A 137,650-nucleotide genomic window follows, 5' to 3' on the forward strand; every position below is an offset into this window, starting at 1 on the left:
GATAGCAACTAGGAACAAAACTTTCCAAGATAAAAGCTTAATATCTGTGGAATGCATGGGTTCAAACGGAACCCCCTAAAGAACTCTAAGAACTAAATTTAGACTCCATGGCGGAGCAATAGGTTTAAACACAGGCTTAATTCTAACTAAAGCCTGACAAAAAGCCTGAACGTCTGGAACATCTGCCAGACGCTTGTGCAACAAAATAGACAGAGCAGATATCTGTACCTTTAGGGAACTAGCTGATAATCCTTTCTCCAATCCCTCTTGGAGAAAAGACAAAATCCTAGGAATCCTGATTTTACTCCAGGAGAAGCCTTTGGATTCGCACCAAAAAAGATATTTACGTCATATCTTATGATAAATTTTCCTGGTAACAGGCTTTTGAGCCTGAATCAAGGTATTTATGACTGACTCAGAGAAACCCCGCTTTGATAGAATCAAGCGTTCAATCTCCAAGCAGTCAGTTGCAGAGAAATTAGATTTGGATGCTTGAATGGACCTTGAATCAGAAGGTCCTGTCTCAATGGCAGAGACCATGGTGGAAGGGATGACATGTCAACCAGCTCTGCATACCAAGTCCTACGTGGTCACGCAGGCGCTATCAAAATCACCGATGCTCTCTCCTGTTTGATTCTGGCAATCAGACATGGAAGGAGAGGGAAAGGTGGAAACACATAAGCCAGGTTGAACGAGCAGGGTACTGCTAGAGCATCTATCAGTACAGCCTGAGGATCTCTTGACCTGGAGCCGTAACGAGGAAGTTTGGCGTTCTGACGAGACGCCATTAGATCCAACTCTGGTGTGCCCCATAGCCGAACCAGCTGAGCAAACACCTCCGGATGGAGTTCCCACTCCCCCGGATGAAAAGTCTGACGACTTAGAAAATCTGCCTCCCAGTTCTCTACACCTGGGATATAGATCGCTGACAGATGGCAAGAGTGAGCCTCTGCCCATTGGATTATCCTTGAGACCTCTATCATCGCTAAGGAACTCTTTGTTCCGGCCTGATGATTGATATAAGCCACAGTCGTGATGTTGTCCGACTGAAACCTGATGAATCTGGCCGAAGCCAGCTGAGGCCATGCCTGGAGAGCATTGAATATCGCTCTTAATTCCAGAATATTTATTGGTAGGAGAGCCTCCTCCCGAGTCCACAAACCCTGAGCTTTCAGGGAATTCCAGACTGCAACCCAGCCCAGAAGACTGGCATCTGTCATCACTATAACCCATTCTGGCCTGCAGAAACACATTACCTGGGACAGATGATCCTGTGACAACCACCAAAGAAGAGAGTCTCTGGTCTCTTGATCCAGATTTATCTGAGGAGATAAATCCACATAATCCCCATTCCACTGATTGAGCATGCATAGTTGCAGTGGTCTGAGATTCAAGCGAGCAAACGGAACTATGTCCATTGCCGCTACCATTAGTCCGATTACCTCCATACACTGAGCCACTGACGGCTGAGGAATGGAATGAAGAGCTCAGCAGGTGGACAAAATCTTTGATTTCCTGACCTCCGTCAGAAATATTTTCATGTCCACCGAGTCTATCAGAGTCCCTAGAAATGAAACTCTTGTGAGGGGGGAAAGAGAACTCTTTTTACGCTCACTTTCCACCCGTGAGACCTTAGAAAGGCCAACACTAAGTCCGTGTGAAACTTGGCTAGTTGGAAGGACGACGCTTGAATTAGAATGTCGTCTAGATAAGGCGCCACTGCTATGCCCCATGGCCTTAGAACCGCCAGAAGGGACCCTAGCACCTTTGTGAAGATTTGCGGCGCCGTGGCCAACCCGAAAGGAAGAGCCACAAACTGATAATGCTTGTCCAGAAAGGCGAACCTGAGGAACTGGTGATGATCTTTGTGGATAGGAATGTGCAGATACGCATCCTTTAAGTCCACGGTGGTCATATATTGACCCTCCTGGATCAATGGTAAGATAGTCCGAATGATCTCCATCTTGAAAGATGGAACTCTTAGGAATTGGTTTAGGATCTTGAGATCCAGAATTGGTCTGAAGGTTCCCTACTTTTTGGGAACTATAAACAGATTGGAGTAGAACTCCTGCCCCTGTTCTGCTTTTGGAACTGGGCAGATCACTCCCATGGTAAAAAGGTCTTCTACACAGCGTAAGAACCCCTCTCTTTTTGTAGGGTTTACAGACAATTGAGTAAGATGGAACCTCCCCCTTGGAGGGGAATCCTTGAAATCTAGAAGGTATCCCTGGGTTACAATTTCTACTGCCCAGGAATCCTGAACGTCTCTTGCCCAGGACTGATCAAAGAGAGAGAGTCTGCCCCCTACTAGATCCGGTCCCGGATGGGGGCTACCCCTTCATGCTGACTTAGTGGCAGCAGCAGGCTTTTTGGCCTGTTTACCCTTGTTCCAAGCCTGATTAGGTCTCCAGGATGGCTTGGATTGAGCAAAGTTCCCCTCTTGCTTTGCAGCAGGGGAAGAGGTAGAGGGACCACTCTTGAAGTTTCGAAAGGAACAAAAATTATTTTGTTTGGTCCTTGTCTTATTTGACTTATCCTGAGGGAGGGTATGACCCTTCCCTCCAGTAATGTCTGAAATGATCTCTTTCAATTCAGGCCCGAATAGGGTCTTACCTTTGAAAGGGATGGACAAAAGCTTAGATTTAGATGACACATCAGCTGACCAGGACTTAAGTCATGACGCTCTATGCGCTAAAAATGGCAAAACCTGAATCCTTAGCCGCTAATTTAGCAAGATGAAAAGCGGCGTCTGTAATAAAAGAATTAGCCAACTTAAGAGCCTTAATTCTGTCCAAAATATCATCTAGTGGGGTCTCCATCTGAAGAGCCTCTTCTAGAGCCTCAAACCAAAAGGCAGCTGCAGTGGTTACAGGAACAATGCATGCTATAGGTTGAAGAAGAAAACCTTGATGAACAAAAATTTTCTTTAGGAGACCCTCTAATTTTTTATCCATAGGATCAATGAAAGCACAACTGTCTTCAATAGGTATAGTTGTACGCTTAGCCAGGGTAGAAATAGCTCCCTCCACCTTAGGGACCGTCTGCCATGAGTCCTTTATGGTGTCAGAAATGGGAAACATTTTCTTTAAAAAACAGGAGGTGGAGAGAACGGAATACCTGGTTTATCCCATTCCTTAGTAACAATGTCTGAAATCCTCTTAGGGACTGGAAACACATCAGTGTAAACAGGAACCTCTAAATATTTGTCCATTTTACACAATTTCTCTGGAACTACAATAGGGTCACAATCATCCAGAGTAGCTAAAACCTCCCTGAGCAATAAGCAGAGGTGCTCTAGCTTAAAGGGCTACTGTAAGTAAATATTTTCTATGCCTGTTACTAACTAACTACCCCAAATACGCTTTTTATCAATAGCATTTCATTAACATATCTCTACCGTATATCAGAAATCTTGTCTGCAAATTTAATTGTTTTCCAAACCCACTCCGTGGGTATCCTTTGCTCTGTACCAATCCGTTTACAATACCTAGGTTTCAAAATGGCGCTTTAAACACAAAGTTATTGGTTTAAGTATTTTGAACATGCAGTGCTGAAAATAGTGGGCAGGATAACGTGACATCATCAGCGAATAAAAGATATAACTTTTAGAACGTTATGAAACTTCGTTTTGGAGAAAATATAGGTCAGTAGGTTTTAATTAATGTTTATTAAGTTTAATATGTTAGTTGTTTAGCTTAAAAATTATATCAGAAAGTAATCCTTTAAATTGAAATGCCGTCATATCTGAATCTGTCTGAGAGAACATCTTTCCTGAATCAGAAATCTCTCCCTCAGACAGCAAATCCCTCATCCCTACTTCAGAACATTGTGAGGGAATATCGGATACGACTACTAAAGCGTCAGAATGCTCAGCATTTGTTCTTAACCCAGAGCTACTGCGCTTCCCTTGCAACCCAGGCAGCTTAGATAAAACCTCTGTGAGGGTAGTATTCATAACTGAAGCCATATCTTGCAAGGTGAAAGAATTAGACGCACTAGAAGTACTTGGGGTCGCTTGTGCGGGCGTTACTGGTTGTGACACTTGGGGAGAACTAGATGGCAAAACCTGATTTCCTTCTGTCTGAGAATCATCTAATGCCAAACTTTTATAAGTCAAAATATGCTGTTTGCAATTTATAGACATATCAGTACAAGTGGGACACATTCTAAGAGGGGGTTCCACAATGGCTTCTAAACAAATTGAACAATGAGTTTCCTCAGTGTCAGACATGTTTAACAGACTAGTAATAAAGCAAGCAAGCTTGGAAAACACTTTATTTAATGAAAAAAAAACACAATTTGCAAAAACGGTACTGTGCCTTTAAGAGAAAAAAAGGCATACACAAACTGCAAACAGGTTAAAATTGCTTCAATTTTTCTGAAATTTTAACAGTGTACCCACTAAGCCTTAGAAGGATTGCACCACAAGTTAATAAGCAATAAACCCCCAAATGAAAAAAACGGATTGAAAACCCCTAAAGCACCTTGCCACAGCTCTGCTGTGTCCCTTCCTGCCCTTAGGAAGTGATAATATGGGGTTTAAAGCTTCAATTAGTCCCTCAGAAGACTATCAGGACCTCAGGAGAAGCTGCTTGCTAATGCAGGCCCCGCCCACCTCACTCGATGTTGCTGGGGCCTACACAAAACTAACAAACCCTGCCTGAAAGCCATGTGGGTTATAAACAACCCCAAAGAACCCTCAAGCAAATGTCCCATAAAACAGAAAACGTTACTCCCAGACACAAAAACGTTTGTCCCAAAAAACATTAACCCTTTATGCAAGCTAGTAAAAACCTCTGATAACACTAGGATTACTGATTACCCTTCCCCTAATGGGGACACTGTCAGCCTTTCTGAGTTAACACAGTCTCTGCAGAAAATATGACTGAACATACCTCATTGCTGTATAGCAAAAACCGTTCCTCACACTGAAGTTTTCCTATACTCCTCAGCTTCTGTGGGAACAGCAGTGGACCTTAGTTACAAATGCTAAGATCATAATCTTCCAGGCAGAAATCTTCATCTATGTCCTGCCTGACAGTAAATAGTAAAACACCGGTTCCATTTAAAAATAACAAACACTTGATTGAAGATAAAATAAAACTAACAGTTTAAGACCTCTTCTCTTTACTCTTCCTGCTTAGAGCCAGCAAAGAGAATGACTGGGGGGTGGAGTTAAGGGGGGAGCTATATAGACAGCTCTGCTGTGGTGCTCTCTTTGCTACTTCCTGCCTGGAAGGATAATATCCCACAAGTTAGGATGAATCTGTGGACTCGGTACATCATGCAAAAGAAATGTTCATATATTTCAGCAGCATCTCTATCCATGCCTTCTCCTTGACGAGGCAAATAAATACTAGGAGGGAAGGAGAAGTAGGAGGGTTATTTGAAACTCTAGTGAAGGATGTCTGCCTCTTCCTGGTGGCCAGGTGATATAATTACCAAAAGAAAGGATTGTGGTCTCACTACCATTAGAAAGAAAAAGGATGTATTATGGCATCGACAAATGTATAGGAATGCATTTAAAAACTGTATGGTAACCCATTTGTTCTAATTATCTGAAGCCCAATTAGGTCGACTGGAATTATTTAGTGCCATTTACGATATGATACAATGGTGTTCCTGCAGCTATTGACCATAATGTTAGTTATATATGAGTATTTTGTTTTTCTAGCAAAATACTACAGGTCTCCCTCCTCTGTTTTAAAGTGACATTAAAGTCAAAATCAAACTTTCATGATTTAGAGTATGCAACTTTTAACATCTTTCCAGTTTGTTTCTATTATCAAATGTGCTTTATTCTCATTATCTTTTGTTAAAAACCTAGCTGAACACATCTGGTAAGCTAATTACAAGAAGCATTTATGTGCACTGCGTAGCTACTAATAGCACATTGTTTATTAGCCTAGATCAGTGATGGTTAACCTTGGCACCCCTGATGTTGTGTGAACTACATTACCCAACTCAACTAGACTGCAGAGTGCCTAAGTATCATGGGAAATATAATTTCAAAACATCTGGTGTGCCAAGGTTAGCCAGCTGACTGACCTAGGCTGAGGATTGGCCTATATGGCCGAACAGACCTACGGTTCCTCTAGTCATACAGTATTTTTGTGAAGGACAGCTAGCAACTTTATATATTGGTTGTGATTGAATTCTGATTTATCAATGAAAATATTTTTTTAATTGTGAGTGATATTATTTTTCTCCCTCTTCCTCTGAGCAACACATAGTACCCACTCACCTGTCTCATCCATGCAATGGTCAACTGAAAACATGCTCCTTTTTGCAGTAGCTCATATATTTTATTTTTTCGCATAACATTCATTGTGTATATTTCTGGGTCTGTTGATATAAAAGTTTATGGTATTTAAGCTAGATTAAAGGGACAGTAAATACCTTGAGATTTTTTATATAAAATGTTAAGTTATGCATAATACCGTAATAAAACTGTGCAATATATTCTCTTTATTTATTTTGCACCTTTCATGAACTTTAGCTCTGAAAATTGAGCAATTTTAAAATTCTCAAAACGTTATATGTACCCTGCTGACTCCTCAAGTCTAACTCTGCTACATACCTAAGGGGGTTTATCATAACAGCTGCAAAGCAATGCATTTTACACTAACATTATGGCTAGTCTTGTCTGCAGACTAAAGCCCAGATTAGCTGCTCCAAATAAGGTAAATGGTAGGTGGAGTTTGGCTATTGAAAAATAATTGAAGTAAAAAGGATGTTAATTTGTTTTAAAAACACTAATATTTGGCCGATATGCTATTCTATAGAAGCACAACATAAATGTCTTGTAATTACAAGGTGTTTACTGTCCCTTTAAGGAATACTAAAGCACTGCTCATTTCGAAGCCTATTTATATTACATATTTTTTATTCCAATTAATTTAAGAGAATTATTCAAATGTGTTCACCTTACAATGTCAGAATGTTAGTCTTTTCATTTCTGTATGTTTTTGAACACCTCAATAAAAAAACGTTACAAAAAAAAAATGTGTTCACCATGTCTCTTAATTAAAAACAACTTTAAATGTGCCCCATCATTTCAAAATAAGGGATGATCCTGTTCAAGCATAACTGCCTGATTTGGTGCTCTTTTTACTCCAGGGACAAATTTATCAAAGGGAAGACTAAAGTCAAAATTAAATGTTCATGATTGAGACAGAACATGCAATTTAATAACAAATAAAAAAAAACATTCCAATTTACTCTTAGGCACTGGGCTCCTACTGAGCATGTGCACACTCAGTATATATGGATATGGATCTGTGATTGGTTGATGACTGTCACATGATAGAGGGGGCAAGGAAATGGGGGGGAAAAATAGAAAAAAACATAATTTATGCTTACCTGATAAATTTATTTCTCTTGTAGTGTGTTCAGTCCACAGGTCATCCATTACTTATGGGATATATTCTCCTTCCCAACAGGAAGTTGCAAGAGGATCACCCAAGCAGAGCTGCTATATAGCTCCTCCCCTCACATGTCATATCCAGTCATTCGACCGAAACAAGACGAGAAAGGAGAAACTATAGGGTGCAGTGGTGACTGGAGTTATAATTTAAAGGGACACTCAATCAAAATTAAACTTTCATTATTCAGATAGAGCATGCAATTTAAAACAACTTTCCAATTCACTTCCATTAACAAAATGTGCACATCCTTTTTATATTTAAACTTTATGAGTCACCAGCTCCTACTGAGCATGTGCAAGAATAAGTGTGTATGCATTTGTGAATGGCTGATGGCTGTCACATGGTACGTGTATGCATTTGTGATTGGCTGGTGGCTGTCACATGGTACAGGGGGAGTGGAAAAAGACATAACTTTTAAAATTGTCAGAAAAAAAAATCTACTATTCATTTGAAGTTCAGACTAAGTGCTATTGCATTGTCTTATTATCTTGCATTTGTTGATTATGCAAATGTACTGTGTTGACTGGTCCTTTAAAATTTAGAACCTGCCTCAAAAAGACAGGGCGGGCCGTGGACTGAACACACTACAAGAGAAATAAATTTATCAGGTAAGCATAAATTATGTTTTCTCTTGTTAAGTGTGTTCAGTCCACAAGTCATCCATTACTTATGGGATACCAATACCAAAGCTAAAGTACACGGATGATGGGAGGGACAAGGCAGGAACATTAAACAGAAGGAACCACTGCCTGTAGAACCTTTCTCCCAAAAACAGCCTCCGAAGAAGCAAAAGTGTCAAATTTGTAAAATTTGTAAAAAGTATGAAGTGAAGACCAAGTTGCAGCCTTGCAAATCTGTTCAACAGAGGCCTTATTCTTAAAGGCCCAAGTGGAAGCCACAGCTCTAGTGGAATGAGCTGTAATTTTTTCAGGAGGCTGCTGTCCAGCAGTCTCATAGGCTAAGCGTATTATGCTACGAAGCCAAAAAGAGAGAGAGGTAGCCGAATCCTTTTGACCTCTCCTCTGTCCAGAGTAAACGACAAACAGAGAAGAAGTTTGTCGAAAATCTTTAGTTGCCTGTAAGTAGAACTTCAAGGCACGGACCACGTCTAGATTATGCAAAAGACGTTCCTTCTTTGAAGAAGGATTAGGACATAACGATGGAACAACAATCTCTTGATTGATATTCCTGTTAGAAACAACCTTAGGTAAAAACCCAGGTTTAGTACGCAGGACTACCTTGTCTGAATGAAAGATCAGATAAGGAGAATCACAATGTAAGGCAGATAACTCAGAGACTCTTCGAGCCGAGGAAATAGCCATCAAAAACAGAACTTTCCAAGATAAAAGCTTAATATCAATGTAATGAAGGGGTTCAAACGGAACACCCTGAAGAACTTTGAGAACCAAGTTTAAGCTCCACGGAGGAGCAACAGCTTTAAACACAGGCTTAATCCTAGCCAAAGCCTGACAAAAAGCCTGGACGTCTGGATTCTCTGCCAGACGCTTGTGTAAAAGAATAGACAGAGCAGAAATCTGTCCCTTTAGCGAACTAGCGGATAAGCCCTTTTCTAAACCCTCTTGTAGAAAAGACAATATCCTAGGAATCCTAACCTTACTCCATGAGTAACTCTTGGATTCACACCAATATAAATATTTACGCCATATCTTGTGGTAAATTTTTCTGGTAACAGGTTTCCGAGCCTGTATTAATGTATCAATAACCGAATCCGAAAACCCACGCTTTGATAGAATCAAGCGTTCAATTTCCAAGCAGTCAGCCTCAGAGAAATTAGGTTTGGATGGTTGAAAGGACCGTGGATTAGAAGGTCCTGCCTCAGAGGTAGAGACCATGGTGGACAGGACGACATGTCCACTAGGTCTGCATACCAGGTCCTGCGTGGCCACGCAGGCGCTATCAGAATCACCGATGCTCTCTCCTGTTTGATCCTGGCAATCAGTCGAGGTAGCAACGGAAAAGGTGGAAACACATAAGCTATGTTGAAAACCCAAGGGGCTGCTAGTGCATCTACCAGCACCGCACCCGGGTCCCTGGACCTGGATCCGTAACAAGGAAGCTTGGCGTTCTGGCGAGACGCCATGAGATCCAGATCCGGTGTGCCCCAACGAATCAGTTGAGCAAATACCTCTGGGTGAAGTTCCCACTCCCCCGGATGAAAGGTCTGTCGACTTAGAAAATCCGCCTCCCAGTTCTCCACACCTGGGATGTAGATCGCTGACAGGTGGCAAGAGTGAGACTCTGCCCAGCGAATTATCTTCGAGACTTCCAACATCGCTAGGGAACTCCTGGTTCCCCCTTGATGATTGATGTAAGCCACAGTCGTGATGTTGTCCGACTGAAATCTGATGAACCTCAGTGTTGCTAACTGAGGCCAAGTTAGAAGAGCATTGAATATTGCTCTTAATTCTAGAATGTTTATCGGGAGGAGTCTCTCCTCCTAAGTCCACGATCCCTGAGCCTTCAGGGAGTTCCAGACTGCTCCCCAGCCTAGTAGGCTGGCATCTGTTGTTACAATCGTCCAATCTGGTCTGCGAAAAGTCATTCCTTTGGACAGATGAACCCGTGACAACCACCAGAGAAGAGAATCTCTGGTCTCCTGGTCCAGATTTAGCAAAGGGGACAGATCTGAGTAATCCCCGTTCCATTGACTTAGCATGCATAGTTGCAGCGGTCTGAGATGTAGGCGCGCAAATGGCACTATGTCCATTGCCGCGACCATTAAGCCGATTACTTCCATGCACTGAGCTACTGATGGGCTTGGAATGGAGTGAAGGACACGGCAAGCATTGAGAATCTTTGATAACCTGGACTCCTTCAGGTAAATCTTCATCTCTACAGAATCTATAAGAGTCCCTAGAAAAGGGACCCTTGTGAGTGGCAACAGAGAACTCTTCTCTACGTTCACTTTCCACCCATGCGACCTCAGAAATGCTAGAACTATCTCTGTATGAGACTTTGCATTTTGAAAACTTGACGCTTGTATCAGAATGTCGTCTAGGTACGGAGCCACCGCTATGCCTCGTGGTCTTAGTACCGCCAGAAGTGAGCCCAGAACCTTTGTAAAAATTCTCGGGGCCGTAGCTAACCCGAAGGGAAGAGCTACAAACTGGTAATGCCTGTCTAGAAAGGCAAACCTTAGGTACCGATAATGATCTTTGTGAATCGGTATGTGAAGGTAGGCATCCTTTAAGTCCACTGTGGTCATATATTGACCCTCTTGGATCATGGGTAGGATGGTCCGAATGGTTTCCATCTTGAACGACGGAACCCTTAGGAATTTGTTTAAGATTTTTAAGTCTGAAAGTTCCCTCTTTCTTGGGAACTACAAACAGATTTGAATAAAACCCTTGCCCCTGTTCCGTTCGCGGAACTGGGTGGATCACTCCCATCACTAAGAGGTCTTGTACACATTGTAGAAATGCCTCTTTCTTTGCTAGGTTTGTTGATAACCTTGACAGATGAAACCTCCCTTGTGGAGGAGAAGTTTTGAAATCCAGAAGGTATCCCTGAGATACAATCTCCAACGTCCAGGGATCCTGTACATCTCTTGCCCAAGCCTGGGCGAAGAGAGAAAGTCTGCCCCCCACTAGATCCGTCTCCGGAAAGGGGGCCCTGTCTTCATGCTGTCTTAGGGGCGGAAGTAGGCTTTCTGGCCTGCTTGCCCTTGTTCCATGACTGGTTGCCTTTCCAACCCTGTCTGTAACGAGCAGTAGTTCCTTCCTGTTTTGGAGCGGAGGAAGTTGATGCTGCTCCTGCCTTGAAATTACGAAAGGCACGAAAATTAGACTGTTTGGCCTTTGATTTGGCCCTGTCCTGAGGAAGGGTGTGGCCCTTACCTCCAGTAATGTCAGCAATAATTTCCTTCAAGCCGGGCCCGAATAAGGTCTGCCCTTTGAAAGGAATGTTTAGTAGTTTAGACTTAGAAGTTACATCTGCTGACCATGATTTCAGCCATAGCGCTCTGCGCGCCTGTATGGCGAATCCGGAATTCTTAGCAGTAAGTTTGGTTAAATGCACTACGGCATCCGAAACAAACGCATTAGCCAGCTTAAGGGTTCTAATCTTGCTCAAAGATTCATCCAATGGTGCTGTGCGAATCGCCTCTTCCAGAGACTCAAACCAGAATGCCGCTGCAGCAGGCGCAATGCATGCAAGAGGCTGTAATATAAAACCTTGTTGAACAAACATTTTCTTAAGGTAACCCTCTAATTTTTTATCCATTGGATCTGAGAAAGCACAGCTATCCTCCACCGGGATAGTGGTACGCTTGGCTAAAGTAGAAACTGCTCCCTCCACCTTAGGGACCGTCTGCCATAAGTCTCGTGTGGTGGCGTCTATAGGGAACATTTTTCTAAATATCGGAGGAGGGGAAAAGGGCACACCGGGTCTATCCCACTCCTTGCTAATAATCTCTGTAAGCCTCTTTGGTATAGGAAAAACGTCAGTACACACCGGTACCGCATAGTATTTATCCAGCCTACATAATTTCTCTGGGATTGCCACCGTGTCACAATCATTCAGAGCCGCTAACACCTCCCCTAGTAACACGCGGAGGTTCTCAAGCTTAAATTTAAAATTTGAAATTTCTGAATCCGGTCTCCCCGAATCAGAACCGTCACCCACAGAATGAAGCTCTCCGTCCTCATGTTCTGCAAATTGTGACGCAGTATCAGACATGGCTCTCGTGTCATCGGCGCGCTCTGTCCTTAACCCAGAGCTGTCGCGCTTGCCTCTTAACTCGGGCATATTGTATAATACTTCTTTCATAACATTAGCCATATCATGTAAAGTGATTTGTAAGGGCCTTGATGTACTTGGCGCCTCAATCTTACGCACCTCCCGAGCGGGAGACGCAGGTACTGACACGTGAGGAGAGTTAGACGGCATAACTTCCCCCACGTTGTCTGGTGATAATTTCTTTATCGGTACAGATTGACTTTTATTCAAAGTAATATCAATACAATTGGTACACATATTTCTATTGGGCTCCACATCGGCTTTTAAACATAATGAACAAGCAGATTCCTCTGTATCAGACATGTTTAAACCGACTAGCAATGAAGCTAGCAAGCTTGGAAATTACTTTCAATAAGTTTACAAGCAATATAAAAAACGCTGCAGCGCTTATTTTAAAAAACACAATTGAATAACAAAGAACTAGTTCAGTTATAGTCAACAATTCTTTAAATGTATTAATTAGCAGAGGATTGCACCCATTAGCAAAAGGATGATTAACCCCTCAGTACCCAAAAAACGGATATCAAATTAAGATTTAACGCTTTTATCACAGTCAAACACACTGTCACAGGTCTGCTGTGACTGATTACCTCCCTCAAAAACGAATTTTGAAGATCCCTGAGCTCTCTGGAGACGTCCTGGATCAAGAGGAAGAAGCAGGAAGACTGTGCTAGAATTTTAACTGCGCAACAAGGCGCTAAAAAAGGTCCCTCCCACTCCTATTACAACAGTGGGAGACCTGATATAACGGTTTCTATGCAGAAATATACGTTAGCCGTGTGGAAAAAAATCATGCCCAAAAAGATTTATCACCAAAGTACCTCACAAAACGATTAACATGCCAGTAAACGTTTTAAAAAACAACATTTCAGATGCCGTGTAAAGTTATTACTAAGCCTGCTACCAGTCGCTTCTACTGCAGTTAAGGCTCACACATTATATCAGTATTAACAGTATTTTTTCAGTCAAATTCTAGTCCCTAGAAAATAACTCTACTGTGCATACATTTATCAGCCTGATACCAGTCACTACTACTGCATTTAAGGCTGTACTTACATCATACGGGTAACAGCAGTGTTTTCTTAGTCAATTCTATTCCCAGAAAATATTGTACTGCACATACCTCATTTGCGGGAGACCCCGCATGCTATTCCCATTTTCTGAAGTTACCCCACTCCTCAGAATGTCGAGAACAGCCAGTGGATCTTAGTTACGCCTGCTAAGATCATAGAAAACGCAGGCAGTTTCTTCTTCCAAATACTGCCTGAGATAGAAAAACAGCACACTCCGGTGCCATTTAAAATAACAAACTTTTGATTGAAGAATAATTAAGTAAAAACTCCAGCTCCTCTCGCAACCTCCTTCTTTGTTGAGGGTTGCAAGAGAATGACTGGGTATGACATGTGAGGGGAGGAGCTATATAGCAGCTCTGCTTGGGTGATCCTCTTGCAACTTCCTGTTGGGAAGGAGAATATATCCCATAAGTAATGGATGACCCGTGGACTGAACACACTTAACAAGAGAAAAAGGTGTTGTTGCATTCTAGATTTATTATGTATTTGCGGATGCAATCCTACTGTATAATGGTCCTAAGCCTATGTGTGGCAAAAAGCTGTGCATTTTTTATACATATGGATTCATTGGTATTAGTAACTTTAAAAAAAATTAAGTATTCATGCAAGTTTCCTTTTATTTATTTATTTTTTTCTAAACTGAGGCATTAGATATAGGCAAGAAATTATGCTGAGTGAAAAATGCATTTTGTATCAGTAAGAGTAACTTGGCTTCATTATTAACTTATACCCGTAATCTTTGCAGTATATTTTCTATATTGCTTGTCCAGGTTGAAAAAAGAATACTTCTGACTCATATCATTTTACTAAAAAATACAGCTTGGATGTCATACATTTCACAGCCTTATCACCTTCTGTCTGTTGCTTCCCTTTTTGGAATTACTGATATAGCTCCATTGGGTACAGATGGTACAAAAGTTTGATGTAGTAATTAATCAGGTGCATTTTAAAAATTTTTTAATTTTAACTAGTATGATAGTTTGTGCACACCAATCAGCTTCATATGCGCTGTGGCCACGTAAGACCTGCTGATTGTGGGGTAATTTAAATACAAAGTTATTATTAAAGGGACAGTAAAGTCAAAATTAAACTTTAAAAAGGGAGATGATACACAAATGCTGAAGCACTTGAAAGTGCTACAGAAGAGCTGTAAAAGACTGACTACAAAATATCAGTTAAACATCACTATGTAAAAAAATAAAGATATTTTACCTCAAAATTTCCTCAGTATCCACATCCAATTGTAAAGGGACATTAAGCAGCCAATCGGGATGCTAGTCCCAGGACTTGCAATGGAGCATGCATCTAGTATGTGCAACACAGTCATGTTATGTCCCTCCTCAGTTTATGGAAGTTCACTATGAAATCCCATGAGATCACAGTAAAACAAAGCATGACCTCAGCACTGCTGATACCGATTAGTTGTTTTTTTTCACCATCATGCAGCTTACAGTAGCTGAAGAATAACTGTTCACAGAGCACTTACTATTGTTAGTTGCAGAAATTTTGAGGTAAAATAACAGAATTTATGCTTACCTGATAAATTACTTTCTCCAACGGTGTGTCCGGTCCACGGCGTCATCCTTACTTGTGGGATATTCTCTTCCCCAACAGGAAATGGCAAAGAGCCCAGCAAAGCTGGTCACATGATCCCTCCTAGGCTCCGCCTTCCCCAGTCATTCTCTTTGCCGTTGCACAGGCAACATCTCCACGGAGATGGCTAAGAGTTTTTTGGTGTTTAAATGTAGTTTTTATTCTTCAATCAAGAGTTTGTTATTTTAAAATAGTGCTGGTATGTACTATTTACTCTGAAACAGAAAGGAGATGAAGATTTCTGTTTGTAAGAGGAAAATGATTTTAGCAACCGTTACTAAAATCGATGGCTGTTTCCACACAGGACTGTTGAGATGAATTAACTTCAGTTGGGGGAAACAGTGAGCAGACTTTTGCTGCTTGAGGTATGACACATTTCTAACAAGACTTGGTAATGCTGGAAGCTGTCATTTTCCCTATGGGATCCGGTAAGCCATTTTCTTAATTTTTAATATAAGAATAAAGGGCTTCACAAGGGCTTTAAAGACTGGTAGACATTTTTCTGGGCTAAAACGATTACTTTATAAGCATATTTAATGGTTTATAACTTTAGAGAGTTATTTTAATCTTGGGAATTCTGTTAAAAAAACGGCAGGCACTGTATTGGACACCTTTTTCACTGGGGGCCTTTTCTAGTCATAGGCAGAGCCTCATTTTCGCGCCACTAATGCGCAGTTGTTTTTGAGAAGCAAGGCATGCAGATGCATGTGTGAGGAGCTCAGATCCACTGAAAAAGCTTATTGAAGGCGTCATTTGGTATCGTATTCCCCTCTGGGCTTGGTTGGGTCTCAGCAAAGCAGATACCAGGGACTGTATAGGGGTTAAATGTAAAAACGGCTCCGGTTCCGTTATTTTAAGAGTTAAATAAAGGTGAAATTTTGGTGAATTTTGAACAATTCCTTCATACTTTTTCGCATATTCAGTAATAAAGTGTGTTCAGTTTAAAATTTAAAGAGACAGTAACGGTTTTATTTTAAAACGTTTTTTGTGCTTTGTTATCAAGTTTATGCCTATTAACATGTCTGAACTAGCAGATAGACGATGTTCTGTATGTTCGGAAGCCAAGGTTCCTCTCCATTTAAATATATGTGATGAATGTGACAAACAAAGTAGGGACAATGATGCCACTGATAATAATGTTGCCCAAACTGATTCCTTAAGTGAGGGGAGTAAGCATGGTACTGCATCATCTCCTTCCATGTCTACACCAGTCTTGCCCACTCAGGAGGTCCCTAGTGCATCTAGTGCGCCAATCCTCCTTACTATGCAACAATTAACGGCTGTAATGGATAATTCTATTAAAAACATTTTAGCCAAAATGCCCACTTATCAGCGAAAGCGTGACTGCTCTGTTTTAGATACTGAAGAGCATGAGGACGCTGATGATAATGGTTCTGACATGCCCTTACACCAGTCTGAAGGGGCCAGGGAGGTTTTGTCTGAGAGAGAAATTTCAGATTCAGGAAAAATTTCTCAACAAGCTGAACCTGACGTTATTACATTCAAATTTAAATTGGAACATCTCCGCGCTCTGCTTAAGGAGGTGTTATCTACTCTGGATGATTGTGACAATTTGGTCATTCCAGAGAAATTATGTAAGATGGACAAGTTCCAAGAGGTCCCGGTGCCCCCCGAAGCTTTTCCTATACCCAAGCGGGTGGCGGACATTGTAAATAAAGAATGGGAAAGGCCCGGCATACCTTTTGTCCCTCCCCCTATATTTAAGAAATTATTTCCTATGGTCGACCCCAGGAAGGACTTATGGCAGACAGTCCCCAAGGTCGAGGGGGCGGTTTCTACTCTAAACAAACGCACCACTATCCCTATAGAAGATAGTTGTGCTTTCAAAGATCCTATGGATAAAAAATTAGAGGGTTTGCTTAAAAAGATGTTTGTTCAGCAAGGTTACCTTCTACAACCAATTTCATGCATTGTTCCTGTCACTACAGCAGCGTGTTTCTGGTTCGAAGAACTAGAAAAGTCGCTCAATAAAGCATCTTCTTATGAGGAGGTTATGGACAGAGTTCAAGCACTTAAATTGGCTAACTCTTTTACCTTAGACGCCACTTTGCAATTAGCTAGATGAGCGGCGAAAAATTCAGGTTTTGCTATTGTGGCGCGCAGAGCGCTTTGGCTAAAGTCTTGGTCAGCGGATGTGTCCTCCAAGAACAAATTGCTTAACATCCCTTTCAAGGGGAAAACGCTGTTTGGCCCTGACTTGAAAGAGATTATTTCAGACATCACTGGGGGAAAGGGCCACGCCCTTCCTCAGGATAGGTCTTTTAAGGCTAAAAATAAAACAAATTTTCGTCCCTTTCGCAGAAACGGACCAGCCTCAAACTCTACATCCTCTAAGCAAGAGGGTAATTCTTCTCAAACCAAGCCAGCCTGGAACAAAGGTAAGCAGGCCAAGAAGCCTGCTACCGCTACCAAGACAGCATGAGATGCTGGCCCCCGATCCGGGACCGGATCTGGTGGGGGGCAGACTCTCTCTCTTCGCTCAGGCTTGGGCAAGAGATGTTCAGGATCCTTGGGCGCTAGAAATAGTTTCTCAAGGTTATCTCCTGGAATTCAAGGAACTACCCCCAAGGGGAAGGTTCCACAGGTCTCAATTGTCTTCAGACCAAATAAAAAGACGGGCATTCTTACATTGTGTAGAAGACCTGTTAAAATGGGAGTGATTCATCCTGTTCCATTAGGAGAACAAGGGATGGGGTTTTACTCCAATCTGTTCATAGTTCCCAAAAAAGAGGGAACATTCAGGCCAATTTTGGATCTCAAGATCCTAAACAAATTTCTCAGGGTTCCATCGTTCAAAATGGAAACCATTCGGACAATTCTTCCTACCATCCAGGAAGGTCAATTCATGACCACGGTGGATTTAAAGGATGCGTATCTACATATTCCTATCCACAAGGAACATCATCGGTTCCTAAGATTCGCCTTTCTGGACAGGCATTACCAGTTTGTGGCACTTCCATTCGGATTAGCCACTGCTCCAAGAATTTTCACAAAGGTACTAGGGTCCCTTCTAGCGGTGCTAAGGCCAAGGGGCATTGCAGTAGTACCTTACTTGGACGACATTCGAATTCAAGCGTCGTCTCTGCCACAAGCAAAGGCTCATACGGACATTGTCCTAGCCTTTCTCAGATCTCACGGGTGGAAAGTGAACGTAGAAAAAAGTTTTCTATTCCCGTCAACAAGAGTTCCCTTCTTGGGAACAATAATAGACTCCTTAGAAATGAAGATTTTTCTGACAGAGGCCAGAAAATCAAAACTTCTAAGCTCTTGTCAAGTACTTCATTCTGTTCTTCTTCCTTCCATAGCGCAGTGCATGGAAGTAATAGGTTTGATGGTTGCGGCAATGGACATAGTTCCTTTTGCGCGGATTCATCTAAGACCATTACAACTGTGCATGCTCAGACAGTGGAATGGGGATTATACAGACTTGTCCCCGACGATCCAAGTAGATCAGAGGACCAGAGATTCACTCCGTTGGTGGCTGACCCTGGACAACCTGTCTCAAGGGATGAGCTTCCGCAGACCAGAGTGGGTCATTGTCACGACCGACGCCAGTCTGGTGGGCTGGGATGCGGTCTGGAACTCCCTGAAAGCTCAGGGTCTATGGTCTCGGGAAGAATCTCTTCTCCCGATAAACATTCTGGAACTGAGAGCGATATTCAATGCTCTCAAGGCTTGGCCTCAACTAGCAAAGGCCAAATTCATAAGGTTTCAATCAGACAACATGACGACTGTTGCTTATATCAACCATCAGGGGGGAACAAGGAGTTCCCTGGCGATGGAAGAAGTGACCAAAGTAATTCAATGGGCGGAGATTCACTCCTGCCACTTGTCTGCAATCCACATCCCAGGAGTGGAAAATTGGGAAGCGGATTTTCTGAGTCGTCAGACATTTCATCCGGGGGAGTGGGAACTCCATCCGGAAATCTTTGCCCACATAACTCAATTATGGGGCATTCCAGACATGGATCTGATGGCGTCTCGTCAGAACTTCAATGTTCCTTGCTACGGGTCCAGATCCAGGGATCCCAAGGCGACTCTAGTAGATGCACTAGTAGCACCTTGGACCTTCAACCTAGCCTATGTATTCCCACCGTTTCCTCTCATTCCCAGGCTGGTAGCCAGGATCAATCAGGAGAGGGCTTCGTTGATCTTGATAGCTTCTGCGTGGCCACGCAGAACTTGGTATGCAGACCTGGTGAATATGTCATCGGCTCCACCATGGAAGCTACCTTTGAGACGGGACCTTCTTGTTCAAGGTCCGTTCGAACATCCGAATCTGGCCTCACTCCAACTGACTGCTTGGAGATTGAACGCTTGATTTTATCAAAGCGTGGGTTCTCAGATTCTGTCATTGATACTCTTATTCAGGCTAGAAAGCCTGTAACTAGAAAAATTTACCATAAAGTATGGAAGAAATATATCTGTTGGTGCGAATCGAAAGGATTCCCATGGAACAGGGTAAAAATTCCTAAAATTCTATCCTTTCTACAAGAGGGTTTGGAGAAAGGATTATCTGCAAGTTCTTTGAAGGGACAGATTTCTGCTTTATCTGTTTTACTTCACAAAAAACTGGCGGCTGTGCCAGATGTTCAAGCTTTTGTTCAGGCTCTGGTTAGAATCAAGCCTGTTTACAAACCTTTGACTCCTCCTTGGAGTCTCAATTTAGTTCTTTCAGTTCTTCAAGGGGTTCCGTTTGAACCCTTACATTCCGTAGATATTAAGTTATTATCTTGGAAAGTTTTGTTTTTGGTTGCAATTTCTTCTGCTAGAAGAGTTTCAGAGTTATCTGCTCTGCAGTGTTCTCCTCCTTATCTGGTGTTCCATGCAGATAAGGTGGTTTTGCGTACTAAACCTGGTTTTCTTCCGAAAGTTGTTTCTAACAAAAATATTAACCAGGAGATAGTTGTGCCTTCTTTGTGTCCGAATCCAGTTTCAAAGAGGGAACGTTTGTTGCACAATTTGGATGTAGTTCGTGCTCTAAAATTCTATTTAGAGGCTACAAAGGATTTCAGACAAACATCTTCCTTGTTTGTTGTTTATTCTGGTAAAAGGAGAGGTCAAAAAGCAACTTCTACCTCTCTCTCTTTTTGGCTTAAAAGCATCATCCGATTGGCTTATGAGACTGCCGGACGGCAGCCTCCTGAAAGAATCACAGCTCACTCCACTAGGGCTGTGGCTTCCACATGGGCCTTCAAGAACGAGGCTTCTGTTGATCAGATATGTAAGGCAGCGACTTGGTCTTCACTGCACACTTTTACAAAATTTTACAAATTTGATACTTTTGCTTCTTCTGAGGCTATTTTTGGGAGAAAGGTTTTGCAAGCCGTGGTGCCTTCCATCTAGGTGACCTGATTTGCTCCCTCCCATCATCCGTGTCCTAAAGCTTTGGTATTGGTTCCCACAAGTAAGGATGACGCCGTGGACCGGACACACCTATCTTGGAGAAAACAGAATTTATGCTTACCTGATAAATTACTTTCTCCAACGGTGTGTCCGGTCCACGGCCCGCCCTGGTTTTTTAATCAGGTCTGATGAATTATTTTCTCTAACTACAGTCACCACGGTATCATATGATTTCTCCTATGCATATTCCTCCTTTACGTCGGTCGAATGACTGGGGAAGGCGGAGCCTAGGAGGGATCATGTGACCAGCTTTGCTGGGCTCTTTGCCATTTCCTGTTGGGGAAGAGAATATGTTCCAGCCACCAATAGTTAAAAAACCTTTATTTCTTCATATGGGGTCTTTTGACAAACATACAACGTTTCAGACCTGCTATAGGTCCTTAGTCATGACCTATAGCAGGTCTGAAACGTTGTATGTTTGTCAAAAGACCCCATATGAAGAAAACAGAATTTATGTTTACCTGATAAATTACTTTCTCCAACGGTGTGTCCGGTCCACGGCGTCATCCTTACTTGTGGGATATTCTCTTCCCCAACAGGAAATGGCAAAGAGCCCAGCAAAGCTGGTCACATGATCCCTCCTAGGCTCCGCCTACCCCAGTCATTCGACCGACGTTAAGGAGGAATATTTGCATAGGAGAAACCATATGGTACCGTGGTGACTGTAGTTAAAGAAAATAAATTATCAGACCTGATTAAAAAACCAGGGCGGGCCGTGGACCGGACACACCGTTGGAGAAAGAAATTTATCAGGTAAACATAAATTCTGTTTTCTCCAACATAGGTGTGTCCGGTCCACGGCGTCATCCTTACTTGTGGGAACCAATACCAAAGCTTTAGGACACGGATGAAGGGAGGGAGCAAATCAGGTCACCTAAATGGAAGGCACCACGGCTTGCAAAACCTTTCTCCCAAAAATAGCCTCAGAAGAAGCAAAAGTATCAAACTTGTAAAATTTGGTAAAAGTGTGCAGTGAAGACCAAGTCGCTGCCCTACATATCTGATCAACAGAAGCCTCGTTCTTGAAGGCCCATGTGGAAGCCACAGCCCTAGTGGAATGAGCTGTGATTCTTTCGGGAGGCTGCCGTCCGGCAGTCTCGTAAGCCAATCTGATGATGCTTTTAATCCAAAAAGAGAGAGAGGTAGAAGTTGCTTTTTGACCTCTCCTTTTACCTGAATAAACAACAAACAAGGAAGATGTTTGTCTAAAATCCTTTGTAGCATCTAAATAGAATTTTAGAGCGCGAACAACATCCAAATTGTGCAACAAACGTTCCTTCTTTGAAACTGGTTTTGGACACAGAGAAGGTACGATAATCTCCTGGTTAATGTTTTTGTTAGAAACAACTTTTGGAAGAAAACCAGGTTTAGTACGTAAAACCACCTTATCTGCATGGAACACCAGATAAGGAGGAGAACACTGCAGAGCAGATAATTCTGAGACTCTTCTAGCAGAAGAAATTGCAACTAAAAACAAAACTTTCCAAGATAATAACTTAATATCAACGGAATGTAAGGGTTCAAACGGAACCCCCTGAAGAACTGAAAGAACTAAATTGAGACTCCAAGGAGGAGTCAAAGGTTTGTAAACAGGCTTGATTCTAACCAGAGCCTGAACAAAGGCTTGAACATCTGGCACAGCTGCCAGCTTTTTGTGAAGTAACACCGACAAGGCAGAAATCTGTCCCTTCAGGGAACTTGCAGATAATCCTTTTTCCAATCCTTCTTGAAGGAAGGATAGAATCCTAGGAATCTTAACCTTGTCCCAAGGGAATCCTTTAGATTCACACCAACAGATATATTTTTTCCAAATTTTGTGGTAAATCTTTCTAGTTACAGGCTTTCTGGCCTGAACAAGAGTATCGATAACAGAATCTGAGAATCCTCGCTTCGATAAAATCAAGCGTTCAATCTCCAAGCAGTCAGCTGGAGTGAAACCAGATTCGGATGTTCGAACGGACCCTGAACAAGAAGGTCTCGTCTCAAAGGTAGCTTCCAAGGTGGAGCCGATGACATATTCACCAGATCTGCATACCAAGTCCTGCGTGGCCACGCAGGAGCTATCAAGATCACCGACGCCCTCTCCTGATTGATCCTGGCTACCAGCCTGGGGATGAGAGGAAATGGCGGGAACACATAAGCTAGTTTGAAGGTCCAAGGTGCTACTAGTGCATCCACTAGAGCCGCCTTGGGATCCCTGGATCTGGCCCCGTAGCAAGGAACTTTGAAGTTCTGACGAGAGGCCATCAGATCCATGTCTGGAATGCCCCACAGGTGAGTGACTTGGGCAAAGATTTCCGGATGGAGTTCCCACTCCCCCGGATGCAATGTCTGACGACTCAGAAAATCCGCTTCCCAATTTTCCACTCCTGGGATGTGGATAGCAGACAGGTGGCAGGAGTGAGACTCCGCCCATAGAATGATTTTGGTCACTTCTTCCATCGCTAGGGAACTCCTTGTTCCCCCCTGATGGTTGATGTACGCAACAGTTGTCATGTTGTCTGATTGAAACCGTATGAACTTGGTCCTCGCTAGCTGAGGCCAGGCCTTGAGAGCATTGAATATCGCTCTCAGTTCCAGAATATTTATCGGTAGAAGAGATTCTTCCCGAGACCAAAGACCCTGAGCTTTCAGGGGTCCCCAGACCGCGCCCCAGCCCATCAGACTGGCGTCGGTCGTGACAATGACCCACTCTGGTCTGCGGAATGTCATCCCTTGTGACAGGTTGTCCAGGGACAGCCACCAACGGAGTGAGTCTCTGGTCCTCTGATTTACTTGTATCTTCGGAGACAAGTCTGTATAGTCCCCATTCCACTGACTGAGCATGCACAGTTGTAATGGTCTTAGATGAATGCGCGCAAAAGGAACTATGTCCATTGCCGCTACCATCAACCCGATCACTTCCATGCACTGAGCTATGGAAGGAAGAGGAACGGAATGAAGTATCCGACAAGAGTCTAGAAGTTTTGTTTTTCTGACCTCTGTCAGAAAAATCCTCATTTCTAAGGAGTCTATAATTGTTCCCAAGAAGGGAACCCTTGTTGACGGGGATAGAGAACTCTTTTCCACGTTCACTTTCCATCCGTGAGATCTGAGAAAGGCCAGGACGATGTCCGTGTGAGCCTTTGCTTGAGGAAGGGACGACGCTTGAATCAGAATGTCGTCCAAGTAAGGTACTACCGCAACGCCCCTTGGTCGTAGCACAGCTAGAAGGGACCCTAGTACCTTTGTGAAAATCCTTGGAGCAGTGGCTAATCCGAAAGGAAGCGCCACGAACTGGTAATGTTTGTCCAGGAATGCGAACCTTAGGAACCGATGATGTTCCTTGTGGATAGGAATATGTAGATACGCATCCTTTAAATCCACCGTGGTCATGAATTGACCTTCCTGGATGGAAGGAAGAATAGTTCGAATGGTTTCCATCTTGAACGATGGAACCTTGAGAAACTTGTTTAAGATCTTGAGATCTAAGATTGGTCTGAACGTTCCCTCTTTTTTGGGAACTATGAACAGATTGGAGTAGAACCCCATCCCTTGTTCTCTTAATGGAACTGGATGAATCACTCCCATTTTTAACAGGTCTTCTACACAATGTAAGAACGCCTGTCTTTTTATGTGGTCTGAAGACAACTGAGACCTGTGGAACCTCCCCCTTGGGGGAAGTCCCTTGAATTCCAGAAGATAACCTTGGGAGACTATTTCTAGCGCCCAAGGATCCAGAACATCTCTTGCCCAAGCCTGAGCGAAGAGAGAGAGTCTGCCCCCCACCAGATCCGGTCCCGGATCGGGGGCCAACATTTCATGCTGTCTTGGTAGCAGTGGCAGGTTTCTTGGCCTGCTTTCCCTTGTTCCAGCCTTGCATTGGTCTCCAAGCTGGCTTGGCTTGAGAAGTATTACCCTCTTGCTTAGAGGACGTAGCACTTTGGGCTGGTCCGTTTTTACGAAAGGGACGAAAATTAGGTCTATTTTTTTGCCTTGAAAGGCCGATCCTGAGGAAGGGCGTGGCCCTTACCCCCAGTGATATCAGAGATAATCTCTTTCAAGTCAGGGCCAAACAGCGTTTTCCCCTTGAAAGGAATGTTAAGTAGCTTGTTCTTGGAAGACGCATCAGCCGACCAAGATTTCAACCAAAGCGCTCTGCGCGCCACAATAGCAAACCCAGAATTCTTAGCCGCTAACCTAGCCAATTGCAAAGTGGCGTCTAGGGTGAAAGAATTAGCCAATTTGAGAGCATTGATTCTGTCCATAATCTCCTCATAAGGAGGAGAATCACTATCGAGCGTCTTTATCAGCTCATCGAACCAGAAACATGCGGCTGTAGCGACAGGGACAATGCATGAAATTGGTTGTAGAAGGTAACCCTGCTGAACAAACATCTTTTTAAGCAAACCTTCTAATTTTTTATCCATAGGATCTTTGAAAGCACAACTATCCTCTATGGGTATAGTGGTGCGTTTGTTTAAAGTGGAAACCGCTCCCTCGACCTTGGGGACTGTCTGCCATAAGTCTTTTCTGGGGTCGACCATAGGAAACAATTTTTTAAATATGGGGGGAGGGACGAAAGGAATACCGGGCCTTTCCCATTCTTTATTAACAATGTCCGCCACCCGCTTGGGTATAGGAAAAGCTTCTGGGAGCCCCGGCACCTCTAGGAACTTGTCCATTTTACATAGTTTCTCTGGGATGACCAACTTTTCACAATCATCCAGAGTGGATAATACCTCCTTAAGCAGAATGCGGAGATGTTCCAACTTAAATTTAAATGCAATCACATCAGGTTCAGCCTGTTGAGAAATGTTCCCTGAATCAGTAATTTCTCCCTCAGACAAAACCTCCCTGGCCCCATCAGACTGGGTTAGGGGCCCTTCAGAGATATTAATATCAGCGTCGTCATGCTCTTCAGTATCTAAAACAGAGCAGCCACGCTTACGCTGACAAGGGTTCATTTTGGCTAAAATGTTTTTGACAGAATTATCCATTACAGCCGTTAATTGTTGCATAGTAAGGAGTATTGGCGCGCTAGATGTACTAGGGGCCTCCTGAGTGGGCAAGACTCGTGTAGACGAAGGAGGGAATGATGCAGTACCATGCTTACTCCCCTCACTTGAGGAATCATCTTGGGCATCATTGTCATTATCACATAAATCACATTTATTTAAATGAATAGGAATTCTGGCTTCCCCACATTCAGAACACAGTCTATCTGGTAGTTCAGACATGTTAAACAGGCATAAACTTGATAACAAAGTACAAAAACGTTTTAAAATAAAACCGTTACTGTCACTTTAAATTTTAAACTGAACACACTTTATTACTGCAATTGCGAAAAAACATGAAGGAATTGTTCAAAATTCACCAAATTTTCACCACAGTGTCTTAAAGCCTTAAAAGTATTGCACACCAAATTTGGAAGCTTTAACCCTTAAAATAACGGAACCGGAGCCGTTTTAAACTTTAACCCCTTTACAGTCCCTGGTATCTGCTTTGCTGAGACCCAACCAAGCCCAAAGGGGAATACGATACCAAATGACGCCTTCAGAAAGTCTTTTCTAAGTATCAGAGCTCCTCTCACATGCGACTGCATGCCATGCCTCTCAAAAACAAGTGCGCCACACCGGCGCGAAAATGAGGCTCTGCTTAAGCTTTGGGAAAGCCCCTAAGGAATAAGGTGTCTAATACAGTGCCTGCCGATATTATTATATCAAAAATACCCAGATAAAATGATTCCTCAAGGCTAAATATGTGTTAATAATGAATCGATTTAGCCCAGAAACAGTCTACAGTCTTAATAAGCCCTTGTGAAGCCCTTATTTATGATCGTAATAAACATGGCTTACCGGATCCCATAGGGAAAATGACAGCTTCCAGCATTACATCGTCTTGTTAGAATGTGTCATACCTCAAGCAGCAAGAGACTGCACACTGTTCCCCCAACTGAAGTTAATTGCTCTCAACAGTCCTGTGTGGAACAGCCATGGATTTTAGTTACGGTTGCTAAAATCATTTTCCTCATACAAACAGAAATCTTCATCTCTTTTCTGTTTCTGAGTAAATAGTACATACCAGCACTATTTCAAAATAACAAACTCTTGATTGAATAATAAAAACTACAGTTAAACACTAAAAAACTCTAAGCCATCTCCGTGGAGATGTTGCCTGTACAACGGCAAAGAGAATGACTGGGGTAGGCGGAGCCTAGGAGGGATCATGTGACCAGCTTTGCTGGGCTCTTTGCCATTTCCTGTTGGGGAAGAGAATATCCCACAAGTAAGGATGACGCCGTGGACCGGACACACCTATGTTGGAGAAATAAAGGTTTTTTAACTATTGGTGGCTGGAACAAATCTTTTTTGCTACTTGAAGTATTTGCAGGATAAGGCAGATCCTGGGTTCCGTGCCCCACAAGCCACATATCTGTTGGTGCTGTTTTCCACACTTTGCTTTGGGGAAGAGAATATCCCACAAGTAAGGATGACGCCGTGGACCGGACACACCTATGTTGGAGAAATCTTCCCTTTTTACACAGTGATGACCAGGTGATATTTTATTGTCAGCTTTATTACAGCTAGGCAAAATATATTTTCTTTGAAGTGATTTAGTATATGGGTATTATGTCCCTTTAAATTGATTGGATAGAGCATGACATTTTAAACAACTTTCCAATTTACTTTTATTATCAATTCTGCTTAGTTCTCTTGATATCATTTGTTAAAAAGCTATCCTATAACTCAGGAGCCTGTACTTTAGCCATCCAGAAGCACTGCTTGCAACAATGTTTATAGCAATGTCATACATAGTTGCAAACACTTCTTATCTAGAATACTAAAAGCCAGTGCACCCTCCTAAGCTCCCATCAGCCTATCTAGGTTTACTTTTCGACACATAACATGAGAACACAGCAAATTTGCTAAAAGAAGTAAATTGGAAAGCCGTTTGCTCTTCCTGAATCATGGGAGTTTAATTTTTAATTTAATTGGCATAACATGATGAAACAAACAAAAACACTTGTGAACTTCCTACTAATATACATTGGATGACAGGTACTTCCTATTAAAGTTCACTGGATAAAATTGCGCATTCTGTTAATTCATAATGGCTGGTAGATATTTCCATTTAATTCCCATTAGATGATGATTACTATGAGCATCTGTAGGAAGTACACAACTGATAATGCTGTTTTAGTTTCAGTTTACATTTAAAGAACTTTACTTCATATTTTCAGGCACAAAAAAAATAAACTAACATTATTAACGGCATAATAGAAAAACACTGAAAAAAATTACAGCACAGTTAATTGTCTAGTCACAATACATGTTCCATCATTTTATCTTCCACTAAAGGGACATAACACTCATAAGCTAAATGTCTTGAAAGTGATGCAGCATAACTGTAAAAAGATGACAAGACAATCTCACCTGAACATCTCTATCTAAAAAGGGATGGTATTTTACCTCAAAATGTATTCAGCTCACCAGAGTAAGTGGTCTGTTAACAGTTATACTTCAGCTGTAAATTGAAGAGAAAAAAAAACACAATAGCCAATCAGCAGTGCTGAGGTAATGATTAACCTTTGAGGTGATCTCATGGGATTTCACTTAAATCTTATGCGATTTCATAGTAAACATACTTAAACTGAATAGGAAAATAACATAAATGTGCCTGCACATATTAGATGTTCACTTCCTTGCAAGTCCTGTGACAAGTATCCTGATTGGCTGCTTAAAGTCTCTTTTCAGTGGGGTGTGAATACTTAGAATATTTGAGGTAAAATATCTTCCATTTTTACATAGAGATGTTCAGGTGATATTTTCTAGTCAGCTTTTTACAGCTATGCTGCATCATTTTCAAGAGCTTCAACATTTTTGTATCATGTCCCTTAATAGGCTAAGTTGATGGCGGTGCACTAAAGCAGTGTTTCTTAATTCTGGTCCTCAGGCCACACTTACAGGTTAGATTTTGAGAATTACTTTGGGTGAAAACAGGTTATTAACTGATCATTTTAACTGTGTTCTAGTTCAGATACCCTAAAAATATATGGCCTGTTAGCATGCCCTCAGAACTGGAATTGAAAAACACTGCACTTAAAGGGGCATGAAACCATTTTTTCTTTGATACACAGCATGTGATTAAAAAAACAACGCTTTCCAAATGTATTTCTATTATCTAATTTGTTTTGTGCTCTTGATATCCTTTGTTGAAAAGCATAACTAGGTAGGCTCGAGAGCTGCAGATTGGTGGCTGCAAATATATGCCTCATGCTTTTGGCTCATCAAATGTGTTAACTAGCTCCCAGCAATACATTGCCGTTTCTTCTTACAAAAGATATCAAGAGAATAAAGCAAATTAGATAATAGTAAATTGGAAACATGTTTAAAATTGGATTCTCTATCTAAATCGTGAAAGAAAAATTTGGGGTTTCATGTTCCTTTAAGCACTTTGAGCCCCCTCAGAAAAATGCTATGTATATATTACAACTCCTTCAATGATTATAGCCACACAGATTGTTATATTATAGAGCTTTCTCACCAACCTATTATGATTTTCCACATTACAGACTTCCTAAAATAACAAAAGTAGTAAAAAGATGTATCTTAACATTTACATAGACTGGATAGAATAATAATTTTTACTAGAAATTACCCTACTTAGCAAATATAGACCAGTGGCTCAGGAGCAGTGCAGAGTGCTGTTTTGTGTTTTATACATGTGGTAGCAGATATAAAAAAACTAGAGGTGTTAACACTACAACGTTATTTTCTTGCACGGTTATAATAAGTAGACCATAAATTTGTACATTTAAAATACAGTCATATATTTATACAGAAGTCTATGACTTTACAAAAAAAATCCCTATAATAATGACATTTATAATGACTTCAAAACCATCTTTTTTGTAAACTTTTTTTTTTTGTTCAACTTCATAAATATAAATAAAGTACAATGATACATTTCATACAATTGAATAACATTGCATTCTGTAAGGATTACCTAGGAAAGGAAACGCTAAAATTGGCAATTACAAATTTAACAAAAATGACAAATACCTTAAAAAATTGTATGTGTGTGTATTTACACTTGTAGCTATAGCTTAGTATAAGATCAAATTGTCAGAATTTAAACCTATAGAATTGTGTTTTGAATTTTTACTTGAATTTGTTTTTTGATACTTAACACTAAAAAAATGAAAATACAAACTGGTATTTAAAAAGGAACATATTTTGTGTTTCCTATTGCTGAATACTTGGTAGTATATGTATAATTGCATGCTTCTACTTCTAATTTTATGAAAATGACTCAGGGCAATGATTACTAAGGGATCTTCTTGAGCGACATACATACAAACAGTCACTCAGGTTCAGCGAAATGCGTTGTGCTTCTAGAAACATTGAAACTATTAGTTTCAATTGTCAATAACCCTGTAAAAGTTCAGTTATTCTAAATGGCATGCATAATATCTATTTATATTCAAAACAATACAAATTCAAAGAATAGTACAAAAAAATTTCTTCTCCCGAAAAGGATTTTCTGAAGCAGGCACTGGAAGAATAAGGGGGTCTTCTCTAATGTGAGCATCGCAGTACGCCATCAAGTCAGCTGCTGCCTTGGATACCTACAACCAAAAAAACAATTATTTTTTTTTGACAATGTAAATTTTAAAACAAAATAAAATACAGTGCTCTTATTCACAGTGATTTTTCAAGTTTAAACAAAGAGGATCAATTTCTTTTTAATATGTTGGCTATGTACATACAAATATGCAGATAAAATATACAAGTTTGCAGAGGAGGTCCTACTCTATAACAAACTGAGTGATCATGCAGGACCTCGTTTGCGAGAGCAGCATCGAACCACAAATGCTGTTTTTTGGTTTAACCTGAGAACACTCATTTGGGCATGATTGTTAATGCACATCAAAAGCTGACCAGTGTCCAAAGATTCTGCCCAATCAGATGGCTGCAACCAGTGGGAAATTAGTGATGTAGCAGGTATCAGTAACCACTCTTATCTCAGGAAAAAAAACCAGAATTTATGTTTACCTGATAAATTACTTTCTCCAACGGTGTGTCCGGTCCACGGCGTCATCCTTACTTGTGGGATATTCTCTTCCCCAACAGGAAATGGCAAAGAGCCCAGCAAAGCTGGTCACATGATCCCTCCTAGGCTCCGCCTTCCCCAGTCATTCGACCGACGTAAAGGAGGAATATTTGCATAGGAGAAACCATATGATACCGTGGTGACTGTAGTTAAAGAAAATAAATTATCAGACCTGATTAAAAAACCAGGGCGGGCCGTGGACCGGACACACCGTTGGAGAAAGTAATTTATCAGGTAAACATAAATTCTGTTTTCTCCAACATAGGTGTGTCCGGTCCACGGCGTCATCCTTACTTGTGGGAACCAATACCAAAGCTTTAGGACACGGATGATGGGAGGGAGCAAATCAGGTCACCTAGATGGAAGGCACCACGGCTTGCAAAACCTTTCTCCCAAAAATAGCCTCAGAAGAAGCAAAAGTATCAAATTTGTAAAATTTAGTAAAAGTGTGCAGTGAAGACCAAGTCGCTGCCTTACATATCTGATCAACAGAAGCCTCGTTCTTGAAGGCCCATGTGGAAGCCACGGCCCTAGTGGAATGAGCTGTGATTCTTTCAGGAGGCTGCCGTCCGGCAGTCTCGTAAGCCAATCTGATGATGCTTTTAAGCCAAAAAGAGAGAGAGGTAGAAGTTGCTTTTTGACCTCTCCTTTTACCAGAATAAACAACAAACAAGGAAGATGTTTGTCTGAAATCCTTTGTAGCATCTAAATAGAATTTTAGAACACGAACTACATCCAAATTGTGCAACAAACGTTCCTTCTTTGAAACTGGATTCGGACACAAAGAAGGCACGACTATCTCCTGGTTAATGTTTTTGTTAGAAACAACTTTCGGAAGAAAACCAGGTTTAGTACGCAAAACCACCTTATCTGCATGGAACACCAGATAAGGAGGAGAACACTGCAGAGCAGATAACTCTGAAACTCTTTTAGCAGAAGAAATTGCAACCAAAAACAAAACTTTCCAAGATAATAACAATATCTACGGAATGTAAGGGTTCAAACGGAACCCCCTGAAGAACTGAAAGAACTAAATTGAGACTCCAAGGAGGAATCAAAGGTTTGTAAACAGGCTTGATTCTAACCAGAGCCTGAACAAAAGCTTGAACATCTGGCACAGCCGCCAGCTTTTTGTGAAGTAAAAACAGAATTTATGTTTACCTGATAAATTTCTTTCTCCAACGGTGTGTCCGGTCCACGGCGTCATCCTTACTTGTGGGATATTCTCTTCCCCAACAGGAAATGGCAAAGAGCCCAGCAAAGCTGGTCACATGATCCCTCCTAGGCTCCGCCTACCCCAGTCATTCGACCGACGTTAAGGAGGAATAATAGCATAGGAGAAACCATATGGTACCGTGGTGACTGTAGTTAAAGAAAATAAATTATCAGACCTGATTAAAAAACCAGGGCGGGCCGTGGACCGGACACACCGTTGGAGAAAGAAATTTATCAGGTAAACATAAATTCTGTTTTCTCCAACATAGGTGTGTCCGGTCCACGGCGTCATCCTTACTTGTGGGAACCAATACCAAAGCTTTAGGACACGGATGAAGGGAGGGAGCAAATCAGGTCACCTAAATGGAAGGCACCACGGCTTGCAAAACCTTTCTCCCAAAAATAGCCTCAGAAGAAGCAAAAGTATCAAACTTGTAAAATTTTGTAAAAGTGTGCAGTGAAGACCAAGTCGCTGCCCTACATATCTGATCAACAGAAGCCTCGTTCTTGAAGGCCCATGTGGAAGCCACAGCCCTAGTGGAATGAGCCGTGATTCTTTCGGGAGGCTGCCGTCCGGCAGTCTCGTAAGCCAATCTGATGATGCTTTTAATCCAAAAAGAGAGAGAGGTAGAAGTTGCTTTTTGACCTCTCCTTTTACCTGAATAAACAACAAACAGGGAAGATGTTTGTCTAAAATCCTTTGTAGCATCTAAATAGAATTTTAGAGCGCGAACAACATCCAAATTGTGCAACAAGCGTTCCTTCTTTGAAACTGGTTTCGGACACAGAGAAGGTACGATAATCTCCTGGTTAATGTTTTTGTTAGAAACAACTTTTGGAAGAAAACCAGGTTTAGTACGTAAAACCACCTTATCTGCATGGAACACCAGATAAGGAGGAGAACACTGCAGAGCAGATAATTCTGAAACTCTTCTAGCAGAAGAAATTGCAACTAAAAACAAAACTTTCCAAGATAATAACTTAATATCAACGGAATGTAAGGGTTCAAACGGAACCCCCTGAAGAACTGAAAGAACTAAATTGAGACTCCAAGGAGGAGTCAAAGGTTTGTAAACAGGCTTGATTCTAACCAGAGCCTGAACAAAGGCTTGAACATCTGGCACAGCTGCCAGTTTTTTGTGAAGTAACACCGACAAGGCAGAAATCTGTCCCTTCAGGGAACTTGCCGATAATCCTTTTTCCAATCCTTCTTGAAGGAAGGATAGAATCCTAGGAATCTTAACCTTGTCCCAAGGGAATCCTTTAGATTCACACCAACAGATATATTTTTTCCAAATTTTATGGTAAATCTTTCTAGTTACAGGCTTTCTGGCCTGAACAAGAGTATCGATAACAGAATCTGAGAAACCTCGCTTCGATAAAATCAAGCGTTCAATCTCCAAGCAGTCAGCTGGAGTGAAACCAGATTCGGATGTTCGAACGGACCCTGAACAAGAAGGTCTCGTCTCAAAGGTAGCTTCCAAGGTGGAGCCGATGACATATTCACCAGATCTGCATACCAAGTCCTGCGTGGCCACGCAGGAGCTATCAAGATCACCGACGCCCTCTCCTGATTGATCCTGGCTACCAGCCTGGGGATGAGAGGAAACGGCGGGAACACATAAGCTAGTTTGAAGGTCCAAGGTGCTACTAGTGCATCCACTAGAGCCGCCTTGGGATCCCTGGATCTGGACCCGTAGCAAGGAACTTTGAAGTTCTGACGAGAGGCCATCAGATCCATGTCTGGAATGCCCCAAAGTTGAGTGACTTGGGCAAAGATTTCCGGATGGAGTTCCCACTCCCCCGGATGCAATGTCTGACGACTCAGAAAATCCGCTTCCCAATTTTCCACTCCCGGGATGTGGATAGCAGACAGGTGGCAGGAGTGAGACTCCGCCCATAGAATGATCTTGGTCACTTCTTCCATCGCTAGGGAACTCCTTGTTCCCCCCTGATGGTTGATATACGCAACAGTCGTCATGTTGTCTGATTGAAACCGTATGAACTTGGTCCTCGCTAGCTGAGGCCAAGCCTTGAGAGCATTGAATATCGCTCTCAGTTCCAGAATATTTATCGGTAGAAGAGATTCTTCCCGAGACCAAAGACCCTGAGCTTTCAGGGATCCCCAGACCGCGCCCCAGCCCATCAGACTGGCGTCGGTCGTGACAATGACCCACTCTGGTCTGTGGAATGTCATCCCTCGTGACAGGTTGTCCAGGGACAGCCACCAACGGAGTGAGTCTCTGGTCCTCTGATTTACTTGTATCTTTGGAGACAAGTCTGTATAGTCCCCATTCCACTGACTGAGCATGCACAGTTGTAACGGTCTTAGATGAATGCGCGCAAAAGGAACTATGTCCATTGCCGCTACCATCAACCCGATCACTTCCATGCACTGAGCTACGGAAGGAAGAGGAACGGAATGAAGTATTCGACAAGAGTCCAGGAGCTTTGTCTTTCTGGCCTCTGTTAGAAAAATCCTCATTTCTGAGGAGTCTATAATTGTTCCCAAGAAGGGAACCCTTGTTGACGGGGATAGAGAACTCTTTTCCACGTTCACTTTCCAGCCGTGCGATCTGAGAAAGGCCAGGACGATGTCCGTGTGAGCCTTTGCTCGAGGGAGGGACGACGCTTGAATTAGAATGTCGTCCAGGTAAGGTACTACTGCAATGCCCCTTGGTCTTAGCACAGCTAGAAGGGACCCTAGTACCTTTGTGAAAATCCTTGGAGCAGTGGCTAATCCGAAAGGAAGCGCCACGAACTGGTAATGTTTGTCCAGGAATGCAAACCTTAGGAACCGATGATGTTCCTTGTGGATAGGAATATGTAGATACGCATCCTTTAAATCCACCGTGGTCATGAATTGACCTTCCTGGATGGAAGGAAGGATAGTTCGAATGGTTTCCATCTTGAAAGATGGGACCTTGAGAAATTTGTTTAAGATCTTGAGATCTAGGATTGGTCTGAATGTTCCCTCTTTTTTGGGAACTATGAACAGATTGGAGTAGAACCCCATCCCTTGTTCTCTCAATGGAACAGGATGAATCACTCCCATTTTTAACAGGTCTTCTACGCAAAGTAAGAACGCCTGTCTTTTTATGTGGTCTGAAGACAACTGAGACCTGTGGAACCTTCCCCTTGGGGGAAGTCCCTTGAATTCCAGAAGATAACCCTGGGAGACTATTTCTAGCGCCCAAGGATCCAGAACATCTCTTGCCCAAGCCTGAGCGAAGAGAGAGAGTCTGCCCCCCACCAGATCCGGTCCCGGATCGGGGGCCGATATTTCATGCTGTCTTGGTAGCAGTGGCAAGTTTCTTTGCCTGCTTTCCCTTGTTCCAGCCTTGCATTGGTCTCCAAGCTGGCTTGGCCTGAGAAGTATTACCTTCTTGCTTAGAGGACGTAGCACCTTGGGCTGGTCCGTTTTTACGAAAGGGACGAAAATTAGGTCTATTTTTTGCCTTGAAAGGCCGATCCTGAGGAAGGGCATGGCCCTTACCCCCAGTGATATCAGAGATAATCTCTTTCAAGTCAGGACCAAACAGCGTTTTCCCCTTGAAAGGAATGTTTAGTAGCTTGTTCTTGGAAGACGCATCAGCCGACCAAGATTTCAACCAAAGCGCTCTGCGCGCCACAATAGCAAACCCAGAATTCTTAGCCGCTAACTTAGCCAATTGCAAAGAGGCGTCAAGAGTGAAAGAATTAGCCAATTTGAGAGCATTGACTCTGTCCATAATCTCCTCATAAGGAGGCGAGTCACTATCGAGCACCTTAATCAGTTCATCAAACCAGAAATATGCGGCTGTAGTGACAGGGACAATGCATGAAATGGGTTGTAGAAGGTAACCCTGCTGAACAAACATCTTTTTAAGCAAACCTTCTAATTTTTTATCCATAGGATCTTTGAAAGCACAACTATCCTCTATGGGAATAGTGGTGCGTTTGTTTAAAGTAGAAACCGCTCCCTCGACCTTGGGGACTGACTGCCATAAGTCCTTTCTGGGGTCGACCATTGGAAACAATTTTTTAAATATGGGGGGAGGGACGAAAGGAATACCGGGCCTTTCCCATTCTTTATTAACAATGTCCGCCACCCGCTTGGGTATAGGAAAGCTTCTGGGAGCCCCGGCACCTCTAGGAACTTGTCCATTTTACATAGTTTCTCTGGGATGACCAAATTTTCACAATCATCCAGAGTGGATAATACCTCCTTAAGCAAAATGCGGAGATGTTCCAATTTAAATTTAAAAGTAATCACATCAGATTCAGCCTGCTGAGAAATATTCCCTAAATCAGTAATTTCTCCCTCAGACAAAACCTCCCTGGCCCCCTCAGATTGGGTTAGGGGCCCTTCAGAGATATTAATATCAGCGTCGTCATGCTCTTCAGTAACTAAAACAGAGCATCCACGCTTACGCTGAACAGGGTTCATTTTGGCTAAAATGTTTTTGACAGAATTATCCATTACAGCCGTTAATTGTTGCATAGTAAGGAGTATTGGCGCGCTAGATGTACTAGGGGCCTCCTGAGTGGGCAAGACTCGTGTAGACGAAGGAGGGAATGATGCAGTACCATGCTTACTCCCCTCACTTGAGGAATCATCTTGGGCATCATTGTCATTATCACATAAATCACATTTATTTAAATGAATAGGAATTCTGGCTTCCCCACATTCAGAACACAGTCTATCTGGTAGTTCAGACATGTTAAACAGGCATAAACTTGATAAGAAAGTACAAAAAACGTTTTGAAATAAAACCGTTACTGTCACTTTAAATTTTAAACTGAACACACTTTATTACTGCAATTGCGAAAAAACATGAAGGAATTGTTCAAAATTCACCAAACTTTCACCACAGTGTCTTAAAGCCTTGAAAATATTGCACACCAAATTTGGAAGCTTTAACCCTTAAAATAACGGAACCGGAGCCGTTTTAAGCTTTAACCCCTTTACAGTCCCTGGTATCTGCTTTGCTGAGACCCAACCAAACCCAAGGGGAATACGATACCAAATGATGCCTTCAGAAGTCTTTTATAAGTATCAGAGCTCCTCTCACATGCGACTGCATGCCATGCCTCTCAAAAACAAGTGCGCAACACCGGCGCGAAAATGAGACCCTGCCTATGCTTTGGGAAAGCCCCTAAAGAATAAGGTGTCTAAAACAGTGCCTGCCGATATTATTATATCAAAATACCCAGAATAAATGATTCCTCAAGGCTAAATAAGTGTTAATATCAATCGATTTAGCCCAAAAAATGTCTACAGTCTAAATAAGCCCTTGTGAAGCCCTTATTTACAATCGTAATAAACATGGCTTACCGGATCCCATAGGGAAAATGACAGCTTCCAGCATTACATCGTCTTGTTAGAATGTGTCATACCTCAAGCAGCAAAGACTGCAAACTGTTCCCCCAACTGAAGTTAATGCTCTCAACAGTCCTGTGTGGAACAGCCATGGATTTTAGTTACGGTTGCTAAAATCATTTTCCTCATACAAACAGAATTCTTCATCTCTTTTCTGTTTCTGAGTAAATAGTACGTACCAGCACTATTTGAAAATAACAAACTCTTGATTGAATAATGAAAAACTACAGTTAAACACTAAAAAACTCTAAGCCATCTCCGTGGAGATGTTGCCTGTACAACGGCAAAGAGAATGACTGGGGTAGGCGGAGCCTAGGAGGGATCATGTGACCAGCTTTGCTGGGCTCTTTGCCATTTCCTGTTGGGGAAGAGAATATCCCACAAGTAAGGATGACGCCGTGGACCGGACACACCTATGTTGGAGAAACAGATAAAGCAGAAATCTGTCCCTTCAAAGAACTTGCAGATAATCCTGTCTCCAAACCTTCTTGAAGAAAGGATATAATCTTAGGAATTTTTATCTTGTTCCATGGGAATCCTTTAGATTCACACCAACAGATATATTTTTTCCATATTTTATGGTAGATTTTTCTAGTTACAGGCTTTCTGGCCTGAACAAGAGTATCAATGACAGAATCTGAGAACCCTCGCTTTGATAAAATCAAGCGTTCAATCTCCAAGCAGTCAGTTGGAGTGAGGCCAGATTCGGATGTTCGAACGGACCTTGAACAAGAAGGTCCCGTCTCAAAGGTAGCTTCCATGGTGGAGCCGATGACATATTCACCAGGTCTGCATACCAAGTCCTGCGTGGCCACGCAGGAGCTATCAAGATCACCGATGCCCTCTCCTGATTGATCCTGGCTACCAGCCTGGGGATGAGAGGAAACGGTGGGAATACATAAGCTAGGTTGAAGGTCCAAGGTGCTACTAGTGCATCTACTAGAGTCGCCTTGGGATCCCTGGATCTGGACCCGTAGCAAGGAACCTTGAAGTTCTGACGAGAGGCCATCAGATCCATGTCTGGAATGCCCCACAATTGAATAATTTGGGCAAAGATTTCCGGATGGAGTTCCCACTCCCCCGGATGAAATGTCTGACGACTCAGAAAATCCGCTTCCCAATTTTCCACTCCTGGGATGTGGATTGCAGACAAGTGGCAGGAGTGAGTCTCCGCCCACTAAATGATTTTGGTCACTTCTTCCATCGCCATGGAACTCCTTGTTCCCCCCTGATGGTTGATATACGCAACAGTCGTCATGTTGTCCGATTGAAACCGTATGAATTTGGCCTTTGCTAGCTGAGGCCAAGCCTTGAGAGCATTGAATATCGCTCTCAGTTCCAGAATATTTATCGGGAGAAGAGATTCTTCCCGAGACCAAAGACCCTGAGCTTTCAGGAGTTCCCAGACCGCGCCCCAGCCCACCAGACTGGCGTCGGTCGTGACAATGACCCACTCTGGTCTGCGGAAGCTCATCCCCTGTGACAGGTTGTCCAGGGTCAGCCACCAACGGAGTGAATCTCTGGTCCTCTGATCTACTTGTATCGTCGGAGACAAGTCTGTATAATCCCCATTCCACTGACTGAGCATGCACAGTTGTAATGGTCTCAGATGAATTCGCGCAAAAGGAACTATGTCCATTGCCGCGACCATCAAACCTATTACTTCCATGCACTGCGCTATGGAAGGAAGAGGAACAGAATGAAGTACTTGACAAGAGCTTAGAAGTTTTGATTTTCTGGCCTCTGTCAGAAAAATCCTCATTTCTAAGGAGTCTATTATTGTTCCCAAGAAGGGAACTCTTGTTGACGGAGATAGAGAACTTTTTTCTACGTTCACTTTCCACCCGTGAGATCTGAGAAAGGCCAGGACAATGTCCGTATGAGCCTTTGCTTGTGGTAGGGACGACGCTTGAATCAGTATGTCGTCCAAGTAAGGTACTACCGCAATGCCCCTTGGACGTAGCACCGCTAGAAGGGACCCTAGTACCTTTGTGAAAATTCTTGGAGCAGTGGCTAATCCGAATGGAAGTGCCACAAACTGGTAATGCTTGTCCAGAAAGGCGAACCTTAGGAACCGATGATGTTCCTTGTGGATAGGAATATGTAGATACGCATCCTTTAAATCCACCGTGGTCATGAATTGACCCTCCTGGATGGAAGGAAGAATTGTCCGAATGGTTTCCATTTTGAACGATGGAACCTTGAGAAACTTGTTTAGGATCTTGAGATCTAAGATTGGTCTGAATGTTCCCTCTTTTTTGGGAACTATGAACAGATTGGAGTAGAATCCCATCCCTTGTTCTCCTAATGGAACAGGATGAATCACTCCCATTTTTAACAGGTCTTCTACACAATGTAAGAATGCCTGTCTTTTTATGTGGTCTGAAGACAATTGAGACCTGTGGAACCTCCCCCTTGGGGGAAGCCCCTTGAATTCCAGAAGATAACCTTGGGAGACTATTTCTAGCGCCCAAGGATCCAGAACATCTCTTGCCCAAGCCTGAGCGAAGAGAGAAAGTCTGCCCCCCACCAGATCCGGTCCCGGATCGGGGGCCAACATCTCATGCTGTCTTGGTAGCAGTGGCAGGTTTCTTGGCCTGCTTACCTTTGTTCCAGCCTTGCATTGGCCTCCAGGCTGGCTTGGCTTGAGAAGTATTACCCTCTTGTTTAGAGGATGTAGCACTTGGGGCTGGTCCGTTTCTGCGAAAGTGACGAAAATTTGGTTTATTTTTAGCCTTGAAAGACCTATCCTGAGGAAGGGCGTGGCCCTTACCCCCAGTGATATCAGAAATAATCTCTTTCAAGTCAGGGCCAAACAGCGTTTTCCCCTTGAAAGGAATGTTAAGCAATTTGTTCTTGGAAGACGCATCCGCTGACCAAGATTTTAGCCAAAGCGCTCTGCGCGCCACAATAGCAAACCCAGAATTTTTCGCCGCTAATCTAGCCAATTGCAAAGTGGCGTCTAAAGTAAAAGAGTTAGCCAATTTGAGAGCATGAATTCTGTCCATAATCTCCTCATAAGAAGAATCTTTATTGAGCGACTTTTCTAGTTCATCGAACCAGAAACACGCTGCTGTAGTGACAGGAACAATGCATGAAATTGGTTGTAGAAGGTAACCTTGCTGAACAAACATCTTTTTAAGCAAACCCTCTAATTTTTTATCCATAGGATCTTTGAAAGCACAACTATCTTCTATAGGGATAGTAGTGCGTTTGTTTAGGGTAGAAACCGCCCCCTCGACCTTGGGGACTGTCTGCCATAAGTCCTTTCTGGGGTCGACCATAGGAAACAATTTCTTAAATATAGGGGGAGGGACAAAAGGTATGCCGGGCCTTTCCCATTCTTTGTTTACAATGTCCGCCACCCGCTTGGGTATAGGAAAAGCTTCGGGGGGCCCCGGGACCTCTAGGAACTTGTCCATCTTACATAATTTCTCTGGAATGACCAAATTCTCACAATCATCCAGAGTAGATAACACCTCCTTAAGCAGAGCGCGGAGATGTTCCAATTTAAATTTGAATGTAATCACATCAGGTTCAGCTTGTTGAGAAATTTTCCCTGAATCTGAAATTTCTCCCTCAGACAAAACCTCCCTGGCCCCCTCAGACTGGTGTAGGGGCACTTCAGAACCAATATCATCAGCGTCCTCATGCTCTTCAGTATTTTCTAAAACAGAGCAGTCGCGCTTTCGCTGATAAGTGGGCATTTTGGCTAAAATGTTTTTGATAGAATTATCCATTACAGCCGTTAATTGTTGCATAGTAAGGAGTATTGGCGCACTAGATGTACTAGGGGCCTCCTGAGTGGGCAAGACTGGCGTAGACGAAGGAGGGGATGATGCAGTACCATGCTTACTCCCCTCACTTGAGGAATCATCTTGGGCATCATTTTCTCTAAATTTTGTGTCACATAAATCACATCTATTTAAATGAGAAGGAACCTTGGCTTCCCCACATACAGAACATAGTCTATCTGATAGTTCAGACATGTTAAACAGGCATAAACTTGATAACAAAGTACAAAAAACGTTTTAAAATAAAACCGTTACTGTCACTTTAAATTTTAAACTGAACACACTTTATTACTGAAAATGTGAAAAAGTATGAAGGAATTGTTCAAATTTCACCAAAATTTCAACACAGTGTCTTAAACAAAAATCATAAAAGGAAAACCAAATAAAGTTCTGAATAAAGGATATGTCTGTGTCCTCTGGATGAGTTTTTCAGCTTGTTAGCATTCCTCAGTGAGATCCCATAAAAAAGGAAACAGAAAATTGCAACATAGTGTGAATCTGTAATGGCACTTTGAGGAAGTAGTTGTTTTGTAACAAATGACTACTCACATTTGTTGGAGCTTTCCACTAAGCTCAAGGATATGCGCACTCCCACTTTATACTGATGGGAAAACAGTACACTAGGCAAAACTTGGATACAAATTTATTTTAAAATATATAAAAGCGTCACATAAGCCTTGATAACACCACAATGTAGGGGTACAAAAGCAGATATGCTGTAATAAATGCTTCAAATCGCCAAACTTGCAAAGAGGTAAATGGATCAGCAAGAGGAATGACTGCTGCAGTAAATGCCACAAAAAAAACATTTTGTAATTATTAAGGATGAAGGGCATCTATGAGAGAGTTTAGTACAGCCTGTAATTATTTCCTCCAATAAAAAATAAAATTGAAATGTCAGGTGATACCCCATCACCCAATCCTCATCCTACTTGCTGCTCACATTTTCTGATAACATCCTAGATGCCATTTGGGTGCTTTTCCTTGTTGCCAAGGCTGGATTGGCCTACCAGGATACATGGAGATTTCCTGGTGGGCTGCAGCAGCTGTGGCTGGAAAGCTACAATTTAACTGGGTGATTAATGGATGGAACTGGGTTGTAGGGTGCCTATATACCAATCTGGCATTTTTTTTTACAATAAAAACTAATATAATATAATTCTGAAAACAAATATTGGGGGAAGGAGTATCCCAGTAATCCTCTGAGAAAAATGGAGAGTGCACATTGTAATGACTCAATGGAAAATAGCGCTGGTCTCCAAATTCCCAGTCCAGCCCTGCTTTTTGCCCATATAAATTTCTTGATTAACTCTGTTCTAAAAATCAATTTTTTTGCTAATTATCTCTATTTAGTGGCTGGCAGTGGTTTTTAAACATGTCCTCAGGCTTCCCCAACAGACCATGTTTTCAGGAATATCTTGAATGACAGAAGGTAAAATAATAACCATGTTTATTAACCCTTTCATGACCGGTTTAAAAAGTCTACATCGGAACAGCGTTCCGATATAGACAAATTGAAATCATGCGATCGTGCAAAAGATCGCGAGATTTCAATTATTTCATTCCTAGCGTCCCTAAGACGCTAGGAATGCCCTCCAGACCGCGATCAAAACCTGCAAGCCTAGTAGGTTTCAGGACAGCCGTTTGCGATGACGTTGCATTCCGTCATAACAGCTTTAAAGCCCAGTACTGTTGTGACGGAATACAACGGCATAACAGCATTAAAAGGCTAATCAGGTGATTATTTTACCTGTGCTCCAGTTCAGATAGCATCAAAATCTGGTAATTTGAGAAGAGATGAAAAACATCTTTGTTAAAATAGATTACTCAATAATTTATTGGTTATGATTCAAGTCCTGATATAATGGTTCATTGTAAAATGTCTATGGTAAGATCATAAACCTGTATAAAGTAGTTAATTTAATTATACTACGTAAACACTAAAAATAAATATATATTGCAACTATAAAGTTCCTGTGTTTCAATACAGGAATATGGATTTACAATGTATGAAATATTTTTATCCTATAAGATTTTTTTATTTTATTAATAAACTTAAAACATTTCCAGAGAATGGAAGTATAGACCCGCAAAACACTAGTTATTACATAAAAAAATGTCATTATTCAGTGCTAAGAACCATTATACTATTTCATTATACAATAGCACCCTTTCAATGCACAACGTAGTCTTTTGGATCTCCGTAAATTGAATGTTTTTCTCAAAGGGAGCAAAAGAAAGTCATTTACGTAACATCTATAGGAGGCTTTACAAAACTGTCTCGCAAATATTTTCATACTTTTTTTTCCCATACAATTATGATTTTTGCAAGTGTGCTTGGTTGCATTAACTTAAAGGGATACTACACACAAACAATTTTTTCATTACTGATTCAGATAGAGCATGCAATTTAAAGCAACTTTCTAATTTACTCCTAATATCAATTTTTCTTCAGTCTCATGCTATCTTTATTTGAAAAAGAAGGAATGTAAGCTTAAAGGGACAGTTTACCCCAAAAAAGTCTCCCCTTTAATTTGTTCCCAATGATCCACTTTACCTGCTGGAGTGTATTACATTGTTTACAAGTATTTCCATGACCCTTATATTGGCATTTGAAATAGTTTATTTAGCCTGTGGTATCCCCACCCATCCTGAAAGTTTTTGGCCGCAAGGCCAAGTTGTGTTAAAACAGCCAGTAGAAGAAATTACAATCCTAGTGGGTTATAGAATAAATAAGATAATACAATGTTCATTTTCCATTGTTCTCTCCAATTATTGGTAATTGGTTTATGGACAGATTAAGATAAAGAAGCAGGTATATGTACACAGTGTGATACAGTAATGAGATCCGATTATGCCTACAAACTCAACCCATTTTATTAGGTTGTGGCTTCAAAACACAAAATCGGCTAATTCATATACACAAATAAGCCTTAAAAAGCAAATCTCATACATTTTATACTCTGCAGCTGATAAAAAAAGTAATTGGAAGCACATTAGGGAAAAAACTATTTTATAAGGGACAGTATACACTCATTTTCATATAACTGCATGTAATAGACACTACTATAAAGAATAAGATGCAGATACTGATATAAAAATCCAGTATAAAACTGTTTAAAAACTTACTTAGAAGCTGTCAGTTTGGCTCTGTTGTAAAGGTAGCTGGAAAGCCCACTGCAAGTTGGAAATAAGACACTCCCCCCTCCCCCTTCTTTTGCATATGAAAAGACCCTTTACACAAACAGGAGCAAGCTGGAGTAGGTAGCTGATGGTATTCTCATAAAACATTGGGGCTTGGTTAGGAGTCTGAAAATCAGAGCAATGTTATTTAAAAATAAGCAAAACTATACATTTAAAAAAAAAACAACAACAAAAAACAACAACTTTATGGGCTAAATAAATAGATCATCTATAAAACATTTATGCAAAGAAAAAATGAGTGTATAATGTCCCTTTAAGAGCTGGCTTATTTTTGTTTCAGTACTTAGGTAGAGCTTGCTGATTGGTGACTAAATGTAGCAAACCAATCAGCAAGCTCTACCCAGCTGCTGAACCAAAAATGGGCCGGCTACTGTGCTTATATTCTTGCTTTTTCAAATAAAGATAGCAAGAGAATGAAGAAAAATTGATAATGAGTAAATAAGAAAGTTGCTTAAAATTGCATGCTCTATCTGAATCATGAAAGATTTGGGTTTAGTGTCCCTTTAATATTTGTAATAAAAAATGTATTCCAAATATATCTCAAGATCACAAAATTAAATTGTACCAGTGGCAGATTATTTTAAACTCTTCTATATAATCAATTATATCCAATTAAAGGCCAGATTACAAGTGGAGCGGTATTACGTCGGGTAGCGCTCATATTACAAGTTGAAAGTAAACTGTTTTTGCTCTTGAGGTTGGTTAACCCAATGCGTTAAAAAAGTCAAACTTAGAATTTTGCGTGCAAATTAACATATTCCCCCATAGAAGTCAATGGAGGAATAAAAAAATAAAATAAAAAAACAACAACATATATATATATATATATATATATATATATATATATATATATATATATATAGGTACTTTCAAATATACAGATATATATAAGAATATATATTTATAAATACATAGAATATATTCTGCTATGTACAGAACATTGGAATGTGAAATATTTATAGTAAATACACAGTATAACACTTTATTAAAAAATAATATTGCATAAATATGATTTTCATGTTTTCAAAGGGCTCCAATGCACACACACACACAATATATATATATATATATATATATATATATATATATATATATATATATATATATAACATAATTTATGCTTACCTGATAAATTTATTTCTCTTGTAGTGTATACAGTCCACGGATCATCCATTACTTATGGGATATTCTCCTTCCCAACAGGAAGTTGCAAGAGGATCACCCACAGCAGAGCTGCTATATAGCTCCTCCCCCAACTGCCATATCCAGTCATTCGACCGAAACAAACAGAGAAAGGAGAAACCATAGGGTGCAGTGGTGACTGTAGTTTAATTAAATTTTAGACCTGCCTTAAAATAACAGGGCGGGCCGTGGACTGGATACACTACAAGAGAAATAAATTTATCAGGTAAGCATAAATTATGTTTTCTCTTGTTAAGTGTATCCAGTCCACGGATCATCCATTACTTATGGGATACCAATACCAAAGCTAAAGTACACGGATGATGGGAGGGACAAGGCAGGGATTAAGCGGAAGGAACCACTGCCTGAAGAACCTTTCTCCCAAAAACAGCCTCCGAAGAAGCAAAAGTATCACATTTGTAAAATTTTGAAAAAGTGTGAAGCGAAGACCAAGTCGCGGCCTTGCAAATCTGTTCAACAGAGGCCTCATTTTTAAAGGCCCAGGTGGAAGCCACAGCTCTAGTAGAATGAGCTGTAATTCTTTCAGGGGGCTGCTGTCCAGCAGTCTCATAGGCTAGGCGTATAATACTCCGAAGCCAAAAGAAAAGAGAGGTTGCCGAAGCTTTTTGACCTCTCCTCAGTCCAGAATAAACGACAAACAGGGAAGATGTTTGACGAAAATCTTTAGTAGCTTGTAAGTAAAACTTCAAGGCACGGACTACGTCCAGATTATGTAAAAGACGTTCCTTCTTTGAAGAAGGATTAGGACACAATGATGGAACAACAATCTCTTGATTGATATTCTTGTTAGAAACCACCTTAGGTAAAAACCCAGGTTTGGTACGCAGAACTACCTTATCTGCATGAAAAATCAGATAAGGAGAATCACATTGTAAGGCAGATAGCTCAGAGACTCTCCGAGCCGAGGAAATAGCCATCAAAAACAGAACTTTCCAAGATAAAAGCTTAATATCAATGGAATGAAGGGGTTCAAACGGAACTCCTTGAAGAACTTTAAGAACCAAGTTTAAGCTCCATGGGGGAGCAACATGTTTAAACACAGGCTTAATTCTAACCAAAGCCTGACAAAATGCCTGGACGTCTGGAACTTCTGCCAGACGCTTCTGCAAAAGAATAGACAGAGCAGAAATCTGTCCCTTTAAGGAACTAGCTGATAATCCTTTGTCCAAACCCTCTTGGAGAAAGGACAATATCCTAGGAATCCTAACCTTACTCCATGAGTAATCCTTGGATTCACACCAGTAAAGATATGTACGCCATATCTTGTGATAGATTTTCCTGGTAACAGGTTTTCGTGCCTGTATTAAGGTATCAATGACTGACTCGGAGAAGCCACGCTTTGATAGAATCAAGCGTTCAATCTCCATGCAGTCAGCCTCAGAGAAATTAGATTTGGATGATTGAAAGAACCTTGTATTAGAAGGTCCTGTCTTAGAGGCAGAGTTCATGGTGGAAAGGATGACATGTCCACTAGGTCTGCATACCAGGTCCTGCGTGGCCACGCAGGCGCTATTAGAATCACAGATGCTCTCTCCTGTTTGATTTTGGCAATCAGTCGAGGGAGCAGAGGAAACGGTGGAAACACATAAGCCAGGTTGAAGAACCAAGGCGCTGCTAGAGCATCTATCAGCGTTGCTTCTGGGTCCCTGGACCTGGATCTGTAACAAGGAAGCTTGGCGTTCTGGCGAGACGCCATGAGATCCAACTCTGGTTTGCCCCAACGATGAATCAATTGAGCAAACACCTCCGGATGGAGTTCCCACTCCCCCGGGCGAAAAGTCTGACGACTTAGAAAATCCGCCTCCCAGTTCTCCACGCCTGGGATATGGATTGCTGACAGGTGGCAAGAGTGAGTCTCTGCCCAGCGAATTATTTTTGAGACTTCTAACATCGCTAGGGAACTCCTGCTTCCCCCTTGATGGTTGATGTAAGCCACAGTCGTGATACTGTCCGACTGAAATCTGATGAACCTCAGTGTTGCTGAGGCCAAGCCAGAAGAGCATTGAATATTGCTCTTAACTCCAGAATATTTAGCGGAAGGAGTTTCTCCTCCTGAGTCCACGATCCCTGTGCCTTCAGGGAGTTCCAGACTGCACCCCAACCTAGAAGGCTGGCATCTGTTGTTACAATTGTCCAATCTGGCCTGCGAAAGGTCATACCCTCGGACAGGTGGACCCGAGACAACCACCAGAGAAGAGAATCTCTGGTCTCTTGATCCAGATTTAGCAGAGGGGACAAATCTGTGTAATCCCCATTCCACTGTCTTAGCATGCATAATTGCAGCGGTCTGAGATGTAGGCGCGCAAATGGCACTATGTCCATTGCCGCTACCATTAAGCCGATCACCTCCATACACTGAGCCACCGAAGGGCGCGGAATGGAATGAAGAATACGGCAAGCATTTAGAAGCTTTGATAACCTGGACTCCGTCAGGTAAATTTTCATCTCTACAGAATCTATAAGAGTCCCTAAGAAGGAGACTCTTGTGAGTGGGGATAGAGAACTCTTTTCCTCGTTCACTTTCCACCCGTGCGATCTCAGAAATGCCAGAACTATCTCTATATGAGACTTGGCAATTTGAAAGCTTGATGCCTGTATCAGGATGTCGTCTAGATACGGAGCCACCGCTATGCCTCGCGGTCTTAGAACCGCCAGAAGTGAGCCCAGATTCTTCGTAAAGATTCTCAGGGCTGTAGCCAACCCGAAGGGAAGAGCTACAAATTGGTAATGCCTGTCTAGAAAGGCAAACCTTAGGAACCGATGATGATCTTTGTGAATCGGTATGTGAAGGTAGGCATCCTTTAAGTCCACTGTGGTTATGTACTGACCCTCTTGGATCATGGGTAGGATGGTCCGAATAGTTTCCATTTTGAAAGATGGAACTCTGAGGAATTTGTTTAAGATCTTTAGATCCAAAATTGGTCTGAAGGTTCCCTCTTTTTTGGGAACCACAAACAGATTTGAATAAAAACCCTGTCTTTGTTCCGTCCGCGGAACTGGATGGATCACTCCCATTACTAGGAGGTCTTGCACACAGCGTAGGAATGCCTCTTTCTTTATCTGATTTGCAGATAACCTTGAAAGATGAAATCTCCCTTGTGGAGGGGAAGCTTTGAAGTCCAGAAGATATCCCTGAGATATGATCTCCAACGCCCAGGGATCCTGAACATCTCTTGCCTACGCCTGGGCGAAGAGAAAAAGTCTGCCCCCTACTAGATCCGTCGCCGGATAGGGGGCCGTTCCTTCATGCTGTCTTAGAGGCAGCAGCAGGCTTTCTGGCCTGCTTGCCTTTGTTCCAGGACTGGTTAGGTTTCCAGGTCTGCTTAGATTGAGCAAAAGTTTCCTCTTGTCTTGAAGCGGAGGAAGTTGATGCTGCACCTGCCTTGGAATTTCGAAAGGCACGAAAATTAGACTGTTTGGCCTTTGATTTGGCCCTGTCCTGAGGAAGGGTATGGCCCTTACCTCCAGTAATGTCAGCAATTTCTTTCAAACCAGGCCCGAATAAGGTCTGCCCCTTGAAAGGAATGTTGAGTAATTTAGACTTTGAAGTCACATCAGCTGACCAGGATTTGAGCCATAGCACCCTACGTGCCTGGATGGCGAATCCGGAATTCTTAGCCGTTAGTTTAGTCAAATGAACAATGGCATCAGAAACAAATGAGTTAGCTAGCTTAAGAGTTCTAAGCTTGTCAAAAATTTCAGTCAATGGAGCTGTATGGATGGCCTCTTCCAGGGCCTCAAACCAGAATGCCGCCGCAGCAGTGACAGGCGCAATGCATGCAAGGGGCTGTAAAATAAAACCTTGTTGAATAAACATTTTCTTAAGGTAACCCTCTAATTTTTTATCCATTGGATCTGAAAAAGCACAACTGTCCTCAACCGGGATAGTGGTACGCTTTGCTAAAGTAGAAACTGCTCCCTCCACCTTAGGGACAGTCTGCCATAAGTCCCGTGTAGTGGCATCTATTGGAAACATTTTTCTAAATATAGGAGGTGGGGAAAAGGGCACACCGGGCCTATCCCACTCCTTACTAATAATTTCTGTAAGCCTTTTAGGTATTGGAAAAACATCAGTACTCACCGGCACTGCATAGTATTTATCCAGCCTACACAATTTCTCTGGCACTGCAATTGTGTCACAGTCATTCAGAGCAGCTAATACCTCCCCAAGCAATACACGGAGGTTCTCAAGCTTAAATTTAAAATTAGAAATCTCTGAATCAGGTCTCCCCGAATCAGAGACGTCACCCACAGACTGAAGCTCTCCGTCCTCAGGTTCTGCATATTGTGACGCAGTATCAGACATGGCTCTTACAGCATCTACGCGCTCTGTATCTCGTCTAACCCCAGAGCTATCGCGCTTGCCTCTCAATTCAGGCAATCTGGATAATACCTCTGACAGGGTATTATTCATGATTGCAACCATGTCCTGCAAAGTAATCGCTATGGGCGTCCCTGATGTACTTGGCACCATATTAGCGTGCGTCCCTTGAGCGGGAGGCGAAGGGTCCGACACGTGGGGAGAGTTAGTCGGCATAACTTCCCCCTCGACAGACCCCTCTGGTGACAATTCTTTTATAGATAAAGACTGATCTTTACTGTTTAAGGTGAAATCAATAGATTTAGTACACATTCTCCTATGGGGCTCCACCATGGCTTTTAAACATAATGAACAAGTATCCTCTGTTTCAGACATGTTTGTACAGACTAGCAATGAGACTAGCAAGCTTGGAAAACACTTTAAAGCAAGTTAACAAGGAATATAAAAAACGTTACTGTGCCTTTAAGAGAAACAAATTTTGACAAAATTTGAAATAACAGTGAAAAAAGGGAGTTACACTAACAAAATTTTTACAGTGTATGTAACAAGTCAGCAGAGCATTGCACCCACTTGCAAATGGATGATTAACCCCTTAATAACAAAAACAGAATAATAAATGACAAAAACGTTTTTTAAACACAGTCACAACAACTGCCACAGTCTACTGTGATTGTTACCCTCCTCAAACACGACTTTGAAGCCTTTTGAGCCCTTCAGAGATGTCCTGTATCATGCAGAGGGAAGCTGAATGTCTCTGTCAGAATTTTTAGCTGCACAGAAAAGCACTAAAATAGGCCCTTCCCACTCATATTGCAACAGTGGAAAGCTTCAGGAAACTGTCTCTAGGCAGAAATCAAACCAGCCATGTGGAAAAAAAAACTAGGCCCCAATAAGTTTTGTCACCAAACATATATAAAAACGATTAACATGCCAGCAAACGTTTTATATTACATTTTTATAAGAGTATGCATCTCTATTAATAAGCCTGATACCAGTAGCTATCACTGCATTTAAGGCTTTACTTACATTAATCCGGTATAAGCAGCATTTTCTAGCAAATTCCATCCCTAGAAAAATATTAACTGCACATACCTTATTGCAGGAAAACCTGCACGCCATTCCCTCTCTGAAGTTACCTCACTCATCAGAATATGTGAGAACAGCCATGGATCTTAGTTACTTCTGCTAAGATCATAGAAAATGCAGGCAGATTCTTCTTCTAAATACTGCCTGAGATAAACAGCACACTCCGGTACCATTTAAAAATAACAAACTTTTGATTGAAGAAATAAACCAAGTATAAAACACCACTCTCCTCTTACGACCTCCATCTTTGTTGAGGGTTGCAAGAGAATGACTGGATATGGCAGTTGGGGGAGGAGCTATATAGCAGCTCTGCTGTGGGTGATCCTCTTGCAACTTCCTGTTGGGAAGGAGAATATCCCATAAGTAATGGATGATCCGTGGACCGGATACACTTAACAAGAGAAATATATATATATATATATATATATATATATATACATATATATATATATACACACACATACACACATATACATATTTAGACATGTATGTGTATGTATCTCTATATAAAAGCCCCTTGCCTTCCTTTTTTTTTTTCACCCGAGACCTCATATCTTTGAGTCCTTATAACTTTTTTGTGCAATATTATTTTACAATAATTTTTATTAGATAGTGTTATTATAAGTAACTGTACTTTGTAATGTATTTTTGATGTGTTTTGTAACACCTTTTTGTTTCGTGAAACAGTTAACCAGAGCTATGAGGAAAGGGTAATCACTGTAGCGTAAATCGCGATGGCGTTCCTGACTTCGCGTAAACCTCTTTTCGCTCGCATGTAACTATTAACGCGCATCGTAATCTGGCTCTTAATGTCAAACAAATCAAATTGAACAAAAAATTTTAAATATTTACACATTTTGGCCCACATTTTAAACTCATGAAAAATGCAGTGCGAAATTCAGACTTGGTATAAGTAAGAATAATAGTTATGACTTATTCCCTGTGTTCTATGATTTTTTCACGGGGCTTGGTTCTCTTAATCTACAATGCTTCATGAAATATGTATGGAAAACTCCATGCTGATATTTTTTTTCTAATATTTTTGCCTTTGACCTCTGCTAGCCCATGAATCAGATATTGTTATTGTAAGTGCAGATTTTTCTTCAAATACTGCAGATTTTTTTTCTTGTTAAGCCTTGGGGAGGCATGCGTAATGTCCATATGGTTCTTGTAGTCTGGGCTAGCAGCTATGCTTTTATGAATCCATGAGGGATTGCTAGCCATCTCATATTTTTTTCCATTTGTTTAGTGTGACTGAGGCAAGTTTTCAAGCAGCGTTCAAGAGTCAAAAGTAATAATTTGCATATGACTGATCTTCATTTAGAAAAGAATCATGGAAGAGTAAATGTCATGTTTTGAAGAAAATCCTTTAGTTTCCCATTACAATGAAATGCATTTTTAGCCTAGTTAACTTCTGATACTGGAGTTCATTAATACATTTATAGAAAAGAAAACTTAAAACATTGAAATAACTAAAAACAAATGTAAGTCTTCAAGCTCCACAGATAAGCTGCTCTAATAGGTTCATAAAGGAAATATCATCAAAGAATCTAATGTTAGAACAGTTTAATTTCTTGGGTTTGTATATTCCCTTGCTCTGAAAAATCAATAGATTTTCTGCACATATTTAAATCAGTAGATGCTTAAAATCACTAGTACCAAAAGTATAGTTAGTAGATAACAAATATGCAATTCCAGTATCTTTATTAGCCAACCTCTGACATAAATTGTTTCCTTAAAGGGCCATAATACCCAAATGTTTAAACAAGTGATGCAGCATAGCTGTAAAAAGCTGACTAGAAAATATCACCTGAACATCTCTATGTAAAAAAGAAAGATATTTTACCTCAAAAGTTCCTCAGTAGCCACATCCCATTGTAAAGGATTTCTAAGCAGCATATCAGTATGTCTGTCCCGGGACAGCCGAAGGGATGAGCCTTGTGCACTCATCTTATTTCCCTATTCAGTGTAAGGAAGTTTACAATGAAATCTCATGAGAGTTAAGTCAAATCTCATGAGATCACAGTAAAAGAGTTCATGACCTCAGCACTGCTGATGCTGATTGGCTGCAGTTCATTTCATTTTTTACCTGTAGCTGCACAGAACTTACTCTGTTGAGCTGAGGAGATTGTGAGGTAAAATATCTTCCTTTTTTACATAGTGATGCTCAGGTGATATTTTCCTGTCAGCGTTTTACAGTTATACTGCATCAGTTTCACGTGATTTAGCATACAAGTATTATGGCCCTTTAATTATTTACCCAACGCTTTATGCATCAGAAGCCAACATTGATAGCAAAATAGGGACAGGTTCTTAGCAAAGTAGATCTGGCCTGATTATGTTCGTTCTAACACTAGGGAAATGTGCTCTAATCTGCATTTAAGGTGAGCATTCTTCCCCTTTTTAAACATATGAAGTCATGGTTAAGGACACACACTTTCGTAATATATTGGTAGCCACTTTATAGATGTAAGAGTATTTTTCTAACATATCAATGTAAAGATCCAATTACACAAATTAAAGATGACCCCTCATAGCGTAATACAGCAAATCCCACACTTCAAATCAAGCAAGAAAAGAACTCAAATTTGGTGAAGCGCACAAAGTGCGGTATAGGAAGACCAGATCCTTAGAGACACCCGGCTAACTTGCCTCCCTTCAGAAGAACATTTTCAATCGTCTGCAGAGGATCAACCAGCTAACTAGAGTGTAACCAAAGTTTAAGTGCATTAACTGGTCTCTTGCATAGCAGCATCAATAGATGCTAAATGTTAAAAAGTGTTTATTAGTTAAAACACCAAGTATCAAGCGTCACGTTTCTCAGTAAAACACAGTTTCATCAGGCTTTGATGAAACAGTGATTTACAGAGAAACGCGTAGCTTGATACTTAGTGTTTCAACTAATAAACACTTTCTAATATTCCATACTTTGTACATCTATTGAGACCACTATATGCACTTTAACTTTGGTTAAACTCAAGTTAGCTAGAACTGTCTTACTTTTAAAATCCTTTTTTGGATTTGCTTCCATCCTCATTTTGGAGTTGCTTTCCTAAATGTAAGTATTTTTAGTTACGGAACTTAAAGGTGTTTGTTCACTTTTTATTTTAACTGCTTGATATAACTACAGAAGCACAGTTACTACTCGCCGTGCTAATTTTTTTTCTCTTGGGTCTGCAGCTCTCTTTAAAGCAGTTCTCTTATTTTAACCCTTTACAAGAGCTGGTTAGTAAAGCTCTGTCTCTTCACATTGGACGCCGCCATCTTGGAATTGAATTATACTCACGCACTGTGACAGAAGTGTTGGGCATTCACAGATCAGTGATATTGTTGTCTTCTTGACAAGTCTTATTGTTCTCTTCAGTTTAGAGTGCACCATACAGAGCGGGAGCTGTACATTTTTGCAATGTGTTCATTGCTCTATATCATTTCTGACATTTAAACTGTGGGGGGAAAAAAAACAAACCTGCAAATATATAAAGCTTTCTGTTCCAAAGTGCAAGGTACAGCTGTCAAAAGACAGTAGCATCACTAATCTATGAAATCAACACGTGCACAAGATGGTGGCGCCCTGTCTAAAGATGCAGCCTTTACCAACAGGCTTCTGTTATGGGTTAAAATAAGAAAATGACTATAAAGAGAGCTGCGGGTACTGGAGGAAAAACAATATTATGGTAAGCAGTAACCATGTTACTGAAGTTGTAACTAGGAGTTTAAAGGGACATGAAACCCTAAATTTTTCTTTCATGGTTCAGACAGGGCATATGATTTTAAACAACTTTACTTATATTATCTAATTTCCTTCATTCTTTTGGTGTCCTTAGTTGAAGAGGATACTTATGTAGGCTTCGGAGCAGCAATGCATTACTGGGAAATTGCAGCTGATTGGTGGTTGCACACAAATTCCCCATTTCATTGGTTCACCAGACATGTTCAGCTAACGCCCAGTAGTGCATAGTTGCTCCTTCAACAAAGAATACCAAGCAAATTAAGGAAATTTGATAATAGAAGTAAATTAGAAAGTTGTTTAACATCCCATGCTCTTTCTGAATCATTAAGAAAAATGTTCTGTTTCATGTCCCTTTAATAGGGACAGTCAAGTCCAAAAAAAACTTTCATGATTTAAATAGGGAATGTCATTTTAAACAACTTTCCAATTTACTTTTATCACTTGGTCTAATCTGAATGCATTTTGACCACTAGAGGACGTTAGTTCATGTGTTTCATATAGATAACATTGAGCTCATGCACGTGAAGTTACCCTGGAGTGAGCACTGACTGGCTAAAATGCAAGTCTGTCAAAAGAACTGAAATAAGGGGGCAGTTTGCAGAGGCTTAGATACAAGTTAATCACAGAGGTAAAAAGTATATTAATATAACTGTGTTGGTTATGCAAAACTGGGGAATGAGTAATAAAGGGATTATCTATCTTTAAAACAATAAATATTCTGGGGTAGACTGTCCCTTTAACCTTTATCCTTTAGCCTCAGATGGAGAAGAACAGTCTAATGCTGGAATCTTGATCTTAAAGGGCCATAATACCCAAATGTTTAAACACTTGAAAGTGATGCAGCATAGCTGTAAAAAAGCTGACTAGAAAATATCACCTGAACATCTCTATGTAAAAAAGAAAGATATTTTACCTCAAAAGTTCCTCAGTAGCCACCTCCCATTGTAAAGGATTTCTAAGCAGCATATTAGTATGTCTGTCCTGGGACAGCTGAAAGGATAAGCCTCGTGCACTCTCATATTATTTCACCAATCAGGTAAAGGAAGCTTACTATGAAATCTCATGAGAGTTAAGTCAAATCTCATGAGATAACAGTAAGAGTTCATGACCTCAGCACTGCTGATGCTGATTGGCTGCTGTTCATTTCTTCATTTTTTTTTATTTTTACCTGCAGCTGGGAGCAGGTGAAGTATAACTTTTTACACAGAACTTACTCTGCTGAGCTGAGGAGATTGTGAGGTAAAATATCTTCCTTTTTTACATAGAGATGCTCAGGTGATATTTTCCTGTCAGCTTTTTACAGTTATACTGCATCAGTTTCAAGTGATTTAGCATATGAGTATTATGTCCCTTTAAAAACTGCATGTAAATTTCAGAACTCCTTCATGTCCGTCCTTATTTGAAGGACAGAAAGAAAATGCAGAGGATGTCAGCAGATTAAAGCATCTAATAATCTGTGAGTGGAATGGTCAGGCTTCAGTTAATGCACACACTATTCATTTAGTGAAGTGGTTGCTATGGTTATGTCATTTGCTTAACAAATATAGATTTAATTTTGCTATTATTAAGCACAGTTAAATTATATTTTAAATGTCATAAGAGTTTTACCTCCTCATTTATATCTTACTGTAAAATTGTTTTCCTTTAATGAATTTCAAATTACTTGTTATATCAGCTGCAGAGTATAAAATGTATGCAAAATTGCATTTTCAGGTTCATTTGTGTACATGAAATAGCGGGTTTTGTGCTTTGAAACCACAACATATTAAAATTGGTTAAACTTGCAGGTAAAATCAGATCTCATTATTATTTATTAAAGAATGACGAGAAACTGCCTTTCTGGCCTCGTAGTCCGTCGAGATTTTCAAAGAAAAGGAGTGTGGACTAGCCTTGCCAGCGAGCAGCGATGTCTCTCCCATAGAAGTGAATGGGAGCATGACGTCACCACCCGCATCACTGATGTTGCCGCTTTTCAGCATTTTGCTGCGGCTGGCGGAAGGGCCTGTTTGAAGTGGGCCTACAGTGCGCTCATTGAAAATAAAATTAGCACACTCCAAATATTGCCGGTGGGAACTAAGTTTTAATACACCTACACCAACTACCTCAGGCGATGTAGTCTCGCCAGTCTACTCACAACCTGCACTTCGCTGATTCGAACATATCGCACTGATGTCAAGTTGTCCGAATCAAAGTGCAGCCTACTCCCCCTAGCAAGCCCTGCTAACACCCACCGACCGCCTACATCAGAGCTAACCTACACTCCCTCTACACCCCTGGAGCGCCCAGGTGAGTTACCAATACCATTTACAGTTATGTAATGTCTAAACTACACTCTGATGGAACGCCTCAGCTAACTCCCACATACTGACTACTGTCAGAAAAATACCTGACTATAATAAACTATACTAATTATTAAACCTCCCCATAGGAGCAATGTCGCTAAAAATATAAACAATGTTTACATGATGTGTCACAGAAATGGGCTAAACGCCGGTGGTTGACGGCTGGAAGGCCGACAAAACCTTGCATGTCTTGCCAGGCTCCTGGAACTGAGCACTAGACCCGCACATCTTAAAAGGGGTGATAGAGCAGGGGATCAAGTCGCCCTTTTAGTATGTTGTTGGCAATTTGATAAGGCACCTGGGAATACCACTTGTTTGGGGGTGCTACCTTCTTGGAGGAATGGGGGACTGAAATTGAAGTATCCCGCATTCCTCCCAGAAGGTAGCACCCCCAAACAAGTGGTATCCGCAGGTGCCTCATCAAAATGCTAACAACATGCTAAAAGGGCGACTTTATCCCATGCACGATCAGCATCCCTTTTAAGATGCGCTACAATTCCTGTCCGGTGCTCAGTTCAAGGAGCCCGACTAGGCCGGCGAGGTTTTGCTGGCCCTCTGTTGTTACCACATCTCCATGACAAAACATACATTGTCATGTGCAACATAGAATATTTAAAGTATTGTAGGTATCTTAAAAGGGATTTATTGTTACTTGCTATTATTTAAAACAAAAATATATATTGGAAAATATATGTTTATGTTTAAAATAATAATAAGCATTATTTAATACCTTTTAGTCTATAGATATATACAATATGCATTGTACATGACTATGCATATACTTTAAACATTGTCCACTAAACTGCCATAACCTAATAGCAACTGTAGAAGCTAGGCCCTACACATATTTATTTAATATTTTTAAATGATGCTTTATGTTGAATGCATAGTATTTAAATATTTGCATATAAATTAAAATGTAATTAATGTTGCTGCTTGTGTTTATTATTTGTTATTAAAGATAGTATAATTAAAAGTATAGTCCTACATAACTGCATGCCCGTTATGTAAAATATAATTTAATGCTACTATAACAAATATATATTAACATATATATCTATGTTATCACTAACATAACAAGCTAACATAAATACATACATTTTAATGTATATGCAATAATTAAAACAATATGCAATATAAATGACAATTCATACCATTTTAAATATTGAATACCAATGCAAGGCCAGACTACATTATATCTACAATGTTTGAAATAAAATGCATGGTCGTGTAAAATGCATATCACTTTAAGTATTGGATATAAATTAAAATGTATATATTCTTGCTTGTTGTGTTTATTATTTTAAAACAGAATTTATGATTACCTGATAAATTACTTTCTCCAACGGTGTGTCTGGTCCACGGCGTCATCCATAACTTGTGGGAATATTCTCTTCCCCAACAGGAAATGGCAAAGAGCACAGCAAAAGCTATCCATATAGTCCCTCCTAGGCTCCGCCCACCCCAGTCATTCGACCGACGGACAGGAGAAAAAACTGGAGAAACCTGATTAAAAAACCAGGGCGGGCCGTGGACCAGACACACCGTTGGAGAAAGTAATTTATCAGGTAAGCATAAATTCTGTTTTCTCCAACATTGGTGTGTCCGGTCCACGGCGTCATCCATAACTTGTGGGAACCAATACCAAAGCTTTAGGACACGGATGAAGGGAGGGAGCCAATCAGGTTACCTAAACAGAAGGCACCACGGCTTGCAAAACCTTTCTCCCAAAAATAGCCTCCGAAGAAGCAAAAGTATCAAATTTGTAGAATTTGGCAAAAGTGTGCAGGGAAGACCAAGTCGCTGCCTTACATATCTGATCAACAGAAGCCTCGTTCTTGAAGGCCCATGTGGAAGCCACAGCCCTAGTAGAGTGAGCTGTGATGCGTTCAGGAGGCTGCCGTCCGGCAGTCTCGTAAGCCAATCGGATGATGCTTTTTAGACAAAAGGAAAGAGAGGCAGCAGTAGCTTTTTGACCTCTCCTCTTGCCAGAATAAACGACAAACAGAGAAGACGTTTGTCTGAAATCCTTTGTTGCTTCTAAATAGAACTTTAAAGCACGAACTACATCTAAATTGTGTAACAAACGTTCCTTCTTTGAAACTGGATTCGGACACAAAGAAGGCACAACTATTTCCTGGTTAATATTCTTGTTGGAAACAACCTTTGGAAGGAAACCAGGTTTAGTACGCAAAACAACCTTATCTGAATGGAACACCAGATAGGGCGGATTACACTGCAAAGCAGATAACTCAGAAACTCTTCTAGCAGAAGAAATAGCAACCAAAAACAGAACTTTCCAAGATAACATCTTGATATCTATGGAATGTAGAGGTTCAAACGGAACCCCTTGAAGAACTGAAAGAACTAAATTCAGACTCCAGGGAGGAGTCAAAGGTCTGTAAACAGGCTTGATCCTGACCAAAGCCTGAACTAAAGCTTGAACATCAGGCACAGCTGCCAGTTGTTTGTGTAACAAGACAGATAAAGCAGAAATCTGTCCCTTTAGAGAACTCGCTGATAATCCCTTATCCAAACCTTCTTGTAGAAAGGAAAGGATCCTAGGAATTTTGATCTTACTCCATGAGAATCCCTTGGATTCACACCAACAGATATATCTTTTCCATATTTTATGGTAAATTTTTCTAGTTACAGGTTTTCTGGCTTGTACCAGAGTATCTATTACAGAATCCGAAAACCCACGCTTAGATAAAATCAAGCGTTCAATTTCCAAGCCGTTAGCTGGAGGGAAACTAGATTTGGATGTTCGAATGGACCTTGTACTAGAAGATCCTGTCTCAAAGGTAGCTTCCATGGTGGAGCCAATGACATATTCACCAGGTCTGCATACCAAGTCCTGCGTGGCCACGCAGGAGCTATCAAGATCACCGAGGCCCTCTCATGCTTGATCCTGGCTACCAGCCTGGGAATGAGAGGAAACGGAGGAAACACATAAGCTAGGTTGAAGGTCCAAGGCGCTACTAATGCATCCACTAGAGTCGCCTTGGGATCCCTGGATCTGTACCCGTAGCAAGGAACCTTGAAGTTCTGACGAGACGCCATCAGATCCATCTCTGGAATGCCCCATAATTGAGTCAACTGGGCAAATATCTCCGGGTGGAGTTCCCACTCCCCCGGATGGAATGTCTGACGACTCAGATAATCCGCCTCCCAGTTTTCCACTCCTGGGATGTGGATCGCAGATAGGTGGCAGGAGTGATCCTCCGCCCATTTTATGATTTTGGTCACTTCTCTCATCGCCAGGGAACTCCTTGTTCCCCCCTGATGGTTGATGTAAGCAACAGTCGTCATGTTGTCTGATTGGAATCTTATGAATCTGGCCTTTGCTAGTTGAGGCCAAGCCCTGAGAGTATTGGATATCGCTCTCAGTTCCAGAATGTTAATCGGGAGAAGAGACTCTTCCCGAGACCATAGCCCCTGAGCTTTCAGGGAGTCCCAGACCGTGCCCCAGCCCACTAGACTGGCGTCGGTCGTGACGATGACCCACTCTGGTCTGCGGAAGCTCATTCCCTGGGACAGGTGATCCTGGGTTAGCCACCAACGGAGTGAGTCTCTGGTCTTCTGATCTACTTGAATCACTGGAGACAAGTCTGTATAGTCCCCATTCCACTGTTTCAGCATGCACAGTTGTAATGGTCTTAGATGAATTCGCGCAAAAGGAACTATGTCCATTGCTGCAACCATCAACCCTACTACTTCCATGCACTGAGCTATGGAAGGTCGTGGAACAGAGTGAAGAACTTGACAAGCGTTTAGAAGTTTTGACTTTCTGACATCTGTCAGGAAAATCTTCATTTCTAAAGAATCTATTATTGTCCCCAAGAAAGGAACTCTTGTCGACGGAGACAGGGAACTTTTTTCTATGTTCACTTTCCATCCGTGAGATCTGAGAAAGGCCAGAACGATGTCTGTGTGAGCCTTTGCCTTTGAAAGAGACGACACTTGTATCAGAATGTCGTCCAAGTAAGGTGCCACTGCAATGCCCCTTGGTCTTAGAACCGCTAGAAGGGACCCGAGTACCTTTGTGAAAATCCTTGGAGCAGTGGCTAGCCCGAATGGGAGAGCCACAAACTGGTAATGTTTGTCCAGAAAGGCGAACCTTAGGAACTGATGATGATCTTTGTGGATAGGAATATGTAGATACGCATCCTTTAGATCCACGGTAGTCATAAATTGACCCTCCTGGATTGTAGGTAAAATCGTTCGAATAGTTTCCATTTTGAACGATGGCACTCTGAGAAATTTGTTTAGGATCTTTAAATCCAGAATTGGTCTGAAAGTTCCCTCTTTTTTGGGAACTACAAACAGATTTGAGTAAAAACCCATTCCTTGTTCCACGGTTGGAACTGGGTGTATCACTCCCATTTTTAACAGGTCTTCTACACAATGTAAGAATGCCTGTCTCTTTATTTGGTTTGAAGATAAGTGAGACATGTGGAACCTTCCCCTTGGGGGTAGTTCCTTGAATTCCTGAAGATAACCCTGAGAAACTATTTCTAGTGCCCAGGGGTCCTGAACATCTCTTGCCCAAGCCTGAGCAAAGAGAGAGAGTCTGCCCCCTACTAGATCCGGTCCCGGATCGGGGGCTACTCCTTCATGTTGTTTTGGTAGAAGCAGCAGGCTTCTTGGCCTGCTTACCCTTGTTCCAGCCTTGCATCGGTTTCCAAGCTGGTTTGGTTTGTGAAGCATTACCCTCTTGGCTAGAGGCTGCAGAGTTGGAGGCCGGTCCGTTCCTGAAATTGCGAAAGGAACGAAAATTAGACTTATTCTTGGCCTTGAAAGGCCTATCTTGTGGAAGGGCGTGGCCCTTACCCCCAGTGATGTCTGAGATAATCTCTTTCAATTCTGGCCCAAAAAGGGTTTTACCCTTGAAAGGGATATTAAGCAATTTTGTCTTGGAAGATACATCCGCTGACCAAGACTTTAGCCAGAGCGCTCTGCGCGCCACAATTGCAAACCCTGAATTTTTCGCCGCTAATCTTGCTAACTGCAAAGCGGCATCTAAAATAAAGGAATTAGCTAACTTAAGTGCGTGAATTCTGTCCACAACCTCCTCATACGGAGTCTCTCTACTGAGCGACTTTTCTAGTTCCTCGAACCAGAACCACGCTGCTGTAGTGACAGGAATAATGCACAAAATAGGTTGCAGGAGGTAACCTTGCTGTACAAAAATCTTTTTAAGCAAACCCTCCAATTTTTTATCCATAGGATCTTTGAAAGCGCAATTTTCCTCGATAGGAATAGTAGTGCGCTTGGCTAGTGTAGAAACTGCCCCCTCGACCTTAGGGACTGTCTGCCATAAGTCCTTTCTGGGGTCAACCATAGGAAATAATTTCTTAAATATAGGAGGGGGGACAAAAGGTATGCCGGGCTTCTCCCACTCCTTATTCACTATGTCCGCCACCCGCTTGGGTATAGGAAAAGCGTCGGGGTGCACCGGAACCTCTAGGAACTTGTCCATCTTGCACAATTTTTCTGGAATGACCAGGTTGTCACAATCATCCAGAGTAGATAGCACCTCCTTAAGCAGTGCGCGGAGATGCTCTAATTTAAATTTAAATGTCACAACATCAGGTTCTGCCTGTTGAGAAATTCTACCTGAATCAGAAATTTCCCCATCTGACAAAACCTCCCTCATGACCACTTCCGATTGGTGTGAGGGTATGACAGAGCAATTATCATCAGCGCCCCAGAGCAATTATCATCAGCGCCCTCCTGCTCTACAGTGTTTAAAACAGAGCAATCTCGCTCTCTCTGAAATGCAGGCATTTTGGATAAAATATTTGCTATGGAGTTATCCATTACTGCCGTCAATTGTTGCATAGTAACAAGCATTGGCGCGCTAGAAGTACTAGGGGTCTCCTGCGTGGGCAAAACTGGTGTAGACACAGAAGGAGATGATGTAGAACTATGTCTACTCCCTTCATCTGATGAATCATCTTGGGCAACTTTATTATCTGTGGCAGTACTGTCCTTACTTTGTTTGGACGCTATGGCACAATTATCACACAATTTTGAAGGGGGAGACACATTGGCTTCCATACATACAGAACATAGTTTATCTGAAGGCACAGACATGTTAAACAGGCTTAAACTTGTCAATAAAGTACAAAAACCGTTTTAAAACAAAACCGTTACTGTCTCTTTAAATTTTAAACAGGGCACACTTTATTACTGAATATGAGAAAAACTATGAAGGAATTGTTCAAATTTAACCAAATTTTCACCACAGTGTCTTAAAGCATTCAAAGCATTGCACCTCAAATGTCAGACCTTTAACCCTTAAAATGAGGAAACCGGAGCCGGTTACAGTTTTAACCCCTCTACAGTCCCAGCTACAGCCTTTGCTGCGACTTTACCAAACCCAGGGGGGTATACGACACCAAATGAAGCATTCTATGCTCTCAAAAGTAACTGCACAGTAATGGCGCGAAAATGAGGCTCTGCCTACTACAGAGAAGGCCCTTCCTGACTGGGAAGGTGTCTAAACCAGTGCCTGACGTAAAAAAACGTTCCCCAAAGTTTATAAAGTGTGAATTTCAACATAAAGCTGTATAAAATGCCCAAATAAAGCAATCGATCTAGCCCATAAAAGTGTCTACCAGTTTTATAGCCCATATTAAGCCCTTTATTCTGTTTGAGACTAAGAAAATGGCTTACCGGTCCCCATGAGGGGAAATGACAGCCTTCCAGCATTACACAGTCTTGTTAGAAATATGGCTAGTCATACCTTAAGCAGAAAAGTCTGCTGTTTCCCCCAACTGAAGTTATTTCATCTCAACAGTCCTATGTGGAAACGATTTTAGTTACTGCTGCTAAAATCATATTCCTCTCACAAACAGAACTCTTCATCTTTTTCTGTTTCAGAGTAAATAGTACATACCAGCACTATTTTAAAATAACAAACTCTTGATAGTAGAATAAAAAACTACAACTAATCACCACATACTCTTCACCATCTCCGTGGAGATGCTGCTTGTTCAGCGGCAAAGAGAATGACTGGGGTGGGCGGAGCCTAGGAGGGACTATATGGACAGCTTTTGCTGTGCTCTTTGCCATTTCCTGTTGGGGAAGAGAATATTCCCACAAGTTATGGATGACGCCGTGGACCGGACACACCAATGTTGGAAAAATATACATATATTTTTAAAATATATATTTATGTTAAAAAAAACAGTTGCATTATAATTATAGTATTACATACTTGAATTTGCTTTTAATGAGCGAATTAGTCCTTTTTGATACCTATGGCAACAGAGCTGCATCCGGATAGCGCTACAGAATCTGTTGGCGCTCTATAAATAACCGATAATAATAATAATAATAATAATCCTCTATAGCCTGGGATCAGTGAGCTGGTGCACTGAGAATCTTCAGCTAGCCTCTATCAGCACATCAGGTTGCTGCCACTAAATGTGAGTACCCTGCACATTTCTACTATTGAAGCAAGTGAAGATACAATTGATAAGCACATGAGGCGTCCTTTTTGTTTACATTTTCAGTTTTGAACTCCGGTTTTGGGATTGTGAAGAGGAGCTGCCTATTTACACACATTGTGAGACTGACTTTTTGGTCTTATACTTATATCTAATCTTGCGTTTGGGATATTATTTGCTCTGAACATTTTTTTTATTTTTATGTCATTTATTGTATTTGAGACACGATTTTGTGTTTGTGTTTTTACCGCCACCTTGTGTTCTAGAAGAGCATATTTTCTAATCTAGTATTACATAGCTGCTAATCTGTTATGAAATAATTGTATCTTCACTTGCTTCAATAGTAATACTTATGACGTTTGTAACAAATATACATTTTTAAAAATATTTATGTTTACAATAATAAAAAAACAAGAAAAAATAAATACATATTCATTTATATACAATAGTTAAAAGAATATGCATCATACATAAGAATGCATAATATTTTAAACATTGTAGATACATACACTATTAACACCTAACCTAATCAACCCCCATTGAGGTATGGGGGTGGTTAAGTGATTAAGGCCTACTACATGCTAAACCAAAAACAAATCACTTAATCAACCCCCATACAAGCATGGGGGGTGGTTAGGTGATAAAGGCCTAAACGGCCACCTCCCAATGCAAACTATAACTACACTAATACCCCCCCTCTTAACTAAACCCCCTATTTTAGAAGAAAAATACAAAAAATCTAAGATACAAAAAATATTTAAAGACAGTGTCCAAAAAACAAACGCCATTATACCCAATACTAATCTACATGCCCTATAAAATATAAAACACCCCCCCAAAAAAACACACCACAAAAAACTAAACCCTAACACCAAACTAAATCACAATAGCCCTAAAGATAATACAGCTCTTTTACCAACAAAAAAATTACAAGACCCCCTCTATAATACAAGTAACCACCCACCCCTCAAAATAATAAAGTCTACCAAAAAAAGCCATCCTAAAAAAAAAATCACCTAAATTATTTTCTATTGGATGATTAGAATTTAAAAGCCAGCATCGCAAACCAATGGCATCTATAGTAAACGCCTCTCGGAGATGCCACCTGTTAGTATCTATGTCGGAAGCTTGGAATATTTCGACAGGCTCTTCAACATAGCATATTTTGTCGCCTTGTAGCACTTTCGATCATCGGGCCTTAGAGAGAACAATGGAAAATGAACATTTTATTACTTAAAAGGGACATTAAACAGTAAATAAATGCAAGATAGAATGATGCCTTCAAAGAAAATATTAGTCTGAGAATAGCATGTAGATGTATTTTTTAAAGTTTCAATACCTGTTAAAATATTGACAAAATAAGTGTAAAGTTTTAGTGTCTATAAAACAATGGGAGCTGCCATGTTGCAACTTATATATGCAGTTAATAATTATTTTTTTTTTATTGAGGGTTCAACAGACACAAAAACACAAATCAGTTTGCACAGTGAAACAAAGGACATACGTTACATATATGACGGTAAATCCCTTAGTATAACAATGCTATTCAGTTCACAGAAAGTCAATTGGATATATAACATTTAGGAAGCAAACCTAAACTACCCTCTTTTTTCCTCAAGTATTGCCAGGGCCACTTTTGGGCTCCCATGAATTTGATTTGCTTATCAGAGGATTTTTGGATAGCCCAGGCCACTTTCGGGCCTGCACTTAACATTCTCCTTCACAAGTCTGTCAGGACCCTGGGTAGGTCCGGAGGCCCAATACAACAATTGAAGGAGGACATAGAAAGTAACATGATACAGATTTATAATGAATACTGTGGTGTTAACTAACAAAATGTCATAAAAACACAGAAATGCAAGCAGAGAAGTTTGAGGTCTGATATGTTAGACTCTTAACTGTCAACATCACTATATCTTACACGTTTTCAGAGAAACAAAAACTATAAAGGCTGAGATTATCAAAATTCAAAAGCTAACATGGTATATATAGCCGTTAGGATTAAAGGACTCTTGGATCGCCTGGGAACTATTGGAGTAATGCATCAACCTTCAGAGTGAATTTTATGAGATCTATAATGTCTAGTAATTGTAAGCTGAGTATAGGACCATAAAGTTTGATGAACTTAGATCAGGACCAAGCAATAAACTGTTATTATACACATCAGGAGACATATATATATTTCCCAAGCCCCTTATAACTTATGGAAAGTATTCACAAATGCTAGGGGATTTCACAAAAGTTGGGAATGGAATAAACATGTCACCAAGGGGCAACTATGTAAGCCAGGTTTATAGCTCAAACTCATCAGCTCCTGTATTTAGTAGCTTCGCCTTATCCTCTGTGTCAACCTGATCCACTAATAGGGTCTTATCCTCATAAATACATAGGAGACTCATAAATTCATTACAGCTAGAAACCTTGCACATCAAACATAATCCCAAAAGTTATATCACTCTCAATAGATTTTTGTATGTGAGCTAGCAGTCATACTAAAATTATGAAAATGGAGGGTCAGCCAGTAATAAAACGCTTAAGGGTAATCATGATACCTCTATCATTATAAAGGTCTGGTGAGCCATTTTTACTCTGGTATAAGGGCAAACTTTAACAGAGGCTCCACAGACTGGGCAGAGACAGCAGGACTCTGCCAAAAAGAAGTGTGGAGGATAAAACTACTTATCCCTTACCACACAGTATGGATTTGGGGATTGGGGGGGGCGAATGAAAAACTGGTTATAGGGTCCCCTTCATCAGATATACTACTCAATCTAGTGGATAGATAGAGCATATACTTCCGATGTCTAAGTAAAATGTAATATCTAGAGGGGAACATAATAATATTTTGGAAATAATCTAATTGCAGAGTGTATATGGCAGGGAGTAATAACAATCTGCATGGTGTAAATGCTGTGAGTAACCTTTAGCGAGCAGGGGGGTCTGGTAATATCAGTACACATCTGTTTTTATAATATGTTTAGTTGAGGGAGCTCAATAACAACAGTATAATTGACCAGCATAATAGTGACCCACCTCATGATTCCCAAACAACACCTGGTCAGCGGGAGCAAAGAAACAGATGTCAACCATAGCAAATAAGGTGTAGACCCCAACAATGATATTAGAATGATACTCCCTTCATAAATGGACGTATTAACTTGCCAACATTTGCGCTGGGAGAGCTACTAATTGCAAAAAATGAAAACATTTTTACGCAGGATATATCCCATAAAGAAATAACAGAGAAAAATATCTGCAGTGCTAACCAACAACTTGTTATCGTAGGTTGGGACTCATAAATCGGGTCTTTCAGGCTATGGAGCCGTCATTTAGGGTGATGAGGCCAAAGTACTCAGAGACAAGTTACATAAGTAAAGACAGGTTTACCCTACGCCAGTTCTGCATAAACAGGTCAGTTGTGTGGCGTGCTGGGCAATAAATTACTCCGCTGGACCAGGCCGCTGCAAACGTGGACCAGAGAGATTCCCACAGCCGTCTGAGCCAGCAGAGCAGCTGTACTTCAAATCTGGGTGATGGTAAGAAAGAGCCCCCCTGGTAAGGTAATTTGCCTCCGGAGGTATAATCTCCTGATTTAGCATAATCACAGTTGCATTTCCAGATCTCTCAGGAACCCCGTTCGAGACGATCTCCACAACTGATCTCTCCTTCAGGCATCCGTGGGTCACACTTGGCATCCGAGGGTCGGCCGCATCTCTCAAATCAGATGCATATTGTAAGGATCCGCTACTCTCTTGGGTTAAAACACTCTCCGAAGGGCAGGCAATCTCTGATAAGGGGTGTCGAGTAGAGCTCCCCTGGGTAACAAACTCGGGCATGTCAGGCGCCGCAGCCTCTCCTTCAAAGCACCCAGTGTTGCCTTCATCTGTAGTTTGGCGGCTAACGATCGAGATAAGCCGGTCTAGTCTACTCAGCAATTTGCAATCGTATTCCTGAAAGAGGGCTAGGATAGCCACGTGGATCCTCCATGTCCGCACCACTTCGCAGCTAGGCCACACTAAGTTGCCCTGACAGTGGGCTGTGAGAACACTCCCGGTCTTCCACAAATCTTTAAAGCAAACCTTTAGATAGAGGTTTAAAGCACTTCTCACCTTTATTATAGAATATCAGGTCAAATAAAAACCTCAGAATCTTTGTTGAAGCCGGGAGCTACTGTAATGTGCGACCAGTCCCTTTGGCGGTTAGCTCCGCCCCCCTCAGTTTATAATTTTATATTATCATCATAAAAAGTTTACAGTCCCTTTAACTTTCCAGCACCCCACTGGGAGTGTAATTTCTTCTGCTGGTTGTGTTTACATAGGCTTGTCAATAGCCTGGACTTAAGTATAGAAACTTTCAAAATAGGTTGGGATACCACAGGCTAAATCAGCTAGTTCAAAGGCCGAAATAAGGATAAAGGAGCTACTTGTAAACAATTGAATACACTCCAGCAGGTAAAATGGATCAATGGAAACAAATTAAAGGGGATAAAACATTTAGATAAATTGTCCCTTTAAATTTTCAATATGTTCCGATTTCTGTGCCTCTTATTAATGTAATTATTTTCTAATCCATGTGTGATTGGGGGGGGAAATAGAAACACAGAAGAATGTACAGAGTTACATACAAAATGTGAAAAAGGAGAAATACACTGCATTAATAAAGTGTTATCCCAAGGATATTGTAATTGGGTTCACCACCCGGCTAATTTTGGGTACACTGGGCCCCCTGAAACTTGGCAAAATCATCTACACCACACTTTGTTTTTGTTTAACTTTGGAGCCTTGGTATTTTATTTGGGGCTCACCTCTCTCTGAAACGTTATCAGAGTCAAACAGCGGTTTTACCCATGAAATACAAATTAGGATGTGTTAAAATAAACTGTTAAAGGGACAGTAAACCTCAAAAATAATGTTATATAATTCTGCACATAGTGCAGAATTATATAACATTATATTATCCAAACTTTGTAAAACCTAATATTCCCATTTATTTTTTTTAAAAAAACAGAATTTATGCTTACCTGATAAATTACTTTCTCCAACGGTGTGTCCGGTCCACGGCGTCATCCTTACTTGTGGGAATATCTCTTCCCCAACAGGAAATGGCAAAGAGTCCCAGCAAAGCTGGCCATATAGTCCCTCCTAGGCTCCGCCCACCCCAGTCATTCGACCGACTGACAGGAGGAAAAAATAGGAGAAACCATAGGGTGTCGTGGTGACTGTAGTTAGAGAAAATAATTCATCGGACCTGATTAAAAAACCAGGGCGGGCCCACAGTCGCGCATGCCACCAATACCTTTCTAGCATACAAATACCACAACTAAGCAGCGAGCAAAGAGAGTCTTTGAACCAACCCTTCTCCATTAAAGAAGTATTAGACGCTATACGTACCCTAAAATCTAACAAAGCGCCGGGACCAGATGGTTTCTCAGGCCTGTACTATAAAACCTTTTCAAAATATCTTGCCCCACATTTAACCTCCTTATTTAATCACATAGCGGAAGACTATAGATTTCCCGATACCATGTTACAAGCTCATATCTCAGTACTGGAAAAACCGGGCAGGGTGCCTGATGTCCCCGCTAACTTTAGACCAATATCCCTTCTTAACACAGACTTGAAACTATATGCAAAAATCTTGGCCTCCCGAATAAATAAATTTCTCCCAGAACTAATTCATCAGGACCAAGCAGGTTTCGTACCTAATAGGGAAGCGAAAGATAACACCGTGAAAGTACTTAATCTTATAGACCTTGTTTCCAAGACTAATACCCCAGCCCTTTTTCTATCCACTGACGCCGAAAAGGCATTTGACAGACTTGACTGGACTTATTTACAAGCGACTCTTAGTAGATTTAATTTCCCCGACCAGTTTATCCAAAAAATTATGGCCCTATATTCTAACCCAACAGCACAGGTGAGAGTGAATGGGACGCTCTCTGAACCCTTTGAAATCAGAAACGGGTCGAGACAGGGTTGCCCACTTTCCCCATTGTTATTTATTTTATCACTTGAACCACTAGCAATTAGAATCAGAGAGAATCCGCACATTACAGGAATTACAGCAGGGACTAGACAGCATAAAATGGCAATATACGCAGACGACCTCCTTCTGACAATAACCGACCCACTTAGATCTATCACACATGCAATGACTGAGCTCTCCTCTTTCGGCAGGGTATCTAATTTTCTAGTTAACATGACAAAGTCGGAATTCTTACCGTTAGGGATCCCCCAACAGACGCTAGAGGACATCAGAGCACTCTGCCCGTTAAAAGTACAAACCAACCGTCTTAAATATCTGGGAGTCTTTTTGACTCCAAACAGTCAATCAACACGCAAATACAACTATGGGGAACTAATTAATGAGTTTCAGTCCCTGACCTCCTCCTGGCTTCTAAAAAATATTACGTGGTTGGGTAGAATCCAAGCAGCTAAGATGGTACTACTACCTAAAGCACTATATATCTTACAGACCGTACCGGTCCAGCACATTTCCAGGGAAGTAGATATCTTGCAAAAAATTCTGAATGACTATATATGGAGACGCAGGCCACCACGTATTAATAAAAGCACAATTTATAAAGTTCCTGAGCAAGGAGGCCTGGGAGTTCCCCACCTTAACTCATATAAACTTGCGATCTCTCTTCAGCGTGTCCTGGAGTGGTGCAATCATGAGGGAGATAGATCTAAGGGTTGGGTACAAATAGAAACAAACATGGCAGACACATCCCACTTAGGAAACAAATGCTGGAATATCCAGGCACTAGGAATCCCCACTATATCCCAGTCCTCCACGTCTAATGAGACCTGGAGAGACTGGCTATATGTCCTCAAAACATATCCAAAAATCTCTTCAAAATATTCCCCACTTACAAGCTTGATACTTAATCCAGAGTTTCCCCCAGGGCTGACTCAAGAGAGGAACACAGGTGCCACCCAAATCCCCCCAATTCAGATACACACCTTATTAGAAAACAACAAGGTAAAATCCAAGCAACAAATAGACTCACTATCAATTCCCTTTTTTGCCTCCTGGTTCAATTACCATCAGGCGAGACATTTTCTACTCACACACAAAAGTAAAGCGGATTTTATGAGACCTCTGACAAAATTTGAGCAAGCATGCTTGAGTGACTTGAAAGGTCCCAGATCGATTTCTACACTATACAAACTGGTTTTGGAAAATAGATTCCCGAACCTGCCTTCATACACTGCAGGGTGGGATAGAGAGCTTGAAACGAATACACTCACTAAAGACTGGCAGTTAAGATTTGAGAATTTATCACATTCAGCCCATTCGGCAAGAGCGAAAGAAACAAATATTAAAGTCTGTATGCGATGGTACATGACCCCAGCCAAAATAAAGCGCATTTTTAAGGGGAGCTCAGGCCACTGCTGGAGGGGTTGCGACCTACCAGGACATATGACACATATATGGTGGGATTGTGAACCTATTAGAAATTTTTGGTCAGCAATTTTCCAAGAAATTAATGCAGTTCTACACACGCAAATTAACCCGAGCATAGAGTTAGCACTTCTCCATAATGATCCCCCCATAACATGCAAAATACGCAAACAACTGTTCTATATTATGCTAAATACGGCAAAACAAATGATACCCAGATGCTGGAAAACAACCAAAATACCTACCGTTAGTGAATGGGTGAAATTAGTTAACTCAGATATGATATTAGAAAGATTCCATTATCTCCAAATAGGAGGTTTGACCTTTTTTGAAGACATGCTACTCCTATGGGAGTCATATAAATATAAGCCCAAGTAGGACTGACATAAAAGATCAAAGTCACATATGCTATTTAATAGCCTCTCATAGAAGGATCACATTACTTCCCTACAAGCGCTAACCTAGATGTAATGTAGCATTATCTCTGATACCCGAGCACACGCAACTCCATCTTTAATATTGTAACCTACCATGTTATTTGTTTTTATTTTTGTTTTGTTTTCTTGTTTTTTGTTCTTTCTTTTTTTCTGTTCTTTTTCTTTCCATTCGCTACCGATGAAGTTTAGTATTGATGCGTAGTGGTTTTGTTAATTTGAGGTTTCATCATATGCACTAAGATTTTTGTAATACTCTTATGTAACAGTCCTGTATTCAAGATCGTAAGCAAACAAAAAATAAGTGAACTAATGGAGTTATATTTCTTCGGTTTGCCAAAGACATTAGCCCGGATGAATAGACTCAAACTCACATGGACTGGCTACTTGAATATGGATGCCTAGGAGGTTTACCTTCTGCCTCTCTAGCCTAAGTACTGTACAACTGCACCATGCTGATCTTTATTGTTGGAATAATATCTTTGTTATAATTTATGCATATAACTTAATAAAAAAAATAAATATAAAAAAAAAAAAAAAACCAGGGCGGGCTGTGGACCGGACACACCGTTGGAGAAAGTAATTTATCAGGTAAGCATAAATTCTGTTTTCTCCAACATTGGTGTGTCCGGTCCACGGTGTCATCCTTACTTGTGGGAACCAATACCAAAGCTTTAGGACACGGATGAAGGGAGGGAGCAAATCAGGTTACCTAAACGGAAAACACCACGGCTTGCAAAACCTTTCTCCCAAAAATAGCCTCCGAAGAAGCAAAAGTATCAAATTTGTAAAATTTGGCAAAAGTGTGCAGTGAAGACCAAGTCGCTGCCTTACATATCTGATCAACAGAAGCCTCGTTCTTGAAGGCCCATGTGGAAGCTACAGCCCTAGTGGAGTGAGCTGTGATTCTTTCAGGAGGCTGCCGTCCGGCAGTCTCATAAGCCAATCGGATGATGCTTTTAAGCCAAAAGGAAAGAGAGGTAGAAGTTGCTTTTTGACCTCTCCTTTTACCAGAATAGACGACCAACAGAGAAGAAGTTTGTCTGAACTCTTTTGTAGCTTCTAAGTAGAATTTTAGAGCACAGACTACATCTAAATTGTACAGCAAACGTTCCTTCTTTGAAACTGGATTCGGAAACAAAGAAGGTACAACTATCTCCTGATTAATATTTTTGTTGGAAACAACCTTTGGTAGAAAACCAGGCTTAGTACGCAAAACAACCTTATCTGAATGGAACACCAGATAGGGTGGAGTACACTGTAGAGCAGATAACTCAGAAACTCTTCTAGCAGAAGAAATAGCAACCAAAAACAAAACTTTCCAAGTAACAACTTAATATCTATGGAATGTAAAGGTTCAAACGGAACCCCTTGAAGAACTGAAATAACTAGATTTAAACTCCAGGGAGGAGTCAAAGGTCTGTAAACAGGCTTGATCCGAACCAAAGCCTGAACAAATGCTTGAACATCTGGCACAACTGCCAGTCGTTTGTGTAGTAGGACAGATAAAGCAGAAATCTGTCCCTTTAGAGAACTCGCAGATAATCCTTTATCCAAACCTTCTTGTAGAAAGGAAAGAATCCTAGGAATCTTTATCTTATTCCATGGGAATCCCTTGGATTCACACCAGCAGATATATCTTTTCCATATTTTATGGTAAATCTTTCTAGTTACCGGTTTTCTGGCTTGAACCAGAGTATCTATCACGGAATCTGAAAACCCACGCTTTGATAGAATCAAGCGTTCAATCTCCAAGCCGTCAGCTGGAGGGAAACCAGATTTGGATGTTCGAATGGACCCTGAACAAGAAGGTCCTGTCTCAAAGGTAGCTTCCATGGTGGAACCGATGACATATTCACCAGGTCTGCATACCAAGTCCTGCGTGGCCACGCAGGAGCTATCAAGATCACCGAGGCCCTCTCCTGTTTGATCCTGGCTACCAGCCTGGGAATGAGAGGAAACGGTGGAAACACATAAGCTAGGTTGAAGGTCCAAGGCACTACTAGTGCATCCACTAGAGTTGCCTTGGGATCCCTGGATCTGGACCCGTAGCAAGGAACCTTGAAGTTCTGACGAGACGCCATCAGATCCATATCTGGAATGCCCCATAGTTGCGTCAACTGGGCAAAGATCTCCGGGTGGAGTTCCCACTCCCCCGGATGGAATGTCTGACGACTCAAATAATCCGCTTCCCAGTTTTCCACACCTGGAATGTGGATCGCAGATAGGTGGCAGGAGTGATTCTCCGCCCATTGTATGATTTTGGTCACTTCTTTCATCGCCAGGGAACTCCTTGTTCCCCCCTGATGATTGAGATACGCAACAGTCGTCATGTTGTCTGATTGGAATCTTATGAATCTGGCCTTTGCTAGCTGAGGCCAAGCCCTGAGAGCATTGAATATCGCTCTTAGTTCCAGAATGTTTATCGGGAGAAGAGACTCTTCCAGAGACCACAGTCCCTGAGCTTTCAGGGATTCCCAGACCGCGCCCCAGCCCACTAGGCTGGCGTCGGTCATGACGATGACTCACTCTGGACTGAGGAAGCTCATTCCCTGGGATAGGTGATCCTGGGTTAGCCACCAACGGAGTGAGTCTCTGGTCTTCTGATCTACTTGAATCACTGGAGACAAGTCTGTATAGTCCCCATTCCACTGTTTCAGCATGCACAGTTGTAATGGTCTTAGATGAATTCGCGCAAAAGGAACTATATCCATTGCTGCAACCATCAATCCTACTACTTCCATGCACTGAGCTACGGAAGGACGAGGAATAGAATGAAGAACTTGACAAGCGTTTAGAAGTTTTGACTTTCTGACTTCTGTCAAGAAAATCCTCATTTCTAAGGAATCTATTATTGTTCCCAAGAAGGGAACTCTTGTCGACGGAGACGGGGAACTTTTTTCTATGTTCACCTTCCATCCGTGAGATCTGAGAAAGGCCAGAACGATGTCTGAGTGAGCCTTTGCCTTTGAAAGAGACGATGCTTGTACTAGAATGTCGTCCAAGTACGGTACTACTGCAATGCCCCTTGGTCTTAGAACCGCTAGAAGGGATCCGAGTACCTTTGTGAAAATCCTTGGAGCAGTGGCTAACCCGAATGGGAGGGCCACAAACTGGTAATGTTTGTCCAGAAAGGCGAACCTTAGGAACTGATGATGTTCTTTGTGGATAGGGATATGTAGATACGCATCCTTTAGATCCACGGTAGTCATAAATTGACCTTCCTGAATTGTGGGTAGAATCGTTCGAATGGTTTCCATCTTGAACGATGGTACTCTGAGAAATTTGTTTAGGATCTTTAAATCCAGGATTGGTCTGAAAGTTCCCTCTTTTTTGGGAACTACAAACAGATTTGAGTAAAATCCCATTCCTTGTTCCGCCGTTGGAACTGGGTGTATCACTCCCATCTTTAACAGGTCTTCTACACAATGTAAGAATGCCTGTCTCTTTATTTGGTTTGAGGTTAAGTGAGACATGTGGAACCTTCCCCTTGGGGGTAGTTCCTTGAATTCCAGAAGATAACCCTGAGAAACTATTTCTAGCGTACAGGGATCCTGAACATCTCTTGCCCAAGCCTGAGCAAAGAGAGAGAGTCTGCCCCCCACTAGATCCGGTCCCGGATCGGGGGCTACTCCTTCATGCTGTTTTGTTAGCAGCGGCAGGCTTCTTGGCCTGCTTACCCCTGTTCCAGCCTTGCATCGGTTTCCAGGCTGGTTTGGTCTGTGAGGTATTAACCTCTTGCTTAGAGGATGCAGAATTAGAGCCCGGTCCGTTCCTGAAATTACGAAAGGAACGAAAATTAGACTTATTCTTGGCTTTGAAAGGCCTATCTTGTGGGAGGGCGTGGCCCTTTCCCCCAGTGATGTCTGAGATAATCTCTTTCAATTCTGGCCCAAAGAGAGTTTTACCCTTGAAGGGGATATTAAGCAATTTTGTCTTGGATGATACATCCGCTGACCAAGACTTTAGCCAAAGCGCTCTGCGCGCCACAATTGCAAACCTTAATTTTTCGCCGCTAATCTAGCTATTTGCAAAGCGGCATCTAAAATAAAAGAGTTAGCCAACTTAAGTGCGTGAACTCTGTCCATAACCTCCTCATATGGAGTCTCTCTACTGAGCGACTTTTCTAGTTCCTCGAACCAGAACGACGCTGCTGTAGTGACAGGAACAATGCACGAAATGGGTTGAAGAAGGTAACCTTGCTGTACAAAAATCTTTTTAAGCAAACCCTCCAATTTTTTATCCATAGGATCTTTGAAAGCACAATTATCCTCGATAGGAATAGTAGTGCGCTTGTTTAGAGTAGAAACTGCCCCATCGACCTTAGCGACTGTCTGCCATAAGTCCTTTCTGGGGTCGACCATAGGAAATAATTTCTTAAATATAGGAGGGGGAACAAAAGGTATGCCGGGCTTCTCCCGTTCCTTATTCACTATGTCCGCCACCCGCTTGGGTATAGGAAAAGCATTGGGGTGCACCGGAACCTCTAGGAACTTGTCCCTCTTGCATAATTTTTCTGGAATGACCAGGTTGTCACAATCATCCAGAGTAGATAACACCTCCTTAAGCAGTGCGCGGAGATGTTCTAATTTAAATTTAAATGTCACAACATCAGGTTCAGCCTGTTGGGAAATTTTTCCTGAATCTGAAATTTCCCCATCTGACAAAACCTCCCTCATGGCCCCTTCAGATTGGTGTGAGGGTATGACAGAACAATTATCATCAGCGCCCTCCTGCTCTTCAGTGTTTAAAACAGAGCAATCACGCTTTCTCTGATATGCAGGCATTTTGGATAAAATATTTGCTATGGAGTTATCCATTACAGCCGTCAATTGTTGCATGGTAATAAGCATTGGCACGCTAGAAGTACTAGGGGCCTCCTGCGTGGGCAAAACTGGTGTAGACACAGAAGGAGATGATGTAGAACCATGTCTACTCCCTTCATCTGATGAATCATCTTGGGCAACTTCATTATCTGTGACAGTACTGTCCTTACTTTGTTTGGACGCTTTGGCACAATTATCACATAATTTAGAAGGGGGAGACACATTGACTTTCATACATATAGAACATAGCTTATCTGAAGGCACAGACATGTTAAACAGGCTTAAACTTGTCAGTAAAACACAAAAAACGTTTTAAAACAAAACCGTTACTGTCTCTTTAAATTTTAAACAGAGCACACTTTATTACTGAATATGTGAAAAAATATGAAGGAATTGTTCAAAATTTACCAAAATTTCACCACAGTGTGTTAAAGCATTAAAAGTATTGCACACCAATTTTCAGAGCTTTAACCCTTAAAATAACGAAACCGGAGCCGGTTACAGTTTTAACCCCTCTACAGTCCCAGCTACAGCCTTTGCTGCGACTCTACCAAGCCCAGAGGGGAATAAGATACTAAATGACGCCTTCTAGGAACTTTTCCAACTATTTTCAGGTCCTCACACATGCATCTGCATGTCTTGCTCTCAAAAACAACTGAGAATTAATGGCGCGAAAATGAGGCTCAGCCTACAACTGGGAAAGCCCTTCCTGACTGGAAAAGGTGTATAACATAGTGCCTGACATTAAAAAACGTTCTCCAAGGTAATAAGTGTGAAATACCAGCATAAACATGTATAAAATGCCCAAATAAAGCAATCGATTTTGCCCATAAAAGTGTCTACCAGTTTTATAGCCCATATTAAGCCCTTTATTCTGCTTGAGACTAAGAAAATGGCTTACCGGTCCCCATGAGGGGAAATGACAGCCTTCCAGCATTACACAGTCTTGTTAGAAATATGGCTAGTCATACCTTAAGCAGAAAAATCTGCTAACTGTTTCCCCCAACTGAAGTTACTTCATCTCAACAGTCCCATGTGGAAACAGCAAAGGATTTTAGTTACTGTCTGCTAAAATCATCTTCCTCTCACAAACAGAATTCTTCATCTCTTTCTGTTTCAGAGTAAATAGTACATACCAGCACTATTTTAAAATAACAAACTCTTGATAGTAGAATAAAAAAACTACAACTAAACACCACATACTCTTAACCATCTCCGTGGAGATGTTGCCTGTGCAACGGCAAAGAGAATGACTGGGGTGGGCGGAGCCTAGGAGGGACTATATGGCCAGCTTTCCATTTCCTGTTGGGGAAGAGATATTCCCACAAGTAAGGAAGACGCCGTGGACCGGACACACCAATGTTGGAGAAACGGCTGTTTTATAGACCCGCTCTCTGTGATCTTCTGAGCGGGTCTGTTTGTTTTACACAGTGCATCGGGCCAGCTGTATAGTCACAGCCCGGCCCGACAGTGCCATTATACACAGTGCAGCTCGCTCCTGCTCTGTCTGACAGCGGGAGCGAGCTGCACTTAGTATAATGGCGCGGTCGGGCCGGGCTGTGACTATACAGCTGGCCCGATGTGCTGTGTAAAACAAACAGACCCGCTCAGAAGATCACAGAGAGCGGGTCTGTAAAACAGCCGTTTTTTAAAAAAAATTAAAAGGGAATATTAGGTTTTACAAGGTTTGGCTAATATAATGTTATATAATTCTGCACTATGTGCAGAATTATATAACATTATTTTTAAGGGTTACTGACACTTTAAATGTTTTTAGAAGTATTTGTGTATTGTTATTGTAGGTAAACATTTATTTTTCTTTCTATTTAAACTTGACATTGTTTAAGAGCGTTATACCCTCAAGTAGAATTTATGTGCAACTAGATAAAGGCAAGAGAATCACTAAACATTTATTTCCCCAAAATTACCAAGTACTGTAAATGGGATCCCTGGAAAGCAGTGTTTATTAGAAGTTTGTTATATTACTCTGGTGCGACACTGTTTAGTTGAAAATGTGCTCATAATATTTTACAGCAGAAAACCTCCAAATAGGCTGTCCAAAAACTAATACATCCTACAAAATGTTTTCTGTTAGTGAGTATGATTAGATGTTTTTTTTAAACAACTGTGGGATTTGGCCCCATGGTACATAACGCAATACAGTACTGTTATGAGATATATATATATATATATATATATATATATAGATAGAACTAAAACAATAGTTCAGTTGGATTTAGCGAAACTGATCAACTTTAATTTTATAGTCTCCTATACCTATTACATTGAATGATTTGCTATTTAAATTACTATTTCAGGAAGCAGATGTAATTTTAGTTACTGCACATGCAGAGCAAATGACACAACAGTAGAGCCTTTGTAACAACTTTCAAGAGAAAATACATTACTATATATACAGGGAGTGCAGAATTATTAGGCAAGTTGTATTTTTGAGGATTAATTTTATTATTGAACAACAACCATGTTCTCAATGAACCCAAAAAACTAATTAATATCAAAGCTGAATAGTTTTGGAAGTAGTTTTTAGTTTGTTTTTAGTTATAGCTATTTTAGGGGGATATCTGTGTGTGCAGGTGACTATTACTGTGCATAATTATTAGGCAACTTAACAAAAAACAAATATATACCCATTTCAATTATTTATTTTTACCAGTGAAACCAATATAACATCTCAACATTCACAAATATACATTTCTGACATTCAAAAACAAAACAAAAACAAATCAGTGACCAATATAGCTACTTTTCTTTGCAAGGACACTCAAAAGCCTGCCATCCATGGATTCTGTCAGTGTTTTGATCTGTTCACCATCAACATTGCGTGCAGCAGCAACCACAGCCTTCCAGACACTGTTCAGAGAGGTGTACTGTTTTCCCTCCTTGTAAATCTCACATTTGATGATGGACCACAGGTTCTCAATGGGGTTCAGATCAGGTGAACAAGGAGGCCATGTCATTAGATTTTCTTCTTTTATACCCTTTCTTGCCAGCCACGCTGTGGAGTACTTGGACGCGTGTGATGGAGCATTGTCCTGCATGAAAATCATGTTTTTCTTGAAGGATGCAGACTTCTTCCTGTACCACTGCTTGAAGAAGGTGTCTTCCAGAAACTGGCAGTAGGACTGGGAGTTGAGCTTGACTCCATCCTCAACCCGAAAAGGCCCCACAAGCTCATCTTTGATGATACCAGCCCAAACCAGTACTCCACCTCCACCTTGCTGGCGTCTGAGTCGGACTGGAGCTCTCTGCCCTTTACCAATCCAGCCACGGGCCCATCCATCTGGCCCATCAAGACTCACTCTCATTTCATCAGTCCATAAAACCTTAGAAAAATCAGTCTTGAGATATTTCTTGGCCCAGTCTTGAAGTTTCAGCTTGTGTGTCTTGTTCAGTGGTGGTCGTCTTTCAGCCTTTCTTACCTTGGCCATGTCTCTGAGTATTGCACACCTTGTGCTTTTGGGCACTCCAGTGATGTTGCAGCTCTGAAATATGGCCAAACTGGTGGCAAGTGGCATCTTGGCAGCTGCACGCTTGACTTTTCTCAGTTCATGGGCAGTTATTTTGCGCCTTGGTTTTTCCACACGCTTCTTGCGACCCTGTTGACTATTTTGAATGAAACGCTTGATTGTTCGATGATCACGCTTCAGAAGCTTTGCAATTTTAAGAGTGCTGCATCCCTCTGCAAGATATCTCACTATTTTTGACTTTTCTGAGCCTGTCAAGTCCTTCTTTTGACCCATTTTGCCAAAGGAAAGGAAGTTGCCTAATAATTATGCACACCTGATATAGGGTGTTGATGTCAGTAGACCACACCCCTTCTCATTACAGAGATGCACATCACCTAATATGCTTAATTGGTAGTAGGCTTTCGAGCCTATACAGCTTGGAGTAAGACAACATGCATAAAGAGGATGATGTGGTCAAAATACTCATTTGCCTAATAATTCTGCACTCCCTGTATGCACACAAAATAAAAAAAAATAAAAAAAAAATCAGATGAAAGCACAAATTTATTCTTTGTATAAAAAGCCATCTTTCTAATCAAAAATCTCATAGACTGACGTTATAATAAACCAGCTTTAACTCATATGCCAGCCTACTAGTGCTTGCATTAACTGTATCCTGATTATAACTAAGCTAGTGGCCATCAAACATCACAGGTCTAAATATTTTTTTTAAATTTAATAAGGTTTTAAATGTAAGAATTTTACATTTCCAATATAATAATATTGTATTTTAATTTAATACTACTGCATATAAAATATGTGTGCCAGCTATAGGTTCCTCTGTACACTGGCCTAATGTGTCCCAGCGTTATTCAGGTGGTTCTGCATACTTTACCCTGAGTTAAATAATAAATATATATATAAATAAATAAATAAATAAATATATATATATATATATATACACACACACACACCGTTATACTTAATATTGACTTTTTTTCTTTAAACTTTTCTTTTACAACAGGATATATATATATATATATACACATACACACATATATACATATATATACATATATATACACATATATATATATATATATATATATATATATACACACACACACACACACACACACACACATACATACATACATACATACAAAGAGAAAGTGCTCTACCAGGAACAAACAGCTCATCAGCTAGTTCTATGGTGACTTACCACCCGGGAGCAGCCTCTTTTAGACCAGTTTGCTTTTCACAAAGGAAAACTTTCCTGAAGTATATCAGTCTGATCCCACCAATTAAGGTCAGTCCAGCCCCGAAATACCAGGCAATTCTCTGAACAAGGAACATGACAACCCCAAACGATCGTTTCGGCCTCGTCAGTGAGGTGCAGTCACATTCCTCTAAGCACACTGGCAAGGAGTCCACGTCTGATTTCCCCATCACCCATAGGGAGACCTCCGTAGGATCATATTAATTTGCATACAAAGAGAGAAGCGCTCTACCAGGAATGAACAACAGCTCATCAGCTAGTTCTATGGCTATTTACCACCCGGAAGCAGCCTCTTTTAGACCAGTTTGCTTTTCACGAAGGAAAATTTTCCTGAAGTATATCAGTCTGATCCTGCCGATTAAGGTCAGTCCAGCCCTGAAATAACAGGCAATTCTCCTCTGAACAAGGAACATGACAACCCCAGACGATCGTTTCGGCCTCCTATGGGCCTCGTCAGTGAGGTGCAGCCACTTCTCTGTGAAAAGCATTACTGAAAAGCATTACTGGGCTAAAAAGCTGCACCCAGGTGGTAAATCGCAATAGAAGAGACTAACAATGGTATTGAGCCAGTTGTTTGTACCTGTGAGTGCACTTCTTTCTGTATGTATTTAGTCTCCCTATGGGAAAAAGGGGCAACCAGACGTCCCTGCTCAGTGTGCTTAGAGGAATATGGCTACACCTCACTGACGAGGCCCAATGAAAGCCGAAACGATCGTCTGGGGTTGCTGTGTTCCTTGTTCAGAGAGGAATTGCCTGGTATTTTGGCGCTGGACTGACCATAATAGGCGGGATCAGACTGATATACTACAGGAAAGTTCTTCTCTGTGAAAAGCATTACTGGGCTAAAAAGCTGCACCCAGGTGGTAAATTGCCATAGAACAGGCATTGGTATTGAGCCAGTTGTTCGTTCCTGTGAGTGCACTTCTTTTCTGTATGTATATATATATATATATATATATATATATATATATATATATATATATATACCCCATTAAATTTGCATGTCAGGACAAGTAGATTGTCATAAGGGACAAGTAGAATGGGTTACCACTTTATTCCCGTGGACAAGTAGATTTTTTTTAAATTTCCACACCCTTGATTATATATATATATATATATATATATATATATATATATATATATATATATATATATATATATATATATATATATATATATATATATATCTATATATATATATATATATATATATATATATATATCTCTATCTATCTATCTATATCTATATCTATATCTATATCTATATATATATATATATATATATATATATATATATATACATACATACATATATACATACATACATACATACATACATACACACACATACACATACATATATACAGGGCTCAACATTTCAAGTCCTAAGCTACTAGCCAGGACAAAATGTTTCTCACCACATCTAATCCCACCCACACCACACCCACTACTTCACCCCATCTTTGCATATGTTTAGCCATTGGGAAGGTCACAGGAGACCTGGAGATTTTTTATTTTAATAATCTCTCTCAACTCCCTCTTCTCTTCAATCTCTCTTTTTACCCCTCTACCTTCTCTCTCATGCCATATTTTCTCTTTACATTCTTTCTTTCCCCTCTCTATTATATCTTCACTCTGTTTTTCTCCATTCTCTCTTAAATCTACCAATCTTTTCCACTTTTCCTCTCCAATCTCTTTTTCTCTACTCCCTTTGACCCTCTCAGAAGTAACAGTCGATAGGGTCCCTACAGCCCTAAAGGAATAATATATCCTTGCACTTTCATGGATATATAATATCCCTTTAGATAATAGTTTTAGGAAATGGCACAAAATGTTGGTTTGTCAGTGCTGCAATAGGAATGTACATTCTGCAAATAAAATGTGCCAACTTTGATATTTCTTTATAAAAAAAAAAAAAAAGAATACAATCCAGGCGTCTTAAAAGATACTCACTTTATTGTGTTAATAGTAAAGCGTGGTGAAAAAAAGCTCGGTCTTAAGCGGTTCGGCTTACAATTGTGCCGTATTCATGGACCATACTTGCAAAACTATCACCTGAGATTTTATACTCAGGTAAATATCAACACCACTCCCATTTAACTATTGACTCTCCAATACCCAGATGGCTGTTTGGTTCTCACCAGTTTCTCATTTGTTTACAAAAACATACATTTTTTAGACATCTATATGTACATATTATTATATACACCTGTACCAAAATAGGAAACTATCTATCCATAAACCCACAACGAAAAAACAATAATGAGCATAAACGATATAGACAGTCTGTGATATCAACAGACTACTACACATTACCTGTTTCCCTATCATATGGTGAACAGTTTCTAAGAGATACATATCTATGCTTAAACTGACTTAATATAGCAAGTGTTTTCACAAAAAGATAAACTTAATCACTTAGTACATAGATAGGTCTTTGACCAAGTATGGTCTATGAATTCGGCACAATTGTAAGCCGAAACGCGTAAGACCAACCTTTTTTCACCATGCTTTACTTTTAACACAATAAAGTGAGTATCTTTTAAGATGCCTGGATCGTATTTTTTTTTCTGATGAAATTCCTTACGAGCAAGGAGGAGCTTGTTGCACAGATCCAAGGTGCCGAGAACGTGACGACACACAGGTTGGAAGACTTAGCTATTGAGCTGTAGTTGTCTTAGGTCACTGCTAATCAACAGCCGGAGAGGAGCGATGTATCAGCTGGCCAGAAACCTTGTGTGAAGTATAGCAGCGTTTTAAAGTGGAACGAGACGGGTGCCACACTACTGTGTAAATCCTCTGCAGTGCGAAGGAGAGATTCCGACCCAAGGTAAGAGCCATTAAAGGCTGTGAGAGATTGCATGTAAGAGGCATCGATCTGTATGGGAGTAGTTGGAAGCAGAAACCAGTACACTGAGCTACAACTTGTTTAATTCTGGGAATGCGCTGTGTGGAGTCTCTGAGAGATATGAATGTCTGACCATGCTGGTCCATAGTCCTGAGTATTATTTGAACATATGCACAAATATAGAGTTTGGGTTATTATCTGGTTTACAAGAACTTTGATATTTACAACATGCCACCAGACTTCAAACTCAAAATTCATTAACTTACTTTCACTCGCCACCAGTAAATTTCGCCAATGAAAATTTTGAGCCTTGCCTATATATAATCATATAAATACTGTATATATTTGTGCAAAAAAATCATCAGATATATGTAGAAATATTTATGAATAAATAGAATATATTCTTCTATGTGAAAAACATTAGAATTTGAAATAATATTTTCATGTTGGGTTAGCAAACTAGTAGGGTTTTTTCACTTTTTTATCCATTGATTTCTATGGGGGGGGGGGGGAAACATTATCGCTTGCGCAATTTCCTAAGTTTGGCTTTTTACGCGCGTCAGGTTAGAGTGAGAACAGTTTACTTTCTGACGCACAAAAAAATACTTACATCAAGCACAGTTAACGTTTGAGTGGGAGCGTTATTTAGCGCTATAGCCCTATAGATTCAAGAATGATCTACCTATTCTTGCACCCTCACCATAATCATTTGAATATTACCTGAATAATAAACAAAAATCCTTCCCATAATCCTTGAATCCTCCACAAATAGCTGTTAGACACTCAAAACACCAAAAAGAAGAAGGACAGATAGGGGCTAATAAGCACTCTTTCCTAATATAAGTCTTATAGTCAGCTGATACTATCAACTGTACTGTAAATAAAGTAGTGATAAGTTAAAACATTAACTTTAATGAGTATCTTAAAAAGGGGAGCAAACCTCTCACCATATTCCCACCACAAAACTCTAAAAAGATAAAAATCACTGAGAGTCACACTGTATTCCTGGCCGATAACAAAAAGCGTTGGCTTCAGGTGCCAGGAGCAACTAACACAGTGATCTTATCTGACAAAACTATACAAACGCGTTTCAGCCGCCAAGCGGGCCTTTCTCAATGTATTCTTGTTTTGAAAAACTGAGCAATGAATACCATAGCCTTTTAAACCCTTTCTCATAGTGTATCAGCCTATTACGTGATAAGTCTGATATACACCCCCAAGCGAGTATCATATCCATCGTCGGCTCGTCAAATAAGCGTGATCGTCACCACTATATATTGATTGAGTTTAGTCCATATAACATGTAATGGCCTATCACGCAATATCTTTGATAAATGCCTCCAAGCGAGCCTATTATATCCATCGTCGGCTAGTCAAAGGGGCGTGACCATAATCACTATATGCTGATTGGGTTTTGTCCCTATGACATCATCAATATGGGAGGGCTAGATATTCGTAAACACTGGGACAAGTTGCATTGATTTACCATATATTATCGTACGTCATTCAGACACCAGAGTTAGGAGATTTAATAGATTCAGTTTAGTGAAGCTTCCATAAGTGACGCTACCTGGTGCCAATGTTGTCATATTTACATCCAAAAGATTGTTACTTTAATTTTCATTATAACGCATCAAATATCTTGTTCTATTTATTTTTATATATTCCCTAGTCTGGTATCTTTTCATAAATTAAAATTTGATATGGTAATTATGTTTAGGTCAGCTTTACTGTCCCATACATAAGTTTGTTAGTGGTTATGTCGACTGATTATTCACAAAGAGCAGGCATAGCGTAATGGCACAATAAACTGGGCCAAATCCATCACGATTAGCCCCATCTTACATATCCCTTGCTATCAACTAACAACAACCTTTAATGCATTGCATGTTTCTTTCCTATTGATGATTATTTGCAATGTCTTAGTGAATTAATCAACACTCAAAACACCCTCGCTAATGTCCTTGCACTTCCAAACTTATATTGTTTCCCTGGTTCTTCCACATTGAGCAAACATTTTTCCCCAGAGTCCTTTCTTTCTAACTTAAAATATTTCTAACTTGCACACTCACCATCCTTCCCATACCTCATGTAACGCATCTTAGCGCTGCGGAATCTGTTGGCGCTCTACAAATAACTGATAATAATAATAATAATAATCTTTAAACAAACACAAAACACACCATAGCCACTGAACCAGTAAACATCCCTTATACTCTTTTTCATCATCTGTTTGTGGTATTGAACAGCGTGTTCAGATCAATTTTCCATTCAAGCTTAATAAAATTTCTTTTGAGCCATTTGGTTTTGTAAATTTTGTTTCTCCAGAGGAAATCTGTCAACATGAAAACAATCTGTTAATAATTTCCACTTAACAGGAAATTTCAGCCTATTTCAGAATGTTACTTTGATCATCTGCTGTTTGTATTTCGTTGGCATCTGGTGTAACTAGTACCATAGCACTGAGTTAAATAAAGGGAGACATTTTGTGTAAAATAGAAATGGGCTATAATATTACTTTTTATAGAGAGAGTGACCATTAACTATTAGGTATTAACATATGCCACAAAGCATTACAAGGGTCAAATAAATAAATGTTTAAATATATTGTTAAAGCTAATAATTGAGAATTAACAGTCCACATAGTGAATTGAGATATGAAAGCAGGGTTTTCACCTCAGTCATGTTTTTTCGTGGACATTTATGAGTTACACAGGGAGGAACTAGTGAATAGTGCTACTAGACAGCATTATTCATGTTTCTCCCTTCAAACCCTACAACGTGTAACTCAGAACAGTCCAGGAAAACATGGCTGTGATAGCAACCCTATGGGAAGACCCCCCTAAGAAAACTTCAAAATTGGGTGAATTTTTTTTAGAAAATGGAGTATGTAATATTTTATTTTACAATTAAATTGATTGAGAGCTGTACTTTTGAGAGCTGTATTTTTAATTCAAGCATGCTATTTTTATACACACTGCATTTTATGTTCCCAATGCAACAAAATGGAGTTCGATCTGTTAAGCGTAAAAATATTGAATTTAAAAACCAAAAGAAACATACAATTATTTTTAAAAACAAAAAAGGGGGGGGAATTTTTTTGTATCTCTCAGTTTTGGATCAGTCATATAAATCTGCCACTGTTTATAAATACATTGGGCCATATTTATGAAATGTCTGTCCGACACGATCCGATCAGCGGATCATGTCCGACAGACATCATTGAATGCGGAGAGCAATACGCTCTCCGCATTCAGCATTGCACCAGCAGCTCTTGTGAACTGCTGGTGCAACGCCACCCCCTGCAGATTCGCGGCCAATCGGACCTAGCAGGGGGTGTCAATTAACCCGAATCGTATTCGATCGGGTTGATTTCACGCAATCTCTGTCCACCTCCTCAGAGCAGGCGGACAGGTTATGGAGCAGCGGTCTTTAGACCGCTGCTTCATAACTGGTGTTTCTGGTGAGTCTGAAGGCTCGCCAGAAACACTGCCCTTTAAGCTGCATACGGAGCTTGATATATGGGCCCCATTGCATCTGTCTATATGTTTTACCCTTTTAGTGTCAAGACTTCTGCTCCACGTAAGGTAGACATAATTCAAAATGTTCATGCAGTATTCCGGTTTGGCCTCAGTTAAAGGGATATACAACCAAACTGTTTTCTTTCATGATTCAGATAGAGCATGCAATTTTAAGCAACTTTCTAATTTACTCCTATTATCAATTTGTCTTTGTTCTCTTGGTATCTTTATTTTAAAAAGCAAGAATGATAGGAGCCCGGCCCATTTTTGGCTCAGCACCTAGTTAGCAATTTCTGATTGGTGTCTAAATGTAGCCAACCAATCATCAAGCGCTACCCAGGTGCTGAACCAAAAATGGGCCAGCTCCTAAGCTTAAATTCAAATAAAGATACCAAGAACAAAGAAGAATCGATAATAAAAGTAAATTAGAAAGTTGCTTAAAATTGCCTGCTCTATCTGACTCATGAAAGTTTAATTTTGACTAAACTATTCCTTTAATTAAAACTGTTGTATCATTGCTGAATATCAAATCAAGTGGAGCTAGCTTCAAAGCAACAAAACATTTCACATTTTTAGTTCCAGTTTTGTTGGCAGCCCTTCATAATGTCTTTAAATACAATTATCTGAGTAACAAAATATGTCAAACCCACTATCACTTCAATAAATTAGATGAAAGGATTTGACTTTGCTACTTAAGAGTCATCCGACATCTAAGGAGCAGCCATGAAGGACAATATGAAAAAATGCACATAGCATTCATAAATAATCAGAAGTTATGAAGGAAGTTTGGCACAGGCTATAACTTAAAATATTCAATTATGAAAATTACTATATAAGGATCTGTCTTGTTTAAATATTTTCATTCCCACAATGCACTGCTTACGAGGTGTGCCAAAATTCTGTTTTCTAAAGGTGAACAATTATCACTGAATTGAGCAAAAAGGAAGTAGAGGTAGCAGGTAAAATGGATAATTGAAAACGTATGTAATGATGTAAAACGAAAATGTAATGATTTAGATAGAAAATACAATTTAAAACAACTTTCCAAATACTTCTATTATCTAAATTGCTTTATTCTCTTGGTAGCTTTTGTTGAAGAAACAGCAGTGCATGTAGGTGAGCCAATAACATGAGGCATTTATGTAGAGCCCCAATCAGCAGTTCCTGAGCCTACCTAGGTATGCTTTTCAACAAAGGATACCAAGAGAATTAAACAAATTAGATATTAGTAGTAAATTGGAGAGTTGGAATGGAAAAACTGCATGCTTCTCTGAATCATGAAAAAATGTGTTTCATGTCCCTTTAAAGGGGAGACTTGTTAAAGTACATGGTCCCTTTAAATAAAAAGACAAAAACAACATTGACCCACAGCTTAAAGTAGCACATAAGTGATGCATTAACTTAAGGATTTGGTTTTAGTCACGAGTTTGCAACAGCGTTTACTACATTGTGATAATCTGTTTCACAAGACTTACATCTGCAATGTGATTATACAACAATGTTGTTTCTTTGAAACAGTGTCTTCTATATAGTGACAGAGTTTAACAAACGTTCTTGCATTTGCTATGTGCAACAAAATTGTTACTTTGATAGATCGCTATACGTAGCTCTTTAAATTCGCAACTTTTACGGACATAACAAAACATCATAAGAGAATTGGAAATTTGATCCATCAGGACTGGCATATTCCATAATATCGTTTATTTACGGTGGTTCTTGAAACCAAAATGAGACCATTTTGATTCTCCTGTTTGGTTTAAATCTTGCAAGATAATGAGACATTATTCTAAGTATTAACCCCTTAACCCAAAAAGACCTATATACACGTCATGCAGTACTTTGCCTATTGTACCGCATGACGTATATATACGTCCGAGCTGCAGGAAGCTCCAGAAAAAAGGGAGAGAGAGGGATGGGAAACTGCATGGTGGTCTGGGGGGCCCTAGATAACAATCAACAGAGGAGGAGGGAGGGGCACTACTATACTACAGAAAATTAAAAAACAGAATTTATGTTTATCTGATAAATTTCTTTCTCCAACGGTGTGTCCGGTCCACGGCTTCATCCTTACTTGTGGGATATTCTCTTCCCCTACAGGAAATGGCAAAGAGAGCACACAGCAAAAGCTGTCCATATAGCCCCCCCTCTGGCTCCGCCCCCCAGTCATTCGACCGACGGTTAGGAGAAAAAGGAGAAACTATAGGGTGCCGTGGTGACTGTAGTGTATAAAGAAAGACATTTTTCAAACCTGATTAAAAACCAGGGCGGGCCGTGGACCGTACACACCGTTGGAGAAAGAAATTCATCAGGTAAACATAAATTCTGTTTTCTCCAATATTGGTGTGTCCAGTCCACGGCTTCATTCTTACTTGTGGGAACCAATACCAAAGCTTTAGGACACGGATGAAGGGAGGGAGCAAATCAGGTTACCTAAACGGAAGGCACCACAGCTTGTAAAACCTTTCTCCCAAAAACAGCCTCCGAAGAAGCATAAGTATCGAATTTGTAACATTTGGCAAAAGTATGCAGAGAAGACCAAGTCGCTGCCTTACAGATCTGATCAACAGAAGCCTCGTTTTTGAAGGCCCATGTGGAAGCCACAGCTCTAGTAGAATGAGCTGTAATTCGTTCAGGAGGCTGCCGTCCGGCAGTCTCATAAGCCAATCGGATGATGCTTTTCAGCCAAAAAGAAAGAGAGGTAGCAGTAGCTTTCTGCCCTCTCCTCTTACCAGAATACACGACAAACAAGGATGAAGTTTGTCTGAAATCCTTTGTTGCTTCTAAATAGAATTTCAAAGCACGGACCACATCTAGGTTGTGTAACAAACGTTCCTTCTTCGAAACTGGATTCGGACACAGAGAAGGAACAACAATTTCCTGGTTAATATTCCTGTTGGAAACGACCTTTGGAAGAAAACCAGGCTTGGTGCGTAAAACTACCTTATCTGTATGGAATACCAGATAGGGAGAAGTACACTGCAAAGCAGATAATTCAGAAACTCTTCTAGCAGAAGAAATAGCAACCAAAAACAAAACTTTCCAAGATAGTAACTTAATATCTATGGAATGCATGGGTTCAAACGGAACCCCCTGAAGAACTGAAAGAACTAAATTTAGACTCCAAGGAGGAGTCAAGAGTTCTGTAAACAGGCTTGATTCTAACTAAAGCCTGTACAAACGCCTGTACATCTGGCACAGCTGCCAGACGTTTGTGTAATAAAACAGACAGAGCAGATATCTGTCCCTTTAAGGAACTAGCTGACAACCCTTTATCCAAACCCTCTTGGAGAAAGGAAAGTATCCTAGGAATTTTAATTTTACTCCAAGAAAATCCCTTGGATTCACACCAACAGATATATTTTTGCCATATCTTATGGTAAATTTTTCTAGTTACAGGTTTTCTGGCTTGCACCAGAGTGTCTATCACTGAATCCGAAAACCCACGCTTAGATAGAATCAAGCATTCCATTTCCAAGCAGTCAGTTGCAGGGAGACTAGATTTGGATGTTCGAATGGACCTTGTACTAGAAGATCCTGTTTCAAAGGTAGCTTCCATGGTGGAGCCGATGACATATTCACCAGGTCTGCATACCAAGTCCTGCGTGGCCATGCAGGAGCTATTAGAATCACTGATGCCTTCTCCTGTTTTATCCTGGCTACAAGCCTGGGAAGGAGGGGAAACGGTGGAAACACATAAGCTAGATTGAACGACCAAGTCGCCACTAATGCATCCACTAATGTCGCCTTGGGATCCCTGGATCTGGACCCGTATCAAGGAACCTTGGCGTTCTGGCGAGACGCCATCAGATCCATATCTGGAATGCCCCAAAGATGTGTTAACTGGGCAAAAACCTCCGGGTGAAGTTCCCACTTCCCCGGATGGAAAGTCTGACGACTCAAATAATCCACCTCCCAGTTGTCTACTCCTGGGATGTGAATTGCTGATAGGTGGCAGGAGTGATCCTCCGCCCACTTGATGATCTTGGATACCTCTCTCATCGCCAGGGAACTCTTTGTTCCCCCCCTGATGATTGATGTACGCTACAGTCGTCATGTTGTCCGACTGGAATCTTATGAATCTGGCCTTCGCTAGGCGAGGCCAAGCCAGGAGCGCATTGAATATCGCTCTCAGTTCTAAAATGTTTATCGGGAGAAGAAACTCTTCCCGAGACCATAGACCCTGAGCTTTCAGAGAGTTCCAGACTGCACCCCAGCCTAAGAGACTGGCGTCGGTCGTGACGATGACCCACTCTGGTCTGCGGAAACTCATTCCCTGAGACAGGTGATCTAGAGTCAACCACCAGAGTCCCTGGTTACCTGGTCTACTTGAATCTGGCGAGACAAGTCTGCATAATCCCCATTCCACTGTTTGAGCATGCACAGTTGTAATGGTCTTAGATGAATTCGAGCAAAAGGAACTATGTCCATTGCTGCAACCATTAATCCTATTACCTCTATGCACTGAGCTATGGAAGGCTGAGGAATAGAGTGAAGAACTTGACAAGCGTCTAGAAGCTTTGATTTTCTGACCTCTGTCAGGAAGATCTTTATTTCTACAGAATCTATTATTGTTCCCAAAAAGGGAACTCTTGTAGACGGGGACAGAGAACTCTTTTCTACGTTCACCTCCCACCCGTGAGATCTGAGAAAGGCTAGAACAATGTCTGTATGAGCCCTTGCTTTGGAAAGAGACGACGCTTGAATTAGAATGTCGTCTAGATAAGGTGCTACAGCAATGCCCCTCGTCTTAGTACCCGCTAGAAGGGACCCTAGCACCTTTGTGAAAATTCTGGGAGCAGTGGCTAAACCGAACGGAAGAGCCACGAACTGGTAATGTTTGTCCAGAAAGGCGAACCTCAGGAACTGATAATGATCTTTGTGGATAGGAATATGCAGGTACGCATCCTTTAAGTCCACGGTGGTCATATATTGACCCTCTTGAATTGTTGGTAAAATCGTCCGAATGGTTTCCATTTTGAATGATGGAACTCTGAGGAATTTGTTTAGAATTTTTAAATCCAGGATTGGCCTGAAAGTTCCCTCTTTTTTGGGAACTACAAACAGGTTTGAGTAAAAACCCAGACCTTGTTCCGCTATCGGAACTGGGTGTATCACTCCCATCTTTAATAGGTCTCCTACGCAATGTAAGAATGCCTGTCTCTTTATCTGGTCTGAAGATAAGCGAGACATGTGGAACCTTCCCCTTGGAGGAAGTTCCTTGAACTCTAGAAGATACCCCTGAGAGACTATTTCTAGTGCCCAGGGATCCGGAACATCTCTTGCCCAAGCCTGAGCAAAGAGAGAAAGTCTGCCCCCTACTAGATCCGGTCCCGGATCGGGGGCTACCCCTTCATGCTGTCTTGGTAGCAGCAGCAGGCTTCTTGGCCTGTTTACCCTTGTTCCAGCCTTGCAATGGTTTCCATGCTGGTTTAGGCTGGGAAGCGTTGCCTTCTTGTCTAGATGCTGCAGAGTTAGGACTTTGGTCCGTTCCTGAAATTGCGAAAGGAACGAAAATTAGATTTGTTCTTAGCCTTGAAAGGCTTATCCTGTGGGAGGGCATGGCCCTTACCACCAGTAATGTCAGAAATAATCTCTTTCAATTCCGGCCCAAAAAGGGTCTTACCCTTGAAAGGAATATTAAGCAATTTAGTTTTGGACGACACATCCGCCGACCAAGATTTTAGCCAAAGCGCCCTGCGCGCCACTATAGCAAAACCTGAATTTTTCGCCACTAACTTAGCCAATTGGAAAGCGGCATCCAAAATAAAGGAATTAGCCAACTGTAGTGCGTGAATTCTGTCCATGACTTCATCATATGGAGTCTCCTTTTGGAGCGAATTTTCTAGTTCCTCGAACCAAAAATACGCTGCCGTGGTGACAGGAATAATGCACGAAATTGGTTGAAGAAAGAAACCTTGCTGGACAAATATCTTTTTTAGCAATCCTTCCAATTTTTTATCCATAGGATCTTTGAAAGCTAGTTGTGCGCTTGGCTAGCGTTGAAACTGCCCCCTCAACCTTAGGAACCGTTTGCCATGCGTCCCTTCTGGGGTCGACAATGGGGAACATTTTCTTGAATATAGGAGGTGGAACAAAAAGGTATACCTGGCCTTTCCCACTCCTTAGTCACTATGTCCGCCACCCTCTTGGGTATCGGAAAGGCATCAGCGTGCACTGGGAGCTCTAAGAATTTGTCCATTTTGCACAGCTTCTCTGGAATTACCAAAGAATCACAATCATCGAGCGTAGTTAGCACCTCCTTAAGCAGGGCGCGGAGATGTTCTAACTTAAATTTAAATGCCACGATATCAGGTTCTGCCTGCTGAGAAACTTTTCCTGAATCAGAAACTTCCCCTTCAGACAGACCCTCCCCTCACTGCCAATTCAGATTGATGTGAGGGTACAACAGATAAGTTATCATCAGCGCCACTTGCTCATCCTCTGTGTTTAAAACTGAGCAATCACGCTTTCTAGGAAATGATGGCAGTTTGGATAATAAATTTGCTATAGAATTATCCATTACTGCAGTTAATTGCTGCATAGTAACAAGCATTGGCGCGCTAGATGTACTAGGTATCGCCTGCGAGGGCAAAACTGGTGTTGACACAGAAGGAGAGGATGAGGAACTATCCCCACTATCTTCATCTTGGGCAATTTTATTAAATGTGACATCACTGTCCTGACTTTGTTTGGACGCCCTGGCACATTTTGCACAAATAGTTAAAGGGGGAACCACCTTGGCCTCTATACACACAGAACATATGCTATCTGAAGGTACAGACATGTTAGACAGAATTTGGCAGGCTAATAATGCAATAAAAACGTTTTTAAACAAAACCGTTACTGTCCCTTTAAATAATAAAAAAGGCACCCTTTATTTCTGCAAGTTTTGTTTTTTGAGCCACAGGACCCCTCACATGAAGCTGCATGCACTGCCTTGGAAGTAAACTGCGCAATTGAGGCGCGAAATGGGGCCTCCTTCCTCTGCATACCAGAGTGAAGGGGCCTTTCTGACTGGAATAGTAGTCTAATCAACTGCCAGGGCAAATAAGACGTTCCCAAAAGTGTGTTTAATTACACAAAAACACTCTAAATGCCATATAAATATGATATAAACCAATCGATTTAGCCCACAATAGTGTCAACCAGTATAGAGCACATTTATAAGCCTCAATCTGTTATGAGTCTAAGAAAATGGCTTACCTATCCCTTAAGGGAAAACTGACAGTCTTCTAGCATTAACATGTCTTGTTAGAAATATGACTGATCATACCTGAAGCAGATAAGCCTGCAAACTGTTCCCCCAACTGAAGTTCTCTGGTTTCAACAGCCCTGCGTGGGAACAGCAATGGATTTTAGTTACTAGTGCTAAAATCATACTCCTCTTTAACAGAAATCTTCTTCATTTTCTGTTGTAGAGTAAATAGTACAAACCGGCACTATTTTAAAATAACAAACTCTTGATAGAAGAAATAAAAAACTGCAACTAACACCACATACTCTTTACCATCCCCGTGGAGATGCTACTTGTTGAGAGCGGCAAAGAGAATGACTGGGGGGCGGAGCCAGAGGGGGGGGCTATATGGACAGCTTTTGCTGTGTGCTCTCTTTGCCATTTCCTGTAAGGGAAGAGAATATCCCACAAGTAAGGATGAAGCCGTGGACCGGACACACCAATGTTGGAGAAATAAATAAAAATAATAAAATATATAAGCATTCATGGGCACTGGCAGACAGCTGCTAGTACTAAAGATGGTCACAATTAGTTGGAGGGGGAGAGTTAGAGAGCTATTTGGGTTGATGAGAGAGGTGGGAGGGTTGAGGAGGATCACTACACTGCAGAAAAAAATAAAAATAAATTATAATAACCAAAAACCTAAACTGCATACTGGCAGGCCAGTACCTAAAATGGTGGTGACCAGTAGGGGGTGTGGGAGGGAAGAGAGCTGTTTGGGAGGGATCAGGTAGGAATCAGGGGGTGGGAAGGTAATCTCTACACTACAGCTAAAATTAACCTTACAAGCTACCCGATTCACCCCTTCACTGTCAGGAATAATAATAATAATAATAATAATAATAATAATAAAGCCATGCATGTCTGCTACTTCTGAACAAAGGGGGTCTCAGAGAAACTTTTACAATAATTTGTGTTATGATAGGCACAAGCGGTATGTTTGTGAAAAATTTAATGATTTTTTTATATTTGATCGCATTTGGAGGTAAAATGGTGGCTAGAAATAAACCAAAATGGGCCTAGATCAATACCTTGTCTACTTTAAAAAAAAAAAAAAAAAAAAAAAAAAAAAAAAAAATTATATATATATATATATATATATATATATATATATATATATATATATATATATATATATATATATATATATATGATATATATATATATATATATATATATATATATATATATATATATATATATATGTTTTGACAGGTAAATAAAAAAACAAAAAACAAGGTCTATTTCTGTTTAAATGGAGTGATAGCAAAAATGCTAAAATTCTCCGGTATTTTGGGCAAGATCTTCTCTGAAAGTCCCGGTAGTGAAAGGGTTAAGAGAGTTGCTGCTAAACGTATACACTCCTTTTTTTGCCATATTAAAATTGGTAAAAAAGGTAATAAAAGTCCTTTGTAGACCCACACGAAAAACAAATTATGCTTACCTGATAACTTCATTTTCTCCTGAAGGGAATTGACCACAGCTGCATTCATTACTTTTGGGAAATGCAGAACCTGGCCACCAGGAGGAGGCAAAGACACCCCAGCCAAAGGCTCAAATACCTCCCCCACTTCCCTCATCCCCCAGTCATTCTGCCAAGGGAACAAGGAACAGTAGGAGAAATATCAGGGTGAAAAAAAAGTGCCAGAAGAACAAACAAATTACAGCTGCCTTCTAGAGAACACAGGCGGGAGCTGTGGACTCTTCCCTTCAGAAGAAAATGAAATTATCAGGTAAGCATAATTTATGTTTTTCTTCTTAAAAGGGAAGAGACCACAGCTGCATTCATTACTTTTGGCAAAACAATACCCAAGCTAGAGGGCACTAAATGCAACAACTGGTGGGTACAAAAGGCGGCCCACTCGAAAGGCACCACAGCCTGAATTACTCAACACCCTAAAAATTAAGCACAAACGACACGGAAGAAAACCCGAGCCCAGGTAACTGCCCATTAGTTACACCGCCGACAAAGCCGAACAAAAAACCCACTCAGTCCCAGAGTCCGTCAAGCCCAACAACCACCGAGACGTCCAACCCTGCTGATCACGACTCCCAAGAAGGCACCCGGCCAAGGACAAGGACCGCATCTGTCCCTAAAGGGAAAACAGAGTCCAGGAAAAATCCAAAGAACTTTTCCCCCTCCCCACATATAGAACAACCCAAGGTTGTCTTACAATATCAACGCTCAGGAAGACAAGCTCCCTAGAAACAAAGGCCAGAGAAAAAGGATCCATACACAGGTAAACATGTCCCAAAAAGGACTTAAAGAACACCCTCATATCCCTGACCCTGTACCATACTCTAAGGTACTCCAGGAAAACCATGAGACCCCCCGTTGCCTCATAACATACCTAGACCTGCAGGCTAGACAAGCAGAGACAGCAGAAATAGGATAACTATCCCAGCAGCTAGAAGAACTCTTCAAAAAGAACCTCAAACTGCCTGAACAGGAACTCTCATGACCAGCTTCCAGGAGGAAAGCTGACTCACCATTGCTAATCCAAACCACGAAAGGTGCTTCCAGTCTATTAGTATACAGATAAGGCAATTTGCTGTAGCTGGAGACACCATTACAGTGCAAATAACTGTGGATGGCTCCAACTTCAACTTTCTGAAGGCTTACAGCCCTCCAAATAGCGGCTCCGAGGAGCGCCCCCTCCTAGCAGCAGACGCCAGTAGAAGAGGAGGACATCCAAAGTCCTACCACAAAAGAGAGGACCAACACTAATAAAACGGTCAATACCTCATAGGATAACCGATCCCCAACCTTCCCTCCAGGATAATGGTTGCAGCCCAAAGGCTAGTCAAAGACCGAAGACAAAAGTCCCAGACTTCTTGAAGAGAAAAGAAGGATCAACAAGGAACAAAATCCCCGGTTAGAGCACTACTACAAACAGCATGTCACCGTTAATCAGGATAGACATCGTGCTCGGGTACAAGACCCCCTATACGCTGTCTTCGTCAAAAGAAGAACACTTCCCAAGGGAAGAAGGCCCTCAGACCTTCAGCATCCATATATTAGATCCATTGGGGCTGCCTATAAAGCAGCTTGTGTGCACACATTCAAGGTGCAAATAGCTGCAATTGGTTTCAAACTGCAAACCTTCTGCTTGCTAGGCAGCTAAGCTAACCATCAGGCTACGACAGCTGGCTCCCAAAGGGTGCAAACCCTCAGCCTCCCACTGCAGGAACGAAGGAACCAGACACTACATCGCAGCTCCCCTTCCAGAATCCTGAACGCAAGCACCAAGGACCCACAGGACGCCACAGATACTAAGGTAACTCCGAACCCGGAGAACCCACCCCCACTTTAGAAGAGAAGGGAGTGAAACAACGGAAAATACCCTACATAGAGGCGAGACCGCTCGGCCATATCAACAACCCAGTTGAAAGACACTTGGAGTCTACAGGAACATCATAAATGCACCAGGAGATCAGTAGGGACCCGTCAGAAGGACCTAAAGCCTAAGCCACAGTCAGACATCTCTCACAGAGCACCGGCCCCTACGAGAGAAACACACAGGACCAAAAACAACAAGTGTGAGGACCAAACCGTCCACAACCGAACGAAGGAGAGACATGGACCTAGGCCAGGGACCTCAAGAGGAGTCTATCAAAAGATCCAACTTCCAGAGGAACCCTAAACTGCCTCCTACAAGGAGGAGCGCACCTCTAAAGTCCGTAGACTTGGCGATATAGCAATAGCCCCAAACCCGAGTCACAGAGAACTCCTTAACGGTCTAAGATTCAGCACCCAGTGAATATAGATCCCAAGGAAATCTCGGAGGCAGCGATAACATGTGTTACACACACAGGCAGGGTAGCACCCACACCCAAAGGCGAATGATAACCCTGGACCTTGCTCACCATCAAAAGGAAAAGGGGGTAAACAATTAAACTTTATTAACATAAATACAAATGGATAGGAAGATGTTGTAGTGGATCTTAGAAATGGGGATTTTACTTCCAAACTCTTATTCAACAATCACACTATCTAACCTCTAACTACTACTAATTTTAAAACAAAAGTTAAAAAAGGGGCCAGTGGACCCAGAAAACATGTATTATTGTTTATATGTTTTAGGGATCAGTATAGGCACAGGGTATCTTGAAGGATCACAAACCAATGACAAAGTATTCACACAATTGCAAGCAAGCTATGCGCTCAAGGGCGTCCTCCTACCTGTGTACTGCTTTGATCAAACAAAGTCAGCCTGATTACCTGTATAAGGGAATATTGGAATAGGAATGGGCTATAATCCTATTGTATGCTAATGACAACTATGAGTATGTATGTGGTGTCTGCTTGAATATATGGAGTTATGAATATAGGGATTCAGTTAGAAATCGCTGACTTTGTTTTGATAAAAGCAGTACGCAGGTAGGACGACGCCCTTGAGCGCATAGCTTGCTTGCAATTGTGTGAATACTTTGTGATTGGTTTGTGATCCTTCAAGATACCCTGTGCCTTTACTGATCCCTAAAACATATAAACATATATAATAAACACTCTGTGGGTCCACTGGCCCCTTTTTTAACTTTTGTTTTAAAATTAGTAGTAGTTAGAGGTTAGATAGTGTGATTGTTGAATAACAGTTTGGAAGTAAAAAACAGAATTTATGTTTACCTGATAATTACTTTCTCCAACGGTGTGTCCGGTCCACGGCGTCATCCTTACTTGTGGGATATTCTCTTCCCCAACAGGAAATGGCAAAGAGCCCAGCAAAGCTGGTCACATGATCCCTCCTAGGCTCCGCCTACCCCAGTCATTCGACCGACGTTAAGGAGGAATATTGCATAGGAGAAACCATATGGTACCGTGGTGACTGTAGTTAAAGAAAATAAATTATCAGACCTGATTAAAAAAAACAGGGCGGGCCGTGGACCGACACACCGTTGGAGAAAGTAATTTATCAGGTAAGCATAAATTCTGTTTTCTCCAACATAGGTGTGTCCGGTCCACGGCGTCATCCTTACTTGTGGGAACCAATACCAAAGCTTTAGGACACGGATGAAGGGAGGGAGCAAATCAGGTCACCTAAATGGAAGGCACCACGGTTTGCAAAACCTTTCTCCCAAAAATAGCCTCAGAAGAAGCAAAAGTATCAAACTTGTAAAATTTGGTAAAGTGTGCAGTGAAGACCAAGTCGCTGCCCTACATATCTGATCAACAGAAGCCTCGTTCTTGAAGGCCCATGTGGAAGCCACAGCCCTAGTGGAATGAGCTGTGATCTTTCGGGAGGCTGCCGTCCGGCAGTCTCGTAAGCCAATCTGATGATGCTTTTAATCAAAAAGAGAGAGAGGTAGAAGTTGCTTTTTGACCTCTCCTTTTACCGGAATAAACAACAAACAAGGAAGATGTTTGTCTAAAATCCTTTGTAGCATCTAAATAGAATTTTAGAGCGCGAACACATCCAAATTGTGCAACAAACGTTCCTTCTTTGAAACTGGTTTCGGACACAGAGAAGGTACGATAATCTCCTGGTTAATGTTTTTGTTAGAAACAACTTTGGAAGAAAACCAGGTTTAGTACGTAAAACCACCTTATCTGCATGGAACACCAGATAAGGAGGAGAACACTGCAGAGCAGATAATTCTGAAACTCTTCTAGCAGAAGAAATTGCAACTAAAAACAAAACTTTCCAAGATAATAACTTAATATCAACGGAATGTAAGGGTTCAAACGGAACCCCCTGAAGAACTGAAAGAACTAAATTGAGGACTCCAAGGAGGAGTCAAAGGTTTGTAAACAGGCTTAATTCTAACCAGAGCCTGAACAAAGGCTTGAACATCTGGCACAGCTGCCAGCTTTTTGTGAAGTAACACAGACAAGGCAGAAATCTGTCCCTTCAGGGAACTTGCAGATAATCCTTTTTCCAATCCTTCTTGAAGGAAGGATAGAATCTTAGGAATCTTAACCTTGTCCCAAGGGAATCCTTTAGATTCACACCAACAGATATATTTTTTCCAAATTTTTGTGGTAAATCTTTCTAGTTACAGGCTTTCTGGCCTGAACAAGAGTATCGATAACAGAATCTGAGAACCCTCGCTTCGATAAGATCAAGCGTTCAATCTCCAAGCAGTCAGCTGGAGTGAAACCAGGTTCGGATGTTCGAACGGGACCCTGAACAAGAAGGTCTCGTCTCAAAGGTAGCTTCCAAGGTGGAGCCGATGACATATTCACCAGATCTGCATACCAAGTCCTGCGTGGCCACGCAGGAGCTATCAAGATCACCCGACGGCCCTCTCCTGATAGATCCGGGCTACCAGCCTGGGGATGAGAGGAAACGGCGGGAACACATAAGCTAGTTTGAAGGTCCAAGGTGCTACTAGTGCATCCACTAGAGCCGCCTTGGGATCCCTGGATCTGGACCCGTAGCAAGGAACTTTGAAGTTCTGACGAGAGGCCATCAGATCCATGTCTTGGAATGCCCCACAGCTGAGTGACTTGGGCAAAGATTTCCGGATGGAGTTCCCACTCCCCGGATGCAATGTCTGACGACTCAGAAAATCCGCTTCCCAATTTTCCACTCCTGGGATGTGGATAGCGGACAGGGGGCAGGAGTGAGACTCCGCCCATAGAATGATTTTGGTCACTTCTTCCATCGCTAGGGAACTCCTTGTTCCCCCCTGATGGTTGATGTACGCAACAGTTGTCATGTTGTCTGATTGAAACCGTATGAACTTGCCCTCGCTAGCTGAGGCCAAGCCTTGAGAGCATTGAATATCGCTCTCAGTTCCAGAATATTTATCGGTAGAAGAGATTCTCCGAGACCAAAGACCCTGAGCTTTCAGGGATCCCAGACCGCCCCCAGCCCATCAGACTGGCGTCGGTCGTGACAATGACCCACTCTGGTCTGCGGAATGTCATCCCTCGTGACAGGTTGTCCAGGGACAGCCACCAACGGAGTGAGTCTCTGGTCCTCTGATTTACTTGTATCTTCGGAGACAAGTCTGTATAATCCCCATTCCACTGACTGAGCATGCACAGTTGTAATGGTCTTAGATGAATGCGCGCAAAAGGAACTATGTCCATTGCCGCTACCATCAACCCGATCACTTCCATGCACTGAGCTATGGAAGGAAGAGGAACGGAATGAAGTATCCGACAAGAGTCTAGAAGTTTTGTTTTTCTGGCCTCTGTCAGAAATATCCTCATTTCTAAGGAGTCTATTATTGTTCCCAAGAAGGGAACCCTTGTTGACGGAGATAGAGAACTCTTTTCCACGTTCACTTTCCATCCGTGAGATCTGAGAAAGGCCAGGACTATGTCCGTGTGAGCCTTTGCTTGAGGAAGGGACGACGCTTGAATCAGAATGACGTCCAAGTAAGGTACTACAGCAATGCCCCTTGTCTTAGCACAGCTAGAAGGGACCCTAGTACCTTTGTGAAAATCCTTGGAGCAGTGGCTAATCCGAAAGGAAGCGCCACGAACTGGTAATGCTTGTCCAGGAATGCGAACCTTAGGAACCGATGATGTTCCTTGTGGATAGGAATATGTAGATACGCATCCTTTAAATCCACCGTGGTCATGAATTGACCTTCCTGGATGGAAGGAAGAATAGTTCGAATGGTTTCCATCTTGAACGATGGAACCTTGAGAAACTTGTTTAAGATCTTGAGATCTAAGATTGGTCTGAACGTTCCCTCTTTTTTGGGAACTATGAACAGATTGGAGTAGAACCCCATCCCTTGTTCTCTTAATGGAACAGGATGAATCACTCCCATTTTAACAGGTCTCTACACAATGTAAGAATGCCTGTCTTTTTATGTGGTCTGAAGACAACTGAGACCTGTGGAACCTCCCCCTTGGGGGAAGCCCCTTGAATTCCAGAAGATAACCTTGGGAGACTATTTCTAGCGCCCAAGGATCCAGAACATCTCTTGCCAAGCCTGAGCGAAGAGAGAGAGTCTGCCCCCCACCAGATCCGGTCCCGATCGGGGGCCAACATTTCATGCTGTCTTGGTAGCAGTGGCAGGTTTCTTGGCCTGCTTTCCCTTGTTCCAGCCTTGCATTGGTCTCCAAGCTGGCTTGGCTTGAGAAGTATTACCCTCTTGCTTAGAGGGACGTAGCACTTTGGGCTGGTCCGTTTCTACGAAGGGACGAAAATTAGGTTTATTTTTTGCCTTGAAAGGCCGATCCTGAGGAAGGGCGTGGCCCTTACCCCCAGTGATATCAGAGATAATCTCTTTCAAGTCAGGGCCAAACAGCGTTTTCCCCTTGAAAGGAATGTTAAGTAGGCTTGTTCTTGGAAGACGCATCAGCCGACCAAGATTTCAACCAAAGCGCTCTGCGCGCCACAATAGCAAACCCAGAATTCTTAGCCGCTAACCTAGCCAATTGCAAAGTGGCGTCTAGGGTAAAAGAATTAGCCAATTTGAGAGCATTGATTCTGTCCATAATCTCCTCATAAGGAGGAGAATCACTATCGACCGCCTTTATCAGCTCATCGAACCAGAAACATGCGGCTGTAGCGACAGGGACAACGCATGAAATTGGTTGTAGAAGGTAACCCTGCTGAACAAACATCTTTTTAAGCAAACCTTCTAATTTTTTATCCATAGGATCTTGAAAGCACAACTATCCTCTATGGGTATAGTGTGCGTTTGTTTAAAGTGGAAACCGCTCCCTCGACCTTGGGGACTGTCTGCCATAAGTCCTTTCTGGGTCGACCATAGGAAACAATTTTTTAAATATGGGGGGAGGGACGAAAGGAATACCGGGCCTTTCCCATTTCTTTATTAACCATGTCCGCCACCGCTTGGGTATAGGAAAAGCTTCTGGAGCCCCCGGCACCTCTAGAACTTGTCCATTTTACATAGTTTCTCTGGGATGACCAACTTGTCACAATCATCCAGAGTGGATAATACCTCCTTAAGCAGAATGCGGAGATGTTCCAACTTAAATTTAAATGTAATCACATCAGGTTCAGCTTGTTGAGAAATGTTCCCTGAATCAGTAATTTCTCCCTCAGACAAAACCTCCCTGGCCCCATCAGACTGGGTTAGGGGCCCTTCAGAAACATTATTATCAGCGTCGTCATGCTCTTCTGTATCTAAAACAGAGCAGTCCGCGCTTACGCTGATAAGTGTTCATTTTGGCTAAAATGTTTTTGACAGAATTATCCATTACAGCCGTTAATTGTTGCATAGTTAAACACTAAAAAACTCTAAGCCATCTCCGTGGAGATGTTGCCTGTACAACGGCAAAGAGAATGACTGGGTAGGCGGAGCCTAGGAGGGATCATGTGACCAGCTTTGCTGGGCCTCTTTGCCATTTCCTGTTGGGGAAGAGTATATCCCACAAGTAAGGATGACGCCGTGGACCGGACACACCTATGTTGGAGAAATCCCCATCTCTAAGATCCATTACAACATCTTCCTATCTATTTGTATCCATTTGTATATATGTTAATAAAGTGTAATTGTTTACCCCCCTTTTCCTTTTGATACTTTATAGTGTATAATTCTACACTTGACTTCAATTTCACAAATCCCTTAATTTTCCCTAATCCCTTTATTACCTTGCTCACCATCCCTGAGAGCTAAACAAAGGAACCACCAACGAAGGGCAACTACCTGACCCCAGAAGGGCGGCCATCCGTACCCCGACCTCGCCTCTTCAATGACAAGCCCAAGGCTAAGTTACAACGAGGACGCAAGACACCCCGAACGCCGAGACCGAGGGTCAGACCAAGGTATAAAATGGAAGAGACAACAGCCAGAGATCCTTGAATGATCTATCTTCCAAAAAAAAAAAAATTAAGCAGGCAAACTCCGGAGCTGTAGCCCCCCACAGAAGGTAGGGAACCCCTGCACACCACCTCTTGGAGTAACACAACTCGGATTAGAGGAAGAAAAACATGCCCGTGCATCTAGACTATATTGATCCACCCAAGGCGGGAAGGAATAAGACTCCGCCACTGCAAGAAAATGCCTTCATAGGCTAAAGAATCAGCATCCGGAAGAACTGAGTAAAACTCAAATCGTTAAGCACTCGGCCATACAAGACCACACAGGTCACACACACATCTCCCAACTCCAAAGAAATGGAGATAACGGTTCAGGGACCTGAAGAACCATGATGCTGTCTGCAAAAACAGATCCGTATTCCAAGCGAGTAGCCCAAACCAGCCAACCTTAGATTGGCAGTCACAACCTTCTGTCCGGAGGGGTTTCGTATTAACAACCAGGCCTCATGCTTCGGTAGGATCCAAGCCCAGAGTCCATAGAATAGGCCAAGTGACATACTTTAATCAGCACCATGAAAGGTGACATGAACCCTGGAACAGCCATAAAAATATGTCAGACCAGTACCAGCCAGGTATAAGGACACTTCAGAACTGCTCAAGGTCCAAGAAAAAATCATCCCGAAGGATCAATCAATGAACTAGAACAAACATAATTCTAATATTCAACAAGTGTGCAACTTCCGAGGGAGTGCCCACACGACCACTAATCGCAAGTATCAGTTCCAGAGAAGAACGTTCATAAAACAAAATCTAACAGACATGAGCTTAAGGAAAACGAAATTAAACACATCCACCGGGATGGTGACCACCCAAGGTGAATGAAAACAACAACGGGACCAGCCTATTAGAAGTCCATTCCACCCAAGCTCAGAACTGGAACCGAAACATAAAAAAAAAAACAAAAAATGGAGACGTTAAGGAGATTGGCTTCATCCCCAAACCTCATACCCATTTTGCCATCCTGCATCTAAGGCCTCGATCCCTCAGCTCACTAGACTGGGATCCTCCAGCATTGCCAAAACATGTCTTAAAAGAATACGCAGGCGAGCCAGCCTATAACGTAAGGGAAAATCATCCCTCGTCGGATCAACTGAAAATACCTGGATTCGAAATTGGGGCATCCTGAAGCTCAGGGGCCAACACTTTCCCAGAAGGCCGAACTGAATCGGGTGATCCCACGCTCGACGGGCCTTGGTTAACGGAACAGCACGGCATATCGTAGAAATACTTTACTTGGGGAGATATAAATGAGTCAGAGCCATAGAAATGGCCATGCGGAACCGTGCCGTAACCTCTGCAGGAAACAAGCCACCCTCCAGAGAAGGAGTAAAGGCCATAGGGGACACCTGATGCGTAGCCAAGAACGGGTCTGGGATACACGCCTCACGGGTCATGGACAACCTCTAGAAAGGCAACCGGAACATAACTGATGGGCATTCTCCGTATCCGAGGCATCAGTGTCTCGCATGTCAGAATCCTCCCTAATCTTGAGATTTACAAAAATGACAAAAGCTTACTGCACCCTTTAACACCCCCCAATGGCTGGGGCACCTCACCACCTCCAGTGAACCAGACAACCCAAGAACTAGACTCTCTCCAGGTCGTACACAGTCAGCATACGGAAGTGAAAAACAGCGTAACCACACCCGTCACAAGGTGCACCGTGCCAGTCACAAAAAGGGGTGCGCAATCTTAAAAGATCACGTCATGAAAAGAAGGCCGTTATGTTCTGTAAAGGCCGTGAGCCTAGGAATAGCTACACCTTGCAGATAGAACCATATAACAAACATGATTAAAGTCCCCCCTGTTCAATAACCCCATGATTCCTTATTAAGATTAAAAGGAGTCCCCACTGGGACCCTACCTTGTTTCGTAAACAATACATTCTCATATTGAAATAAAATTAAAAGATCTTACCGGAATCTATGCCGTGGAACAGGAACATGACCCTTCAAGTGTGATAGATAGTAGCCTTGCTTCTGACATGGACTTGAGTGAAGAAAGGTAGGCAGCAAAACTCGTCAACGCTGATCACCACAGAGCTGTTGATATGAGTCGGGATGGTTTCGCAGAAGAACTCCCCCTGCATCTCCAGACTCTAACTTTCATCCATGCTCTCACTGAAAGGCTGATAGGATTACTTAAAACTCAGTCCCATTGCGAAGAGTACTACCCTCCACAAGAGACTATTTCAAACTTCAACCAAATTGGGCCCAATTAGCCATTTTCCCTCTCCGTGTGTCATGTAACTTGTTAGTGTTACAAGGTCTCAGGGTGTGAATGGGGAGCCGGTGTGTTAAATCTGGTGTTAGCGCTCACACACTCTCTCATACTGGTCACTGGAAGTTTGACATGGCACCTCATGGCAAAGAACTCTGAGCATCTGAAAAAAAGAATTGTTGCTCTGCATAAAGATTGTCTAGGCTATAAGAAGATTACTAAGACCCTGAAAGTGAGCTTGCAGCACGGTGGACAAGACCATACAGCAGTTTCACAGGACAGGTTCCACTCAGAACAGGCCTCGCCATGGTCGACCAAAGAAGTTGAGTGTACGCATCAGCATCATATCCATATCAAACAGACATATGAGTGCTGCCAGCATTGCTACAGAGGTTGAAGTGGTGGGGGGGGTCAGCCTGTCAGTGCTCAGACCATATGCCGCACACTGGATCAAATTGGTCTGCATGCTGTTGTTGCAGAAGGAAGCCCCTTTTAAAAGATGATGCACAAGAAAGCCCGCAAACAGTTTGTTTGTAGACAAGCAGACTAAGGACATGGATTACTGGAACCATGTCCTGTGGTCCGATGAGACCAAGATGAACTTATTTGGTTCAGATGGTGTGAAGCGTGTGTGGCGGCAACCAGGTGAGGAGTACAAAGACAAGTGTGTCTTGCCTACAGTCAAGCATGGTGGTAGGAGTGTGTCATGGTCTGGGCCTGCATTAGCTGCAGTTCATTGAGGGAACCATGAATGCCAACATATACTGTGAAATACTGAAGCAAGCATGATCCCCTCCCTTCGGAGATTGGGCCTCAGGACAGTATTCAAACATGATAATGACCCCAAACACCACTCCAAAACGACCACTGCCTTGCTAAAGAAGCTGAGGGTAAAGGTGATGGACTGGCCAAGCATATCTCCAGACCTAAACCCTATTGAGCATCTGTGGGGGCATCCTCAAATGGAAGGTGGGGGAGGCGCAAGGTCTGTAACATCCACCAGCTCCGTTATATCAGCATTGAGGAGTTGAAGAGGACTCCAGTGGCAACCTGTGAAGCTCTGTGAACTCCATGCCCCAAGAGGGTTAAGGCAGTGCTGGAAAATATAGTGGCCACACAAAATATTGACACTTTGGGCCCTATTTGGACATTTCCACTTAGGGGTGTACTCACTTTGTTGCCAACAGTTTAGACATTAATGGCTGTGTGTTGAGTTATTTTGAGGGGACAGAAAATTACACTGTTATAAAGGCTGTACACTCAGTACTTTACATTGTAGCAAAGTGTAATTTCTTCAGTGTTGTAACATGAAAAGATATAATAAAATATTTACAAAAATGTGAAATAATGTATATGTGTGTGTATATGCAAACTGTGTGTTTGAATATATATATATATATATATATATATATATATATATACACACATATATACATATATACACACATACACACACACACATATATATACACACATATATACATACACATATATACACACACACCAGAATCCCCATGCACTCACTCTCTACTAGTGATAACTGCCCCCTCTTGGTTAATTATAAAGATTGTGTATGCAACATGAGGGCACTCACAGGTCTTATTTCACCACTTAATTCCTTTATTTTAGGTTCCGAAAAATTCTTCCAAATGGTAAGTCGACATTTCGGCTTCTAACTAAACCGTTTTCAAGACAATATTATCTGTCACTGTGTGGCTGTTTGTTTGGTCATAATTACTTGGTGTTCTCATGCGCCCTTCATTAGCTCAGTTGAGTACATATATACACAAAATGGTGCCAAACAGACTATTATGATTTGTTCCTTTTTTTTCCTTAGAAAAAACCCCAAACACATAGCTCTTCCATTAATGGAGAATTATTCAATAAACATTAGTGTTTCTGTTGCAATAATGTATACAATTCACATGTTAGGCAACTGTTACCTTTATCCTGTCCATACAGGCTTCCATTTTGAGCTGTTCAACTGATTTTCTTGCCTGAGATATACTAGTTGTTACTATTATTAGACATGTTTTCTTTCATTGCGTACCTAAAAAGAAAGAACAATCAATATATATTAGGTAAATTAGTATATTACTTAAAAGCCCTCTAAATACAGTAGAATACAGTAGAATTACAATCACAAAAGCACAATAAAAAGGAAAATGTAATCACAATCTTTACATTTTGTCTGTCCCGTGAATCACGACAGCTGTGAGCCAAACACAAAATCATAAGTATATGAGTTATGAATTCAACAAGGGATACAAAAAGAACATGGTCATTTTGATGACTAAGCTAATTACATTTTGGAAAACGACATGCTCTAGCTGAATCAAGAAAGGTTTATGTCCCTGTAAAAGGGGTATGAATGTCAAAATTAAATTTTTCATGGTATAAGTAGAATATACAATTTTGAGACTTAATTAACTTTTATTTTCAAATCAAATTTACTTTGTTCTCTTGTATCCTTTGATGAAAAGTATACCTCAGCAGTACTCTGAGACCTAGCTGGTGATTGGTGGCTACAGACATATGCCTCTTGTTGCTAGCTCGTCAGATATGTTCAGCCTAGCTCCCAGCAGTGCATTGTTGCACTATCTTTAAAGGTAAAATTACCATTTTAAGACATTTTTAAATTAGATTCTACTTTTAAATGTGCTTCATTCTCTTCTCTTGGTATCCCTTGTTGAAAAAGAATACACACATATCCTACAAAAGTGGGAGCTGCTGCTGATTGGTGCCTGCACATTTGTCTCTTGTGATTGGCTAACTAGATGTGTTCAGCTAGCTGTCAGTAGTGCAAAGTTGTTCCTTCAGCAAAGGACAACAAGAGAATAAGCAAATTTGGGAACAGAAGTAAATGAAAAGTTGTTTAAAATTGTATGTTCTGTCCCAAATCATAAAAAAACATTTTGGGGTTTCCTGTCTCTTTAACTTTGCAGGGGTTTAAACAAATAGTTTATATGCAAGCTAAAGTTCAATAATACAATCTTTTCTTTTACCCTTTTATAAAATTATATTTAAATAATTATTTAAAAGGATATCACTCAACATAAATTCCCATGGATCCCTACTCAACTATGAGCAAGGACATATTTATTAGCCCCACAATTCCTTAACAACCAGGCAACATACAGGGTACTCTGCGGACTTTAAGGGGGTTAATGATGTATACCTGGTTTTGCATTACTTACAAGCAGGATCACCAGAGTCAGAGTAACAGCTCTGGATGCTTGTCCTGGATATAGTATGAGAGCTTGCATTTCCCTTGCATTTTGTTAACCCTTTGATGACAGGGTTAATTTGCTTTTCAAACAAAAAAAATACAATAAATTAAAGGGATACTGAGCCCAAATATTTTCTTTCATAATTCAGCAGAGCATGCCATTTTAAGCATCTTTCCAATTTACTCCTATTACCAATTCTTCTTCATCCTCTTCCTATCTTTATTTGAAAAAGCAAGGGATATAAGGTTATGAGCCGGACCATTTTGGTTCAGAACCCTGGATAGCACTTGCTGATTAGCGGGTACAATTTATGCCACCAATTCAGCAAGTGCTACCCAGGTGCTGAACAAAGATGGGCTTGGCTCGTAAGCTTATATTCTGCTTTTTCAAATAAAAAGACCAAGAGAGGGGGGGGGCGTGTCCAAGCAGCGGCTCTGTGCAGTCGCACTTTTTCAAGCTCTGGAGAGTTGCATAAAATCCGCCGATTTTTGCTTATAAATCACAGCTTTTTAATTATTATATTTTCTATATCAACGTATGACTAGCTCTACAATAGATATCACATGTCAAGAGGCTGTTTTCATGACCCTGGAGCTGAAAACGGACAAATAAGGCCTGGTGCGGCGGGCTACAATACAGGCAGCATTTCCCCCCTAGGAAGCTCCTAGGGTTTACTTGCTGGACTTGGTCAATCTGAACACCGCGGTACATTGAGCTACTGAATAACCGAAAACACCTTACTGAGTGACTATATAATCCCAGTGGTGAGGTCGAGCGGTGAGAGCCGTTATTAACTCCAAATACAGCAATGCATGACTGAGGAACCCTCTAATAACTGGGACTATCAAATGGCTAAAGTGGAAGCTTTGTTTCAGGCCCTAATAAATAAAGCACCATCTGAGAAGGATTTACAATTGCTAATAGAACGAGTCACATCAACCTCTGGAATATATCAGTCCTATTGGAACAGCCTCTGGAAGAGAGGACCGAACCCCTTTTTACAGCCAAGGGCAATCACCTACCAACGGAGCAGCGCGAAGAGACAACTTTCTGGCAAGCAAGTAACACAGAGACAACTAACCCGATGTCAAAACTTACCGGATCACCATAAAGCAGTGCAGGGCACTTACAGGATTGCCCCCCAGGCTAATTTCCTATACATGGAGCAGGACGCCCTAATTGAGAAATACGCCACTACAACCCTTCCAATATGGCGCTTACCATCATGCCGAGCAAACTGGGAGAGAAGGCGCTGGCCACATCTGCGCATCTTGCGCACATGACAGCATTGGCGATTCTAGGATCATCTTTCAGCCCACACCCGAGCTATCCTGACACAAAAGATGAAGGTCTAACAATAGAGAGGCGACCAGAGCTTACACAGATGAAGCAGGGACCGGGTAAAGACCTCCGGTTAGTTAAAGACTCTGGGGAGATAATTTATTCACTTTCACAGCTTGCCCGGAGGATAATATGATTTGTATAAATGAAGCCTTTCTTTTGCGGCAAAATACCAAAAGCTGTTTGCATGCTGGTACACCACCTTACATTACTATTTTGAATAGATACACCAGCTGCATTGATTGGAACTGCCCGGCAAGTAAACTCAAGAGGTGGTTAATACTATGTAAAGTTCCACTACTTCTGGACATTTATCTAAAAACTCAAATTATCCTGCATTAAAGTTTATTGTTGCTTGTTTGTGTTTTATGTCAACTTGTTACTATTGCTCTGTCTATATAGGTAGCAGGACTATACGTTTTATCAGTGGGATTGATGGGTATATATAACTGATGAGGCCAGACAATTGTAATGTCGGGGTGATTTGTGATCACTGTTCATCAAACTTCAGCGCTAAAACACAGTAGGCATTATTTACCTCAAGGGCGCATACACATTTTATAAACCTATGCTTGCCTACCTCGTGACTGACGGCCGCAGGCGGCGGGGTTAAGGTAACATGTAGACTACACAGCAGCAACGCCTTACCCCTACTGCTAAATATAAAGATTGCCTTGCACAGGGAATTCAGATGACTGCACCTACATTCTCACATTATAGAAAATTTGTTAGGAGGATTTCTGATGCAGACAATATTGTATACACAATCCTACACTAGTAGTTACTCTTGCCCACCTTGGCTCCTAATGATTCCATGAATTTCCCACTACAGTTATCAACTCGCACAATATTGTTGAAAGGGCCTGAAAGGGTCGCTGCAAGTTTTAATCACTATGGATACGTTTAGCTAACGAGTATAGTCCTCACACCTGCTCCACCCCGCATATTACAATCCCAAAACCCCTGCCAGGGTAGCTGTTAGTTTTTAGATGTTTAGAATGGGCATATTTGTTCTACTCAGGTTCTTATGCTCTTAAGCCCCTAGCATGAATAGTACTCTTAACTACAGGTCCATGAGTGACCGGCAAGTGTTTGAGGGGACAAAATATGAGGACCGATTATTCTTTTATATTAGTACAAGCAATGTAAGTTTTGGATATGTTTTTAATGTTTGTTAGGATTGTGCTCAACCCTGTAATTACATATTCTGTAATGTCCTCCAAAAATAAAAATAATAAAAAAATAAAAAAAAGACCAAGAGAATGAAGAAAAATTGATAAAAGGAGTAAATTAGAAAGTTGCTTTACATTGCAGGCTCTGATTCATGAAAGAAAAACAAATTGGGTTCAGTGTCCCTTTAATGCAAATTGATGGTGATGGAAACATAGCAAACAAGTTATATATTTGTCTATTATTAACAGACCTATAACTGATAAAGGCTGGGAATTTCCAATATTCCAACACTTTTGATATCCTTGCTCTCAGCATGTTTGTCAATTAAGGCCTACATTACAACTGGAGCGCTACTGACAGCGCAGGGTGCACTATCAAGATCGCAGGACCTCACTAAGATTATAGGGTGCAATCTGGTATTTACAAATCCATGGTAAAACAGAAGAATCATAGAATGTTTAGCGCTGCCTGTATTTTCAACGGATAATATGGTCGCACCCAAATTAGTTGTGAGTTATGAGTTTGAGCTCAACATATAACAGTGCTAAAAAGTTAGCATAACCTTGAGATAGCATTAAGGCTACAATAAAAATATCACAAAATACATGTACAACATAAAATAAAGTATTACACTGGTGTGTGTATATAATACATATTAGATGAAAAGTTTATTGTTGAAATAAATGTCTAAAAAGTGTTTATGGGATATGGTTTATTTGTTTTTAACAGGGATGTTGTGCATATTTGATATTTGTATGTATGTATGTATGTATGTATGTATGTATGTTATGTATGTATGTATGTATGTATGTATGTATGTATATATATATATATACACACACATACCACTCTCTATGTATGTGTATATATATATATATATATATATATATTATATACATACACAGTATATATATATATATATATATATATATACAGTATATATATATATATATATAAATATATATATATATATATATATACACAGTATATATATATAGTATATATATATATACACACAGTATATATATATATATATATATATATATATATATACACAGTATATATATATATATATATATATATATATATATATACCAGTATATATATATATATATATATAGTATATATATATATATATATATATATATATTATATATATACACACATACACATATATACACACACTATGTATGTGTATATGTATATATATATATATATATATATATATATATATAATATCTATATCTCCAATAAAGTAAAGATCCGCACTCACTGGACTTGTGTAATGTATTGCTGTGACGTTTCAGAGCAAAATGCCCCTTCTTCAGATCAACCCAAACAAAAGTACTACACATACATACACATATATACACACCCTTCCCTGTCAAACACCTTGACATGTGCCATATCCTTTCAAAAACACTGTTAGCACAATTTTTTAATTTTTTTCCAGAGGAGCAATACTTTAAACAGCATTGATCTTCACTCTGAAAAACATAATTTATGTAAGAACTTACCTGATAAATTCATTTCTTTTATATTAGCAAGAGTCCATGAGCTAGTGACGTATGGGATATACATTCCTACCAGGAGGGGCAAAGTTTCCCAAACCTCAAAATGCCTATAAATACACCCCTCACCACACCCACACAAATCAGTTTAACGCATAGCCAAGAAGTGGGGTGATAAGACAAAAGTGCGAAAGCATAAAAAATAAGGAATTGGAATAATTGTGCTTTATACAAAAAAATCATAACCACCACAAAAAGGGTGGGCCTCATGGACTCTTGCTAATATGAAAGAAATGAATTTATCAGGTAAGTTCTTACATAAATTATGTTTTCTTTCATGTAATTAGCAAGAGTCCATGAGCTAGTGACGTATGGGATAATGACTACCCAAGATGTGGATCTTCCACGCAAGAGTCACTAGAGAGGGAGGGATAAAATAAAGACAGCCAATTCCGCTGAAAATAATCCACACCCAAAATAAAGTTTAAATCTTATAATGAAAAAAAAAACTGAAATTATAAGCAGAAGAATCAAACTGAAACAGCTGCCTGAAGTACTTTTCTACCAAAAACTGTTTCAGAAGAAGAAAACACATCAAAATGGTAGAATTTAGTAAAAGTATGCAAAGAAGACCAAGTTGCTGCTTTGCAAATCTGATCAACCGAAGCTTCATTCCTAAACGCCCAGAAGTAGAAACTGATCCTAGTAGAATGAGCTGTAATCCTTTGAGGCGGAGTTTTACCCGACTCGACATAAGCATGATGAATTAAAGATTTCAACCAAGATGCCAAAGAAATGGCAGAGGCCTTCTGACCTTTCCTAGAACCGGAAAAGATAACAAATAGACTAGAAGTCTTTCGAGATTCTTAGTAGCTTCAACATAATATTTCAAAGCTCTAACTACATCCAAAGAATGCAATGATCTCTCCTTAGAATTCTTAGGATTAGGACATAATGAAGGAACCACAATTTCTCTACTAATGTTGTTAGAATTCACAACCTTAGGTAAAAATTTAAAGAAGTTCGCAACACCGCCTTATCCTGATGAAAAATCAGAAAAGGAGACTCACAAGAAAGAGCAGATAATTCAGAAACTCTTCTAGCAGAAGAGATGGCCAAAAGAAACAAAACTTTCCAAGAAAGTAATTTAATGTCCAATGAATGCATAGGTTCAAACGGAGGAGCTTGAAGAGCCCCCAGAACCAAATTCAAACTCCAAGGAGGAGAAATTGACTTAATGACAGGTTTTTATACGAACCAAAGCTTGTACAAAACTATGAATATCAGGAAGATTAGCAATCTTTCTGTGAAAAAGAACAGAAAGAGCAGAGATTTGTCCTTTCAAGGAACTTGCAGACAAACCTTTATCCAAACCATCCTGAAGAAACTGTAAAATTCTCGGAATTCTAAAAGAATGCCAGGAAAAATGATGAGAAAGACACCAAGAAAATGTAAGTCTTCCAGACTCGATAATATATCTTCCTAGATACAGATTTACGAGTCTGTAACATAGTATTAATCACAGAGTCAGAGAAACCTCTTTGACTAAGAATCAAGCATTCAATCTCCAAACCTTTAAATTTAAGGATTTGAGATCCTGATGGAAAAAAGGACCTTGCGACAGAAGGTCTGGTCTTAACGGAAGAGTCCACGGTTGGCAAGAGGCCATCCGGACAAGATCCGCATACCAAAAACCTGTGAGGCCATGCTGGAGCCACCAGCAGAACAAACGAGCATTTCTTCAGAATCTTGGAGATTACTCTTGGAAGAAGAACTAGAGGCGGAAAGATATAGGCAGGATGATACTTCCAAGGAAGTGACAATGCATCCACTGCTTCCGCTTGAGGATCCCTGGATCTGGACAGATACCTGGGAGGTTTCTTGTTTAGATGAGAAGCCATCAGATCTATTCTGGAAGTCCCCACATTTGAACAATCTGAAGAAATACCTCTGGGTGAAGAGACCATTCGCCCGGATGTAACGTTTGGCGACTGAGATAATCCGCTTCCCAATTGTCTATACCTGGGATATGAACCGCAGAAACTAGACAGGAGCTGGATTCCCCCATACCAGTATTCGAGATACTTCTTTCATAGCCAGAGGACTGTGAGTCCCTCCTTGATGATTGATGTATGCCACAGTTGTGACATTGTCTGTCTGAAAACAAATGAACGATTCTCTCTTTAGGAGAGGCCATGACTGAAGAGCTCTGAAAATTGCACGGAGTTCCAAAATATTGATTGGTAATCTAACCTCCTGAGATTCCCAAACCCCTTGTGCTGTCAGAAACCCCATACAGCACAGCTCCCCAACCTGTCAGACTTGCATCTGTTGAAATTACAGTCCAGGTCGGAAGAACAAAAGAAGCCCCCTGAACTAAACGATGGTGATCTGTCCACCACGTCAGAGAGTGTCGTACAATCGGTTTTAAAGATATTAATTGAGATATCTTTGTGTAATCCCTGCACCACTGGTTCAGCATACAGAGCTGAAGAGGTCGCGATGTGAAACGAGCAAAGGGGATCGCGTCCGATGCAGCAGTCATAAGACCTAGAATTTCCATGCATAAGGCTACGAAGGGAATGATTGTGATTGAAGGTTTCGACAAGGCTGAGATCAATTTTAGACGTCTCTTGTCTGTCAGAGACAGAGTCATGGACGCTGAATCTATCTGGAAACCTAAAAAGGTTACCCTTGTCTGAGGAATCAATGAACTTTTCGGTAAATTGATCCTCCAACCATGATCTTGAAGAAACACACAAGTCGATTCGTATGAGATTCTGCTAAATGTGAAGACTGAGCAAGTACCAAGATATCGTCCAAATAAGGAAATACCACAATACCCTGTTCTCTGATTACAGACAGAAGGGCACCGAGAACCTTTGTAAAAAATTCTTGGAGCTGTTGCTAGGCCAAACGGCAGAGCCACAAACTGGTAATGCTTGTCCAGGAAAGAGAATCTCAGAAACTGATAGTGATCTGGATGAATCGGAATATGCAGATATGCATCCTGTAAATCTATTGTGGACATATAATGCCCTTGCTGAACAAAAGGCGGATAGTCCTTTTAGTTACCATTTTGAATGTTGGTATCCTTACATAACGATTCAATATTTTTAGATCCAGAACTGGTCTGAAGGAATTCTCCTTCTTTGGTACAATGAAGAGATTTGAATAAAACCCCAGCCCCTGTTCCAGAACTGGAGCTGCATAATTACTCAGCCAACTCTAGATCTGAAACACATTTCAGAAATGCTTGAGCCTTCGCTGGATTTACTGGGCACGGGAAAGAAAAAATCTCTTTGCAGGAGGCCTTATCTTGAAACCAATTCTGTACCCTTCTGAAACAATGTTTTGAATCCAAAGATTGTGAATTGAATTGATCCAAATTTCTTTGAAAAATCGTAATCTGCCCCCTACCAGCTGGGCCTGGAATGAGGGCCGCACCTTCATGTGGACTTGGGAGCTGGCTTTGGTTTTCTAAAAGGCTTGGATTTATTCCAGACTGGAGATGGTTTCCAAACTGATACCGCTCCTGTGGGTGAAGGATCAGGCTTTTGTTCCTTATTGTGACGAAAGGAACGAAAACAATTATTAGACCTAAATTTACCTTTAGATTTTTTATCCTGTGGTAAAAAAGTTCCTTTCCCTCCAGTAGCAGTTGAGATAATAGAATACAACTGAGAACCAAATAAGTTATTACCCTGGAAAGAAAGGGAAAGCAAAGTTGACTTAGAAGACATATCAGCATTCCAAGTTTTAAGCCATAAAGCTCTTCTAGCTAAAATAGCTAGAGACATATACCTGACATCAACTCTAATGATATCAAAGATGGCATCACAAATAAAATTATTAGCATGTTGAAGAAGATTAACAATGCTATGAGAATTATGATCTGTTACTTGTTGCGCTAAAGCTTCTACCAAAAAGTTGAAGCTGCAGCAACATCCGCTAAAGATATAGCAGGTCTAAGAAGATTACCTGAACATAAGTAAGCTTTTCTTAGAAAGGATTCAATCTTCCTATCTAAAGGATCCTTAAAGGAAGTACTATCTGCCGTAGGAATAGTAGTACGTTTAGCAAGAGTAGAGACAGCCCCATCAACTTTAGGGATTTTGTCCCAAAATTCTAATCAGTCAGATGGCACAGGATATAATTGCTTAAAACGTTTAGAAGGAGTAAATGAATTACCCAAATTATTCCATTCCCTGGAGATTACTTCAGAAATAGCATCAGGGACAGGAAAAACAACAGGAGATTTAAAAACCTTATTTAAACGTTTAGGTTTAGTATCAAGAGGACCAGAATCCTCTATTTCTAATGCAATTAAGACTTCTTTAAGTAAAGAACGAATAAATTCCATTTTGAATAAATATGAAGATTTATCAGCATCAATCTCTGAGACAGAATCCACTGAACCAGAGGAACCATTATCAGAATCAGAATGATGATGTTCATTTAAAAATTCATCTGAAAAATGAGAAGTTTTAAAAGACCTTTTACGTTTACTAGAAGGAGGATAACAGACATAGCCTTCTTAATGGATTTAGAAACAAAATCTCTTATGTTAACAGGAACACTCGAGTATTAGATGTTGACGGGAACAGCAACAGGTAATGTAACATTACTAAAGGAAATATTATCTGCATTAACAAGTTTGTCATGACATTCATTACAAACAACAGCTGGAGGAACAGATACCACAAGTTTACAGCAGTTTACACTTAACTTTGGTAGATCCAGCACCAGGCAGCGTTTTTCCAGAAGTATCTTCTGACTCAGTGTCAATCTGGGACATCTTGCAATATGTAATAGAAAAAACAACATATAAAGCAAAATTGATCAAATTCCTTAAATGACAGTTTCAGGAATGGGAAAAAATGCCAGTGAACACGCTTCTAGCAACCAGAAGCAATACATAATGAGACTTAAATAATGTGGAGACAATAGTGACGCCCATATTTTTTAGCGCCAAAAAAGACGCCCACATTATTTGGCGCCTAAATGCTTTTGGCGCCAAAAATGACGCCACATCCCGGAACGCCGACACTTTTGGCGCAAAAAACGTCAAAAAATGACGCAACTTCCGGCGACACGTATGACGCCAGAAACAGAAAATTTTTTGCGCCAAAAAAGTCTGCGCCAAGAATGGCGCAATAAAATGAAGCATTTTCAGCCCCCGCGAGCCTAACAGCCCACAGGGAAAAAAGTCAAATTTTAAGGTAAGAAAAAAATTGATTTATTCATATGCATTATCCCAAATATGAAACTGATTGTCTGAAATAAGAACGTTTGAACATCCTGAGTCAAGGCAAATAAATGTTTGAATACATATATTTAGAACTTTATATAAAAGTGCCCAACCATAGCTTAGAGTGTCACAGAAAATAAGACTTGCTTACCCCAGGACACTCATCTACATGTAGTAGAAAGCCAAACCAGTACTGAAACGAGAATCAGTAGAGGTAATGGTATATAGGAGTATATCGTCGATCTGAAAAGGGAGGTAAGAGATGAATCTCTACGACCGATAACAGAGAACCTATGAAATAGACCCCGTTGAAGGAGATCATTGAATTCAAATAGGCAATACTCTCCTCACATCCTCTGACATTCACTGCACGCTGAGAGGAAAACCGGGCTCCAACCTGCTGCAGAGCGCATATCAACGTAGAATCTAGCACAAACTTACTTCACCACCTCCATAGGAGGCAAAGTTTGTTAAACTGATTTGTGGGTGTGGTGAGGGGGTGTATTTATAGGCGTTTGAGGTTTTGGAAACTTTGCCCCTCCTGGTAGGAATGTATATCCCATACGTCACTAGCTCATGGACTCTTGCTAATTACATGAAAGAAATGTTATTTATAAAGATCTCTCTCAAAACAATTGTCTAATTTAAAGATTGACAAATGTGGTGGAAAAAAATATTTGGGAAACAAGATGAAGGGGTGATTAAAATAATTAATTAATTATTTTAATTATTTAGACAATCATATACCCTGTACTCAAGCATCCCTGTTACCCTTGATGTTTTGGAGTGACCTACATTGGATATTTTAACCCTTTCGCTGCCAAGTCTTTTTTTCAACTCAGTGGCTGAGCCAATTCTGAGGTTTTTTTGCTACTTACAGTTAAACCTATTGTAGTCAAATTTCAGTGAGTGACCCACACAAATTAGCAGTCCCAGCAGATTCACAATATGCCATTATTATATTTATAATTCATGGCATGTGAGAAATGTGCGGCCAAAACTGTAAAAATATATATAATTTTTGGAAATTTTAGTCAATAATTGAAAATGGTTCAGTGACCACTGCTGTTACTGTGATCACCATACTAAATTGTCATCAAGAGAAGCTACGTTTGAAATAGGGGCCCATTCAGGCTTTTGGGGGGTTATAATGTAGATTAGAGAGGCCCCATTGTGCAGTACAGAAATAAAAGTACTTTTTTTTTTTCTTGCAAGGTGTTCACTAACGATCCCCTGACTATACGTTTACTAGAAGGAGGAATAACAGACATAGCCTTCTTAATGGATTTAGAAACAAAATCTCTTATGTTAACAGGAACACTCTGAGAATTAGATGTTGACGTAACAGTAACATTACTAAAGGAAATATTATCTGCATTAACAAGTTTGTCATGACCTTCATTACAAACAACAGCTGGAGGGAACAGATACCACAAGTTTACAGCAGATACACTTAGCTTTGGTAGATCCAGCACCAGGCAGCGTTTTTCCAGAAGTATCTTCTGACTCAGTGTCAATAATTGAAAATGGTTCAGTGACCACTGCTGTTACTGTGATCACCATACTAAATTGTCATCAAGAGAAGCTACGTTTGAAATAGGGGCCCATTCAGGCTTTTGGGGGTTATAATGTAGATTAGAGAGGCCCCATTGTGCAGTACAGAAATAAAATACAGACAAAATTCATATCTTTTTTACGAGAGGGTCTTGTCTATTGGGAAATAAAATTTTATTAGGGGTCTGTAGACATAAACAAAATGTATCTGCGTATAAAGAAGTATTGCAAACCAGATCACTGTGTGTTGTGTTTAATCTATTTTAAAATGATCTGGTTTGCAGTACTACGCCAAAAGTAGGCTTTTCTTTTTAAAATGAGGAGTCTCAGAGCTTTGTAGCTGCTATGGGAGGGCATAGAAAAACCTCCCCAGATTCCGCTCCCTATCAGCTACTGGTGATTCCTGCCTTAGGCCCTTTGGGAATCCTGCCTTAGGCCGGTAACTCTTAAGAATGCCACATTATGCCCATCAAAGGGGTTAATAGGGGGTCATTCTTAGACCTGTCACCTTTGGGTCAAAGAGGCAGAATATGTTAAATCAGGGTAAATCTTAGGTCCTTATCTACATGCCCCATTTGGGGGAAAGTGCCTTAGTACAGGCAGCTAGTTTATAATCTATGATTAGCCATCTGAATTCTGGCTTCATTCACAGTTTTATCTGGATAAAATTCTCCACATTAGCAGCTAAGTAGGTGAAACACACATTGCAGAACATGTGATATAGTTCCATAAAAAAATTCCAGTTAAGTTTTGGCATATCTTAGAGTCATGATTTATCACATTGTGCATCTTCGGCAAAGATAGCTACCATTGCTCTTGTATGAAAGGTATGTTTCTGTTAACAGGATATCTCAGAGGGTCTTTCCCTCCAAAATAATTATTGGAGGAGAATAGTCACTAAAAAGTTACACAGGGTCATATTGATCTGTGGTATCCTGATTTTATTACAAGGGACAGAGACTCCTATTTTGCTATATCTTTTCCTTTACTGCTCATACAGCATTTTAACAAATACATATAATGTAAAGGAAAAACAATACAGATATATAATGCAAACACAAAACCAATGAGAACACAGTATGAATGGTCAGTTAAAGAAAAGACAATCAGAACAGTCCAAATGATCATAAACAGTCTGATATTATACCAATCTTCCTCTTTTCTCTTGCTGCTCAGAGAGTTAAGTATTCAGTGCTCCATAATTTCTGTTTTACATTATTATAATAATAATAATAATAATAATAATAATAATATTAAATGTTGTTTTTATTACGGTTAGTGTTATTTTATAATTGTCCTTTATTTTATTTGATTGTCTTTTATTATATTATTTAATTCTTTATTTCTTTTCTTTATTTATTTATTTTATTATATTCTTTTATTTCTTTCTTTTATATTATGTTTTATCCCTCTAATTGTTTATCTATTCCAGTCTCACTTTATTTTGTTCTGTCTTTACTTGACTTTTTTCCTTTCGTTTTTTCTTTCCGTTTTTTGGGCTTTTATTTTTTCTTTTGTTGGCTTATTATTATGTAAATGCTTTTTTACCCGGTTCTCTACAAGTAATTTGTCCGGTGTGCCCTTCTTATTTCCTTACCTTTCTCCTGTATCTCCGTTTTTTCTAACCTGTGTATACTATTGCGGGCCGCCATCTTTGATTCTCCTTCCTATTGTTGTCCCGCCCCATCTTGACGTAGACATCCTTTCCCGCCCTTTTTACCCGCCTTCTTTGAACAGATCTGCCTGTCAGCCTCTCCGGAGTCATTTTCAGCTGTTTCCTGACAGAATAAAATTAGATACACAGTTTTTCTGCCCTACTGCATTTCGCAACATTTGTTGCTTTCTACTGCATTAAATCCTTATTATATATTCTGTTTAACTCTGCTGGCTGTTAGATAAAGGTTTATTTAGCTTGTTTTTAAAAATGTTATTTAACAAATATTTTGCTCTATATTTTATTTTTTATAATATTATATTTATATTATATAATTTTGTGTTTTAATTTAAAATACTTATATTTGAACCTCTTTTATTTCATTATTTGCTTTTATTTATTATAGCTGAAGAGAATAAATCTCAATACTCTGGGGAAACTGTTCAGAGTATGATTGATTCTTCTCTTGAAGCTTTTAAAAATGAAATGTCACAACATACTCAGTCTTTGTCTGACCAATTTAATAAAAGTCAAACTTATATTCCTAGAAAGGCTACTTGTAAAAGAAAACATACTGTACATACAGATAATAAATATGTTTCTGGTTTTAAGTCCCAGAAGAGATTGTCACGTCTGCATAGATCAGACATTTCCTACTCTGCTCCTAAGTGCAGAAATGTAATTTATTCTGATGAAGATATTCATAATATTAATGCAAATATTGTTAAACCTAAAGTTTCCAGGAAAAGAAAAATTTTAGATTCTGACTTCTACAGATTTTTTTTTTTATCTCTGCTTTACAATACAAAGAAAATTTTGATAATTGTGATTCTGATGAATTTTCTAACTCTTCTTGCAGTTTAAAATATTTTTTTCAGATGAGAATTCTTCATCTTCAAAAAATTCTCCTAAGGCAAAGAAGCCTAAGAAAATGAATATTAAAAAGCAGAAATTGATTGATAATTTGGGAGATCCTTATACGGATCATAATGACCTTCAACACCCTAGGTCATCTCAATGGCGCCCTTCCTAAAAGGTTGCAAAAATTTTTAGACTTTCATATTCGTAGACCTTTGTCTAAAAAGACTAAATATAATTTAAAGGCAGAATGCCCTCCGCCCTGAGCTTCCCCATAATATCCATATTACTCCTGATGTTGATAAAAAAAAAATACTCAAATTTATTGGCCACAGAAATGTTAATTTAAGAAAAGGTCCTGATCAGATTTTTAAAGTCCTGCCAGTACAAATTATTGGATGTTTTAGGTCCTGTGGCAATACTTTTTGAACTATTTCAAGACTCTATTTTATCTTTTAGACCCTTATGTTTCTAGAGAAAGGTTGCAAAGAGCTATTTATATTGTAGGTAATGCCAACACAGCTCTTGCTTCCCAGAGGAGAAGATTTAATTCTCAGATGTATTGACACTAATATTACAGATTTTTGCATCTACTGAGATGGGTCCTCAGGCAGATGGTTTACTTTTGGAGATTCTGGTCTCAAGGAATTAAGTTCCTATGTTAATACTTTTAATTTCTTAAACAAAATTAAATTTAATACTAAAAAGATTTTTAACCAATTCCAACAGCCTCAGAGTTTTTGGAAGGGCTGAAAAGGAAAGGATCGCTTTCCAGCTGGTTTCCCCTCCATTTCAAGGTCCCATTTTCAAAACTTTGTCCCCCCAAATACCTTATTTGACATTTTTTTCCCATCACGATCAAGATTCCAGCCATCCAGGACTTTCAGGTCTTACAGAAACAGACCCGTCTTGAAGACCCTTCCAAAGTAAGTTTCTCACCTCTTATTTCACAAAATTTTTCCCGTCAAAAAATTGGGGCGCAGATTAGCTCTTTTTTATTTCAGAATGCAAAAAATTACTGTAGACCCTTGGGTTTTGCAAGATAGTAGCTGGCCTTTCTCTAGATTTTATTTCATCTTCCCTTCCAAGAATTCTTTCCCAATCCAATAAAGTTTTCCAAAGAAGACCAAAATCTTCTAGATTTAGAAATTTCAGACCTAGTTTCAAACAAGCCATAGAAATTGTTTACCGACAAAGGAAAATTATTTCATAAGCAATATGTTTCTAGTAAAAAAGAAAGAATGGTTCTTTCCGTCCAGTGTAAACCTAAGATATCTTAATCATTTTCTAGTTTACAATCATTCAAAATTGAGGGCATTCATCTTTAAGGGATTGGCCTTTACAGACAAAGACTGGTTAGTCAAACTAGATTTGAAGGATGCTTAGTCTTGCAGTCCCTATTCATTTAGATTTTGAAATATCTAAGGTTTTTCTGGAAAGACAACCTTTGCATTTCACATGCCTTCCTTTTAGGTTCTTTCATGCGGCTCCTTGGCATTTACGAAGATTCTCAAGCCTGATGTTGCTTGGCTTCGCAAAAGAGGAATTGCCTTATTATTTATCTAGACAATATCTTAATTATGCACCAATCTCCATCAATTCTAAGGAACATTTGAATATTTCTATTCATCTTCTTCAATCTCTAGGTTTCATTATACATTTCAAGAAATCTTCTCTAATTTCCATCTCAGAATCTTACTTTTTTAGGTTTCAACATAAATACCTTAACAACTCCGCTCAGTTTACATTTAGGACAAAATAAAGAAAATAAGAAAGAAAAATTTTGTATATTCGATACAAAAGACAGTTTCCCTATTAGGTCTTTTAGCTCGAGTTATAGGGTCTCCAGTCTTCATCCATCTAGGCTATATTACCTGCACCTTCTTCCAGAGTTGAAAATTCACTATCTTCTGAAAGGTTTCTGTTTACCAACATATGATCTTTTTGACGGAAGAAGAAACAGAATAATTGAATTGGTGGCTTATCAACATAGCAATTTTTTGGCAGTATTCCAGATTTCATAAAAGAATCCGATGCATAGCAATTCTGGTTGGGGTGCAAGATTGTGGTTCTTCTATCACTGGTGGGAAATGGTCTCAGACAGAGAAATCTCTTCATATCAACTGTTTAGAACTTCTTGCCGGAGCATTGCAGTGAAAAGTTTTGTCAAACACAATCGTCCCATCTCTATTTTGCTTCGTATGGACAACATTTCAGCAGTCCGTGATATCAATCATCTTGGAGGAACAACTTCAAAATCTTTATCGATTTAACAAGTATTTTCATTCATTATGGTCTTGCTCAAAATATCTCTGTTCAAGCAGAATAAATTCTTGGTCTCAACAACCCAATAGGGATCCAGGAGAGGCACACCGCAGACAACAGCACTCGGACTCACTTAAATAAAATCAATCCTTTATTGTGGCATAATTTAAAAGCACAAAGTTGGCTCAATAGCCAAAAAAGCACACAGAATAAAATCATCTGGAGTGTGACAGGTTACAACGCAAACGCGTTTCGTGAGCAGTGAACAAGTGAGCATGCTCATGAAACGCGTTTGCGTTGTACCCTATCACACTCCAGATTATTTTATTCTGTGTCCTTGCCTGGCTATTGAGCCAACATTGTGCTTTTAAAATTTATGCCACAATAAAGGATTTATTTTTATTTAAGTGGAGTCTGAGTGCTGTTGGCTGCGGTGCGCCTTTCCTGGATCCCTGTATGCATACTTTGGCGTTGTGAGCAGACTTGCCTTGGCTGCATAGCAGCACAGCTGACTTTTCTTTTACACCTATAGCTCCTTTGAGCCGTGGCGGGAGATCGAGTCTCCGCCTTTCTGATTACACAGTGTCTAAGGTATAGAGCGCTCCTGGATCAAAGTTTACTTGTGTATTTCTCAACAACCAATATACAGACTGGGGTTCGAGATATTGGAAATTGGATCTTGTAATTTTTCGGGAAATTGCATATCAGTGAGGTCCTTTTATAATAGATCTCTTTGCATCTCGTTTAAATCATCAGGTCTTCCCTTATTTCAGTTGGAGACCAGATCCGGAGGCTCTAGCCATGGATGCTTTTTCTTCAAACATGGCCAACTCAAGGAGCTTATGCTTTCCCTCCATTTCCGATGATTCTCAGGACTCTTCTCTTCGCCAAGAGACATTTGATCTCCCTATAATAATTACACTGCTTTGGCCAGCACAAGTCTGGTATCCTATTCTTCTAGAGATGTCTTACCTTCCTCCAATCTTGCTTCCGGTTCAACCGAATCTTCTTACAGATCCCAACAGAGAATTTCACAATCTCGTTCTTCAAGGCAACTTACAACTTGTAGCATGGATGGTCGGTCTTTCGGAAGAAGCTAAACTCCTCCTTCAAGACTCCTGGAACCAAAAAATTTTACTTAACCTCTTGAATTAAATGGTCTAGCTGGTGCGATCTCAGGCATTTGGAACCCGTTTCAGCTTCTTTGAGTGAAGTTAATTATCTTTCTTCACTCTATCAAACTGGTTTGGCATACAGATCCATTAATGTAGCTAGATAAGCCATTTCTGCAGGTCATGAACTTTTAAATAATAACCCTATAGATCAGAATTCTGTCATTTGCAGGCTTATGAAATCCATTCGTTTAAAACGTCCTCCATCTTCTAAGTATTCATCTTTTGGGATGTTGATTTGTTTTTTTTCCCTTTTTAAAAATTGTCCAGATAATGAATTTCTTTCTTTAAAACAACTTACAGTAAAACTAACTACTTTGTTATCCCTTTTATCTTTTAAAAGAGTTTCGGATGTTAGAGCTATTGATTATAATTTTAAAATGTTTCTCCACAAGGGGTAGTATTTTCTATTTCTCGTAGAACCAAGACTCTTTCTACTTTGATTTTTTATCCTTATTTTCCTGAATTCCCTAAATTATGTGTAGTTCTTTGTTTAAAAGAATAGGAAAACAGAACTATTTCCTTTAGGCTTCCTTCTTCTAATCAGCTACTTATTTCTTACGTGGTTCCTCATTTTCCCGTTTTCTCTCCTACTATTAGTAAATGGGTTAAGTGGGTCATGGTTCAAGCTGGTGTGGATATAAATTTTTCTCCTCATTCTATTAGAGGAGCTTCTGCTTCCAAAGCTTTTTGTAAATCTGTTTCGCTTCAATAAATTTGAATGCTGCAGATTGGTCTACTGATAAGACTTTTAGACAGATTTATTTTAAGCAAATACATTCTATTCTATCGGCTGGTATCATGATTTAATTTAATTTAATTTTTGCTTTAAACTAGCAAAATAGGAGTCAATGTCCTTGTAATAAAATTCCGATTATCCTAGCTATGTGAAGGAATAATCTAGATTTTATTAAGGAGACAGAGACGAGTATTTTCCCTCCTCTTGTTGATTTTTTCCCTCCCTGGTAATTTTATTATATATATATATTTCCGTATATTTTATTATCTTTTATTTATTTCTGTGCCAAACCCTTCTAATCCAGGATTCTAAGGAGGATTGCAGTTCCGGTTTTGAATCAGAGCGATTTGTTTCTTCAGTCCAAATTATATTTGGTGTCTGTTGGAAAATGTTATTAGTCTATCTATGTTGGGATTTACTTAACTTTTTTCCAGAATGATTGTTCATCTGTTTGCATTAAAAGTTCAAAAAGGAAGATTGGTATAACATCAGACTGTTTATGGTCATTTGGACTGTTCTGATTGGTCTTTTCCTTAACTGACCATTCATACTGTGTTCTCATTGGTTTTATGTTTTCATATATATCTGTATTGTTTTTCCTTTACATTAGATGTATTTGTTAAAATGCTGTATGAGCAGTAAAGGAAAGATATAGCAAAATAGGAGTCTCTGTCTCCTTAATAAAATCTAGATTATTCCTTCACATAGCTAGGATAATCGGAATTATCTCTCTATTTTTGGAGAGAATAAGCCTCAAAGTGATCTTGGTTATTGCCATTCTTCAATTCTCTCTCGGGTTTCACCAATTCTGATTGCTGTTGGATTATATGTTTATAACAGCCAAGCACTAAAAAGCAGTCAGCCGAGATGGTGCTACCGGCGTATAGTGGAACTTAGAGGCAGTCATGCCTTTAGCTCCTGGAATGATTATTTGTGACTCTTCGCTCTCATTATCAAAGGCTTGAAGGTGTCAGAGTGCAGAGAGGATAGGAAGATGCTGCCTTTGTCTCCTACATGAAGCGCTTTCCTCTATACTCCCTGGTAGCCTGAACAGCCATCAGTGAGCCAGGGGAAGCAGGGCTGTGCAGAATCTGCTGCATTCTACCACACACACCGCCTGAAAGGACCAGGAAGGCCAAGTCCAGTGTCTGGTGCTGCAAGGATACATCTGTCCTCACTGCGGAGCCAGTGGTGATTAAGCTCATACCATGTGTTACTTTCCCCAGCAAATGCTCATGGTAAATACACAAACTGCTGTATTCCCTGCTGGGAAATGTTGCAGCTAAACTCAGTGAATTCATTATCCTTGTTTGGTGGTCATACTCTGAAGAGCTAAATGGGAAAGTTGTCTGTGCACCAACTCTGTTATCTGTAGCAGTATCTACATGCAGAGAAACCCTTGGTTTCTTCTGGCACATGGACATTTTATTGAAACTTTGGATCAATCTTTGAAACGGCATAACTTATCAGTCTATAATCCACTGATGAATAGGATCAGAATGCTTCAAACTCAAATATCCAAAGTAGAAGATAGCCACCTTATATATGGAGCACGGAAAAGGACTTGCCAAGTCCCAATCATTATTTCCAGCCTCCAAAATTTGTAAAACAAAAAAAACCCCAACAACGTTTGCAATAGGCCCTTAATCATGTATATATGTTGTTTTTTTCTACTTATGGCCCTAGTTAAAAAATAAGTCTTTTTACAAATTTTGGAGGCTGGAAATTATACAAACAATATAAACACTGTCACGCAACCTCACCGCTTCCGTTGCCATGGACGCGGCGGTTGCTGTGGCCGTGCGGTGGTGATGCCACTTCCTTCTGAGGCCGGCCAGATCCTGTGGGTCCTCCTCGGCGCAGGTCTGCACCTATGTAAGTCCTGTACTCTTAATTCACTTTGCCCAAGTATAGGTCTTTCCTGGGTACTGTTACTGTAGCCTTTTGTTATACACTAGGATTGCCAGAACTCTGCTTACTGATTACTCTCTTGCTTAACCCCAGAACTGCTGAAATACATTTGGATTGCTTGCTTGTTGCCAGAACTCTGCTTTACCATTGACTATTCTCTTGCTTAACCTCTGAACTGAGTTACATTTTAGATTGCCTACTTGTTGCCGAACTCTGCTTGTCTCTAACCACTCTCTGCTTAACCCTTTGTTACTGTGAAGTATTGGACTGTCTGCCTTGTTTTGATCTTTGCTTGTCTCTGACCATTCTCTTCTTTACTCTTGGTGCCGTGAAGGATTGCCCTGTCTACCGTGAGTACTTGCTTACTTAATTTCTTATTTGTTTTATTTTGTTCTTGGATATTTCCTTATCTTTCCACTTGACCGCCAGGATAAGAAGACTACTGGCCAGGATTGGTCTGATAGGGAAATACCCAAGAGCATTACACACGCCTCTTTTTTTCAATTACACTTTTCACTGCTTTATGTTTGTATTCAATTTATGGTTTTTACACAATGTATTATGAGAAAATGAAAAGTGGTGCTTACATGTTTTCCTTTCTTGAAACTCTCTAGATCCAGTAGTAGTCCTCACAAAGAAAATCATGTCATGATAAATCTATTGGTGTAATATAATAATAATTTGCGATTTATATAGCGCTTTTCTCTCTGTGAGACTCAAAGCACTTTACAAATATACCAACATAAGAGATAAAAGTGGAAGTTTCTGAAGGTCAGATAAGTGGACTGAATGCCTGATGGAAGAGGTGGGGTCTTTAGCTTTTTTTTAAAAGTCTGTAAGGACGGTGCCTCTCTGATTGCGCACGGTAAAGAGTTCCAGAAAATAGGGGCAGCGTGCCGAATGCTCTGGAGCCTGAGTTTGTCCTTATTCTTGGCACTGAGAGGAGGGATGTGTTGGCTGACCTAAGTGAACGGGATGGGGTGTAGGGTGTCAGGAGCTCTTTCAGGTACTGTGGGCCTTGTTGTTTAAGGCTTTGAAGGTCAGCAGGCCAATTTTAAAATATGTTCGCCATTTAATTGGAAGCCAATGCAGGGAGTGGAGAACAGGTGTTATGTGGCAGGAGCGAGTTTGATTGGTCAATAGTCTGGCTGCTGCGTTTTGTACTGTCTGAAGGCGATGAAGTTCTTTTTTTGGGAGGGCCCAAGTAAAGTGCATTGCAGTAATTTAGCCTAGAGGTATAGGTTTTGATTGTTAGATTGATGCTAATAAGATCAAATGTACTTTTGTTACGTCTTTAAAGAAATCTCTCAATTTTAGTGTAGGTGGAAAGTGTTAAATGTCATATAGTTAAAGGATACATTTAACAATAGGTTTACCAGTTAAGGTATGATACATAAATTGATCAGCCAGATGTAAAAAAAAAAAAAAAAACTATTAAAAACATGGCACTTTCAATCATTAAACTTCTCATTGTTTTTGTTTACTTACCTTTTTCTTTAGATATAACCAGACCAGCAATCCCCGCCCAGTTCTCCTGCTGTACTTAGAAGTTTGCATAGGTGTGCTGGTGCTCAGATTAATAACAATATTGTCAGAATTATTCAACTTGGAAGAAGCGATTTTGAAATGTGCATTTTTAATATGTAACTATATGTATATAGTATATATGTATATGTAACTATTGCTGATGGGTTTAGTCTCCTGCCAACAGACTCTGATCTGTTATCTGTTGTGGTCAAGATTGTAGTAGTGAAGTTCCATGCATGTCTTGGCAATTATTTATTGAGCTATAAAAAGGTGTAAAAAATATGTACAGTTTTTCAAAATAAGCATTAGAGGAGTTTTAGACTCAGCTAGTTATATTGAGATGGAGTTATATGGTTCTGGTTTTTCTATTTTGATTTGAGTATATTTAAAATATATATTTTTTGTTACTGGTCAGCCAGACCAGACACAAAGAGCCTAACTTTAACTCTTATAAAAATCTACTTTAAAAAATGGGGAATAGGTCTGGGAATTCAAAAGCTAATTGGACAAACGGCTAGATTACGAGTTGTGCGTTAGGCTAATAAAAGCAGCGATACAGGTCCTAACGCTGCTTTTTCAATCCTATTGGCTGATTGCATCAGCCAATAGGATTTTTTCTACCTTAATTCCGATTGGCTGATAGAATTCTATCAGCCAATCAGAATCTAAGGGACACCATCTTGGATGACGTCACTTAAAGGAACCGTCATTCAGTAAGAAGACTTTGTTTGAAGAGGATGCTCCGCATCGGATGTCTTGAAGATGGACCCGCTCCGCGTCGGATGGATGAAGATAGAAGATGCCGTCTGGATGAAGACTTCTGCTCATCTGGGAGGACCATTTCGCCCCGGCTTGGATGAAAGACTTCTTCCGGCTTCGTTGAGGACTTCGGCCGGTTGGATGAAGACTTCTGCCACTTCCTTGAGGATGATGTCCAGTCTTCAGAACAGTAAGTCGATCTTCAGGGGGATAGTATTAGGTTTTTTTGAGGGTGTATTGGGTGGGTTTTATTTTTTAGATTAGGGTTTGGGCCGCAAAAGAGCTAACTGCCCTTTTAAGGCAATGCCCATAGAAAAGCCCTTTTCAGGGCAATGGGAGCTTAGGTTTTTTTAGATAGTATTTATTTGGGGGGTTGGTTGTGTGGGTGGTGGTTTTACTGTTGGGGGGTTGTTTGTATTTTTTTTTACAGGTAAAAGAGCGGATTTCTTTGGGGCAATGCCCCGCAAAAGGCCCTTTTAAGGGCTATTGATAGTTTAGTTTAGGCTAGGGTTTTTTTTTATTTGGGGGCGGCTTTTTATTTTCATAGGGCTATTAGATTAGGTCTAATTAGTTTAAATATCTGATAATTTATTTTCTGTAATTTAGTGTTTTTGTTTTTTACTTTAGCTTATTTAATTAATTGTTTTTAATTTAGTTAATTTATTTAATTATAGTGTAAGGTTAGGTGTTATTGTAACTTAGGTTAGGTTTTATTTTACAGGTACTTTTGTATGTATTTTAGCTAGGTAGTTATTAAATAGTTAATAACTATTTAATAACTATTCTACCTATTAAAATAAATAAAAACTTGCCTGTAAAAATTAAAATAAACTCCAAGATAACTACAATGTAACTATTAGTTATATTGTAGCTCAGCTTAGGGTTTATTTTACAGGTAAGTATTTAGTTTTAAATAGGAATTATTTAGGTAATAATATAAATTTTTATTTAAATTTATTGTAATTATATTTAAGTTAGGGGTGTTAGGGTTAGACTTAGGTTTAGGGGTTAATACATTTAGTATAGGGGCAGCAGATTAGGGGTTAATAATTGTAGGTAGGTGGCGGCGATGTTAGGGACGGCAGATTAAGGGGTTAATAATATTTAACTAATGTTTGCGAAGCGGGAGTGCAGTGGTTAGGGGGTTAATATGTTTATTATAGTGGCGACGACGTTGGGGGTGGCATATTAGGGGTTAATAAGTGTAGGTAGGTTGCGGCGACATTGGGACACAGCAGATTAGGGGTTAATAAAATATAATGTAGGTGTCGGCAATGTTGGGGGCAGCAGATTAGGGTTAATACATATAAAGTAGGTGTCGGCGATATCGGGGGCGGCAGATTAGGGGTTAATAAGTGTAAGGTTAGGGGTGTTTAGACTCAGGGTTTATGTTAGGTGTAAACATAAATTTTATTTCCCCATAGGAATCAATGGGGCTGCATTACTGACTTTTTCTCAGCCGGCTCTCCCCCCTTGATATCTATGGGGAAATCGTGCAAGAGCACGTACGACCAGCTCACTGCTGACTTAAGCAGCGCGGGGTATTGGAGCGCGGTATGGAGCACAATTTTGCTCTATGCCCTGAGATGAGAGGCGGCCTTCAAGGGCTTAGAAATAGCATATGAGGAATCTGTGAATGAAGAATCACAAAAAAGCAGGGTGCCTCTTAGTGTGATATTGTGGTGATAAGTACAACAGGTCTTGTATTGTGGTTATACTCACAAATAGAGCAGCACCCAGTGTGATAATTGACGCAAGATGGGGAATTCGCAGTGTCCCAGCAAAACTCATTCCAAGGCTCTGGTTGTAGAGTACTAGGAATGATGATTCCTAGTACAACCATACATTTTTTTTAGATCACTCCTCTTGGCCAATAGGTACAAGCTAAATTCTCTATTAGTTTTTAGCATTTCATAATTTCCTGTGGACATTCGTTTTTTGGACAATCGAATGTTGATAAGATCGAAAATCCATTCAAATTCCGTAATCGAATGTTAATAATTAGATCGAATCTCTCATAAAATTTTGAATGTAACATTCGATTTAGCAAATAGAATTCAAAGTTCATTAGTTCATGTGCTAGGGAATTTAGTAAATTGATACATGATAGATACAAATTATAGAGTAAAATTTTCCTATTTCATGGGGGCGGAGGCCTACAACGCATATGAATGGTCCGCATATCTTTATTGCTCCGACTGGGATGTTTCTATACTTGACTTTAGATGACATATATTGGGAATTAAGCCTTTACAAAACCTCTGTGGACTTCCCTGACTTTAGCTTTAAAATCAGAGTCTATAAATTGGAACAGAGGGTATGGCATTTTCAAGTTAAGACCGTAGGGTTCAAGCTATATTTATATAGTGTAAGCAAGCCAATCTTTTCTTGCTGGAGATACTATGGATTCCTTTGGACTCTAAACTTATATTGAAGACCTAGTGGCATGGTAGCTATTTTCCAGTTATATCCCGCCTGTCTCAACACATAAGACATTAGAAATTTTTCCCGTGCACATGCCTAACCCTTATACAAAAGGCTAATATGCAGGGGGCTAGTCGTATCCTTCAAGAGATACGCCGTCTACTCCAGGATCATTACGCTACCCTCTGAGGAAACACTGCAGCACGACATGTCATCCCAACGGCATACACTCCACTTTACAGCCGACCCAACTTACAAGTTACACAGCAGAGTGTGGGAATAGAGGCACTTTGGAGCTCCAGCGTTTGCCACCTACCTCTGAGCAGTTTATTGGTACATGTAAAGCAAGCACCTATGCAACCTGTAAATCTGGGAAAACAAAATTATAGCTGTGAGACCAGAGAGTAATTTGGAGAAGCCATGTGGTTTCAATGAAGGGTGGACGTGGCTTTTGTTGTGAACAGGCCAGCAATGATATTGTACCAGGAGAATCTATGAGGAGGTCTGCTCGGATTCTTGGAGAAATACGGCACAAACAATATGCTCTTTACTAACCTCACCACCTCTCATCATCATTTCTTGTAAAACTGGCTACAATGAAGTGGGATCCCAGAGGTCTACTTAAGCTGGACACTTCTAAAAAACTGCTGGTCTCTTCTCAAAACCAGTGTGTGGTAAAAGTGTTTTTTTTTGTAATTACATGCGCATATAAGTTCTCCATTCTCTCACTGGACAGCTACTTAGCTTAATTCCCTGATATTTCATTAGAGTATAGAAGAGACATGATACCGTTTATTGGCGTACTCTCTTAAAGTTAAATAGTTAAACCTGTTTTTATCATTTGGAACTTGTTAGCCTTGTATACTTAATTTGTCCAGTTCTGTATTATATGGCTACCCCTATAGGCTACTAATGGCTATTGCATCCTGACTCACTTTTTGTTTTGTGAATATTGTCTTTATACTTAACCGGATTGTACATAAACTGATGTATATAATGTATAGTGGGAAGTATGAGAAACCATCTTAATATATATATATTTATATAGTGTAAAATGTACACAAAGACATAACCTTGCAGCTGCATACCGTTTGATTTATCTATTTAAAATATGTGACAGATAGTATTAAAAATTCATGTTTTGCTTATGGTTTACTTGTTCTATAGTAAATTGTTTATATTTTTGAAGCACAAGTATGTTTATTTTGCATGATGTTCTTGTTAAGATATACCCTCGCTAACATAATTTCACTTATTGAAGTTAATCTGTACTGAGACTTGTGATAAGCTAGTTGTACATTATTCATTGGCCTCCTACTTTGGCTTTGGGTGAAATTTTAAGCGTCAGTATTTTCCTGTCGTCGGGTATAGGGCCCATGCCCAGGAGACAGGACATACATCTATATTCTCACCCTGAACCATTCTACGCCACAATACATCCTATTAATTCAGAAGCAGTCTCAGTCCCACGACTTACCTAGAGGTTTCCTCCAGGCTGATCACAACCTTTTATTCATTAGTGCTTAAACGGTCATATTTTGCAAAGCCCCCTAGTTACAAAGTAACCATCTTGTGTTACATCTAGAGTCTGGTAGCCCCTTATTATGGTAGCCTATCACAAGTTATATATGTTCTCTTTAAAATGATATTACAGTTGCTGGTCCCTGTTCTATCTATCCCCCAAAAACCAAAAGTACTCTGGATTAAACAAATTATGTCAAGAGACTAAATGCACAGTTTCTCTCGCAAAACACAGCAAATAATTAAAACATCTCTTTATATATTGTAGTCAGAACTACATACTTATATATTTTTTATACCATAGTTCCATGCACTTTATGACAAGAATTCTATGCTGATATATTTTTGGTTACATGGTGGTTTTAGTTTGACATGACTAATATTCTATTACTTTTCTTTCCCCATTATTTACGATTTATATAACACACTCCTTTATCAAGGTGTTTGATAACACTGTTCTCCTTCTCTACATAGTAACTCTTTAAAGTGTCGAGGCTCAAGAGTAGCCACTCTGGACTGAGGAGTTTGAACATACTCAAACCTAACAATAAACAAAAATGAGGATAAGAGAGTAATTGAGTACAGTCTATACTGAGTTGTTCCTTAAGTAGGCAATTATCTGTAATCTTGTCAAGTAACACTACAACTCTTGTCACTGTTCAATCGAACTGTTACTGTTTACTTTCTACTTACTCTTTCGTTTGTATACGTACAAAAACCTACTACTATCTTATATGTATACAATTTACTATGATTTACGAGTTGACATTTATGTAAATTTGTCTGTACTGCATTATACTTGTGAATATATGTTAATCCTCAATAAAAATATAAAATAAAAAAAATTCTATTTCGAATATTGCATCATTCGAATATTACATTTAAAGAAAGCATTAGAAATACTATTACATTTTACAAATGTACAAGTGTTGTACAAACATTAAAAATTTGAAATGAACAAACGAATGTGTACAAATTAGTTTCGCCCATTCCTAGTAGCAGTGTTTGTTTATATTTGTGGATAATCCCTAGTTTTAAAGGGACATGAAACCCATATAGTTTTTTTTATGATTCAGATATAGAATAACATTTTTAAGAAGTTTCCAATTTACATCTATTATCAAATTTGCTTTGTTATCTTGTTATTCTTTGTTGGAGAGTTATCTAGCTAGGTAGCGTGCACGTGTCTGGAACATTACAGGAAATAGTGCTGCCATCTAGTGCTCTTGCTAATATATATAACATTCTTGCAAAACTGCTGTCATATAGTACTTACCTTCCTGCTTTTCAACAAAGAATAACAAGAAAACAAAGACAATTTAATAATAAAATAAACTGTAAAGTTGTTTAAAATTGTATGTCCTATTTGAGACATGAAAGAACATTTTGGGGTTTAATGTCCCTTTAATCTGAACCAGTCTGCTCCTTTCTTTCATTCTTTACATATGTGGTTAGCGGTCTGTGTTAGAGGATGTGTACCTAGCTTATTGAGAGTGTGCTGCCCTAAACATGGGACAAACATCCAGTCTATTTTGTGAGTGTAGAGCCAATTAATGGGTTTTGTATGTATTTTCCCACAGAGGGTACATTTATAGTTGTAGTTTGTTGTTAGAAAGCAGTGTGAGAAATCAGCTGATATCTTGAGGGGCTTTTCTCTTGGTCAATGGTAACCACCCTGACTGCCA

General features: G+C 40.5%; 1 protein-coding gene across 1 annotated transcript; it reads right to left on the minus strand.

The window, feature by feature from the left end:
- Nucleotides 1-27,454: 27,454 nt before the first annotated feature.
- On the minus strand, nucleotides 27,455-109,118 carry GNG4 (G protein subunit gamma 4). Its single transcript, XM_053711079.1, is given in 3 exon segments — nucleotides 27,455-29,888; nucleotides 109,019-109,090; nucleotides 109,092-109,118. Coding segments are annotated over 3 exon segments (228 nt in total). The 3' UTR covers nucleotides 27,455-29,759.
- Nucleotides 109,119-137,650: the final 28,532 nt, after the last annotated feature.

This window comes from Bombina bombina, chromosome 4 (genome assembly GCF_027579735.1).
Source record: "Bombina bombina isolate aBomBom1 chromosome 4, aBomBom1.pri, whole genome shotgun sequence".
Lineage (NCBI taxonomy): Eukaryota > Metazoa > Chordata > Amphibia > Anura > Bombinatoridae > Bombina > Bombina bombina.